The sequence below is a fragment of the Falco rusticolus genome, chromosome 7, assembly GCF_015220075.1.
Source record: "Falco rusticolus isolate bFalRus1 chromosome 7, bFalRus1.pri, whole genome shotgun sequence".
NCBI lineage: Eukaryota > Metazoa > Chordata > Aves > Falconiformes > Falconidae > Falco > Falco rusticolus.
Window position 1 is genome coordinate 46,028,204 of NC_051193.1, and position 144,179 is coordinate 46,172,382.

General features: G+C 41.7%; 2 protein-coding genes and 1 long non-coding RNA gene across 4 annotated transcripts; 1 reads left to right on the top strand and 2 right to left on the bottom strand.

Annotated features, from left to right (window-relative positions):
- Positions 1 to 18,096: 18,096 nt before the first annotated feature.
- TTC17 (tetratricopeptide repeat domain 17) lies at positions 18,097 to 77,464 on the bottom strand. Of its 2 annotated transcripts, XM_037395578.1 has the most exons (24): positions 77,291 to 77,464; positions 63,301 to 63,390; positions 61,592 to 61,761; positions 60,451 to 60,562; positions 59,189 to 59,320; positions 58,544 to 58,653; positions 58,110 to 58,254; positions 57,587 to 57,726; positions 57,210 to 57,370; positions 56,780 to 56,892; positions 55,129 to 55,269; positions 54,579 to 54,694; positions 53,304 to 53,478; positions 52,642 to 52,719; positions 48,113 to 48,299; positions 30,663 to 30,833; positions 29,733 to 29,983; positions 28,922 to 29,087; positions 26,443 to 26,563; positions 25,936 to 26,095; positions 25,434 to 25,517; positions 23,865 to 23,984; positions 21,485 to 21,628; positions 18,097 to 19,184 (listed from the first exon to the last, which is right to left on the bottom strand). In XM_037395578.1, exons 1-24 carry the CDS (start codon positions 77,447 to 77,449, stop codon positions 19,053 to 19,055), a joined length of 3,378 nt encoding a protein of 1,125 aa, XP_037251475.1. In that variant the 5' UTR covers positions 77,450 to 77,464; the 3' UTR covers positions 18,097 to 19,052. The 2 variants fall into 2 exon arrangements, with proteins under 2 accessions (XP_037251475.1, XP_037251476.1); XM_037395579.1 differs by lacking the exons at positions 61,592 to 61,761; positions 77,291 to 77,464 and adding an exon at positions 50,224 to 50,448 and having other exon boundaries at positions 63,301 to 63,378.
- Positions 30,842 to 34,880, top strand: LOC119151542. The gene is made up of 2 exons (XR_005105454.1): positions 30,842 to 33,264; positions 34,545 to 34,880. It is a non-coding gene; the product is annotated as an uncharacterized LOC119151542 (long non-coding RNA).
- A 1,316-nt stretch (positions 77,465 to 78,780) lies between the features above and the next one.
- Positions 78,781 to 95,247, bottom strand: API5 (apoptosis inhibitor 5). Its single transcript, XM_037395580.1, has 14 exons — positions 95,179 to 95,247; positions 91,283 to 91,444; positions 90,221 to 90,314; positions 89,139 to 89,204; positions 88,622 to 88,773; positions 87,077 to 87,283; positions 86,441 to 86,545; positions 85,672 to 85,761; positions 84,907 to 85,088; positions 84,601 to 84,694; positions 84,025 to 84,081; positions 83,060 to 83,136; positions 82,565 to 82,701; positions 78,781 to 80,957 (listed from the first exon to the last, which is right to left on the bottom strand). The coding sequence occupies exons 1-14, from the start codon at positions 95,245 to 95,247 to the stop codon at positions 80,878 to 80,880; spliced, it is 1,572 nt and encodes a 523-aa protein (XP_037251477.1). The 3' UTR covers positions 78,781 to 80,877.
- Positions 95,248 to 144,179: the final 48,932 nt, after the last annotated feature.

The window sequence follows — 144,179 nt, forward strand, 5'->3', positions numbered from 1 at the left end:
AGGAGGCTATAAATAGCTCCGTAAGCTCTGCTCTCATTGACACCGTTTGGACAGAGGATGGAAAAATAAACAAAGGAAACTCCATTCGAGCTGGGCTCCAAGTGGCAGCCACATTCCTCATACTAAATAATAACATATATTCCACCAAGGTGTGTGGGTAATATACAGATTGGCATGGGGGGGTGGTGGTGTTAGGGGGGAGGGCAGAAAGAGCGAGTGTGCATGCAGGAATCAAAACAAATTATACACACCCAGTGCATGTCAATATTTTGGTTCCTCTCATTCTGCCCTGTAGTAGTTAAGCACACGCAGATTGCCTATATTTAGAAAAGGGTATATTTTTAAATACTCCGAGATGGAGATTGTTTCCATTAATAATGGTGGAACACACTGAGGAGGCAGACCTGGCGAGGAGCTGTCGAATGTTGCTTTAGTGACATATAGAGGCCTGAGAGATAAAGGACAGGGCAGCAGCAGAACAAATATTTTGAAATCAAGCAGTGATTACCCTGAAGTTTGCAATTGTGTTGCTATTTTTATACAGGGGGCTGTTTGCACTGAGAGATTATTCACAGTTCCCTGGTGCAGAGACTCAGGCAGTGGAAGAAGAATTATATTATTGGGGGTTTATTTTATTTTGTGTTTTTTCCTTCTTTTTTTTAATTGAGGACAGAACATCACACTGCAGCAGAAAGGTTCAGCTCAGAATGGCTGAAAGCAGGGATGGACACACACAAAAGTAGCATTTATTACCCAATTCTGGGATGCTAACTCAGCCTGGCTTAGGAAGGGCAGTGTCTGCATTTTAACAAAATCCTTCACCCTGCCCCCCCACCCCTCCACCCTGTTCTCAAAATAACCTCTCCCAATTTTAGTATTCCTACAGGGATTTTAATAGTGAATTTTCATCTATGGTATGGGAGGAGGTAAGCAACAAAACAAGATCTGCACCATAACATGTGAGGAGATATACATGCCTGGTATTAAGAGACTGCCCAAGAAGCTTAATTTGTGAAAACAAAAGAAAGAGAAGAAAAAGAAAATAATAAAGACAAAAGGAAAAAAAAACCTTTACACTTAATTCACAGTTGGGTAAATGAAAGTTGGGTGACTCACCCAAGGCTATAGGAGGAGTCTGTGGCATCGCCAGGATGCAAAGCCAGCCTTTCCACCTTAGTGCAACACTCTTCGTGTGATCAAGAAGATGCTTCAATTTTTTTTCCCTCTTAGATGTTTCTGCTTAGCTATTTCACAGGCAGGATGGTTTACAGAAGCAGAAATCCCAGTAATTTTCCTATTACTTTCTTGTGAAGGGACACACACCAGTTAGAGCCGCCCTCCCCAGCTAAGGCCCAGTGAGGTGGTGGGAACGCCCCAAGGAACCTTCAGGGCTCCTCCAAGTTACAGCCCCTCCCCTGCTGGGTCCAGCTGTGCAGGGCTCCCAGGGCTCTGGGCGGTGGATGCTTGTGGTCATGTGGGTACGGGTAGGGCTCCCCGAGGGGGTGTCCCCACGCCTGGTCTCTGCCAAGCCCAGTCAGCTTTATCCCAAAGGTCTCTTGCCCCTGGGGAGGTGAGGGCAGAGGAGGCTCCAGCCTCACTGCTCAGACACCTGGTGTGAGGGGCTTTAGCTCTTCCCCCAGAGGGGTAGAGGGATCTCCTGGTGATGTTGGGGAAATCCACTTCTGAAGGGCCATGACCTGTCCCCTGTCCCCACCTCCTCGTCAGGGCTCAGTCCCACTCCCTGGACTCACCAGATGGGGACGGTTCTCTTCCTCTGTGGCCTCCTAGGAGGGAGCTAGCTTCACCAGCTATGGCAGTTACTTAATTATCAGATCTACACATGCAAATACACCCCTACCTCCTGGCAAAACCCAATTAGGCACCAAGTTTTCCCCACACTCGGGCACAGAGAGAACTGACTTGGCCCGACAGGTAGAAAAGCATTGGGAGCAGGTGCTCCTCAGACTTTCTTTTGCTTCTTCCATGGTCTGACTACTTGGTCGAGCTACTTTATCCGGTAGGATAGAGCAGGAGTATCTGGGGAAGCCATGGGGTGAGATTAATGAATGGCTTGTAAATGCTTCTGAATAAATGAAAGTTAGGTGATGGAAGATGCTGAAAAGTTTGGGAATGTGGGAGCTCCCAACTAGATGTTTGCTTAACTTGCCCTGCACACACACGCACCACACCACCAGGAAAGGACAAAGCCCTTCCTCCTCCTCAGCTGGTCTTCACCAACATCAGGGTGAACCTCAAGCTGTTAGCTCTACTTGTGAGTGTCTCGGTGGTTTTCTGATTTGGTTATTTTTCATCTTGGAGTGCTCAACCCACATATTTGAGCCTTTCCCTCACAACTTTCTTACAAACAGATACAGTGAGAGGCAACAGAACTGAGCTGCCTCCTTTCCCTGGAGGAAAAGGGGTGGATGGAGGTGGCCATTTCAGGCTAAGTCTACTACAGTTGCTGAAAAAACTTCCCTTGAAATATATGTGTGGTGTTCTTATCTATCTTCAGCTAAACATTTGAATGAAAAATGAGTCGACAGCCTCATTCCACCCGTGTGATGCACAGGCAGTGCACCCCACATGCACGCTGTAAAGGATTTGGGGGAGAAGCAGCAGAGGGATTCCCATTAAGGAAACCCCACCCACCATCTGCTTTGGTAAGGTGCGGGGGAGGACTCCTCTCCTTCCCAGCACTATGAACAGGAGATCAGTTGCCTCATGGTTGCATAATTCCCTCACTTGTTTGGGAATTCATGCGTTACTCCCATTTAGAGCCACTAAGAAGAGATCCTGTGCTTTGGGGATTGGGGGCTGAGAAACGTGGCTGGAGTGATGTAATTAGGCTTGTGCTCCTACCATCTATCTGGGACCTCATGCAAGTTCTTCCCTCTTCCAGGCTTTTTTCCCCAAGGGAAATGGCTGCTTCACCTGGGGCTGGAGGTGAGGGTGAGTTAGCACATGTGCTGCGAGCTCCCCCAGGATGGGAGCCGCAACACGGGAACTGAATGGAGTTAACCTTTTAGCACAACACGGCTGCGATATCCGCACACTGGTAAAGAACGCTGTAGAGCAGAAGACCAGCTATTTCTGGAAAACTAATCTTGCCCTCACAACCTCCCTCTAAGTCTGCTCCTTTGCAACAGAGGGTGGGATGAGATGGACCCTGGTCTCAATTATGGCAGGATGCTAACTTTTGTGGTTCTAATATATCTGCATCTACACAAGCACAGGTTTGGAAGTACACTAATTTACTACAGGCTCTCTTCCCAAACCTAAAAAGGCTCTTACCTCCTCTTTATGTTTTGGTTGTGATGGCTCATCAAGTTAATGGTGGTGGAAACTGCCCTAAGGGGGTTGTTATGGAGCAGCAGAGCTGGAGGGCACCTGTATTGCTTATTTAATCTACCCTGCTAGCTGCAGCAGAGTCAACCATAACCATCATTACTGACAGATGTCAGTTCAACATTTTTAAAGCCTTCACCACTATTCATTGTACCACAATCTCCACTCCACAGAGGACCTCTCTGTGCTGCAGAAAGCAAGTACATGGGTTCGGCATTGGCCACGCTCACATCCCCAAATGGAGAACATGGATGGGCCTGTGCAAGGTTCGTGGTCACACTATGTAAAAGAGTCTTCATGGCCATGCATTGGACTCTTAATCCAGGCAGGCAGCAACCAGATTCCCCATTATCCCACAAACATTAAGGCAAACGTAGGTTGAACCTGCACTGCAGAGCTGTTAAGAGTTGTGGGCAATATAACTATGAAAGGAAGAGACCTGGAACAGTACCTGTTATCACTTCTTTTGAAAACTCTCTTAGGATCATGAAAATCAAATTAGGGTGTAAAGGCAACGAAGAGAAATACGGCTACGGAAGACAGCTCTGAGGAAGACTTGCAACAGGAGGCTGAGGTGTAGGACGACTCCTACCTGAGCACCAGGATTTCTATTTGCCTTGATGACAATAAGCCTCTAGCTGACAATGCAGGCTGCTGGTATGCTCTGGTGTATCTACAGGGACAGTGGCACCATGCCAGCTGGGTGTTTTATTCATACTTTGCTACTCTTATAAAGATAGGCTCAAGTGACTCATATGTCACTGGCCGCACACCACACATTTAAACTCATTGTCATGGATTTGATTTCTGGGGGTTATGTTGTCATTGTCTTTCTCCCTCTCCTCTCCCTTTCCCTTCCTTTCCTTTCCCTTTCAATTCCCCTTTCCTTTTTCCTTTTGCTTTTTCCTTTCCTTTTTCCTTTCCATATTAATTCCCTTCCCTCTGCTCTTCTCAATTTAATTATGGCTGTATAATCTGGAGATCTGCAATGCTCTAGCATGAGGTCTCTGGCTATCGAGTTTCCGTGTTCACAATTAGCAAATGGAGACAAGAAGAACAGCACTGGAAGAAAGGATTTTAGCTTAAGATACTTAAGAGGATCTGTGACGCTGTGGTCTCATCACTAACAGTAGAGCCATGGATGAGGAAGGTTTTAAGTTTCAAGCCCAAGCTTCAGGCCACTTAATATGAAAACCAGTCTTTACTGGACTTTCTAGAGGTAGATGAATGTTAAACAATTAGGAGCAGCAAAGGGTTTTTAAGCCTTCTTCTGTAGTGCTCAAGAAATGTTGAACTGTACCAATATCTGCTTGATCTTAGCTGAGAAGTTCTCATTTCTGGTCAAATGCTACTGAACAGTGGCTTTTGAGCAACACATGCCTGAAATTAGTGTTTTTTTCATGTTCTGATTATCAGTTCCTGTTTTCTCCCTCTTTTCTCCCCCATCTCATGCCACATTACCCCCAGAAACTTCTCTCCCAAACTTTGCACTTGCTCCTAGACAGATCCTTGCAGAGGGCAAGGGCCTTAGGTACAGTCAAGAGGAAGACAAGAGGCTTGGAAAAGCCCAGGATGTCACCTAGGGTGCTTCCCCCACACTTCCGTACTGCACTGGTGTGTGGAGAGTGCAAACATATTAAACACAAGGTACACCGATTAGCAAGATCAGGCAGAAACTTGCTGGCACACTTTTGAACTCGGTATCGGCCCACCATACTTTTCATACTGTATAACGCCTGAATGTCTCATGCCACATTCCTGCAATGCTAACCAGGCATCTTCAGCCTAGTGTCATCTCATTTTAGGATGAATTCAAAGTATAGATTCAGAATGGTACCATCCCAGAATTAAGAAAAGAAGAGATAGTGTTTTGGGAAAAGATTTCAACAAAGTGATTGGATACAGCTCGTGAAGATTTTCGGTTTCTAGAACAGATGTGTAATCACAAGGAATTCCCTACCATAAATCCTTTCTTCCCAAGAAGTTATTTCCCCTTTTTCTGTTGAGGGAGAAATTTCAATTTCTTTTTTGTAATTTTCTTGAAGCACGGTAGAGTGAAAACTAGCAACTATTATACATTTGACTTTCTCAAGGTAAACATCATACCTGCTATGACCTACCTGTCTCCAAGGATCTCCCCTCGGTCATGGGAATTTCACCACCATCTCAGATGCTATGGGACCTCTTGCTCTGGTCCTGTGCTGTATCATGGTAACTGGTTATCAGGGAAAGAGAGAGCCAGTGTCTACACATCTCCCATACAGATACCAGGCACCCCAAGGTGCTAGTCATGTCCAGTCAGACCTAAAAGTAAAAAAAGAAAAAAAGAGAGAACTCAAAATTTGCTGACTACTGCGAGAAGGACAAGCTCATTTAGGCAATGCTATACCTTGATTGTCATGGCAATGGAAAAATTCTACACTGTTCCCAATTTTTCTTGCTGCAGCCACAGCTGAGACCTGCTACAGGCTGTATGCCTGCACAGGTGGTCCTGTGGTGAGACACTGAACTGCCCACAGGTGCAGGGGAAAAAAACCAAAATTGAATAGGAGTATGCGGTACATTGGGGAAAACATCAAACCATCTCACTGGGCTTAAACATGGGACAGATGCAGTGACACAGTTCCTGAAGCAAGTCATTCCGGTTTAATTCCCTCCTCAGCAATGATGCTCCATTATAGAAATGAAGGATAATGCAGATAGCCAAAAGTGTGAATCTCCTAGTCGGCTTTCTAAATAGCAGTTTCCTAGAAAGGCAGCAAGGGTCTGGAGGCTTGCAGGCTACAAGTCTCTCTGCCCCAACATGGTACCAAAGATGGCAAGAAGATGGAGGATATTTGGTAACTGCAGTGGTCTGGCACTGCAAGTTTGGGAAAAGGAGGAAACGTGACTTGAAGGTTAAAGTCAAAACTGAGAATCCCACCTCCTAATTTCTGTTCCAGGTACTGCCCCACCTTATAAGGTGGCTTTACACAAGTCCCGCCTGTGGCTCACTGCTGCTCTTTGCATAAGGGGGGTTAACAGCACCAGCTATCTCCTAAATGAAGGTTCCCGAGACTGAATGAAGCAGTGGCTGAAAAGGGCTAGTAGGAACCTTGGTTAAGGGGTGAGGGTAGCAAAATATTAACCGGTTGGTAGTAGACACGTAACAGCCTCCCTTCTGTGTATTTACTACAGGAAAGCAAAGAGGAAAATTACTCCGAGAGCTTCTACTTTTCATTTTGCTTTAGACTTCTGCTGCCTATTTCTTGCGTCTGCTTCACAAGCAAAATTTCTTTGGATCTGTCATATAGGCAGAAAAATCCTGGGCCAGGGTTGCGGGGTTATTTTTGGGTGGAGGCAACTGCAGATAGGTGCTAAGCCTATACTTGCTAATCTCCCTATCTAGTTAGATTAAATGCTTTTATAGCACACGAAATGTGCTGCAAAGTAGAAACTAGAAGGCTGGCTTTGTTGGGCAGGAAAGAGTTAATCCCTATGGGGTGCTCATGTACGTCAGAGCAGGTTCCTGTCTGTGCAGTGCTCAGCTAGGATTGAGAGCTTTTGTTCCTTGTTGTTTTTCATGATTTCTTTGCATTTAATAGTGTTTGGAATTTTTTTTACTTAAACACATTTTAAAGAGCATTTCAAGCTGGCAAATGGGGGGCAGACTGAGAACCCTGTAGAATGCAGTCCCCTACGTATCCTAAGATTATAAAGAGCATCATAGACACGGGCAGGACAAGTCCCCACCATGGCCACGGCTTCTGTGCCTTTAGTGCCTGTGCCACACCCTGCAGGGGCAAAATCCCAGCTCCTCTCCCGTCACCTTCCAGGGGCCTGAGCAGGGACTAATGAACGGTGGTGGGACCTGGGGTGGGGATGCTTGTGCCACCTCACCAGCTCTGCCCCTCCAGGTCTCCAAACAAGCAGCTGTCACCGGTCTCAGCGGGACTGGGACCGGTGACCGACGAGAAGCCCCGAAGTGTCGCTCCCAGGTCCCGAGCAAAGCCCGGCCCTGAGCGTGACTCTTCTGTCTGATTTTTGACTGAATTTAAATCAGTTTGGAAGAAAGTGGTATCATTGTTCTCCAAGCATGAATCCAGCCCGGAAGGTTTGAAGCTGACGGAGCCTGAGGTAGCTTCTGCTCTGAATTACAGACGTTTCAGGACACGCGGTGCTGGATGGTGCCTCTGCCTCTCCCAGAGGCCGGGAAGGCAGCAGGGACTCCCTGCAGGGGCTGTCCCCTCGGCTCGGGCAGGCTGCTGTGAGCAGCTGGAGGGCACGCAGAGGTGAGGGACTGAGCAGGGAAAGGAGCTGAGGAGGGTCCATCTGAAAGAAAAGGTCGTGACATATGTGGAGATGAGCCCAGCTGTGACTACGGGTTGGGCCAAAATAACAACCCACAGCGAAAGGCGAGGGAATTGTGCAACGCAGCCCGAAGGGCGGATCGGCGTGAGGCTGCACAAAGGAGCATGTCGGTGGTCTGGGAGGGTCGCCAGGAGAAATCTCCTGACGGGCAGAGCTTTCCCGTGCAGAATCTAGGGCTGGAGTGAGTAACCCCCTCAGAAATAAGATGCTGGACGCCATCTGCCCGGGAGGGGATCTCCAGTAACACTGCGTCGCCTCTGTGTTTCCACCCCCAGCACCCAGGGTCCCGCACTCCCCGCTTAAAAAGCTCCAGTTTTCAGGCGGTGGGGGCTGGGGGAAGGTCCCCCGCAGCCCCCCGGTGCCGTTCACCGGGCGGGGAGGCGGGGGCGAGGCAGGAGGCTTCCCCGCAGCCAGCGCTGGCCCCGGAGCCGGGGGTTCCCAGCCTGGCTGCCGGCCCCTGCCCGTCCCGTCCCGTCCGCCTCATCCCGTCCGGGCGGTGGGGAGCGCCCGGCAGCCCCGCTGCGCTGCCGGAGGGGAGCGGGGAGCGGGGCCGGCCCTCCCCGGCCGCCCGCAGCCCCCCGAGGGCAGCCCGCTCTCGGCTCCCTTCGCGGCCGAGGGGCCGGGCCGGGCGGCCGCAGCGCTGGGCGCCGCAGGGCCGCGGGGGCGAGATGGCGGTGGGGGCCCATAGTTCCGTGCCTCACGCGTGGCGCGGATCGCGGCTGTGGTGACCAGCCTGTCACCGGCTCTGGAGGCTGCGGAGATCTAGGGACTGACGAGACAGATTTCGGGGAAGCCCCCCACACGGGACGGGACGGGACGGGACGGCACGGGGGGGAGGAAGCTGAGCGGGGCGGAGGGGCGCACCGACGGCAGCCGTGCTGCCGCGGCGGCGGCGGGCACCTCTGCCCCGGCAGCCCGAGGGACGGGGGTCCCGTCGGCCGGGGGCGGCGCGGCCGGGCCCGGCAGCAGGGGCGCGACGGGGCTCCCGTGCCGTGCCGGGCTGCGCGGCGCTGCCCCGCCCGGGCCGGGCCGGCTCCCCCGCCGCCGCAAGCTGGGCTCCGGCTGCCACCTGCAGGCCGCGCGGGGCGACGGCGCCTCCCGCCGCCCCCGACCGTGGCCCGGGCTCCCCCCGCCGCGGGGCCGGGCCGAGCTCCGGCGGGAGCGGGAGCGGCGCTTGGCCCGGCCGGCGGGAGGTGCCGGTTCCTACCCCCCGCCCCAGACGCGGGAGCAGACCGGGGCGTCTGGACGCGACGCGACGCGACGCCCCCTCCCCAGCACGAAAGGCTCCTGCCCCGGGTGCGCGTTCACCCCGAAGCTGGGGGTACGGGACGGTCGTCGTGACCGTCACCGCGTCGCCCCAGTGGCCGCCGCCAGCGGTGCCCCGGGGGCACGCGTCCCACTGGCTGAGGAACACAGGGGACGGGCAAGAGCTGCCGTGGATCAGCGGCGAGGGGCTCGCTCCGGGCCCCCCGGCTGGGCTGGCCGGGGAGGGCAACGGGTGGGAGGCGGCGGCGCCGCAGCGCGTCGGCACAGCACTGCCGGGGGGAGCCCCGGGGCCGCGGGTGGCAGCCTGCCGGGCAGCGCCAGGACGGGACCCCGGCCGGCAGAGTGGTGTCGGTGGGGGGCAGGGCAGGGGGGCGTGTGGCACGGCCGCAGCTCGGGACACCTGATGCGCCCAGCCCGGCGCGGGGCTGCGGGGCCCTTGCAGCACACAAGCTCCCCAGGGGAGATACGGAGACAGTCATTTGTGGGACATATCCACATGTCCAGTGGGACAGGACAGGTGTACCGGGATGGGACAATTCTTACCTGCGCCCTGTAGGACAGGCCATCACTCCAAGTCCAAATGTGTCCAGAGAGGAGGCAATAATAATTTTGTCCTTGGCCACTTTCTCATCTCTGCTTCAGCTGCCCTTTCATTAACTTAGAGGTGCAGGGAACAAGGCAATGTGTCAGTCCATGCCTTTTCCTGGCATGGAAAAAGGCAGAAGCACAGCAGGGGTGAGGGAGGTGAGGGGAATTGCTCCACAAACCGCTGGTCACACCTCTACCTGCTCCTCAGCCCCTTCAGCTACCAGGTGGGTGACAAGAGCATGGCTGGAGGGGGCTGCAGAAGGGAGCAGACAATGAGGCTGGCTCTTGGCCCCCCAGGTGCTCTTTCCTCTTCTTCCTCCCACTCCTCCCACCTTCCTCCAGCTGCTGGTGCTGCTTTTTCCTCCCACACAGCCGCTCTAAGAGGCTGGAGGAGATAGTAAGGAACAGGGGAAGTACTTAGAGGCTGACAGCTGCCACTGCCTGGTTTCCTTCCAGAGCCCCATCTTCCTTCGACCTTCACAGTCTCCTCCATTTGCCCAGAGCTGGCAGCAGTGCTCGCAGAGGTGGCTGAGCTGCGCAACGTGGATGAAGCAGAGCACAGAGAAATGTGTGTGCCTGCCTGAGAGCTAAAGCTGGTCACCACAGCCCTGAGAAGAAGCCACTTTGCTGTGTGTAAGGGAGGACCCTATGCAGATTAAAAAAAAAAAAAAGAAAAAAAGAAAGAAAGAAAGAAAGAAAAAAAAAAGAACGAGTAAAAGTTACAGGTAGACCCCTCCAAACCCAAGCTGTGCCAGCCAGGAGCCGTTTTGCTGTAGCCCTCGGGAATAGCGTGCAGGCAAGGGATGAGACAGCAATCAAGGGTTGCTGGTGGCACTTCGAAGTGAAAGAGTCACAAGGATGAATTCATTTCCATCTTACCCACTGTGCCCTTGTTGTTCACCCTACTAAATAACTTTTTAACTAATACTGTGAATTCATCCACACTTTTCATTCCCCCCTCCAACTTCCTAGTGCCATGCTGACAATATTAGAAAGTCTTGTTCTTCTTGTTCACTAACTTGAAGGGCTGTACGTTGAAAGACAAATCACAGTAACCTGGTAAGCTAGGACATGCTATCCAGACTGAAAGAACTACAACTGCCACTTAGCCACTCAAAAAACCCCAACAAACACCCAAACAAAAAACCCCAAACACACCAAGCTCAGGGCTAAGCCAATAAATAAGAAGATGGAAAGAAAAGAAAAAAGCCCTGTCCCTGGATTCTTGTAGCTAAGGGGCAGGCTGTACTCCTCTGCCTAGCGCTGAGGAAGGTTGGAACTACAGTCGGTGCAGAAGGGGTTTGTCTTGGCTTCTCCTTTGAAGAGTTTCTAAGGAAACTCCAACCCTTTCCCCCCTCCCCCTTTTCCCCCTCACTCCCCCCCCCCCCCCTTTTTTTTTCCTCTTGCAGGTCCTCCAGTTGAAGAAAAAAAAAGCATACACTAAAATATGCCCAGTTGTTTGTTCCTCTGATTAAAACGTCTTTGAACCATTTTCAGTTCGTAAGAAACACTCTGGGTTTCTAAAAGCACAAAATATCCTGTTCATGAAAGGGACACAGGGCCCTGTCAGGATACCAGCATCAGTGCTGCACTGACCTGATCTGCTTCTGGGGAAATGCCATCCTGCCTGCCTCAGCTGGAGAGGGCTTCAGTCAGGTTGTAGCCACCCAGTTGTTCCAGAGCTTTTAGTAGTGCTCCTGCTAAGGATGGCTATCATATACAGATGCAAGGCAGGGCGTCACTATGGAAATTTAAAGGCAGGCCCTTGTAAATCTACCATGAGGATAAGAACCCTTGCAGAGCTCTTGCAACCTGATGTGCTGACCAAGCTGCTCCAAATAATTAAAATTGCCCTGTGATGACAGTCAGGGATTAATTAACCAGGGTTTGGTAGATCATTCCATTGACCTCTCAGTTCACTGAAAAAGACCATAAGGCACTACTGTAATCAACAGATAATGCACAGATTACAAAGGTTTTAGTCCCAGTTTTCGTTATGGCAGCCTAATAGTAATAGGACTGGCTCAGTGAATGAATTAGTGATTCATTTTATACCCCGTGGTCACAATTAATCAGTGTTGTTTCTCAGTAGCGCTATACCCACACAGTCGAGTGCTGGTATGCAAAGACATTGGTGTGGTAGGGCAGACAATGCCATCTAGTACAACGGCTTTCAACAAAAGCATTTCTTGTGGCCCCACTGAGCTTGTATGCCCTGATGCCCCATCATCAAACGATCATCAAACAGGTGTCCTCTTTCTGTAACCTGATAAGCTAGGGCACGGCATGTACTTTTTGTTATGTGAATGAGTGCATCCATCCATGCTTAGGGATGGACATACATGCCATCATGCCATCCACTTGCACAGAAAACTCTTCCTCAGATGACCCCACGGGCAGGCATGTCCCTGCGCCACACGACACAGACCTCACTGCACCTGCAAGGCCCTGAGGAAGGGGGCAAGAGTGCGTGGGTCAGACTTGCATCTGGTATATGGGCTGCCACCCTGGTGTTAACACCTTAGTTACCTGAATCACATCAAGACCTTTCTTTTCCAGCAGTATTTGCAATCCAGGTGGAAAAGTCGGAAATAAAGCAGACTGCAGACACTGTATGGTCTCATAAAAAAAATAGAAATTTGCTTTTGAGCAAGTGTTCTACCTTCCCAAACAAGTCAGTAGGCTAAAAGACAAACCAAGTCTAGTCAGGCCTTGATTTACTCAAAAAAGCTAGTCTTAGGTAAGCATGTAATGGTAAAGGTGAGGGAGAACAACTGCTCATGGACTCTTCTAATGCATGAAGTAGGAAGCATCACATGAAAGTAGCAGGTTCCAAACAAAGAGATAGTTCTTCACCAGAAACTAAACAGAGTTCTGGAACTTGCAGCCATAGGTGACTATGAACACTAAAACATCAGAAAACGGACTGGCAAGGTCATGGCAGAAGACACCACAGTATTACATGACCCCGCTGAAAAGGACGGATGGCAGCGCACCCAGGTGTTGGGGCAGTGTGGTGGAGCGGAGGGCTCTCAGGCACGCTGCCCCAGGCGCCAGGACCTCCCTTGGCACTGGTAGATTTGAGGGTACTCTGGAACCTTCCGTCCCATCATCCAGGGGATGTTTCTGTGCTTATGCTCATCCCTTGGCAACCACACCTATGCTGGATGGGGAGGCTGAGCAGCTCTCACCTCCGAAGACTACAGGGATATAAGCCCATCTGAATGTGCAGAGGACTTCGTGTCAATGGCAGGTGCCCCACTGTCTGCGGTGTCTTTGCAGCATAGGCTCACAGCTTAGGTGTTTTTCTCCTCCTTCTCTGACTTCTCCAGACAGCCAGGCCTTCTTTGTCCTTCTACTCTGTCTCATCCTGCAGTCAAAAACAGTCTCTGATGTTGGAAGCCAACCCTTCGCTTCCTTGCTCTTAACCTGGACCCCTTTCTCTCTCTCCTCTGACAGTCTCACCACTAAAGCCTGCTTTCTTGTCCCTGTTCCCAGAGAACACTGTTTCCCACCTTAGCTCCTCACACAGCAGATGGATAAAAGTGGCTTCCTCCACCCATTTATTTTGTTTAGGTTGCATCTGCCCACAAGTTAGAGTCTTAATGACTTTTAAATATTACATCTTTGCTCCTCAGCAGGCAGATCACAAGACAGTACAGCAAAAGGCACTCATAAGACATAGTGGTAACACACGCTATCATACTGTAATCTGTAACACCTGCAAGCTCAGGGAAATAATTTCTTTTTAAAAAAAACAACAGTAGAATTAGACAATTACAGAGAGAAGATTGGATTTAGATCAAAAGGCAGGATAGTAAAAAATTCAGGTTAGAAAGTTTTCCATTAAATTGTACTAGAATGATGACTGCTTGATCTGGCAGACAGTACTATCTTCTACCAGAAATGTGGATTGCTTGGATTTATGACCAGCAGTGGTGTTACCATGGAAGGACTGCAGCCAGGTTTGGCTGAGCAGCTGTGTGATCCCTGGCCATGGAACGAGTTCTACAAAGTCTGTAACCACTGGAAGTCTACTGTGGGCTGATGTTTGGGGCTGTACACCCTTCAGTATAGTTTCACCCTATGAAACACCTGGCATGCTGTGGGCACAAATAAAGAAATATAAATAGCAAAACTCTGTTAGACTAAGAATAACCCGATTCTAAAGGACTGAATGTGGAGAGAGCAGCCTGAAACCAGATTAAAGAAAAACCCCTCAATAAATCAAAACACCTGCCTTAAGACAATGCCCCTAGATTATAAATGCCACAAAGCTAACTCACACTCACCTGTATGTGAAACTGTTCCTTCTGTGGCACTGTCACTGCACCTCCTCTGGGACTGTTGAACCCAATTACTATTATTTTTACTCTGGAAGCCAGAAGCAGATCATTAGGTATAAAAGGCTGAAAATACCAACTACTTGCCAAGTTCAAGGGGCTGCTTTTTTAAGCAGTCAGCCTTATCAAAACACTGTTTCTTATCAATCCTGAGCTTCTCAATACTTAAAAATGAGAAAAGCTTAAAGTACGACAATCCTATCGATTCAGACTTTCACTTTCTTAACATTGTATGTGTGGAATAGAGGTTGTACCACTCTTGTGCAGATTCCCTAAAAATAATAATAAAAATAAATTGCCTTTAAGCTCACTGCCTGTCCTTTCCTGGTAGTCATTTGCTGGACAACCTTCTGCTGGCTCTCACAGATGACCAGCTATCAGACTTCGGCAAGACAACCACAAACTGATAGAAAAGTTTTGTAAGCCTCAATGTTCATAGACCCATTTGCTTTGCTTGAATCAATACTAGCACACTTGAGTACATTCTGCAAATTAAAAGTGGACACCCCCACACCCCCCTCCCCTTCAAAAAAAAGCAATTCCACAAGTGACAATGCTTGCTCTTTGGGGACACTTCCTTGAAAAGTTTATTCGACCCAAACATGGCCAGCTGGTCTTCTAAGAAATGAAGGCAACCTGTGGCACTCCAGAAGGACACCTCTAAGTGATGCCTGAGATGGAAGGACTACCCTGAACCTGCCACACAACATCCAGTAGCTCTGGAGAAGGGAAGGAGCTTGCATTTTTCTGAATGCCACGGGATATTGTTCTAAAACATTTTCACTCTGCCAGTGCTGCTACAGAGACTATTAAACTCTTCCTATTCTCTGCTTCATGGGTTTCCACACGGTTGTTTTCAATTTGTGTTGCTACTACTTGTATTCCCTGGCACTACAACTGTTTCTCATACAAAGACATAAACAGCAAGGATTCCAGCTCCAAAAAACCCCATATGTTCTAAAAAAGACGTCAGATTATGTGTGGGAGGGAGAGGTGCAGTGAGGAGGGGAAATGCCTTGCCTGAAGTCACACAGAAGGACAGCCATAAGGGTAGGAACATCGCTATCCATGAAGCAGGTCCAGACCCAGGAGGTCCCAGATTGCCAGCTGGACACGTTCATGGCAGCTACTGAAAATCGCAGGAAGCAAAAGCATCACAATACTGCAACAGAGCTAACACAGCACCTTTGGCTATATCATACAGTTGTTAGGGAGAGGTAATGGGGTTTTTGCTTGTTTTTAATCTTTTTCCTGTAGGAGGGAAGGAGGGAGGGTTAGAGAGCGGGGAAAGAAGGTTGTAAGCTCCATAAGAAAACTTTTCTGATTAATATTTTTAGTTTGTTATGAAAATTGGCCATCATAGGTGATGCAAAGTGTCCACAGGTAATGGAAATTAAGATCCCAGCCTCCACTGCATTTAAAAAATCTGTTGTTCGAATGTGATGCTATAGTCACATTGGATGCTGACATGGTATTTTGAGGTTTTCTTTTTTGTATGGCATCAGTGCAGCCCTGACCAGTACAACTAAGCCATCAGTGGTGAATCAAAACCACCATGCCATAGAAGTAGCCGATTCTCTTCCTGTAGTTTTTTGCCCCCCAAAGCCCCTGTACATCAGGAGCACGATGCTATCTGCAAACAAATGGTGTCTTTCTTTTCTCCCATCTATACTTCATTTCCAGGTATGTGCTGAAAACACTGCGAAAAACATTTTTTTTGGAAAGGATTTTGCCATTTGCTTATGGTTATGTCATCCCCAAATTAGACTACTGTGGTGATCTGTTTAGCAGAGCCAATCAGTATGAAATGAGTTACTAAGTCTCATTATCAGAAATCATGCTGAAGTTCAGTTGATCAAAGGTACCTCAACAGTCAATGGAAAGGAACAGGCAGTTCAAACAGGCAATCTGTCACCCTCTACAACAGGGAGGGTGGATCACCCTTGCAAGATACTGATCTTTTCTGTTTACTGAAGACAGAGCCTAGACAACTACCTTAGCTTATTTTAAAATAGCTTACATGAAAGGAGATGAACGTCATCATCCCTAAATAGCTAGCTCATCCTGCAGGGAATCCTACCTTTGCTCCATGAAATTCCCTGGCTTCCCTTCCAACATGCTGCCCAACTTGTCTTCTGTTCATAAGATCAGCATAATTAGTTTTTCTTTGACTAACATTTGAACGCAGCCAAACCTCTCCAACCCACTATTTCCTTGCATTTAGACAGGGGGCTGGAAGACATGGAAATGAGAAAGGAGAGCCTTCCATTTGCCTTCTCCAAGGGCGAGCACCAGTGCTCCCCAGTAGATTCATCAATGGGTCAAATCTTTAAGACACCCACTCTATTGCTAGTGTTACGTTAAGTTTATGCTCTCAAGCGTATCTTCTTGTTTCCCTGCTTTGGTTTATGTACTGCTTATGCAGTACACTTTGAGGAATTACCTAAGATTTCTGAAGATACTGTTAAGAGGGAAACATGGGCTATTTTAAAATTAGCTGTATGGCAAACAGCATACGGTAACAGTAGCCAAGTAGCAAAAGAACAGCTGTACACAGAAATTTTATGAGAGTAAGGCAGTACACATTCCCTTATAGTACTTAACCAAGATTCAGAAAAGAATTACATAAAGTTAGACTACTACAGTTTTCAAGAACATTTTATAAGGCACAAGTTCTCTGGAAATGCAAACAGAGCAAAGAGAGGAATACCCTGCTACCTCCTAGGTGGTGATACTGATTTATAGTATGGTCATGCACACAAACCCCAGGTGTTCCTACCTTTTGTATGATCTCTGTATACAGTGCACCTTGCAGCATTTCTTAATAAAAATTAACTAAATACTGCAGTAAGCAAGATGTAAATTGATACGAGTATTAATGGCTAATTTTAAGTGCCCATCAGTGCTGTCCATGAGCATAATCCTTGGTGATCCAGAAAAGGTCTAATTTAAATCAGTCTTCCGTCAAAGCCAAGGATGGGCATCTGCGCTCCACATATTGCTGCTTCAGGTTCTTAAGGACCACCATTGCTCTTCATTGAAATCTCTGCATCTCCCATCATCAGTGAGACCAATGCAGCAGAAGAGATCAGCATGTGGCAATGACTTGATTTGACCATATGATACACTGGGAAACCAAGTAGTAAGGTGGATCCTCTGTACCAAAAGAAGTTTTTGCACATTACATTCTACAACTAGCACATGAAATGGAAGACTTACCAAATATATTTAAGCGACTCCCAAGTATTCATCAGCCACCATAGAAGTAAAGAAGATCAGTTAACAACACTGGATAAAAGCATGTTGTTTTAGTTCAGGGAAAAGCCTTTGCTCTTTTTTTCTGCCTCAAATGGAACTTCTTTCCATTTACTTGCACCTGCGTTACTGGTTTCCCCTCCCACACCTCCACATGAGAAATGTCTGTAATTCATTATCTCAGTCCATGACCCTAGTGGTGGTGTATCTGACCTTCCTCTTGGTGAAAGAGAAAGTGATCTTCCTCTTGGAGTATATACAGGTACAGCTACACCTGCCTCCAGTCAACAATATCCAGCCTTCAAGTAGGCGTGGGAAGGGAATAAAATTTGAAATGCTGTTGGCTCTGCTGACAAAAATTTAACACATTCACCGATTTTTAATAAAAATCTACCCAACAGTAGCAATTGTTTATACTTCTGTCAGGCTTTCTAGATGAACAAAAGTAACTTGCAAGAAAACAGAGGTAAAATTCACATTAGGACTACTCATTTTCAATTACACATAAAAATAATCGGGGATCCTTTTATGAAGTAAAAAGTTACAGTATTAAAAAAGTTACATTGACATAATAATTTTCACTGTTGCCATACCTGCCCTTGGTTTGCATCACTGAAAGAGGGAAAAGATTGAAACAAAAGAGCAAACACTATTAGTTCTTTACAAAATCATTAAGCAGTATGCTTAACACTAAAAGCTGGGGGGTAGGTCCCACGACAGACAGCTGATTTAGTTAACTTTCCCTTATTTCCTTCTGCCACTGAAAAGGAGTCAGGCACAGAGGTGCAGGAGTTTTCCATGGATATGCAGAAAATCACTGTCTGATAAGCAGCATTAAAGGCTTTCCTGCCCCCCAGCTCTGTCTGCTCCTGAGGAAATGTTGCAGACCACCCAGCCCAGGTACTTGCAAACGGCGCTTGACATAAACATAGAGGAGAAGCTGTAATTTGTTCATAAACAACTTATTTTATTTCAAATATGTGCCCTTGTTGATTCAACAATGATGTCTGGAGAATCATGTTCTCCACCAACCTAAGAGACAACTGATTTGGAAATCTTCCACCTGACTTTTTTTGCTGATGATAACTTGACATCGCCACCCTCCTCCTCCTCGGCAGCTGAAAGAATGGCTCAGAGCGAGCATAAACTTGCACCTTATTTCAAAATGGCTAGAAATACAGTGAACAAAGAATTAGTAAATCAACCACTCAGGGAGGCAGAGGGCTGTGAATATACAGACAAATATAAAACATCTTACTGGGATTTTTGCCAATTTTTTCCCTGCAATTAAGATTAGAAACCACTTTGACTTTAGTGTCCTGCTGTTCCCTCCTCCTCATTCCCTCCTCACCCCCCAACAGAAAGAAACAATTTAAAAAATGCTTGATGTTCCTAATGTTTTTTTATACACATTTAAAATCCTGTCCCCCTCCTTCCAAAAAAGCAGGTAATGGGGTATGGAGTGAACAAGACTGGACAAAGCATGAATTCCACATGGATGAACTGCTGATTACCTCATCTTACTATTTGGTACGGGTCTGTGCTCTGCATTTCCATTGACCTAGATTATAAGACATGAAGCAAGTTACTTTGGATGCAGAAGCCAATCTGAGCATTAAGGAAAAACTAACAGTGCCTGGGTTCTGGTACAGGTGGTCATGGACTCATGGAAATTTCTTGGTTTAATATTTACATGGCTGTTTTAAAATTATGGTCTGTGAAATATGTTTTCCAAAGATGTTCCTATATTTGAGAGGAAAAAAAAAGAACCCTTGATCCAAATCCCATCTCTTTTTAAAAGCCTTGTTAAAAATTTTGATTCATCAATTTATCTTAGCACACTTAAAAGCAGAACAGAGAATAATGACATTTATAAAAAAAAAAAGAGAAAGATGCTGATCTCTAAGGAGACCGTCGCTCTTTTTTCATAAGTAAATGACACTGGATGGTGCGGATTCGATTCTTTGCTGGGGCAAACTCTGGCTGAAGTTTTAGTGTTGATTCATACCATTTCATCGCCTTTTCAAACTCTTCCTGTAAAGAAAGAAAGATAGATTATGAAGAGTCAGACTCTAAACCGAACATATTTTCTGTGCCTTTCCTGTCCTAAGTAGTTGAACTGTATGGTATGCACAAAAGAAACTGAACCAGTCCTTGTGGTTTAGTATTTTTTTTCCCCCCTTCCCCAAATAACTGATATTTTCTTGGGCTAACGACCCAATTCCGCATACTCCATGGAAGGGAGCCAAACCACCGCTGAGCATTTATTGACCAATGTTCTCGCCTCTTCCTTCTAATAGTAGATCTCAGCATTCTTACTGTAAAAGTAACTTTTAAAAACAGATTCAGTCAGACTTTGCTTAGATCAAAACTTTGAAACCTTGGACAATGCAAAAACGGGAACTTTGCTTAAAAGCCTGCTTTTTTAGAAGCATCTTGAAATTATTTTTAGAAGACTACTCAAAGCAAATAAAGTAAAAACAAACCAACACCCCCCACCCCAAACTTAAAGAGCATACAATAGCTAGACAATGTCCATTGATAAGCTGGACTCCAGAACGGTATTAGGAAGCATTCATGCTGAAATAACTATTTGTTTATAGCTGAAATCTAATTACCTATGCCACCCTGCTTTTTTATTAAATAGGAAAGCATGTGAACACCCAATTGTGTATTAGAAGAAAAATGAGAGGGGAGAAGACCCAAAAGATGCTCACTTTTTCAGTCACTTTCAACACTGTTTTTGTTCTCTTAAGTTCCTTTTCTTGGTAACTTTATGTTTACAATAGAGACAATATTCATTTCTAGCCACATTAGAAAAGCTAACTAGATGAATGTGAGTTGTAAAGTCTTGATTTTTTAAAAAAAAAGTATTTTAATACAGTTGCAACAGGAATTATATAGAAAATCCCTTATTAGTTTGTGGGAGCACTGACAAACAGCAATGAAAACAAGAATCAGATTTTTTCCATTTTTAGAAGCAATCATTTACACCTGCTGTAATCTGATATTACTTTGATGTTCCTTTGGATTCCCGCATTGATAGTTTCTACAGCATTTATCCAAAGTTCTCAGTCCTTAACGTGGCCAACTGTTTCCCCTTTGTAAGGCAACTTAATGGAAAATTTTGCAAATAAAGGAATGTTGGCCTCGATAATGTTAAACTATTAATTAGCATGATATCTTCTACAACCTATTGGTCAGTCAGCTCTCAAATACAGCAGGTTAAATATCATGTAATAAGCCAACTCGTCTTTATGTTTGTATAATTTGATCCAGAAGATAAACTTTGTCCTGTTGCTACAGTAAGTTCTTACAATGAATATAGGGCTTCACTGAGAAATCTCGCAGACTCAGGGAGAATGAAGTTATTCTTAGGTGCTGTACTGACTTTAAAAAGACATTGGCAACTCAAGTATCAAACATGTACTTCGTTTGTTTCAAACAACTGTCCGAAGTAATACCTTAATAGAACAAACTCATGCCTTTCTTCAGTTTGCTTCCATTGTGTGTTTGATGGCACTGTGCATTTCAACTCTTCTCAACCCTGACAGCCACAATACATGATGACCTGCTCAACTTGCCCTGTTATTTCCATGATCCCCTCAATGACAGAAGCAAAACAGTAAGGACAAATCTATGACAGGTGATGAAAATGGTCAGGGATACATATACTTTTGACAAACAAATATATCAACTACGTCTCAGTTTAAGGGTGCCTCTTTTGCCCTTTAAATACACTGACCCTGTTACAGATAAGGATGAAATACACAAGACAAGAATACAGCATTAATAGGATAACAGGAATAAGTATTTTGCATTCAGAGTAAGCACTGAAAGCTAAATTGCAGATTAGAATACATAGCCCATATAAAGAAACTTAAGTTCAATCTGTAAATTATTCTGAGAGTTGATAATCCAGATATCGAAATTAAACTTCCCTTGTGTTTGTTCAACACAACTGTAAACTGGGTTTTATTTATTAGGTTATGCTCAGCTCTTTGGGACAGACCCAATTTATCATTGATTTTCCAGTATTATAAAAATACCCTGTGTTTAGATGGGCAGCCAACCCAAATTATCAATTGTTTGCTACTGTCTTAACAAAGCTTTGTAGACAGTGTTCTGAAGCCAGCTTATAAAAATGTTGGCCTTCAAGCACTAAATGAGTAGTAAGAGTGAAATGGGTAACGAGAGTTTTGGCATTGAAAAAATATTCTTCTTGCTGAAAAATTTCTTGAATGCTGCTCCTTCAAAATTATTTGTGAGAATAAGATTTTTATATACATAAATATACTTTACCAACAGACATAACTAAGTGACAGCACACTCACCATTGCTACGTAGACATTTGCTAGTGTGAAGTGATTAACCACAAAGTGTGGTGCTATTTCCACTGCCATGGTGGCCACAATGATGGCATCATTCCAGAGTTTTGCATTGTGGAAGATGTTTGCTAGGCTTATTAATGGTACATCCTGGAAGAGGAAAGCAAGCGATAAACAGTGAGGTTCCTTCCATTGAAATTGTCTCAGGATCAGCAAGACAAACAGAAGACTCCACAAACTGGCCACTCTCACCTGGTTACTATTCACTACTGGTGACTTTGAAAGTGATATGCCAGACCTATTTTACTATGAAAGGGCATTTGGACCCGAGTTATAAACAAAACCCCCTCACATACACACATCTGCTCACAATAGCAACAAACACTACTGTTGCATAGACAATTCAAAAATTAACTCACTTAAGTGGTCCTGTAGTATGCACATTTATTTTTCAGATGCTCTTAACACTAGTTTTCTCCCCAAAGATGAGATGCATTCTCAGAGACAAGATAAGCTGTTTTGTTTGAGCACCTTCCTTCAGCTCTTTCATAGATGGGAAAGGAATACTAACAAAAGAGGACAGCAGAGAAGAAAAAAAAGGGTCTAACCATTACTGCAACTGATGCACTGTTTTTTATCCTGCCTCTGCCACCAAACTCCTATATGATGCTGGGTAACAGCTATAAATAAAGTTTTCTCAGCTAGTTACTGATGGTATGGTTTTTTATTTCCTGGATTTCCAGACTATGACCTTGTCTGACTAAGAAAACTGTCGAGCCCTGTCTGCAGTAACAAACTCTCTGGGAGCTAGGCTTCACACCTTCAAGGGACAAAATACTGCTTAGCAGCAAGTCTTAGGTTCCCTCAACAGGACAATAAAAAAATCTGGATGTATTTGATCCCTGCCTCGTTGACCTCCACAAAGCAAGGAGTACATCTGGTGGATAAGTCTTCATGTTTGTAAAGCAGATACTATAGAAGTCAGAACCACAAAAGACAACCGCAGGAAAATTAATTACCTTTTATTTACAACAGAAAAGGCATGAGAAAGTAGCTAGAGTGCATAAAACCAAAAAGTAGGATAAATCAAAATACTAAATAGCTGTTAATTCAGTGCTAACTCCCACTGAGTTCAAGTTGCAGCTGTATCTGCAACTTTACCCACAAGTTTTCTGTGACAAGACCCAGTTTTCTTTGGAAGCAGCTTCAGTACGGAGGACAAAAACAAGGCACAGATTCGGAGCCTGCCAGACCCAAGCAACACGGTATCACATTTCTAGAGAACGGCACTACTACACCATAATCTTGTCAAATTGTAGTTTCCAGACCATAGTCTGACCCTTACAAGTCACGCGGCTGAGGGTTCCATTTCTGAGGAACAATCCCCAGTTACAAAGACAGGAGAACAAGCAAGAGCTGCTTGTGTTAGACTGTGGTTGCAACCTCGTTTTAAAAGGACAAGTGCAGAGACAGAATTACGGGAGACATAGATACAAAGGATGCACAGCAGGGATGCGCATGTCTTAGTTGAGGCATTTCTACTCCTAATGGTTAAATCCTCCTAATAATATCCTGAGAGTGTAAATTACTTTGTCTCCTGATTTTCAGAGAACCATTTAAGACCAAGATTCAAAAAGAAGTATACATCTTGCAATGCTGTGCAATTTGTTGCTCAGGTCCCAAAGCGAAATTTACAACGTTGAGTGAGGAAACTATATTACATTTATCAGTTTGCAAGGGGGAGACTGGTGTGTAAGAACAGACATCATAATGCTCAGCATACCGTGTGACACAAAGCACTTCAGTCAAATGAAGCACGAAACACAAGATTATGGCCGAAGTACTGTCTTCTTTTGGAGTAAAGCACAGAACTGCTGCACGAAGTCAGGCACTAGTATCCTCCTGAGATTCACAGCCCGAACACTTAAGATTTAACCATTTAAGTTATTCCTTTAGATATCACCTTCTCCCCTCTTATAAAAGCACAACCAGAAGATAAACTCCCCTCTTTAAAAGCATAACCAGAAAATACACTCCCCACATCCTAGGTTAGAAGACTTGTCCAGACAAAGGCTGATGAAGATTCAGAAGTCCTATGTAACGAGGAAGTTCAAGCCCATGTTGCTCAGAGAGGTGCAACACCCAGCGAGCTGCAGGAAATTCCACTGAACCTCTTTTGCAGTTGTCTTTTTTTTATAATTCTTTTTCGAAAAGAGACAGTCTAAACAGGTGATGAAAGTCGTGAGGTTTCACCACAACTAGCTAATATCTAATACATTATAAACGCTTGATACACACAGTGTTTGCCTTAACGATAGTCTGTGAAAGCTCTATTGTGACAAGGAAAACATTATTTCGTCTGAGCAGCGGGCACATGTGCACACACCTTCATGTGATGGGGTGCATAGTGCAGTGCTTGCCGTAAGCAATCAATTGCCTTCTTTCCTTGGCCTTTCACCCTCCAGTAAAGAGCTGCCATGCTAGAGAGGACCCATGAAGTCTGATTCTGGCAAAAGAAGAAAACAAAAACCAGTCATGTAAACACCTGTAGTGAAGAGTCTTCCCATCTTTCATTCTTCTTTATTTGTTGAGTAGAGGGTGTTACACTTAAAAATAGCATTGAACTACTTTAAAACAGCAAAAAGTTTATCTAACAACGTATATGAAATAGTCAGGTAAATGAGATTGCCAAATGCAACATTATCTTCTCAAGGAAGGAAGAGCAGTTAAATAGCTTTGAACAGGAACAACAGCTTCTAACCACTCATCTGATGTTGAGCGTTTAGATGCGTATACACATTACTCAATGTAAAGCAAAAAATGCAGCTGAGTTAGCTGATTGGACTCATAGGCTCTCTGTAGTCACTGGAAAGAGAAAGGATGCTCTGGGATGCAGCTCAGCGCAGAAGCCTGACAAGCCTAGCTGATTAAGTGGTGCCTCTAGCTGGCTGACTCCCATGTCACGTGTTAGAAAGAAAGATACTATGTGCTTGAATTCTGTGGACTGAGATACACTAAATGAATGTTTATGCTCACATATGCAATTAGATAAGTAGCCATCTTGACTTGTTTGATTAGCTCTTGTGAATACTAAATGAGACTGGTAGACAGAATAACCGCACTATGTTTCCAAGGCAGCTAGCCTTACTGAGAGTTTTCTTTTCTGGTCTCAGCCATTTAATTTTCAGCTTATTTGGATAAAGCTTGCAGAGGGAACTGTAGCATATAAGAGAAAAGGTTAGTATACATCTAAAGTAAAAAGAAACTAAGTCTTGTAACATGAGCATAAGAGTAACGTCTTTCCTTTCTGGGAATGACAAAGCTACATTGGCTTTAGTTTCAAAGCACAGTAAGGTCCTTAGCTTTCAGTCGAATAGGCTAGCGGCATCGAACTGTTTTGGCTGAGACCTCTTTTCTATAGCAGTTTGGGATATCCTCCCCACTAGCTGTAAACATATAACACAAATCCCTGCATTCCTATCTACCTTGCAGAGCCTCAGCTGAGGTCCTCAGTAGCCTAATCTAGCTAGAAAGCTCGACTTTCTCTGGGGAGAACAGCAAATGCCAGGAGCATGCCTGGAGTGTTGAGCCATGGCTTAATCCAACTTCCCATAAGCTCCAAGTCAGTGCAGCACAAAAAGCAAGAGGAGTACCGAGAACTGTTGAAACAGCTTCATATATATCAGCAACCAGCGATACAATGCACTACAGGGCTGGAAACACTGGGAAAATTTGACAAAATTCAGTTTTAGTAGAGATATGCTACACAGTGTAAGCACAGGATATAGCCCAACAAAACACCTGTGAGGGCATTACAGATGCTGAATAGACACAAATCCCTAGTTCAAGTACTAATATGTTCCTTGACTAGGATTTCAGACAAATGGTTCGAGACTGGATTGACCACTATGTCAGTCACGAGTGGTAAAGCCCAGACTTCTCATTTTTCTCATACCTTTTCCAAAGCTTTGGCTATTCGAGTACCAACTTGTTCTAACGACTGTGGTGAGTACTGGTCTTTGCCAAGATTCTGTAGCACCTGCAGAAGAGGAAGAAGAATGCTTAGATGCTGGAACCAGGTAAGAGATGTCCCTCTCTTGTTGGTTGCTTTTTTTCTCCAGCCTTTTACAAATGCTGTAACCTGTTCCAACCTAAACATCACAGTCTATCTTGAGTTAATACCATCTATACCATCACACAGGGTTATAATTCCATAGCACTGAATACTGAGGATGCTACAAGTTTTACGTATGCTCAGTTGGACTGTTCTTTCACTAATTCAACCATCGAGAGCTATAAATACAAAGACACTAATAGCGCTTTAGGACTTCCCTCGGGCCATATCATAGGTGGCTGGGAAGACATTCTGGTAAAATACAGCTTTGCACTCACACACTGCATCTTGAATCTGCCATGGTACAGCCGTTTTTGTGTGACAGCCTTCATCTCTGGCATACCTCTTTCAGCTGACTTTCTCCAGTGTAATGCAAGCTGGCCCGACTAGAGACACCTTGCAGGTGGTCCAAAGTATGCATACTGGCTGGTAGGTTTGGGTTGCAAAGGGGCTCCATGGCTGGCTCTTGCAGCTGTGTAGCAAAATCAATGTGTTCTGTAATGCTACAAAGGTCATAAAACAAGTTGAATCAGTCAGGAGAAGAAAACAGAATAGTCACTACAAAGTTCTCTAGTGAGCGTAAACTGCCAGAAACTGCCCAGAAACTGGCAGAATCTCATCTGAATAGATCAAGAAGCAAGAGAAACTGGATCTTCTGTCAGCACATGCACTGTTCTTTGCAAGTCTATTGATGAAATACCACATAATGTTTTCAAACTTCTCTGAAATCCTGGCAGTTCTTTCTCACTCTAAAGAATACTGAAATCTTCAGTTTATGCACACCGAAGGCCATGTTACTGTCTTGCTTTGTGTGAGTAACTTATTTAAGGTTCACATACAAGATACTTACTCAATGTTTTTAGCAGAAACAGCCAGCCATGTGCTGGCTACAGTTGTAAGCTCTACCCTTCGGAGTTTCAGGCATTCATCAGGACTTGGCCAGCCAAGGCTACGATAATCCCGCCGTTTTCCTTGAGAAAGGGAAGGAAAAAAAAGAAAAAAAATCCACAAACTGTCTGGAAGCAGAAAGACATTCTACTTCAGTACAATGACCTACCAGTGGATACATTCCCTGTGTTATAAAGGTTACAATCCTGCAGCCAGATTTAACATTCCTGAACCTAAATGGACTGAACTGAACTTGTAGCATCCAAAGATAGGACTGGATCCTATGCAAGACGGATCAGGAGGTGGAGTTGTACAACTTATTTCATTACACTTTTTCAACAGCTATGGATTAAGAACAATTGCCGCTCTTGTTTACAGGTAGTGTCTCTGCTTAAATGTCCTTAAAGAAGTTCATAAGTGAGTCATCATTTATGTTCTACAGCTACAGTAAAAACTAATAAAAGTTGATTGCTCCATCTTCTGACAATCCCAGGTGAAAAATATACTGCAGTTTCTTTTCAATTAGTCGTTTAAGACAGACAGTGGCTTTTACTGCATTCTTACACTCAAGATAGCAACATTTCTGAAGCTATTACACAATTACACTTCAGCCCTCCCATTTTGCAGAAAAGTTAACTGAGGCAGGGAAAGGTTAAATAACTTGCTTTACATTAACAAATAGATCACTGGGAGAACCTCTGAACCAAAGCCTAGTTAAATCTTTTCCTTACATTTGGTGGATACTGTACCAAGTCCTAGGAATCCAGCTTGTGTTAACTGTGAAACATCCAAACTGTTTGGAACCTAAGGAAAATTCACTGTAGCCGTATATTTGCACAGTGGAAGCCAAGTTTAACAATAAGCCTGTCTATCGCACCAGCTACATAGAAACTAATACTGAAATACTGTCCAACTACCTGAAATTTTGCCAACTTGGATGCAAATCCTATTTACCATCCAAAGTACAGTGAACTGCTTCACCATATCTGTAATACTGTGTCTTTTGTAAAGTATTCTGATTAAAGGAAAATAAACGTCAAGAAACACTGGGAAACTTCAGAGGGGAATGATCAGTTCTCATCACCACCACTGTGAACCATCTGACTGTGAGTTCTTATTTGCACGAATGACAAAAGATAGTGAGAGGTATGGCAACACCAGACAGGGACAGGCCAGTAGTCTGAGAGGTGGTCAGACACAACTCAGCTACCGTCATTTCCCTGTTCTACCAGGAAGCCTCCAGGTGACCACCAGTACATTATTTAAGCTTTTGATGATTTAGCTCTTGCAAAGACAATGTCAGCAGATCCTGGCTCACAGAAGTGTTAGGAAGATAACTACTTTACAGTTGAGGGATGCTCTGTATTAAAATCACAAAAGCAGCTCAGAGGGAGAGAAGATACACCAAGGAAAGGACAGGTGTGTACTCACAAATGATAGTCTGTTTTCATGTAATCCATCCCCCCTCCATTTAAATATTTAATTCAATAACTTATATTTGTCAGTTGCTAAAAAAGAAGTTTGTTAAAAATTTAATACAAAAACCCTCAAAATGTAAAATTACTTTCCAGGTCACCAAATTGTCATGGACTAAAATGTATTGGAGAACACACCTCTGCTTACACATCAGCCCTAGAACATTAAGATTTTAGCTCCACTGAAATCAAGGCAAGACAAAAAATATGGGGCCCAATTACTGTGGTTCTCTTCTTTGGCTTCATTAGGTTCCAGCAGCTTTAAATTTCTTCACAAGCAATCATGTGCTGATGATTTCTGTCCACCTGAATGCACCAGTGGAACTAGCCTGCACCACATTGATAGACCACTTCCCAATTCCTGTTACTCAACTAGCAAAAACTCCATCTCTCTCTCCAACTCTCCTTATTTAAGTTGGTACAAAACTCTGCTGTAGCTCCAGTCTTCTGGAAGACCGTCCCTAAGTTTCCTCTTATAATATCACCAAGCCAATTACAGCATGACACTGAAATTTTCCATTTATTTTCATTAGACCAAGCTTTCTGTTTCTGAGTTGTTTCATGTACAGCCAGTAATCAATTCCAGCTGTCATCCTGCATTTGTCTTCGAGGGGGTGTGTCTCGTCTGATAAACTAACTTCTCTGCTCATGCAGTTTTAAAGAAAAAGATCATTTAAACCCCATCTCTCTTTTACTACTTCCACTCACAGTATCTACCTCTTTCATTATCCAATCTTACCACCTTATCGCCAGAAGTTCTGGGAATTATCTGCTGAATGAAAACTTTAGGTTAAAGTTATGTTGCACTTCATGAAGAAGGTGCAGATAGAAGACATTTCTAATTTTATTACATACTCATCTAGAGGGCACATTTCACTACATAGTCTTTTTGACTCATTTATGGTAATAAACTAGCGTAAGACAAAAGCTGCAAATGACTTGCTTTCTCTAGAAGCAGCAGGTTACCTATTGGTCCAGGAGAAGGTATCTTTGGTCCACTGATCTCCAGGGCAGCTTGGTAAAAGTTTTCGTTTTCTCCATTAGTCCCTTCTTCCCCATTTCTCCCGACTGGCTCCTGGAGATCCAAGCTTTCAGCTTTTGGTTTCTTTAAACGTTTGACCTGAAAAGTGATCTACCAAAAGAACAGCATTAGCAAGATTAACAGTAAGAAACACCATGATTATTATCAGCTCCAATACACTACTTGTTTTAGCCCAAAGATTCAATTTCAAAGATGTTACAGATGAGATCTTTCTCTCTCTCCCTCCTTCCCATCCCAACCCATTCTCTAAGCCTGCTCACCTTCACTGCATCACACCATGCAAACAAAGCACACAACTTCAAATCTCCAACACAGGAGAAAATCAACTCAACTGCCGGAGAACTGAAAGGCATTTTTCATTACACATTTTGTTTTTACATGATGACAACAGATATTTAATTGTTTTTATGCTACCAGAACTTTTGGTTAGGAGCTGTTCTCCTTTATAACTGTGAGCAAGAAGTTTGAAGGCAACCAGCATCATTCCACACCTAAGCTTTTGCTCCTGATAATCAAGACTTTATGATGTCAGTTTCAGTGATGCAGAGGCCTCTGCTTTAGAAAATGGATCCAAACAGCTTGTTCATTTCACGTAATCCATGGACCAGCTCTTTTAGGCCAACAGGCAAAGCTCCTAGACATAGGCTGGTGTTAAACCCCCTGAACTGTCTTCATCTTTCCCTCCTCCACAACAGTAACTTGATACAAGACTTAAGTAAACTCATCCAAACTTACCCATTCAGCTTCATCATCATCACCACAGTCCCCAAAACAGGAGCTAGCCAGTCTGTCCTGAGATCCCTTCTTTAGGACCCGGATTCCCTGCAAGTCCATCCGACGACCTTTTACCTCCAGTGCCCCTTCAAAAGCTTCCTGAGGCCAAGAGTTTTCAAACTCATCCACCAAAGCCAGCATCTCTTCAGACATCTGATCATCTTCTAAACCCTCCACTCCTTCCGAACCATTGCTTTCTGCAGTAACTGCATCTAAGAGGGAATATCATAAAAACCTCAAAAAATATTTTCCTGGTGCTTCCACAAATCATATAAAAAGGATCTTTTTTCTGTGACCTGACTTTTCCACTTGCACAAACCAAATATCACCGACTACTCACTGCACGCTGCAAGTGGAGAGGGAGGCTGGAGAATGCAGACTTCCCCACTGCAAATAAGCATCAACTGTTGCTTCAAAAATCAACACCTCTAGAGCACTTTCATCAGTTTCCTTTCCAAATCAGAGCTCTGCCTGTTTGAGGGAGTAAATGGGTGGTGTCTTTCTCTACATATGTGCATTAAACACTGAAAAAAACCTGTCTGTATCTTAACCATAGACACTCTTTTTCTTCCCTTCTGTCCAGCACAGCTAATACATAATTCACCTGAGGTCCAACTAAAATGAGTCTGTAGACTCTTGCAAGAAACGACATCCTTTACCTTGGAAAACGTCTAAACCTTAATTTAATTTTTTTTCTTTATTGAATACATTTTGATGTTATACTTGGAGAAGAACAGTGAACAGAATGAAACTGGTTTTAAGGGTTAATCGTCACCTTACACTCAGAGCAGGTGAAAACATAGTTTCTTGGAAGAAGACAGATAGCTCTTCCAAAAAATCTAGAAACCAATTCATTTTCCAGCATTGTTTTTTTTGGTAAGGTTGGCTTACTTTCCAGTTTCAAGAAGGAGGAATCCCTTGCTGAACTCTCAGTAAGGACTTCTGGATCCTCTGTACCTCCCTCAGACTGTCCTTCTGCCACTGCTGTAACTGACTCATAGTGGTCATCAAAGTATTTCTCCTTGTCGTGACTGCCATCTGGATTTTTCTCATGACAGTGGCCTGAAAAAGAGAAATTTACTGATACATGATATAAAACTGCTCCTCCTGGACAGAAGCACAGAAGCTGCACTGCAGAAACTACAGTCTTCCAGTTTTCTCTGCATGGATTAACAGAATAATTCGACAAGGTATCAAAGGCTGCATTGAATGATTAAAAAAAGCTGATCTGCCTCTTGACAAGGCCAATCATCTAAAAAAGTTACAGGGAACGATGGTATTAGGTATATACTGTGAACAACTAAGGAAAGAATAATCAGTTATCTTTTGGGGGAAGGCTGCATAGTACACAGGAAATGACTGTGTGCTGGTAGCCACTCCCCATGAGCATCCCCCAGACATATTTCTACTGATAACACACCACACGTGGGGGTTGCCTGCTGTACAAACTGCACTTAGACACCATCATGCTCACCATGCTCACACGCAAGAGAAAAAGGGCCAAGGCAGGATATGGGATTGCCAGGCTCTGACCTTCTGTGCCAGCCACAGACAATACACAGGTAAGACCAGCTTGTTAAATAGACAGGCAAGAGCTACGAGTATTAATCTGTGCCGAAAATCAGACGTTTGTTCAGCTGAAAATTTAACGTCTATAATTCTGTGGTCAGGTTACTGGCTCACATTCCACCAAATGCAAAGACCTAGGAGTAACATTGGAAAAATCCAAATGTAGAACCAATAATGAGCAGGTAAAAAAACCACCCAAAAAACTGTACAAACTTTCAACACTAGCCTTTGAGCACACTTCAGTGGGATTCTGTTAAGCTCTCAGAGAGTTTAAAGGGTAGCCACCTCCAACTTCACAGCAATATTTTTAATCTCAAATAAGTTTTAACTAGAGATCTCAGATTTTCTAACAATAACCACTTGCCAGTCTTCCAGGGCAAGAAGTGTTTGGAGAGCTGCTCCTCGGCCAGCCCCCAGAGCCACAGAGGCAGGGACAGGCCTCTCCACTGGCATGGTAGGCTGGGAGCTGCCTTGAGCCCCACCGCGCGGCTCCGAGCCTGAGACATGGACAGGGACATCTGCCTCCCATCGCATGGGAAGCCTGTTACCACAGACAAAAACATAATCCATGTACCAAGCTGCTCTCTCAGACCCCTCCCCCTCCTTTATTTCAATCACTTGTGAGTGAAAATAGCATACATACACGAATGAATTAAGCAGCACATAGCGCATCAAAGAAAGCTTAAATTAAATGCAAGATTCTCAAGTACGTTCCCCATTCTACCCTCATGAATGCAAATTGTATTGCTCCATGCATATGGAAAGCATTATTTTTTTCAGCCGGCAGCACAAAATATGAAGAGTATGAATCAAGCAGATCAGTGACTCCTTTCTTCTCCACACAATGATGCCGTGTTACAAAAGAATATTTTTAGGTCACGCACTTTCATCAGGCCAGCGGGCCAAGAGGATGGCTGTAACTCTTGTGTAAGGGCAACTTGTTCCACCACTTTCAGCAAAGCAAAACCATGCTCTTTGCTGTATGCTCGCCACTTTTGTGCCTGTGAGCACTCAGTTGGCATCTCTGGAGGAGAAACAGGCCAGTATTTTCTGGAGGCTGCTGCGCGTCACCAAAATCAAACTATATTCATAAACCCTCTGTGAAAACTATTCCTTGCCCTACCTTTTCTGCTGCATATAAAAAGTTAAACATTGTTTTATGAGCAAATATATAAACCAGAAGCAGTTAACTTCATAAACTCTTCTAACATGTCATTCAGTTATACTCTGCCTTTACCACTCTGTCATTGACTCTCTTGAATCCCCTCCCCACCTCCCTCATGCTGCCAACAAAAAAATAATTGGTTTCATTAAAAAAATGTAACATAATCACTTCACTATATGGATATCCTAATTTTTAATTTATGAGAACTGGTGTGCACAGAACCCTAAAGCTGGAACTAGTCCCCCTGCCTGACATCAAACCAGCCTGGTTTCAATGCAAGGTGCTTCTCAGTAATGTGATGACCACCATTCCCCTCTGCTGAAAGTCAACTCATCATTAGTATAAACAAAAAGCAAAGGGAATGCAAAACAGACAACTATTTTTAATTATAAATAAAAATGTCAAAAAGATAAAAAAAGCTGGAAACAGCAAGCAGGAGGAAAACAACATGATGGGACTTAAAATTCTACTTAAGACCAACTCTGTTAGCATTAATTTATAAACACTGACAGCTAAAAACAGACTGGATGAGAGTACTGGCTTTCTTGGGATTTGAGAGCTGCTATATATAGAATCCTGAGTGGCCTAATTTTTTCTGAATTGCTGTTTTCAGTTGTCTTGACGTTGCTGGAAGGAAAAAAAAAATGCTGGCTGAAAAACCAATGGAAGTTTAATATCTCTGATGAGCGCTCCATGGAGGTGGTGGTACCCAGACCCGGCAAGTCAGAACTTTACAGCTTGTATCAGCAACATCGCCAGGTAAGAGCACGATACCAGTGAGGGAACACCACAGCCCCACACTCCAGGTATGCTCACCAGCTGCAGAACATTAGTTGTATCATTGCAATACTTCCAAGCACCTTAGCAGTGTGAAGGACAACGGCCACCCTACAAATGCTCATCTGAAGATCATTTAGTAATGTTTCACATACATTCTGGTTATCTAAATACGCACATGTGAATTTTAGGTGTAAAGTCCTGACACAGCGATACCGCAGCTACAAAACTTGGAAGTCTAAAATTACTTCATAATACTCAATCAATACAGCTTACCCCATCCTGAAAACTTACTAGAGAAGGATCCCTGTCTTGCTCATTTATTTTCTGAGAGTAGCTGGTGCCACTTTTCCTATTGATTCTGCAGAGCTAAGAAAGCTCAGAGGAAAGTGGACCAGTTTGTCCTGCCTTGTGTATTATGAGACCTGGTTACTAAGTTCCAGGAAGTGGAACAAAGATGCTACAGAGATGATGACACAACATGAGTGCCTGGGCCTTTATTTAAGTGATGTAAATAACAAATAAATAGTCTAATTGTGCCAGGTTAGCGTAGAAATTGGGAGGGGGGGAAGAAGAGAATAGTTCCTAAATTATAAAGCAAATCCATTGGAGAAAAAAAAGCAAGTACAAACTCTAAACTGAAGCATTGATACCTTGGAGATTAAAAGGAGAACACAGTATTACATATTAAAGGTGTCTCTTTCTCATATTGTTGTTCATAAATTTTTAAGGCCAATGTGAATGCACCTGTACAGCATTAGCGCACACAGACATTTTAAATATAGAAAAGATCTCGTAGATCATTCATCCCATCTACCATCAACCACCTTCTTGATGTTCAGGACCCCTCCCAAATGTCAACCAAAGCTGTGGTAAGCACTGCAGTTGGCAGGGCTAAAAAACCCCTAACAGAAAGACAGGCTTTAAGTTCTTGTTTAGGAGTTGGATGATTCCAAACTCTGAAGTTGAAAGCCACTTAGTGAAAGGAAATAAACACCCAGAGTGTTGACTTCTGTAGCAAGGAAGGAAGAAATGCTAGGAAGAAGCCATGCAGTAACTGAAATGGAAGACCTGTGTTCCATCTATAAAGAGACAAGTATTTATGCTGAACCATACTTCATATTGCTACATTTCTCAGAAAAGTCACACTTGGAAACAATTCTGAACTTCCCTTATTAAATATAAACTTTTCTGGTACCACCTAGTTGGGGGTTTTTTTTTTGTTTGTTTTGTTTTTTAAGAGCAAACTTCTGTCAATTTAGGTGACTCCAGCCTCAGACTGAAAGCTGCTTACCTAAAGCAAGGAAAGAAATGTGAAAAGTACGGAAAAGAGGAAAGATGAACAAATAACTCCCGCAGTAGAAGCATGGAAGTGCTGCACCTTGAGGAAGGTCTTGAAAGTAATCAAACTTCACCATTAAAGAGGGTATTGATAGTTTTCAAAATCTAAATTAACTGCCACTGTAGCTGTTTGCATGTTGTGGTCCATCTGGCTGAGAGAATGAGGCCTCACTGAGTATTTCCACTGTTCAATTCCTATACACCAACTTAAGATGATTTGGAACAGCGCTGGAAATAAAAAGCAAAATTATCTCCAAGTGTCTTTGGTTAGCACATTTTACTGATTTCTTTTTTTTTTTTAATTCTTTGTCAGTACAGAGCTTGCGAAATATGACATTCCTAAGTCCACCATCCATGTTCCAACATACTAGGTTTAAGAAATTATCAGCTCTGAGCTTCTTATGATGAGACAAACTAAATTCCTGGTACTTACTTAGAAATTACAATGGCAGAATAATGCTTCAAAACCAAATGTCAAGTCATTTAAAATTTGGTACCAGGTACTGTTTTTTTCCTACCACTTGGAATAAGCAGAGCTGGATTATCTCTTGAATGATTACAGGAGTCAAGTGACTTATGACTTGCTGTAGTCAGTGACTTGCATTGGGTTATGCAAAATGCAAGTTATCTGGAGCTAAGTGTCACTTAAGTGATGTGCCCCTTTACAGTTAAACAATGCAAAGACAGAACTCTACTTAATACACATCTAAGTCGGTTGTCAGAGCACAGAACAAACTGAAACCAAGCTGCCAACAGGAGTTATTAACTACTTATTTTTTGATGCACTCTCAAAACTAGTATTGCCCACAGATAAATTCAGCAAAGGTAGATCTCTTTTTTTTCATAGCAGGAATGATATATCACTGGGGCTTAACGGAAATAGGTTTTAATCCCTGCCTGCAGATGCATAGTCTCATTTACAGACATTTCAGGAGCAGTGCATCAATTAGCAATCTTCTTTTTGCTTTTGCTTGTCACTGCTTACTCAGATGCAGATAGACAGGAGTCAAAGGGGTGGTGTATTACCACTTTACACAGGGAAACGTGTTAACAGTACTGCTCTGAGGTCACGTGAAAACTGCAGGAGTGCCCACTGCGTATTTAAAATGAGGCTAAAATATACTGATTATAGAAATTAAAACTGAAAACCAGCATATTGTCACCCTTCATTTTTATAGAACAAGTCTCGTTCAGTGCTTCATGTCACAGATAATATAATTTACCAGGGTTTACAGAAATAATTCGGAATGAACGAACTCACCTACTGAAACAGTTTTGTGTATCTAAAACTACTGGGATCTCAGCCATCAAAATTTGGGCCTAACCAGCACCTGAAGAACTGTCTTACTTTCTGCACCTCGGTGACTTCACTGCGATGTGACATTAACAAGCCAGGGTAGTTATGGGGAAATGCTGTTTGAGAGACCATCCTTCAGACAACATATAAAACATGAGCTTGACTTTCATGGCAATGTTTACACAGATGATTAACACACTCCATACCAAAATTACCTCAATGTTTCAAGGTGAACATGGTAATTTTCTGAAGATCTTGTGAGACATTAACAGCAACCATGTTATTGCAATCACACATGAACAGCTATTGGATTGCAAAGCATTTTTAAGGGAAAAAAGAATATCCACGCCAGTTATTTTGAGATGAGTTTCAAAAGCAATAGAATGAGCGTTAACTGGAGAAGAGACCCATCTTTAGCAGCTATTGCTACTCTGCTCACCTTAGTTACAAATTAACATGGGTCTATGAAGATTTTGCTCTAAAATTCATGGATTCCTTTTCTTACTATTTTCCTGAATAAATACATATTTACACTTCAAAATGAATGCCATGACTGAGCTCTGAAAGCAGAAACTGCAAACCACTTAGGCCTGAACAGGATTGTCATCAAAAACATTACAAAGGTCACAAGCCAAACTGCTGAGCTGCAAGACAGCACTGTGCTCTAGAAGCAATACCAAAGAAAATTTGGTGCTTTCCACACACACACGTAAAAAAAAAAAACAAAACCAAACCCCCAATCAACCAAAGAGTTCTCACTTTATTTTTAGTGAAAAAGATCAACAAAATAACAAACGGAGCAGGGAAGTAAAGGGAGAAGAAAGTTCCTAATTACAATTACCTGGCTATGCAATACTCACTGGTGAATGTTTGATAGTTCTGTATTTAACTGAAGAGAAATACACAAGTCCTACTACATATTCAGTGTGCACTACAGGACCCAGGAAAGATACAAAGCAGATGGACAACCTACACTGGCAGAAGCATAAAATTGTTGCAGACTTGAAAAGCCAAACACGCAGCAGTCTGTCTGCTCTTTCTGAGCCCAACAGTATCACTGCTGGTTTCAACAAGGCATGACCAAGCTCTGTAACCGTAACACAAGCGTACCTCTGGTACCTTTCACAGTTGCAACACACTGGATAAATCACTTAAAAAAAAAAAAAAGTATCTACTATCCCACCTATCATCACAGCTACTATGCTACTATTCTGGAACAGCAAAGGACAAATTGTAGTAAGTTCCATCTCTGGTCAAGTTTTTAAAGCTAAATATCAATATGGGTACTGGCAGAAGATAATGAGAGTAGTGTTCAAAATTCAGACTAAGCTTTTGGTGTGTTTTCTCCCCACACAGAAACACTGTTCATTTTTGGTTTTTTTCTTTCATATAGACCCTCCTTTGCAAAACTGGAAGCTACAGGACAAAAATAAACATTTTCAAAGGACAGGACATACTGCTAACTGAAAAATAAAACCTAAATACAGTAAACAAATAATGAAAAGCAGTATGAAGTATTTTAAAAGTTGATTTTCATAAATTCCTACCTCTTCTCTAAATTCCTCCCTTAGATGAGTGGTCAGTGGCCTTTCTTCAAAGATGATAAGAGGCACGCTCAAAATTGAGTAGTAAGAAGAGCGTACTACATAACAAGCTTCCGTTTGATGCACAGCAAACAACAGGATGATGATTTATGTGGTTATTAGACTCAAGCACACAAAACGAAGCATATAAAAGTTCTTTTTATAATTATTTATTCCAACAACAGGTTTTCAATTAAGAGGATTACATAGTAAAACAACTGTTCTCACTGATAGGGAAGTAGTTTTAAAATCTGATTTGTAGCCAAAAGATGCCTCTAAATTGGCTTAGTTATAGATTTCAAGATTATTTATTTGTGTTATTACAACAGTTCTGATTAAACCTTTTAAAACATACAAATGCCAACAATACATAACCAGATTTCTTGTTCACATTAAGTGAAATGCCTCACCATTGTGTAACAGACCAGTCCCTGGTGAACAAGACATACAAGTTCTCCTTGTGAAATATAAAGAGGAGATAAATAAAACATGGAAAAAATTTAGAGGAAGCCAAACCTGTTTAAATTAGAACACAATGCAGTTTAATAAGGGCCATGCATGCAAAACATCTTGAAGAATTCAGTAGGCTACTTTATAACAGAATAGAAAATGTCAACCGCTCCCCCCCCACCTCTTCCGTAGTTAAAAACGGGGAGGGGAAATCAGAGAGGTTGACTCCTAAAGCCTTCACTCTCTTCCTTCCTCACCACCCACTAAAATAGGAGCTCTTTTTTTTTTCTAATGACGCACATCTAAAAGCAATAACTTGCTCTATGATGCCTGGTAATAGGGCCCAAAACACTGAAACATTTAAACACCTAAATTTAAACTCTCCAATCCTGCCAGTGGATAAGAGAGACTAGAAAATGTCTCTTTGAGGGGACCCTGGTCCTGCAGATAAAAGTAGGAAGGTGAATAGCACTCCAGTCTGAATTTCAGCCTGTGCCTCAAAAATAGCTTGATTTTTTTTTTTTTGGGGGGGGGGGGGGGCGCGGTAGAAAAACAAATCACATGTATGTTCTGAAGACAAGGCTTGTCCTCAGTGACTCCTCCTATGTGCCTTTTTTTTTTTTTTTTTACTGTCAGATAAGGAAATAGTTTCTCATTAATTCCTTAACAATAAATACTCACCCACAGTAGATCACGGTACAATGTATGCTATAAATATCAAATGACTAATATTTAGTTCCTTGCACACAACACACTTCTGATACCCGTTTCTGATTAAGCTATGGAAATTCTTAGATTAAGGATCACTAGCATAAGCAAAGGTAACAGTGGCCTGCATTTGTTTTGCGCTTGTTCTGATCTTTCCTCCATCGTAAGCCACATACCTCTTCTTATGTTAAACATTAAATGTTTTGTTAGATCCTGTTAGATTCTACAACTCAAGAACAACGGAGAGCAACTCTGTACCTATGAACTCAAGTTTGAAAGGGACTTTCAGTACAAGAGTAACCCATTCCTAAGAAATAGCATCATGAAGTTGAACTCTACAACAGTTCACTAACACTATTACAAATTACTGTTAGCTTTCTTTCCACATCCCTCAACATAGCAGGCTGACACTATAAAGCCAATTAAGGGCCTTATGTGTGCATCTTTTGACTACTACTCTGTCTGTAAGGTTTGCACCGTATATCGGAATTTAAACAGCATTCGACAGGGTCCTGATTTCATATTTTTTATTTTAAGAAAATATTTTTGATAGGCTGTATTTATGTTTATCTGTGTATGTCTTTACTAGGTCATACTGCTCAACAAGAGCATACTAATATTCAGACCTGATCCATGACATTTTGTAGATATTTTTTGGATAGATATCTATGCAGTCTTCCTCCTAACTGGAGATTAAAGCAGAGACACTGACACACTCAAACAGCCAAAGAATGTGTTAACTGGTCAGTAGGTATGCCCCTAATAAATCCAAGACAGTTTTTAAGTGCTTAGCAGTTTGTTTGACAGGCCACATTTTACATAATTCCATGAAGAAGCAGAGTTGTTGCTGCAAGTGAGATAAAAAGATCAATTCTGGTTTTGAGGGAGTGATGAACAAGAAGTGGACTAGCCTTTTCTTGAGTCCAGGTAAGGAATACCTGCAGAAGGTTAAGTTTGACAAGAATACTGCCAACCACCCTAGTTTAGGATTCAACAGGACAATACTCTCCTCACACTGCCAGGAGAGTACAAAGCTATAGAATAGTGCCTGCAGAAAGACTAGGAATGTTTGGAAGAATGTCTTTTCTCCCCAGAACTGCCGCATTCAAGAAGCATCAATCTCTTCCTCTAGGGAAACTCTGAACTGTCCTGGTTTCCAGTCACTAGTAGCCAAAACAGATGATAGATTTAAATCTTTGAGGACAGTCGGAGCACAACGCAAACTCACATGAATCAGGCAACCAACCTTAAAAGGAAATAACAAATCAATAAAGTAGACAGATCAGAGGTAGTTAAGTGCCTGGCACTCCACGGCTCAGCATGCAGTGCTCATTTCAATCTGAGCACATGGCATCGCATGCTGCTTTGAGACAATCTCAACATGACTCATTACAGGCTGAGGCTACACATCACCACTTTCCAAGTTCTCAGATTTAAGCCAAGTGAATACAGCCTTCAAGGTCTTGGCAAGTTGTTCATGACATTAAACTGTGCATTGTCAGTCCTCCCATATGCGAGGGCCACATGTCCTTTCTCTTCCAAATGTGCTTTATCCAACTCACTAATTCAGACTGTACAGCTTTACTATGAAGTCATTCTTGCAACCTTGCAACTACATCTTCCTGGAGATGTAGCTGGGGAATTACTCTTCCTCCTAAAAAGGCTGTTAAACACATGCAGTTATTGGATCTTTTTAAAAAGGTCCAGCTCCAGGCAGTGCACACTATTCAGGTTGAGTAAGAATTTTTAGCAGCTATGTGCATGAAACTGCCACTGGCAAAAGCAGTCTCCTGAAAAGAAATAAAGACACAGACAGTAGCAAATATGTCTAATTTTATCTACATTCCTATCAAAAAAAAAAAAGCACCAAAAACACTGCAGAGAAATGTTAATATGTCTGATAACTGAAGGTATCTGATTTTGAAAAAATTAGTTGGAAAGAGAACCCTTTTTTCCCTTCCATTCTAACCCCTGATGATCTTCCTCCTCCTACATGAGCATGTAGTTATGCTGAAGTAACTGAAGGATCCAGATAATATATCATGAAGAATCATTTACACTATAAAGGCAGATAAAAACGGGAAACGTCATATTATATTTAGTTTAATACTATACTGCTTTTCCTTCATATATTAATAGTTTTGCATCAGTAAACTCTCACTGAGCTCTCCTACAACTCTAAATTCCCTTCTGCTGTGCTATTTCCATTTTCTCAGTTACTCCCGCAGCTGAGACCATGACTTTCTTCTCCTTCCTGTACTAGCTTGTGTGTGGCCTTCTGATCCTGGGAAAAGACAGAATAAACACAGAACACTAAATACTGCAGGCATACCATCCTCAACAGAGCATGATGCGAAGTGAGACTGATGACTGTTGGGAGAAGTTGTTAGGTACACTGCCGTAAATAAGCAGAGTAAGTGCGTAAGCTAGCAAGACAGACTTTGCATGATGTAAAGAAATCCCCTAACATTAGCGTAAAAAGAAGCTGCAGACCAAATTCACCCATTAGCATGTTTAAGAACCACAAGAGAATGATACTTGAACAACACAGATATACTTCAGACAGCATTCTTTGTTTGCTGGTTACAGAAACCTTTAAGATGTATAACAGCTTTCCTGCAAGCAATAGCTTAGAAGCAATGTGTACGAGCAATGGGTGTACAGCTTTTGACTACTGGTGTAGCTAAAAATGCCATGTTCAATAGAGTACCACATTCTCTGATTTTTAAATTTAAGAATCCCAATCTATACATCCCTGCACAGTTCTGAGAAGAAAAATACATGGCGCTTGGAAAGGAAAGCCAGGTTCCAATGTGAGCTTGGCAGGGTCAGGTCCTTCACTTTCAAATTCCTTCAGCTGCTCAAGAGACACTAGTCAAGGACTTTTCAAGGAAAAAACTGATATATACAGCAGACAGCAAATCAAAATGTAAAAAGCATTAAAAAGCCTGCGCCTGGTCAACTGCCAGATCATAGCACTAAAATCCTAGGAATGCTGTGATTATTGCAGGAAAGGTGGATGGTAGGAACTGCTTTTTCCCTCGCTGGTCTAGCAGTACAGAAATGGTGGCACAAAATTGGAAGAATAATTGGGTCAAGTTATTCCCATAGAGCACATTCTCATAAGAGATTTCTCCAGGATCTCCCAGTCAGAGGCACATCTGATATCTCTTGACACCCCCATTCCCTAGGGACGTCTGCCTCATTCTCCGTATCTCCCTCCTGCTTACTCACTTAGCGCTGCGGAGCCCAAATACAGTGACCTAGATTCCACTTGTGTACCACCAACAGATCTTTCAGTTGGACTGACAGGGTATGATCTCCACTAATGTTGGAGGGAAAAAGAACTCAGCCTGATTTTCAGAACCCAGGTGGAACCTGCAGGATGAACAACAGGCATGTGGGTGCACACATGTGCCTGTAGTGGGTGGAAATAAGCAACTGGGTTCTTTAACTTAGAATTGTAACATTGACTTTAGAACTGCTACTGTTTAAGTCAGAACCCGCTTTCTCTATGTTACTGTTAAATGACAATGCAAACATTTATCATGATGCGTTTGAGAGCTCTTGACAAGCTGTTTGCCTGCTTCATAGAGTTCTGTTTGTTCAAAAGCCCTGCCTGGGTTGACTCTTCTGTTTATACAGATGAACTCTCCCATATGGCAATGGTGAGAGAGTAAAAGCAACAGAGAAACGAGCGGTCATAGATTCCATCCCTTTCATTAATATAATCGGATAAATAAGAATACTAACATTTGTGGTAGTCTAAATAAGGCTTGGGAGCACTCATGAACTCTGCTGTTACATGATATGCAGGTCAATGAAAGAAAAAGCTGAATTTCAAACATACAGTAGTGTTCAGTTCAGAATCCCATACAATTGGTATAGATTCTAGCCTCCTGCTTCAACTAAAACAAGATTAAATTCTGAGCTAAGTGCAACATCCTTTACCACAAGAGTAAATATCCCCTCTTTCCACCTACCTACTAAGTGATGAGCATTCCTTGAAGAAACAAGATACAGCAGTTTGAGAAGGAGGAAACTAAAATGCTATTATGATAAAAACTTCCAAAAGGACCTCATGCTATAGCAAATGGGAACAAAATTCCGTAGCCCCTGCCTGGGACGATCAAGTCAGTCATAGCTTGTAGGGGATCACTGAGTAAGTGAAAAGTACATTTAAAAACACATTCACATCTTTATGTTTTAACACACTATTGTAAAGGAAATGTATGTGACGCTTTTGCTTAAGTGTTTGTGTACCTGAAATTGCAATAGGGAACTCAAAATGATTGCAGCTGTCAAGTTAGAGTCAGAGGCTTAAACTGTGATGTTTATTTAATCTTTCCATAAGCTTATTATTACAGTTTCAAGCACAGATTCTCCTTTCAGGTCAACCTCTCCTCTTCAGGTCAATTTGCTTAAAGGTCTAAGCTTATTAACTTGGTAAGAACTTAAGTGCTGGGGGACAAAGGAAAATCCATACACTTAAAAGATCAAATGCCTTTTCCCCATGTTTAGGAGGAAGTACATGAAATAAGACTTTTCATTTGATGTGCTATAGGGTATTTATACCACAAGAGGGCACTAAAACCATACTTAAAGCAGATAATTAAGCTACTGCTGTATGTATTACAAAACTAAGTCACAAAGTAAGGAACCATGCACTGCTTTCAAACATACACACTCACTACATAAAAGCATTCCTCTATCTTGATGGCAGGCACATACATTTACAGTGTACTCGCACTACCTCTACTTCCAACAGAGCAGCACAAAGCTCTTTGTAAAAGCACTGTCCTGCCAAGTAATGAAAGACAGTGAGAGTAAAGAAACTCGAAGCTTGAAGCAAGTTGGGCTTCCATGTTTTCAATACCAGTCTATTAATAAAGCTTAAGATTTTGAATTTTGATCTTGTCTAAAAGAACGTGAAGTGCGTGAACTCACAATGAAGTGGAACTGTCAGAGGGAGATGCTTACAGTCAGATGAAAAAAAATTTGAGTACAAATTACTTCTGCTTGTCCAAGCAGCAATTCTGTTTACACACATAAGGAGAAGTCCTATGCAACAGCAATTAACAAATCAACATGTTTCAACACTAAAAATATGCTTCTAGTATACTGTAACCTTTTTAATAATGCTTGAAAACATCTGAATGTTTGCATCAACCAATGAAGTGCCAAAGGAACAATCCCTTAGGCCTCAGTCAGATATTCTTCTACAGACTTTATTACATTATAAAAGCTACTTGCAATTTTTTAAGCCATAAAGGTGCGCAAAACAAATCCTGGCAATGCACCACTTCAGTATCAGACAAAAATAACGTTGGCTTTCTCTACCAGCTTAATGACCAGTACAAAGCCAAAGTACCTCATTTCTGCAGCTCTGAAAGTTGGCTATTTTTTCATATTAAGGTTTTTTTACACTTGTTATGCAAGTCTCTTGGTCCTATTATCTGTGTGTCAGATATGGCTGCTTAGGTATCTGTCAAGCAACAAAATTTCTGCTAATTAGCACGCTCCAGGAACTGACTTCCCAGTAACTTCAGAGTTAATCATTCAGTAGCAACATGCTTAACTCTGGCCAAGTCACCCCTAGGACCACCGCAGGATAATCCTGTAACAGTGAAGTCTTCCGACCATCTTCTCAGTTATTTGGGAACAAGGCAGTATGTGGCTGTGGGTCCAAGTAACGGAGGTATATGTAGCAATGCAGCACTATTGCTGTATAATATCCCCATCAGCTGCAACTGACTGAACTCCTGCAGTTGCCTAAAATACATGTCATAGGTGACAGAGTTGTACTAAATTTTGGACACTTCACATACCTCCTCCATAAGAAAAAAAACACACCAAAAACCTTTTCAAATTTAGAAATCCTTTTACAATGAAAACATTTATATAAACCTCAAAATAGGAGGCAGAAGTTAAATAGAAAAATGTTGGTCTGAGATTTTTAATTCCTCTTCTCACATGCATGAAGTGACTTGAGTTTAAAATACAATTTTCTATGTAGAACAGTCCTTAAGTTGGGGGGGGGGAGGGGGGGGGAAGGAAGTACCAGGCAGCAGAACAGACAGGAACAGCATATAAACAAGCATCCAAGTCAACATTAGTGTATCGTTTCCAAAGTCCTGCGCTAACAGCAAATGTCCCAACATGCTTGAGAAAATTCCTATTTCACTTATTTGAAATATACACCAGGCACATACTGTAATAAAAACCTATAAAAAAATATGAATTCAGAAATTTGATCCCATATTCCATCCCATGCTAGCATGTAACTCCCACTGACCATTTGTTGGATTCTGCCAATGGCTCACGGCAGCAGAGCAAGGAACTCCATGTCTTGCTAGTTAGTTCAGTTCTTGTGAATAGAGACTTTTGACAGGCGAAGCAAAAACCCAGCTATCACATGGGCCTACAACCCAAAGCACAGGCAGCCCTACTGCTGTTACTTTCAGAAATATGAAATGATCACTTCGCAAAACAAGATACTAAATCAGAAACAACATTTGACATTCCAATTTCTTGGTAAATTTTTCAGCATAACATATCCATCTCAAAGGATATAAATAGTTATGACACGCCATCAAGTGCATAATAACAAGAGGACAAACTAAATTTGGTTATCAGATGTCCCCAAGCAGCAACACATGATCTGAAAGGCTGTGAAAATCTCCTGAAGTAACAATCCAGTGATACAGGATTGTCAAACATACGTTTGATCTACGTATTTACAAGTGTGCTGCATTAGCTGTACACCTAAAGTCCCATTCAGAAAGGTGTGTGGAAGTGTGTTCAGTTTGCGTCTTGTCATCAAAACGTGCCTTCCAGTCTGTCATGGAGCCAAACAAGAGCAGACTATGTAGTGTTACGAATCTTATTAAGTCTACATGATATGAACATTTAAAAAAAATGCTTTAAGTGCAGCAAGTGATGTTAAATATTAGCATCTAAATACAGTTTTCATTTTTTTAGGTTCAGCACAGTGGCTGAAAAATTGTACATGCTATTGCATTACATATGCAAGGTCAAAATTCAAACTTACAATCTCTTTTAAATTGTTTTCTTTGGACTGAAGGATGAACAGAAGACTCCCCAAATTTCAGGATACTTGTAAGTGCAAAAGGTAATTTCTGGGAGTGCATTCTCAAAATATTTTTGGAGACTTAACCTCACTTTCATACAGCCTGTCAAGGTTTCCCTCGAGTCAGCTAAGTTTACAGTCAGGGAAAAAGTGTTTTCTCAAACCTTCTAAAAATAAGACAGACAAATCTACCTTTCCATTTTTGAATTCTCAGTTTTGACTTAAACCACAAATCATCATCAAATTTCAATTAATCAGTATGTTTATTTTATACTCTGCACAAGAACGTACAAAGAACATTTACACTATTTGTCAGGTTTCTTGCACTCAGACAAAAGATGACCTAAAGGGTATTATAAATAGAAATGAAAAAGAAAGAAACATTACGACAGGAAGAGTCCCAGAAAAAGGCAAAAATATAAATAAAGAATAAAATACTTGAATTCTGGAATACTGAAATTTAATCAGCAAACTAACATGCCAAGGCACATCCACGCTCTCTTGATTTAGCAGCTTCACAGATTCCTTAACAAACAAAACCAACCCCAATATACCAGATGAACATATTCATGCTTACTTTGTTAACTTGTGGCCAAGCTAGCAAAAAAGGAAAGATAACACTTTTCTCATAAGCACTTCTGATACGGGTTTCTCCTCAAGAAACAAGAACTTCCTGAACAGCATACACAGGAATAGTTGACCTCAAAATGAACATCCTGTATCAAGAGTCAATGCAAACAGCAGCCAAGAATCAGACACACTAAAGGAGCCTATTTTTAAGTATTACAAGTTTCTTCCTTAAACGCATACAAAAAAGAAGGACGTACAAGATCACTTTGGTGCTCAAATACAGCCACTGCTCCTTATCACCTCAGTGCTGTGAACATACTTCTAAATTACTTCCTGCTTAACTTCAAAACAGAGTGACTATCATTAACGTCTGACTGGAACACTTTTAAATTTGTAAGTTACAGCCATTTTTAAAGATCTTAATATAAAGTAAACAAACATTGACTCTTTTTTCCAGAACAGCGGAAGTGTCTCTTGTGATGAAATGTGCAAGTTCCACTACTGCTTAGAGTGTCTGCTGGGTTTTTTAACAGAAGGGCGATCTGACATTAAGAGATTCAATGAAAGGTACCAGTGTAAGAGCTGACATTATGGAAGTTGGTAAGCAACCCGTCAGTGGGGCCATAATACCACTTTACTACACTACAATAGTATTATTCTAATGGCATAGTCCTGGAATTTCACCTATAATGGCATCATCCGTATTGTACCAGGAGATATGATGGCCTCTAGTCTATGTTTAGACGGCATAATTCTAGATGCTAAATCAGAGGAGGTTACTCCATCCCTTTCTGCTGGAGAGGGAACTGGAAAAAAAAATAATTCAGAGGAAACCCTAGCAATACTAAAAATCAAAAGCATTTCTCTCATGGGAGGTTTTCATTTAAAAACAAAGGAAAGATTAGACGGAAATCTCCCTTTATTAACAACTTGAGAGAAGGAATTAAAAAATATACTCATAAATGTTCTTCAAGATTGCTCATGAACAGCATATTGGCCATATACAAGTACAGACAAAATACTTGAAATATTCAGTGGGATTCACTGAAATAGAAGAATCCATCTCCAAAAGCTATTATTGTTTGTATTGTTTGGTTTGTTGTTTTTTTTTTTTTTTTTCTAATACAAGTAGTCACTAAGGAAAATAAAGCATTCCATCTCAAATATTTTAAAATATTTTTTTGGGAGAGACTGGGTTCAAAGCCATTCTTACAGATTTTTGGAGGGTTAAAAGCAGTGACCACAGACCCCATATAACAAATGTTGACACAGTATAGTCTATTTCTGTAAAGACTGAACACTAGAAAATGACATCCAAAGCACTGCAAATACTGAATGGATACGGAATAAAACTAAAATGCTCTTCATCAAATTATTCCGCTTTAAAAAACATATCCATCTGACTGTAAAAATTGAAGGGATATACAAATGAGCTGTCGAGTAGCCCAGCAGTAGTAGCTATGCACTTCCATAAATACTGAATCCAGCATTCCTCATTTACCAGTAGAGATATCAGTGAGGCTATTAAGGTATTACTGACACACTCAGGAAGCAATTTGCACTCAGTGGCAGCCCTCTAGATATTTAAGAGGTCATCCTCAAGAACTTCTTAATGGACTAACTTTTCCATTAAAAGCAGTGCCTCAACCTTGGTCCTTATAAGGAGAAAGCACTACAAAGCAAAAGGGAGGATCCTTGGAAAAAAAGCAGAGTAATCATGAATTTGAGGTGCAACACCCAAAGCAAACAGACACTATCTCACTTGTGGTCTATATTTCAGCAGTTGCTTACCACTGCACACAGAAGAGGTGATGTTGTACAGAAAAGGATAAAACTGTAAACAGCGGATCATCTTCAGGCTGCTTTCGCACTCCAAGCACTTGGTCGTCAAATCCAGTGCACGTCTGAAGGCCTGCAGGGCTCCACTAATGTTGTTCAGAGCCAGATAAGCATTTCCCAGGCTCAAAAAAGTCAGGGGCTGCAAAGAAAAAAGCAACATACCCCAGCATAAGTATGTTCACTGTTTAAAATTGAAGCCAACTAAGAAAAACCCCTGCCAATTCACACTCTCCCAGAATTTGGCTGGAAAGAATTTAGGTAGCTTCTTAAACAGGGACTGCCTATTCTTAGAATGGCGATACAACAGCTTGATGCACTGGTGCTAAACAAAAGCTGTTTTGACATAAGGTTGTGTTCAGGATTCCATCCTCCTACAATGAAAAACAGCTGTTAAATACACACAAGCTGAAATGAGGCATTAAATACTTACTTATAACCCATCATAAACGTAATGCTTACTGCACAGAGTAGCAAAGAACTAAATTGAAATGCTAGAAAACATTTTAGAATGATTGAAAGTCAGCAAAAATGTAAAAATATTACTAGCGTTCTAGCAGGACAGATGCATTTTATTTGTCAGAAGTATTCAGGATTTACTTGAACAGAACCAAGTTACTGAAAACACCAATGTCACACCAGCTTAGGGGTACACATTTATGTTTACTTTCAATTCTTTATAAAACTTAATATTTCTCTCCTCTTCTTTTGGCTAGTCTCACCAAAATACGTGTAAGTTTTCAGAGCCATCTTAGCTTGTATTATTAAACACCATTCAGAAAAAGGTACAAGCTGAGCAAGAGGATTTTTTTTTTAAAAGCTTTTGCTAATATAGCACATCCTTCACTCCCTGTAGCTATAATTAATTTTGATTTGCATTTACTGTCCTTTATATTCCAGGAAATACTATTCAGGCACAAATTCTCCTACCAGATTTTTTGATATAATAGGTATTACAGGACTGAGAATGCCTGAAAAAAAAAAAAAAAAAAAAAAAGAGCAGGCATTACTGTAATGAGGTAGAACTCAACAGTATTTTTGAAGAAAAGCCCTGCTCACACAGCATGGTCCTAAGGATCCCCAAGCTCCTCCCCTCCAAGGCTGTGCTTTCAAGTGTTCTTCTTAAAGTACATCATTCAGCTATAGTTCTTTCTACAGTTTTTATTTTTGCACTCTTACCTGCTACACAAATGAGCTAACTCATTTCCAACAATTGCAAACTTGTTTCTGAATGCTATATTGAAAAAGCTTATTCTCTTTTAGCTTTTTTATGTGCTAGACGGCTGGTGGCCCAGCAGGTTTAAGTGCTCTCTTTATCTACCTACAGAGGCAGAAGAACAGTAAAAAGTCACTTGAACTTCTTACTGAAGCATCTCAAACATAAGACCAAAATTACTTTCTAGATGAAATATGTCCCCGCCACACCCCCACCCCCCGCTTCCTTTTTGCAATTGTTCTGGCCAGTCCAGTAGTTTAAACAGAAACCTTCTACATGACACAGGTGGCAACCTACAAAATGTTTATAATGTTACCACTCAGAAATACAAAAACCCCTTCTGAATCTAAGGTTGGAAGTAAAGTCACCAAACAACTAGAACACGGCTTTTCCTTTAGGTATAGATGAAGTCTAGGGACAAATAAAACAGTACAGATAAAAAGTCAAGTGGCACAGAAAGATGTCTATACATCTTGGTGACATACGTGCTACTTCAAGGGTTTTAAAAATCAAGATACAATCCTGTCAGCATTACAGACCTCTGTTTTAGATGAAAATGTTGCCAAAACACCAGGATTAGATTCTTTGGAGCTGCTGCTGCTAATACAGTTTCTGGGAGGCAAAAAGTCTGTCACCTATTTTAGAAGAACTGCTCTACATGTTTACATTATCAAGAACCAACATCACCCCCAGCATGATCAAGAATTTAAATGAAAAATCTGTTGCAAATCACAAGCTGGAACTTGAACTGCATGCACAGGAAAGCAAGCGCAAGTAAGTAATACTCATTTAGAAAATAATGAAGGAGAAGACATTCACCGCTGAACAAACACAAGAAACATCATCTTACCTCAGAGGCATTGATGGCCAAAGCCTTCAGCAGGAGCCTGCTGGCATCCAAATGAAGACCATAATGAATCAAGAGGTTAGCAAGATTGACCAGAGGGATGTCCTGATATTCATGTGGGGCCAAATTAAATGCTTTTTGCAAACAGGTGATAGCAAAGGTGCTATTTCCAACGGCACGCCAGTACAATCCAGCTTCATTAAGCACAAGCCATAGAGGATCTTCTGGCTATAGGAATGAGTCAGGGAAAAGGATGAAAAAACCCCCACCCACAAAGCAGTGTCTCAGGAAGACAGAATTGCCTGCTCTTTGGTAAGAAACAAACAAAACTCACCCTTGCAGTACCTTATCAACTACGTACAAAGTACTCTTTGCTGAGACTGCTCTACTCTAATTGACATGATTTACAGTCTGAACTGTAGTCTAGTAGCACCTGTTGCTCACACTCGACTCTTACGACTCACTTCTATCGTGACCACAAAATCCCTTAAATATATAAATGATAATAGTTAGCTCACTTCAGGAAGCAACATTTGTGAGCCACTTCAGAGTCTTGGAATTACATTAATACAGATCTATATAGAAATGTTACAATTTGAAGGTCAGGCAGCTTTTAAATTGTAGTTAGATGTGGTTCCAGGTCCTATATCCAACATCAAGACTACCTACCAATTCAAGGTTTCAGAGTTATTTTTTCTCAGATTTAGTTATCTATTTGTCTAATGAAAGTTGGCAAGTAACATGCATTAGATACTGCTTAAAGATTATAAAATAGCAAGCAACAAAGGAGGGCAGCTGGAAGAACAGAGGAAGTGCCAAATACACCTTGAATGTTCCTTCCTCCTCTTTCACCTATCACAGAAAACCAAATGCTCATCCTAGAGAAGAAATAGCAAAACTTTAAAATAGCGACAGATGGACAGAGCTATGTAAAACATGCACTTTCAGATGGAGCAGTTTCAAATAGTTTAGAAACACATTATAGTTTTTAATATTTTCAGCATTCTGTTACCCAGTTCTACGAAGAATTTAAGTATAAAAGCAGCAACTGAAATTAATGTCCAACCTACACAGCTGAAGCCCAAATGCATGCATGAGTAGGAGACATGCAGCTACGATTAAAGCAGCAAAAACGGATAAGCACCTTTACAGTACAGTAGTATTGTATTAATGCAATACAGCTGGCATTACAGTAACACTGTTGAAAAACTTAATCAATACAAAGACTTTCTTCCACGTTTTAAAAACAACCTCACCCAGGAGGGTTCTACCTATGGTTCAATATGAACCAGGAGACACCAACAGGATTTATTACCTCTTCGTTTGGAGTACCTTACATAATCTATAATTTTAAGAATATTGATCACTGTTTTCAATGTACATAGGTAACATTACTTCCATACTACTCATGCCTAACTCCTCACGGAATTACATTCCATACACAGGTCCCAATGACCTTTCTCTAACTAAATCCTCAGCAAGTTACTAGCACTTTGTTTTTTCCAATACAAAGATACCAACTGTAGCACTCCTGCTCTAGAAAGTTTATCATTAAGAGAACTGGCATGACACAACAGTGTTCTTACATCAGCATCTAAATGACCAAGTAGTCCAGACTTTTAGCACGAAGGCAACTGAATACTACAGTTAAAACCAAAATACCTATGCACTACAACAGTAAGACATATATAGGACTGTTCTGAACAACATAATAACGGGAATCAACTGCTGTTCATTTTTCTTCTGGGTAAGACAGATGCACATAGTAAATGGTAATGATTTTAGACTAAAAAAAATACATAAACACACTGCCTTGACATAACTTGTACAAGAGAGTTAATTTGAGATTTATCAGTTTGACATGTCAAAAAGAGTCAACCTCTATCTCAGTTCTTCCTGTCATTTGACTTGTGATGACTCTCAAAGGCCTCATGCATGATGGAGGTGGCATTCCACAGGGTGTTATACAGGTGTACATCCTTTGCCCCAGAGTACTAGTTATCCTCACAGAAGATTGACAGAGGATTGGTTTCTTTGGAGGGGGGTGGGGGGAAAGGCAGGGTAGTAGGGAGGAGGAAGAGCAAAAGCCAGGCTTGTAGGGAGGGCTGAAAGAGGAGTAGTTCCAAGCTTTTTCACTCCGTTAAGCAAATGGCTGCCAGGATTAGCTAATATACTGCGGCTCCATGTCCTGCAGTCATGTACAAGAACATGTAACTATAAGGCTGTTTGGTCCACACTAAGCTAAATTAAATAGATACTTCATATGCTTGCACTTCACTTGTGAACATGAATTTTTATGTTTCATCTCGGGTACAGGCAGCAAATACACTTACTACTTGCACATCACTGACATCTTTAGAGCTATAGAAATGCATTAAGTAAGGATTCTGAATTTATCTCATGCTACAGTTTTTGACATACCTTTTTCATTGCATGATCTAGAAACGCTCCTATCTTCACCTGTGTAATACTTTGATTGTTGATACGAGAATGCAAAACCTGGACAACAAAGGTTTTATTTTTATTTTTTTTTAAACAACTGAACACATTTTACAATATATATCTACATGGGTCATTAAAGTCTCACTTCCCTAAGTCTTCTCTTTAAAAAAAACAAGAGTGGGGGGCAGGGGTGCGGAGGAGATACTGTTCTAAACAGACGATGTGAACATGTAATGATTAAAGCAGCCCATCTCCAGAAATCAGTATGAAGGACTAATCTCAGCCTGAAGTTACCACCTTGGTAGAATACGGTAGTTATTTGAAACCCCAAGATGATGAATCATGTCAAGTGACTGCTAGAAGTTTTAAAAGAAAGTGGTAATTTCAAATAGTAAATTAAATTTCCTACTCTGTGTGGTTTTAGTCAGCATTTGAAATAAGTCAGACAAACGTTATGCTGAGTGACAAGTTCTCCCTTTCTCCAGCCCTGTTAGAAAGCACCCCTTTTTTAGAAGTACTGATTGGCTTGTGGTAAGTAATCTTTTAAATATCAGAACCTTTCATGTTCTGAGTAATTTTTTTAAGGCAATAAAGGGGAGAACTTTAAAACAGAAGAGAACCAATGAGAAAATGCCTCTTACTTGTCTTGCTTGATCATCCGGCATCTTGAATTTCAAATTTAGGTTACTGTCTAGCTCCTTGACCAGTATGTTTAGAGATTCATTGTTACGAGCATCAGTAATGGAAGAACAGTCTGGTGCCTGGGTTTCTCCATGCCCAACAATATCTCTTGGGATACTCAGGATTGGCTGGATTCTAACAATAAGCAGAACCAAGACAATTTAATAGCACGTGCTGCATGTCCCTGATCTGTAAATTTAAGATTCAGCTATGTATCAACTGACAAGCCTCACACTGTAGACCTGCTACAAGACATGAGCTGCACATCAGAGGCGTTCAAGGACCACCCTTCCCTTGAAAAGTCATTAATAAATAAGGTCTTTACTTTCCATTTTAAAGCACAGAATACCGGTAAATAACAGACAATGCAGTAGATATAAGACACAGGAGGTCCTCATATTATGCCAGTAAGGATTGTATGAAGTTTAGGACTAAACAAATGTGAAAAAGAAAGTGCTGAAGTTTTTTAAACTGAAGTTTGATTTCAAAAACATCAAGAGGTAGCCAAATTATTTGGGAAGAACATTCTAAGTTGAACACTGTTTTTAATTCAAAGGAAGCTTCAGAACATTTGTGGATAGGAACCTTTGGTTTAACATATGCTTAATACCAGAATTACACCGACTAGGAGAAGAAAGCTTTCTTGTTATCACTATTATAATGTTAAGTATTATTGCAACATAGACACATTTTTTTTTATCCTATGTAACAACAAATATTACTGACTATTCCACAAGTAAGCTGGTTTCCTACTTCTGCCCCAAAGAAACGAGCCAGGGCTTTGCACTCCTAATAATTTTTTTTATATTTTCTGGTCTTCACAATTTTCTGTTATTGTAACTAAGGCTAAGAGGATGCATGCAATCTACAACAGTTAATTGTAGTTATGAAACAGATACCTCATTTTCTCTCTCAAGGTCTTCTTTTTTATTTTTAAAAATATGATCTACAAGACATTCAGACTTATGCTTAAATCCTCATTCTTTGAGTAATACCGTAGATATTTCATAAATTCACCTTGTATGAACAGTCAGGGAAGAATCACCATGAATTGGATCTGACTGTTACAGCAAAGATGACAATAAAACACTCTCCTTCTGTGGAACAGCCAGAGAAGGCAGTCCGAACACATCTGTACTGTTGATTACTAATTGCAGCCATCCTCTCCAGAAAGAAAACACTCATTAAGACAGTGTGAAAATTTACAAATATGATTTTAAAAAATCAACACTTGCCTGAATCCCCTATTTTCTGGGGGCAAGAAGTAAGTTGGCAGTTCTTCTGGATCAGGAATTTTGGGAAAAGATTTCATGCACTCTGTTCGCTGAGGCCAAAGAATATGCTGTTTGTCCTAAGGGGGAAATGAATTATTTTTTATTATTTGACCAACATTTTAAATATTCTAATTAACAAGCTAGTAAGAACATAAGGAAAAGTATGGAGAAAAAAAATGCAGAGATCTTTAAAACTATTATCTTTCCATCTTTTGTGGACTATAAGCAGTTTAGTTTTCTATCTTTACTCAGCTGTACTGCTTTATTTGCAGCAGATATTTACAGAGGTGACTAAGAACACCACCCTCTGATGTAGTGGAGTTTCAAATGATGGGAAACTGGTACAGAGACACTACAGAGATGCTTCTATGTTGAAGAAATTCAGAATGCTACATTCTCCAGTGCTGCCACACATCAAAACTGTAGCCCAATGCTACTAAGTTTCACATAAACAAGATCCAATCTTTCACAAATCCTCTTTGAAAGGGCAAAGCTTGGCCTCTTCACTCACTCTACTGGACTCTACGCTCCACACTGACACAATAGAACGAGCAACAGGAGAAGACTGCAAGGACTGGCTGTGGTGGCTTTGGTTCGCATGAAGATCCAAATTCACAGATGTCATACTAGAAGTTGAAGAGTCTTCACCAAACTAGAAACAGCAGAAAAACAATATTTAATAAAGGAGACTATATTACGGCTGAATTTCTGTACATTGTTTTTCCCCCACACTACTTCTGTAGGTAAGCTCATTGATGAGCTGAAATTTGGATAGCAGAAAGAAAATAAATGGAAATCTAAGCCTCCTGATCCACTCACACCATGGAAAAGTAATATTCATGTTGTAAATAAGTCAACAATGAAAACACAAGTGCAAATCAATTAAAAAAATGCTTAAAGGTACCAAGCAAACATTTCTAATAGACCACAAACAAAATCTACTAGACTGCATAGCTCTAGTTCAAGTCAGAGTTACTAAGACTCATGGCTTACAAAATTATCTTGATAATCTGAATTTATAATTATTATAATAGGAAGAACATCCATGAAGAAAACAGAAGAATTATTCCTGCTTCTTAAACTACTTAAGGGGAAACTCCAGAACATACTCCACATGGCAAAATAAGTGAAACCATAATGTTTATCTGAAGTTTTAACACAGCAGCGGTGTTGCCTGGGTGGCTGTTGTTTTAGATTTTTAGTATTAGTATGCATGTTGTTCCCAATACTCCTGCCACAGACATCCTTGCTGTGCTGTCTAATTCAAGGTATACAATCAGCAACTACTAACAAAACCAGGCTAACACCTTATTTTTGGGCTGCAAAAGCACTCACTAGATTCAACACCACCGAGTTCTGCTCTTCCATTTGTTAATTGCTTATGGCAGGTTTGTGCTCCTTCTGGTAGGAAAAAAGATTAAATTGGAAGGAGCATGCAAAAGTTGCGTAGCTTGAGTCATACGACAGTGTAATAAACAAAAGAAACTACGATCCATTTTAAGGCTGTTGAGATAAGTGATTAATACAATATTATTTTAAGCACACTTCTATCCTGTTACGTTGGAATATCCTTTCCACTAAAGAGTAATTCTTGTTCCATATAGCACATGTACATTAGAAATGAACACTAGAACACTAACTCCTTAGAAAACCTTTACCTCTTGGTTAACACTAGCTGCATAATGCTTTTTCCTGTCCTCTCTGAAGGAAACTGAGTTGGAAAATTAAAAATTATGCTTCTGCTAGCATGTCTGAAATGGAGTATATTTACGTAAGAGAAATCTGTAATTCCTCAAGTGAGGATTTTTGTTCTTCCTCAAAAGAAAAACTTGGCTGTTCTGTGCAGGTTGAAAAAGCAAAGGAGCCAATATAGAAGTGGCTGGTTAACTCACAGGAAACTAAGACTTTGGACTAAAATAAAGTTTTTTGATTCAAATAATTCTAACATTTCTCTTTTCTAAGCACAACTAAGTCTTATAAAATAAATGATCTAGATTTCTATAACCCAGTCTATCTCAGCCTGTATTACTAGGAAAAGAAACTAGCACTACATACTTCACACTCTGGAAAAGACACTAAATGACTTCTCACTATAATTAACACACTCAAAGCTAATCAGGCAAATGGGATGCAAGTTGAAGCAGTGGTATCAATTCACAAACCTGGACATATTCCACATTTTCAAAAATGTCTCCGCGGTGATAACGAACAGGCTGGTCCCACTGGCAGTGCAAACTATGCTGCTGGTTGCCCAGTCTACAAATCTGATGGTTCCCTGCAGAGCACAAAACATTTTTTCTACTATGTAAGCAAGGTTTCCAAGGAGACAAAGACAGCATACAATCAATCCCTCCACCCCCAGTTTGGTCTCAATCCTTTTTATTTATTTAATCAACACAGAGTAAACTCCGTCTTTGAATGACTCAGAAAAATCCCTGTTCAAGAACATACCGCAATTCCTTTTTTAAGAAGCAAAACACAAGAGCCATGCAGGGCCATCTTAATACATAAAGGAGATACGTCCTGACATTAATCTAAATATGTGCTATTCTTCATCACTATAATGAAGATGAACTCTAAATAAAGTTTTACCTAATTGAGCTTCTTTTGCCATCTGTGTCTCGTGAATGATGTTCCTCAAGATTTGTTCCTCCTGGATGAGCTTGTACTTGTCTAAAACATCTTGTTGCCTAAGGTAATGGTCATGCTGCTTCTGATATTCCTTCAATTCATTTAATGTTCGCTGAAGTGATCTTGAAAATTCAACAGTAGAAAAGATTTACTTTGAACCTTTTTTAAAATACCAGCTTTTCCTACAGTGTTGCACATTTTCAACTTTGGGTTTCTTGAAGTATTCTTATGAATGAAAGTTGAAAAATCATTATTCTATTTGAAGTGTAAATAATTGCTGCAACAGAACAATAGAAGTGAGACTGTATGAATTGCCACTAGGATGCTGTTTTAGTTACCTATGCTGGGCTTCCAATTTTTGCTCAAGTTTTTGCTGACATAGGACAGCATGCTTCCTTTTTACAGCTTGCTCAAACCCTGGTTTGGCCTGTAGAGCATGATCGTAACAGAGGACCGAGTGGTTGTACTCTCCAAGCATCTGAAGAATGATCGAGAGAGAGAATTAGCCATTGTTTGATAACATTTAATGAAAAATACTCCACTCTTAAAGAAGTCATTAACTCAAATTTTAATTTGTGTTAACAAGCAGCCTCTCATTTCTGAAACTCAAGTCACTGTATCATCTGCTAGAGAAAGGCTGCAGGAGAATTTCCCTGGGATTTATTTCCAAGTGTAGATAAAAACCTCTGTTGAAAGGCAGACTTTGGACGAAAATATCTTGACAGAATCTTAAATATTAAGTGTGAAATGCACATGGAACACAAGACACATTGTAGAAGAGCAGAGCATTACAAATCAAGCTAGAAAGATTAAGAAATATTCAGTTTTCTACAAGTCTTGGAAAATAAAGACAGTATTTACTGCGTAAATATTTCCCAAAGTGTAATAGCTGGTAAAGAAGTCACTGTAATCCAGAGCGGCATGGACCACAATAGCTGCATCTGCAGAGAAGTGAGCCCGGTGCAGAATATTTGCCAAATTTACCAGTGCAATATCTTTGTTTTGCCTAAAAGAAGAAAAAATGAGAAGAAAAAAAGAAAACTCGGTCCTTAAAGAAAGTCAGACTATGTAAGAATCATGCATAAGGACACATTTATTCATCAGTCATATATTAAATATGTAATTTGATAAAAACGTGTCTAAGCTATATATATGCCTAGTATAGCACATAAAGACTATGGACAAGTAACAGGGATTATTCCTCAGGATACAGTTTTAGAAACTAAAACCTGTTTATACTAATTAGGATAACTAGAGAAGAAATCTGAAAAGACATATTTATTAGCAATTCTTACCTTGAAGAAAAATGCAGGGCACGCATGGCACATTCTACTACTTGGTATGGCTCATTCTTTATTCGCCAGTAAAAAGAAGCCATATTATAGAGTACCCAGGAAGAGGAGTTCTGCAGTAAAGAGAAACACATGAACTGTACTAACTACTAAGACATGAACTAAAAGCTTATATCGGGACTTTAATTACTATGGGATGGAAAGCTGAGCACCAAACTTCCTCTAAGTTATCCTCTTCCTCTGGAAAGCTGCCATTTGGCAATAGTGATGAATGTTCAGGAAGAATGAACTAGCATATAAATGTATTAAACAGATTTCAGTACTATTGTTTCTTCTTTGTTCTTTCAGTACCTGCATTTTTGTTTAAAAGCCCGTATTACCTTGACAGAGCAGTGAATATGGCTTGCCAGACCATACCAATGTCATTAAAGATGACAGTAAGTATCTATTTACTGGCTTTGCTGATGCCTTTTCCTACCTTTGCTTGCCTAGCAGAAAATGTTTTTAGTCTGCCTTTTGTAACTTAAATGTAAACCAAAGATGTATGTGCAAAACTAGTACTGGATTCGATTGCAAGTCAGGCATACCTAATCTTGTGAGACCTTTCCAGCACTCTTTTGTGCATACAGAAAGATTAGAGTTTCGTACCTTCATTAGCCCGTCATAAATACGATGACCTATTTCCTCTATACTTCTTCCCAGCCTCCGTGACAAGTATGTGAAGATTGGATCTTCTTTAGGTAGCAAGGGTGCGGAAAGATTAACTCTTTCTTGGACACCCTAAAATAAAAATTGAGTAAAGGTATTTGCTGACACTTTAACTAGAAGTAGAGAAATAGACTCAAGAGCATGACTCCCAGGAAAATTTAGTGTTTCGTTATTTCACATTCCTATCATCCTTTCATATCAGGATCTTAGGGACTTGACAGGGTAATGTCACCTTTGACAGATGAATAATATATATTACTATAGATAGACAAACTAGAAGCAGCCAAAAGCAGCCTCTGCTTGTGAATGCTATAGGAGAAATACTAATTTCTGGTAGCACTGTGTATCCAGCAGCTACTGACTTCACTCATGATCACTGAAGCACTTAACGTTTGTCAGGCTACATGCACACTATTAGAGTATCCCTACATCTCCTCTTTCTTCCTTCATGAATGACAAATGTACTCCTTTCAAAAGTACATCCAGACCCAGGAACAGAGCCAAAAACCTTCAGTTCCTGTTTGTATGTAAGAAAATCCTTATTTGTAGATAAAGTGTTATTTTAAAGACTTGTAATAAAATAAACATGAAGGTATAAGCACTAAAGCTGTGTCTGCATTAGAAAATTTGCTTTGTATTAGCAAATTAATTTACTAATTATCTTTTACTAAAGTAAAAAACTAAAAAAAAAAACAAACCCTTTCTACTAGTAAAGAACAATTATCTCATCCTCTGGGTTAGGGCTTGGCATTCAGATACCAAAGAGACCATCAAGCATGTTAGGAGCTACTAAGAAGTCTGCAAACAATTTTCTGACCCTGAATCTTTATACAGTTTAACGACTCTGTTCAGCACTCTCCCATTTTCAACTGAAACAATTCACAAGTTAGAAGCATTTCCAATGGAAGTTACCATTTTACTAATGAAACGTGTTATGAAAACAAAATACTCAATTTTCCTAAAAAATGCCCTGTATAATAAGGCGAACAGTAACAAAAGAGAAACAGGATCTGTGTATCTGATGGAACTGTCCTCCTATAAGCAGGTGCTTTAACTGGGGCACAACTGTGCTTTTAGAAAAACGTCTGAAACAGTCTTGAAAGATTACAATACCTTTCAATCTTGACTGAGAACTGCCAGTAAGAGTTTTCTATTCCTTTTCCTGATGGAGAAAAAACACATACTTGCATTTGCTCACTTACCCGTAAGTGCTGAAAAGCATGAATACTGTATGGAAGATCTAGAACTTTTGTACAGTCTGGCTGCTGCAGGTCTGGAGGCACTGGTGACTTTGTGTCTATATAGTCTTCAGGGCTGAGGACATAACATAACACAGCAGACTCCAGATTAAAATACTACTAAAGCTCATAAGAGACAGTACTGTAGTCAACAGACACCGTATTCCGAATTGACCATTACAAAAATCCCATGTTTGAGCACAGCAGACCATTTCTGATGTCTTCCCAGATTTCAGTTGTATCAGGATGTCATCACTACAGGATAAAGTAAATAAATTTCTGTATGCTTTAGAGAGAATATCAACATTTGGATAGCCTCCAATATGTATCAGCATCAACCTAGTGTACCACTACTATGATTAATGATCTACCTGCCAGGAAAATGGCAACACATGCAGATTAGAAGACTCTCCAACTGAAACTAACAAACCCCAAGTATTAGTGAGAAGCCCAAATGAAGGTATCTGAGGATAAAATTATTTTTTTCCCCACTTTGAGTACTCATCTGATTATGTTAAAACCCATGAAACTACAGAAACACAGCAGTCAGCCCTGAAGACGTTACCAATGAAGCTGTCAAGCTCCCTACCAATGTCAAGCAGACTGTCCACACATCATTTACTTGCTAAGCACAGGGCATGAAATACGACCAGAAGGTTCAACAGCTTGGTAATCAACAGAATTTCATTCAAATTTAAGTCAAGACAGTTTCCACTACAAGAAGTATACATCTAGCTCAGAACACTCAAAGCACACTCAAGCAAATTCAACCCCCTTCTACATGATGCACTTCAGTTTAATTCACATGCCGGGTCATATCAGTACAGAATTACAGCAGCAGAACTGACTGGGAACCTGGGAACAGAATGGAGATGTTTCAGAGTAGGGCTAACATGGGCCGTTTGGGGGAGACAGCATTTCTGTGTTGTACCCTTTTATGATTAATGTCAGAGGTTGTTTCAATTTTATTCCACGCTAAACACAAAATAAAACAATTGTCATCTAAAGAATAGTCAGTGATAGTATTTTTCTTTTTACTTGCATTTAGAGGTTTTGTTCATTTTCTCATTCAGTAAAAATCTTAAAATAGAAAGCATCTCATTACCGGATATCTTTGCTCTCTAAGGTGATGTATGTGCCATCGTATAGATCTAGGTCCCCCAAGGGCACCTTTGCTTTAATGCAGTCCGGATCCTCTTTATTATGCCTTTGTTCCAGCCCTGTGTCTCTGTCCTCATTTTCCTCTATATGAATCTTTTGAGCAACTAACTGTTTCTGTAGGAATAAAAAAAAAAAAGGAAACAGAAGAATGTATACTGATGAAAGCAAACCCTACGGATGCTAGGAGTTGAACAGTCCAACTTCTTCCTTAAAACAAAGTCTATCTAAAGAAATTCTAAAACGCTCTTCACATTTTGGGAATATTTCCCTACATTTTATAACATCTGTAGGACTTCTTTTGATTTAGATGGAATATAAATACTTTCATTAGAGATAATATGATTTGAACAGGCCCTTATTTCTCCTGCTGTACCTAAAAAAAGGGCTAATAGCATTCCAAATTCATGGTAGGCCACTCAAAAAAAGAAGAAACAATTGTTAACAGCACATCAACTTTTCTGTATTTGAAGCCTTTTCCTCCACTGTAAGACCTCATGGAAATAACATTAGAGATTGCAAACAAAATTAACTTCTTAACCCTTCAGTGTGCTACGTACAACTGAGGTGGCAGGTTAATGCAAGGACTGAGACTAATTTCTATACATCAGCCCATCATGTGCCTTAGGAGCTACCTTTGGTGCCATAAAGCTCACCAGCGTTAATGACTATTAACAGTGAATGGACTAACGATCTGTCCCAGCAGAGTAAGCTGTATCTAATTCTCACCCAGATCTGCAAATTGTAAACCCATTAAATATCATAAGGATTTGTGTATGTTGGAAAGAGAAGAACATTTGCATTTTTAAAGCCACACATTTGATTACACACTATGCAATACTAGAGAGATATATAGTAGCAACTTGTGCAAGATCTTACAATACATAATGTCTGCTAGAAGTCATTTGTATGCCACAAATTGTACATTAGTAATTTCCAAGCCCACAACCCATGTCCTTTTTCTGAAAGGCTTAAAACTATTGTTCCACCCATAGCTAGAATGTCCACTACCACAAAAATAACTATACCTCGATGAGAAAGACTGGCTGAATACAGTCACACAAGGGGCAGTCCTGCTAGTTTTAATCCCTTCCAGTGCTCCCATTCACCTAAAGCTACCCCTGGTGCTCATCTAACTTCTCAGTGAGCTAGTTGCACTAATTTGACAAAACCAAAGCTGGCATAAGAGAAAGCAGTGCATGGCCAGAAGAAAGGCTGTGAGCTGTTAGCTTGCCCAGCCCATATTATATTTAAACTTTAGTTTAAGTTATCAGTTCAGGTTCATTAAAGCCCTTTTTAGAAGGGTGTTGTCAGACCCTTTTTCAACAATAAATGGGCATGAATTAAAACAGAGCTGACCTGCTCTGTATTCTCCTGGAATATAGTAGTTCGCAACAGAATCCAGTATCTAAATGACTTGACTTAAAATGTTAGGATTTATGGATAACAGGGAATGATGCAACTGAGGACAATGATAACCAGTTGAGCAAACTTGAGGCACAAAATTCTTGAGATCTGAAGAATTCTCCATCCTTTCACTGAAGCAGAATTACACCAATAATGACTTCTATTCCCCATTTAAATCTAGCACTAAAAAGCCAGTGAAAAAAATTCTGCATTTTCAGAAATCAGTTAGTATTTAATATTATACTTTACCTCCAGTTCTTTGAGGTAGTTAACTGTTGTTTCTTGTCTCATGAGTATTACCAAATCATGTGGGTTCCTCAAGTTCATTGGTGAATCCACCTGCAAGACATTTCAACAGTCCATCACATAAGGCATTCTCCTAATTAGAATAATTTTAAACAGAAAGAAGGTATGTACATTCAACTACAGTTTGTCTGTTCAGAGGTTTTCTGTTGACTCAGCATTCATAATAAGTCCATAATTTAAATCTGTACTTCAAACAACACTGTTATTTGAGAATCCAAAGGAGACCATGCTTTGATTTTAAACCTATTTTAATTTTTTCAGGCATACAAATTCGAAGTGTAAGAGGCAAATAAATTTCTCACAACAAACATTACTAGGAGCACCCACTGCTGAAATACTAGATACCTTCTATTGCAATCGCCAAAAAAAAAAATTGATAGATTTAAAATTCCTCCATTTCGTCCCTCAATAGGCATAAAGTACTTCAGCTTCAAGTCAGCTCCTTCCACGCAACTAATTTAACATACCAGCTTAGCATTAAGATCTACTGCCTTCAGGATTAAGACATAAATGAACAAACTGAAGGGGCAGGCAGATGAAGACTAAAAACTGTTACAGAAGACCGTGCTACAGCTTCCATAGCTATGCACAGGAGTTGGCAGCTCAACGAAGAACAACATCATAGGTAAGTCACAGACAAGAGTGGTTATACGCCAGACCTTTATTGGTCCCTAACTGGGCTCAGTAGGCCATGGCACTTCACAGCTGGAATACCCCAGCCTCGTCCTCACACCAAATCAGTTCTGCTGCCTGCCTGGGTGGCGGAAAGTCACTGCAGTGTCTTGGTGCATGAACAGCTGAGCTGATCAAAAGGCTCACCACAGTCAAAAGACTCACCTCCAGGCTTCCACCCCGCTCCCTCGAGTCTGCCAGTGTGATACGAGTTAGCCCTGCATATCAGCTCTGGAGCCCACCAGGCTCTCTTGGGAGCTAACCCAAGCTCTGCAGTTGAACGGGACCTAATTCCCTATCAGTTGCTTTACTTGAATTAGTAAATTAAATTAGCTCAGGGAGGATTCATTGAGTATGAGAACAGAAGCAAGGAAATGGACAGTGAATGTGTGATCACACGATGAAAGGTGACAAGGACAGCAAGATCTTGCATTTTTAACATAATGACTGTTACAGTACACTGTCTACACCAAGATGTTCCTGGATCTGCTCAGTTTCCATTCACGCTTTCAGGATATGGAGATAGGTACTGCATAAAGATGTAAGCACTACCTGTGCATTAGCGCTGATACCTCTACAATGGCTGTCCACGATATCTATCCAAGCTCGGTGACATTACAATTTAATGGAAAAGTTTGCCATATATACATGCACAGGAGAACCTCCTGAGCTCCAGGTCTTCATTTTTTGTCAATTTTCTAAACAACCTGGACACATTTCCGGGACTCTTTCTTATTGCAGAGAACTGCATCTCCAGCAGGACAACAGCAAGTTTCCTGGTCATCGTGTGCCCTGCCAACAGATCAGGCCTTGAGCCATGTTCTCTTGGCTGTGAGTCAGTGAAGAAGCTCAGATCTACTTTCTTTGGACTACTGACTATGAAGTCTATGTTCCTTGCAAGCCTCCCTAAGGATCCTGTCCTCCAAGATGAAAACATTTGGCCCTTTTATCCCCCACGTCAAAAAAACCCTAAAGGTGGTTTTGGCTACATTTGGCTAATATTCCTTTCCAATTCAAAAGCTGAACTGCTTCTTTTAGTATGGAGCCATTTTCATGGGTGGCTACTGACAGTCCAAATACTTACACATAACTTTTTCTGCCTTAGCAAATCAATTCTCTTATATCACCAGATGAATAGAAAACGATGGGTGCTATTGACACCAGTTAATTTTTACAGCATGGATTCGGAGATTATTAATTTAACTGTTGTCAATAAAGGATGACCAAGTATCTGCAACGATCCAGAGAAGCACAAAAAATACCACGTTAAAAGAAACTAACAATGCTGTTAGTTGAGGTACTGAAGTCTACAGTCGTATTTCATATTTTCTCCTGTGGGCTCCACCTCACTTTGAACTGGTTGCACACAAACCCAGAGTTATGCACTGAATATAGCACTTTTGCTAGAGGCCTCATTTGCTTGAGAAAATACTGCAAGCGAATGAGAGATGAATTGGCAAAGAAAATAAGGGGAAGTTTTACTGTGTTTAAGGCACATAACCACCCATTCCAAACCAGCACCGTTCCTCTGACATGTAAAGACTGCGTGCACACTACACTGTCACTGAGAACAAAGTCAACTATCAGCTTCCCTTTCAGTGACAAACTGCATCTGGGGAGAGACTTTTTGCAGAAAGTTACGCTGGCATCTCCATTTAGAAAGCTTTATTCTGAAAGATGAACAATCTCAGCTTATTATTCATTCAGAAACATATTCAGGGACAGCTGCTGGTTTTAACTTTTGATAAAACACTCTCATGGAAGTTAGGTCTGAATTTAGTGTTTGGGAATTTGAAGTGGTATGTTACCTATCCAGCACGCATGGGTTGACAGAAAAGCGACGCAACAAGTACGAAATTCTTATCAAGTATTACCTGGCAGCAGAAATCAAAGCGACAAAAACAATCAAACAGCAGTGTCGCTGAATTAATGCATAAAGTTGTGTCAACCCATCAGGAAATCAATCTCAAGTCAAGCAGCATGCATGGTATTTCTTAGATTTTCACTTCTGGATCTGATCTCCATTTGTCATCAGCAAACGAGCACTTTCTAATAATAGCAAACCCCTCCAATCTAGTAGAAAGTTTATATTATTAAATAACCTTAGCAGTGCATAAACCAAAAGCTCTAAAACCAAAACTTTAGTAGTAAATCCAACCTTACATTTATTTAACTTGATCATTTCTGACACTGAATGTTCAAGACTTCCACTGCAGAAACTATCAGAAGACTATCTTTAGCTCCTACAAATAAAGCCCCATTTTAGGTGCAATAATTTCAGAAAAAGAACTTGAACGGAAAAATTAAGCAACAACACTGGACATTCATGCAAAGTTTGAAGCATAAGCCAGCACATTCGATGCATTCAGAGCACTTTTGGCAGCTTATAAAAGTGAGCTGAATATACTATATCAGTTCTTATACTCTTCAGTTTATACATTTATAATACGAAGGCATTATGAATTGATAACTGAGGAAATAAAAAGCATTCAGATCTACAAAAAAATGTGGTATATGACAAAAAGTAAAACATGCCTAATTGAAAATCACAGGAGAGCTTATAAATTCATGCCTGCAAAGGAGGAAAATAATGCCAACTTGGCCTTCAACAGACATCAAGTTTGGAGGATGACTGTGCTCAAGCTTAAGAATTTTATAAAGTGCAGTTTCCTGATCTCATTAGATTGGTCAAAAAAGTAGCCCTGCTGTCAAGCAGGGGAATCCTCTCTTTTCTTATTACCTTTAATTTACAGCTCCACTGAGAAACAGGCCAGTGAGTTCAGCTGAAAAATAACTTTAAAGACTAAACATTTAGTTTTCAGCCAGGTCAGCAGGCTAGTCTGAATTGGCCTCAGGTGAGCCCTTCATCACCCCCCACTCCATAGCCACAGCCAGGTGGCTCTCAAACTGCAGCCTGTTCCTGTCAGATCCAGCTAGCAATACCGTCCAGACTTCTGGTTCGTCATCCACCTTTTTACAGCGTCCCTCCCCAGATCAAACATGCTTTCTTTTACAGTGCCAGCCACCAATACTTCATTTGCCATCGAGGGCAGTAATGTCATCTCATGAGGAATTTGGCACGGTGAGTAGGTAGCAAGGAAAGATATGCATAATCTACACAGCAGAGGTAACAGTAAGCACCAGTGGTAAGGTAAGTGGGCAGCAGCACATGCCGAAATAGAGAATGCACACTCTGAGCCCTGCAGAGCTCCCCACTCCGGTGCTCACACTTTACCCTGTCCTTGCTGCTGGTGCTCGAGTGCCACCTACCACCTTCCTGCTTTCCACTGCAGCCACAACCCAAACCCCAGAAAATTAAACCCTGAATAAAAACGTAAGACATGCCAGAACCTTCCTGTGGGCTGCCACTTAGAAAAATTCAAAAACACAAAACACCCCCCAAAGATTTGGAAAAGCCCTCAAGAGCTTCATTCACCTGTGAAATAATTCTTTAGTCAGAAATACAGTAGCCTAAATAAAATGTATTTGATGAATACCTGGAGACTTTTCTGGATTACATCCCTTCCTGCAAGAAAAATACTCTAAGTAGATTTTAGAAGACACTGGTTTGATTCAGTCTCATTACAGCTCTTACAGACACTTGGCGCTTCTAATAGTCACCCAGAGACTGATCTGGCTGTGGAAATACCTCCCGTTTCAAGAAAGTATCTAAAACAAAACAAGAGACTGGTTCCACCAGAGAAGTTCTGCATAAAATATCAACTAATTTTTCTTTTATTTATGTCTGTTGCCTTTCCAGAGTTGAACTACATCTTCATGGCATCCATTAGAGAAATTAGTTCTTTAGACAGAAAACAGTAAGCAACATGAATAGTACTGGATCACTTTGAGGAAAAAGCACACTATATCCACAGTTGCATGTGACCTTATGGTACAAAAGGTATGTATTTACTAGCTCATAGCCATAGCTCCCCTCTTTTATGACAGCTCAAGTATCTGCAAATAACTGCGTACTGAAAGCCTCCTGCTGTGAAATAAAGGGCATACGTGGCCCCCATCTTACTGAGCTTCACCAGACTTGCTGAAAACAGTCCTGGGACCCCTGGAATGAGTAAGTTTGTATTTGTCCTGAGCGCTGCTGAAGATGTGTGTGGTACAGTGTTTGCATTTAATGTCAGTTTCTAAACAATTAACTATAAGGAAAACAGGAAAACAGAACAAAACTTTGCTCTTGGAACTAGCATAGGTCTGACTTCAGCAGTTAAAACCTTACTAGAGGGCAGGTGTTATTGCAAAAGCTGTCATGCTTTATTTCAGCCCTGAAACAGCTGCAATTAAATACCCTAGTGTTTGTTCTCAGGTCCTCTTTTTTACCTTAGGATTGAATCTACTGCCAGGCAGCACCTGGTCTTACTTTAGCATGCTATACCCTCTTCCCTGCACGCAGAAAGCTGCAGATACACTCCCTGCCCCATGTTAAAAACCACTTCACATTTGATGCTTCCTGTCACATTTAAGACAGGAGCTGACGATGTTACCATAAATTTAAACTGCATTAGAAATGGTATCTTCGCTTTTATGTGATACAGGACATTGGCCTGCTAATACTACAGACCCTTCAGACCTTCATGCAAAGCCTGTTGTGCCTCATCATCTGATTGGGGGAGTCAGACAAGCGAAACACAGACGCTGTGATTTAGCTCATCTTCTGCAAAATGTAAGCCACTTCCCACAAGACTCTGCGGGGTGAAATGGGATAGGCACAGTGCGTGCTGACAGTAAGCTGAGTGGAGACTCTTGCACCTGAACAGATGCTTGTTCCAACTTATTTTACCTCAAAGCATTAGGCTGATGGCAAAGCACCACATTCATTTAGTCTTCCTCCAAAGCACTGAAACTGTGACAGTCAAGATGAAGTGCTTGAAAAGCAAGGATCTGACTTCAATTCAAACACAGTAAACACGAAAAAATGGTGCTGAAAAGCTTTCCTTGAACCTCTGACTGGCAGAAAGCCTGCCAGTAAGCCACTTTTAGAATAAAGTGTTCTCTGTTTAACTTTGTCCAAAGGTGAAAGTCTCTTTATAAAGCACAGCTCAAATTTATTCACTGTCACAAAGTACACCAAGAACCTGATTCAACAAAAAACCAAACCAAACCAAGACATCAGAGTTGAATCAAACCCTGAAGTTTTAGAGAGTCCTCTGTGTTCCACCTGCATATACCAAAGTCTCTGAATAATTAGACTTCTAAGTTTTGCCAAATCTTCTGGTATATTTTTTGCCATGATCCAGTTACATTGGACCAGGAAGTAAGTATTGAAAATGATTGTCAATAAATGCTCCAGTCAACTATTTTTAGGTAAGGCTTTTTTTAAAGAACTGTGGAAATCCCCCTATTAAGTGAGGCACAGGAACACCAAAATCAGAACAGCGAGTAGTGCCTCTACCCATCCTAAAGGCGTTCCACTGCATGCAGAAAGCCAATTATGACAGAAAAAAGCTGGAAAAGATACTACATCAAATGATAGCATACAGCAAAATGGGCTCCTCATTTGTTTTATAGGCTTGTTTAATAGATACTAGATCTTTTGTCACTGTACTTGGAAAATGACGGCTTTTCCCACTTAAATAGGCTGGAACTCCTTGCAGTCTCAAGCGGAAGCAAAGGAACTAGAAATCAGTATTTGCCTTTTTGGTATACTCTTGCTGTCTTGAAATACTTTACACTTCAACATGATGCTAACCATGGCATTTCTGAAAAAGCCACAAAAAATTCTATATAGGTTTCAGTACCAGACAAGCTACAAAACTGGTAAATATATGCTTTGGCTTATCCAAATGATGAGCTGGGTGTGTCAGAAGATACTTGTTCCAAAGGATGTCATTGAAAAATTCACACAGAAAAAATGACATTGAATTAAGCTTTTCTAATAAGTATTGAGGCATTTAAAATCTTACTGCTGCAGAACCTGTTAACAAACAGCATTATTACGTGTTTGGATATTACTAAGAGTAGCAGTGCTACAGGGAAAACTGACATTTTACACACTTGCAGCACATTTAACAGTCCTGTGGACTTCACTCTTTTGGGCTCTGATGGGGCCTTCACCCAAACATGTGCTTGGGCCACTTCCAGGCTATCCTTTTGCTATGAAACGCTCAATATGGGGAAGGCATGCCTGGCACCAAGCACAGCTTTCACCACTGAATAATCAGTTTTGAACAGTTGATTCATATCATCTTCTCAGTTTGTCCTACCCTTATTTAAAAAGTGATGAAAACAGACAAGAGGCCAGGAAATCGAAGGATGTGAGGATGTTAAGAGAAATGGGACCTGGGAGCCACTCTGTGCCTGGAAGACAAAGGCCACATGGAAACGCCAGGAGTGGGGGAGCAAACCGGACACTGTGCCTAAATACAGCCAGAGCCACGGCTGGGGCCTTCTGGAGTTACAAACAGAACCACTTCTGTGTACATTACTATGCCAGGCCAGATCCAGACATTTTTGTATTAAAACTTCACTGTCAGCAGTCAAATCCTGGCATAAGATTACCTGCTAGACTGCAGCAGGCTGGGAGGCACAGGCACCCACAGCTGTGTTTCAGCAGCTCTTCGGATCTGCCTCAGCTCCTGCACCTCAGGTGCAAATCCTTCACTGCTGAGTTGAGAACAGTGAAAGGTACTTCACCACCACCCTCACAAGAACAACAAAACCTGCATTTCTGACTGCACTCCACATACAGGCCACCACAAGGACTACTTTCGTCCAATCTGGATCTAGCTGTGACCTTCACGGCAATAAAGAAGGAGGCTGCGCTCCCCTGCGAGTGAGGTGCGGTTCCAGGTCAGCTGCACCCCATCAGGAACAAGGACATTAAGCATCTTCAGCCATTCACTGGCCAGAATGTTTAGGTTCAAATGAAAAGGCAGAAAATCTAAAGCTGTTTGGGTTTTTATTTTTTAAATTATTTTTCACACTAAAGGCCTAAATCTCACAGTTTTTTGGTGACCAAGAGAGAATTTTTAGAACACAAGTTTCCCTTGTCCTGGTATAAGCTGAACTATCCTTCAAAACCATCATGCTTCAGCTTGCCACACCCTGGGGCTGGATGACATCTAATGAACTGCAGTAGACCCACACCAATCTCCAGCCTGGGTCTCTTTGCACTCACTCATAAAGAGGCACTGGTAACTGTTTTGGGGAAGGCATGCTACGACATTCAGTAAGAACAATTTTTTTATTATTATTTTTCAGCACACAACAGACTTGGAAGGATAAGAAATTCAGTCAAGAAAGAGGACATATGGCCAAGCAAACTAACCTTTAGAGAAAGAGCAAAGCAACCATCTACCTGTCATTTTCAAGATACAACTGAGTGACTGCTTAACGTATCACAAAAGATGCTTCTGTAAGCAGCAAACAGCTTTTTATTTGGCTGCACTAGATTTTCAGCTTTCCTTGGTTTTGGATGGCTGCTTTTCCTCTAGGCTTGGGTGTATGGACCACTGTTCTTATCTCAACCTGTTAGCACACACATACAGTTAGCTGGCAGACATCAGTAATGCATTAACCAACTCTAAAACCATCCATGAATCATTTTGCCTTGCTGCAACTTGAGGCACACTTGCTTTCAAACCCACAACCAAATTAACAGCTGTTCGGTAATATTTCCTCTCTATACTTGTACTAAGCCAGAATGAAGCACAGTACTGCACTGCAGGAAATTTGGATGGTGGGTTTATCGAGCGGCTAGCCTCCTTAGCCCTGAACAGGCTAACCAGCATTGCTCATTCATTCTCTTCTCTACATCATCTCTAACAAACCTCAAAACACATGGCAACACACAGAAAACAAAACAACTTTTTGCCACCTCAGATTCCTTGCCAGAGGCTCTCTAGTCCTAGCAGCACTTACTTTCCCAGCTCTGCTCTGGCCTGTGAGGTTTCTTTGCTTCTTTAGCTACTCAGAACTAACTTTTTCAGCATTTTTAGTAGACCACATAGAGGCAGTCATTTGAGTCCCCACCAGCTTTCTCAGTTATTACCGCCTCCATCAAGCAATCTTTAGAAAGACCCTGCCTCAGCTCTGATATGTCAGATCTCTGAAAGATAACAGCACTTGGTCCCCATCAGTAAAGCCACAAATGACTACTGAAACTGCTTCCTGCACTGCACTTAATCTGTCAACTGCCTGTCCTCTCTTAACACTAAGTTTCTCTCTTCTCTTGCACACTAATGTTTCTGTAGAGTTGTTAGTTTCCCTACTGGTAGACAAGCACTGTCTAAAATGAGTTATACATTAGCCTGAACTTTATACCATGAGTTGTGAAATTCAAAGGCTTATAAACATGTGCACTGAGCAGATATAATCTCACTACAGACACAACTACTCAGTCCCTGGCTTTGCAGTAACACATTTGAAAGTGGACTCAGACTAAAGGAAGAATACAAACTGATCCAGAGAATGATGTATTTGACCCGAAAACAGGCTACTAGAGCAACAGATACAGCTTGATGACTCTTCTCTTGATGGCTTACTGAGACAACGAAATGTTAACATGCACTGCTGGGAATTAATTTGTTTCATCAGTCAGAAATTCTCACTAGAAACTGGAACAGTCGGGCCTACTTAGCAAACACTCCCATTTACCAGATGAGATCTTGCTGATACACAGAAAATTGCTCAGTTTGTGTTAATTTTGCCAGTCCGGCCAGGTTGTTCTACCACCACGAACTCCAGCTCAAGTCTCAGTCAGGGCACTGCTAGTGGTCTTAGGCCGCAGGAAAAACAACCTCACTTGAATGGAGTCTCATACTAAAGGCTTACACCTTTGCTGCACTGTAAGGAGAAACAGCTAACCGAGTTTAGGGCAATAATATAAAATATTCTCACCCTTCTTCCCTCAAACAGATTCTAGCTATTATATTTTGTATATAGGCCAGGATCTGTAACTTCTGCTTTTAGCTCACCATCCATAGCGTACTCTGGTAACAAAGAAAACAAGGCTCACAGTAGCAAACTAAAAGCTACAGGGAAGTCACTTGTCACTGGCATTCATCTGCACATCCATAGCCAGTGTCTCATTTAGCAGGGGGAATGTCTGGGTCTTACTATCACTGAAGTTTTGCCCACATCTTATTTATATGGGCTTCATTCAGATAAACTGAGGTAGTCCAAGTGAAGATTAAGCCTGTCCCTCCATAAACATTTAAAAATGTGTTTCAGATTGCTCAAGAATGGTAATATATCTAAAATTAAATAACATAAATACTAATTAATACCACCACTCCTAACCACCAGACAGCATTAGCCACTTCCAGTTAGAAACTGCTGTGCTGGAAGTGCTGCAATCAGCAGTGCAAAAGTCCAATAGTGGCTGATCACCAGCAGCATCCCTCAGGGATCAATATCAGAGCCAACACTGTTTAATATTTTTACTAATGACAGGGAAAAAAAGAACCTCAGCAAGACTGGTGTCCTCTGCAAAGGCAGGGCGGGAATTACCACAGTGGAAGGCAGGGCTGCAGTTAGGAGAGCTGGATAAATAGGCTGACAGGGAACTCATTAAGTCAACAACTGCAAGCACAAACCCAGTGGCTGGGATGCAACAGCCCTGTGCAGCAGGAAAGGCTGGGGCTGAGCAGAAAACAGCTTTGCAGAAAAGGATGTTTGGGCTTTCGTGGGGAAAAAGCTGGTGATGAGCCAACAGCGTGCCCTTGCAGCTAAGGCAGCCAGCTGCATCCTGGGCTGCAGCAGCAAGGCTAGAGCCAGCAGGGCGAGCGGAGTGATTACCCTCCTCCACCAGGGACCCATGAAAACACACCTGCTTCAGCTTCCCCTCCCTGGATTCAAGGCCAGCAAAGCCCATTTGAAGTGGTGAGAGGCCTGGAACACCTAACACACAGAGTGGCTGAGAAGCAGGCTGGCTCAGCTGCAGAGGGATATTGCTGCTGTTTTCAGTTTCCTGAAGGCAGGATACAGAGAAGACAAAAGCCAGGCTCTTCTTGAGGTGCAACAGTTAGAGGCACTGTACATCTGTTGCTACATGGGAAATTCTAATTAGAAAATATTAAAAAAATTTCATACCCAAGGCAGTTGTCCACTGGACCAGGTGCCCAGCAAGGCTGTCAAACCCCCATCCTAGACACAAAATTCAGCCCAGTAGGACCCTCAGCAACGGGATCTAGTTGGCCCTGCTTTGAGCTGTAGGACAGGTTGTGTTACTCTGTGACCCTACTTAGGTTATCGTGTTCAAACCAGTAGCAGTTTAAATTTATTCCAAACGTGAGTCTTTATTTCAGAGCTGTCTTCTGGGAAGCAAGTAGCTCCAAAATTCAAACTTGTGCTGCTGCGCAAGCAGCAAGAACTAGCACAATGGATCGATACTTGGATGTTCAAAGGAGGAGGCTAGAGTGCTATGGGAAAACTTGATGTGACAATATTTTTCTACAAAACAAGGGTTGATTAATTAGAACTAGGAGCCAGTGACTGACAACACTCTACGTACACTGAGAAGCTGAAATGCCAGACACTGCAAAATAAACACAAGCAGCTGCACAGCTGAAGAGTTTGAGACAAACATGGGCAACAGCCCCCCTAAAAATGCATGAAGTAAAAACAGCTGGAAAGAACGACTGAATGGCTAAGTGTTCTGGTGAAAATACAAGTTCTCATGATAAATACCAACATAATGAAGAATATTCTGAGAAATTAAAGCAAAGGGATACTCTGCAGGGAAATTTTAGGCTTACGTTCTGTTAATAAGTACTTAGGTCCTGGTATTAGGAGAAGGATAGCTCAAATATTTTGGAATATTGTGGTTCTACCAATGAACTGATAAACCAATTATGAACCATCCCATTGCCAATACATCACAGAATACCTCCAGTTGGAAGCGACCCCTAAGGATCATCAAGTCCAACTCCTTGCAGGACTACCTAAAACTAAAACATATTATTAAGAGCTTCATCCAGACACTGCCTGAACTCGTCAGGCTTGGTGCTGTGACCACTTCCCTGGGGACCCTGTTCCAGTGACTGACCACCCTCTCAGAGAAGAGCCTTTTCCTAATGCCCAATCTTAACATCCCCTGATGCAATTTCATTCCATTTCCTTGCATCCTGTCCCAGGTCACCTTTCCCTCTGCTGCCTCCCTTGAGGAGATTGGTGAGGTCACCCCTCAGCCTTCTCTTCTCCGAGCTGAACAAACCAAGTGACCTTGGCTGCTTCTCTTAAGTCTTATCCTCAAGACCTTTCACCATCTTGGTCATCATCCTCTAGATACACTCTAATAGCTGATATCCTTACATTGAGGCATCCAGAACTGCACAGATACTCGAGGTAGGGTCACACCAGTGCAGTGTAGAGTGAGACAATGACAATTCCTTCCTATTGCTGGACAATAGAGATTATATGTTGGTTTTGCTAATAACTGTTGAACCACAATTACATTTTGTCATTTAAAACAACATTCAAGTTCACTCCAGAAAATGCCGACTCTTTTCATTCTCCAATATACAAGTGGAAAAAAATGAAATTCAGAGGTGCTCTACAGGGATGGCAGTAGTGACAAATTTAAGTATCATTTTCACAAGAGCCAAGGAGATGATAGTAATTAGATACTGACATACATCTCATTATGAAAATTCACTGGACAATTGACAGCACTACATTGCAGCTATTGAAAAATCCAGAGCCTCGTATTCCAAGCAATACCATATTTATAATTTGCATTTCTTTGCTGGAAACGGATGGATTAATTTTGACCATACAGGTAAGTGATGTTATTCCACAGATACTGCTTTATCACCTCAGCTATAGACATAAAGAACTTTATACATGGAGCATGGGAACGCCCCTACTTAAAAAGCATTGGTAACTGCAATAGAATAGTTTACTGCGTAGCAGTGGTACAGTGGGAGCTTCTACCTGTACCATCAGTTAACTGACATAATAAAATGCTATTTCTTACAATCAGTGCTGAATTTAGCTAATCAAATTTTCAAGTCATTTTAGCTAATTAGATTTTTTCAAGTCACAGCTGCTTTTCATGAATAATCAGAATCAATACTTGACCCAAGTTTAATAATATACAATTGATACACACATGCACAGATGCTTCCAGACCATCACTGTATACTCTTATCACTTCCCTGCTACATGAAGTGGGAAAGGGGGTGAGACAGCACTGGAAGTGTTGTCACTCATTAATTTACGATTAACTAGAGTGAGAGAGTACCTGGATCCACACAGCTGAAATGCCTGAGAACACTAAGGACAGCAGGGGCTCTCTGCAGAGAGCACCAGTTCCACTTGTCTGAGGACCCTAACGCTTTCTGACAGGAGACTTGACCAAAAACTCTCATGAAAGGAAGGAGATGTTAACAGACACTCTTCTCTCCAGCTTTTCCATGGGGGGGAAGGCCACACCGCTTGCTACACCGCTTAACTCTTCCAGTGCAGAGGGAAACCCACCCGGCGGCTCTGCCTGAAAGCACAGCAGGTACCGCATGCAAGCGGATTTCTGGTGCTGCTCGCCTTCCGACAGATGGAGCAAAGCAACCAAGAAAAAGCTCGAACGCGAAACACGTACCGCCTCCCTCAGCGCCTTAGCGAGAAGGAGGCACCGCCGGTACCGAAGACGCTTTGACTAAACCCACAACATCACTGCCCAGCGGGGCACGGCGTGCCTCTGCGCCAGGCAGGCTGCCCGCCGCTTCGCTTTCCTCCTCCCAGGGAACGAGGAGCAGCAGGGCGGGGATGCGGGGAATCGCGAACTGGCCCGCAGCCGGGGCTGCGCCCGCCGCCGGGAAGGAGCCCGGGGCCGGGCCGGCAGCAGCCGCGCGAGGGTCACCGCGCGCGTGGCGGGCCGGGCCGCGGTCCCGCTGCCTTCGCCACCAGAGCAGGGCCCCGGCCCGTCGCGCCGCAGGCGTTCAGCGGCCGCAGGCGAGCACCGCCGTCGCTGCCCGACACACGGTTCGGTTACAGCCCGTCCTCGGCTCGCTCCGACCCGCCGACCCCGTCCCGGGGCCCCGGCGACTTCCAGCCACGTTTCGCGAGCGACACCGTCTCGCCGGGGGAAGACACCCGTGCCGGGGCCGCCGGGAGCGGCTGCAGCAGCTCTCGGACAGGCGCGGCTTCGCCCCGGTCCAACGGGCCACGTCCGCCCTCCCCTGCTCCGGCCAGGTCAGGGCTGGGGGTTAACGGCGGCGTGGGCAGGGGCTCTCCCTGCCGCCGCAGCGGGCCCCGACCGCCGGGGTGGGCGGCTGCGGGCAGCTCCCCGCGCTCCCGGGCCGCTCACCTGCTGCTGGATCTTCCCATCCTCGGTGACCACCCAATGGGTGGTGGCGGCGGCGGGCCGCGTCCCCGCGGACAGCAGCGAGCACAGGCCCAGGGCCCAGCCGGAGAAAACCCACACTCGCCCCAGCCCGCCCCGCCCGCCCGCTCCTGCCGCCGCCATCTTCCCCAATCCCGGCCTGCCCGCACCACCCGGAAGCGGAATCACGCCGCCGCCATTTTGGGAGGGGGCGGGCGCACCTCCCGCCGCGGGGCGGCCCCGCCTCTCGGCAGGAACGGGGACAGGCCCCGCGGCGGCCCGCGTTTCCAGGCCGGCAGGCCGGGGCGGCTCCGGGTCGCTGCTTCAGACGGCGCCATTAGCCCGCCGGCCCGGCCTGCTGAGCGCCCGGCCTGCCCTGCGGCGGTAGCAGCCGCGGGGCGGGGGAGGCCGGGCGGGTTCCATGCGGCAGCACCGCGTACCGGTAGCTCCGCGCACAGCTCACCCGGCGGCAGCTTAACGGAGCCTGTATGCGCTTGGAGCTGCCCCCGGTAAGGGCAGAGCCGCTGTCGGGAGATCAGGGCTGGCTGTAGATGCCAGCAAACAGCGTGCGCCGCCGCGCCGAACGCTTTCGTTTCAGAGGACGCGTGTCTGCGCAGCGCTCGCCGGGGCGGCTGGCGGAGCCGGTGGAAGGCAGCTCTGAAAAACACGTCGCTCCGCCTTCCTTCAAACGCTTTTCAGTTACAGAGAAAAAATTATAAACTTTTCCTTTCCTGTTTCAGTTAATGCTAAATACCGACCCTGCAGCAGCCGCCGCCGCCGCCTGTTTGTCCCCAGTCCTGAGCGAGATCCAAGAGCTGCCGCACTCAAACTGTGGTCTGACCTTTCTGAGTTTGTAAGCAAGCTGCAAAAAGCTCTGCTTCGGGGGACAGCAGGCTTCCCACAGCCTGTTGGACAGTAAAATTTGTCTGGAACTCAAGCTCATTAAGTAAAAAAAAAAACCAAGTTGGTTTACAAATGGTGTCATAGTGGTTAAACTAATGCAAGGGATCCAGTTTCTCTCAGGACAGAGGACGTATTCCCACGAGCAGGGTAGTCCCTTACTGCTGCCAGAGTTTTCACATCAGGTGTATTACAGATTTCACATAAAAAAACTCCAGGCCGCTATTCCAAGCCACTCTTACTCTATCATCAGATACTAATAATTTTATTGCACCATCAACAGTGAGGTTAAGACAACGAATGACTTGATTTTCACACAACAATTCCCAAATAAGATTTATGACATGCAGCTTTTGCTGAGTATTTAATTTCCTATGCAAAGTTTTGCATTTAAAAGTTGAATTACTTAAAGTTGAGACAGCTAATGCAGTCTTGCTAACATCTATTCCTTAATGGCTAACAGCTCAATACCTCTACAGCAATCTAAGTTGTCACTAAAACAACAAGGTACCACAGTACCCTTCTACTAAGCCAACAAAAAATGTTGCAGAGTAACTGTGAAGCAATAAGCCAAACAAAATTACAAAATGAATTTATTCCAAAAGCTTAAGGGAACATTTACAATTCAACAAGATGGTGAACAGGTGTCTCCACAAGAAGTCACTGCATGAAAATTAAATATGAAACAGGAAAAAAATAACTCGCTACTTATGAGGCCACAAGAACTTTGCACATCACCTCTGAAAAATAGGAGTCCCATAAAGGTCACTCAAAATTCAGTGAGAAAATGAGTAGCTAGTACCTAGTTATTCTAAATACAAGCTATGTTTAAGCTTTGAGATTACATTTTTAAATGCCCTCAAAAGACAAATTATAGTCACAAGTACAAAATGTCTAATCCCCCCATGCCCCCAATGGAAGCTTATTAGCCATCTAGTACCTATTTTCAGAGTGACATTTTTAATATCTCACAAATTTGTCCTTGAAAGCTCTTGCCAAGTTTGTTGGGTTTAGTGACAAATCTTGAGTTTAGCAGCTGGCACTTAATCAGAAATACAAAGTCAGCTCACATGTTGTGGAATGTCCAAAGTTTTATGCCTACTGCTCCAGAGTTAAGCAAAAATACTTTTAATTTAGCACCAACAATGTCTCTAACTAACACAGTTTTGGCATTCTGGCCTTCTGATTATAGTGATAAATATCAAAGTGTTAATGAAGACACCTGAGTCAGATTCACAAGCAAATACAAATGGAACTAGGTGGGGAAACATCACTTTCAGGCATTAGTCTGTGTCTGTGGATATCAAATGGCTGGACCAAAAAAAAAAAAAAATGAAGGATAAGAAACAATCTTCATTTTTCTAAAGACTAAGCTATTTTACATCAACACGCCCTGTAACACTTATTAAAAATCTTTTCCTCTGTCCCAACTTCTTTTTACTATCTGCTAATTCCTTTACAATGTTGAATGACCTGAGAAGTAAACATTTTGAGTGGTGAGAATAGGAGGGGGAAAAAAAAAAAAAAAAAAAAAAAAAAAAAGCACTGTGCTCTTACATTGGATTTTCTGGGTGTACACCAGTAAATAAGAATCCCAAGTTGCTATGGAAAAAAAAAAGCACGGAATTGTTAACTTTTCCACCTGAATTGAACTACATAGCTGGAATTTTTAATGTTACCCAAAATACAATTTTATTTATATATTTTTAAATGCAACTGTATTAGTAAAAAAACCCTAAAACCAAAGAAAAAAAACCCACAAAACAAAACAAAACCAACCCTCAAGTGCCAACTAATCCAGAAATCTGCAAAACACAGAAAAGAGCCAGTTACTGCTACGGTCCAGCTCCAGCCTATGAAGCTTAATCACTGCATCAGTCTTTACCCATTCCTGGCATAATTCTAGTCATTTATTGTTTTATTTTTCCTGTTCATGTACTGAAATTTCACGGCATAACTATATGCACATATTCATATTAAACATTAAAAATTCATTTGCAAAACATCACTTTTGCATTACAATGCACGGAGAAGAGTAAGATGTGCAAACTAAAAAAATCACATTCTCCACATCTAAGCAAAAGGACAGCTTCATGCTACAAGCAAAAAATTTCCATCCATGTTGCAAACTTAAAAAAAAACCCCAGCATGTATCTCATTGAATTCCATTTTAAGAAGTAAATCAAAGCAAATTCAACAACAGTACTCTTCTCCACATATTGCAAAATATGGTTACAGATGAGGAAAAGATTATTTCAGCTGCTAAGCTTATCTGGCACGTATGTCTGTTGTCGTGCCTTTCCTGTCCATTACTTAATACATAAACTCAATTATATAGTTTCAGTTATGCAGTAGCTGATTTTTAGGTTAATATACAAACTGTCAAGATGTAGCTTTTGATAAAATATCTATGCTCTTTTCCAATTTTGAATCCTGAAGACACTTCAAAAATAAGAACCCAAACCTGCCGACTGTAAGCATCCAAAAATACAGTTGTAGTTTCACTATGGACAAGTTGTAGTCCGTTAGAAAAGTAGATCATACATACAAAGGTATAAAGAACATTTAATTCAGTCTTAGTGGAAGGCAGTCCTTGAAGGAAACAATACTCCAAGCAAACTTGCTGAGTAGCACTTTAGCCCTTCAGGGGCATGGAAGATTTAGCAGTCTACTCAGTAGATTCTTCCTCGGCTACGATTGCCACGTCCTCCCCAGCCTCTGCCTCGTCCACCCCGGAAACCACCTCTTTGCTCTGAAATAAAAGCAAAAACTTTTCATACACATTTTATGCTGTATATAAATTAAAATTAAATAGCAGTAACTTGAGGTATTGAAGGCTAAGTCTCTGAGGCTAATCCTGTTCATATACTATGAGATCTCAGAGTTATACTTTGATGGACAATGGACCCCACTAACTATAAAAGGAGGTCAGAAGAAATAGCCTCTCTAAATTAAATGCAGTCTTTCTGCATACTAATACTATGATACATAACTGTACCATTACTTTGGAATTACACAGAATTCCATTTGGGCCACACCATTATCACAGAATTGAAAACTGGTCCATTTTATTTACACTACCTAGCTCGTCCTTCTGTCCAATAACACCACACCAATCCTGAGGTGTTTGCCTGACTTGCTCCTAGTGATTTTATAAAATGATGGAAACCTGTAACTTTTTCAGTCTATCTGTCATTTTCTACCCTTAACATTTATCACCAGCATACTTAAGCTTTTTTTGCTGGGCTGGTATCTTAACTATATCCAATGAAAAAATTCTTAGACATAGACAGATACTACACAAACTATTTGTATACTTCAGAAAATTTTTCCTTTCCCTTTGTTAAGCATAAATCTGATCACAGCAAAACACTGCACAAAGTATTTTGTTGAAGTTTGGATTTGTTTGAAAATGTACTAAACTCTTACTCCCCTTCTGTGCTTTTTCTTCATGTACAGTCTGAAAATACAAGTCATATTAATCTACAAAGATAACTTTGCGCTTAATGAATACAGAAATAAAAAGTTGATCAGAGGCCTAAGCAGCTTGCTAATAAGAAACAACAGCAAGCAGTAAAACATTTTTCACTGAAAACTTCCTAGTTTTTAGAACCAAGGCTATAAGCTTATCTTAAAAGACACAGCTGCATCACCTTGTCTGCAGTAAGAAATCTGCAGAATATTTTATCTTTTGTTTATCTTTTATCTTGTGCTTTATATGAATTTTTCAACCTACAGGCATGGGTGATAACTTGTCATAGCAGGCTGTTGACTTGGCAGAGGTCTACAGGGAAAACAACACGAACAGCTTGCTGCCGTTGTTGGGCCTATTCATCCAGTCTGCAACTGCTCTCGTGCTTTGCCCAGAAATATGACTTGCAGAGAGACAGAATCACTCTGGGAGCACAAGGATGTAACTGTGTGTAGGCACAGTGAACCTGGCAATTCCCAGACGTTCTGGATCAGGTCTGCAACATCAGCAGTGGCTGTAATGGGAATTCAGCACAGGTCCAGTCTTATGACAGGGGGTGGCCCAGCTCTGCCACTTGCAACAACTGGTCTGTCCAATGGGAAATTTAGGGTGCGAGTGTTGTGTGTCATAACAGAGAACGTAATAGTTCTATTACTAACTGTATAAAACACTACTAAAGCTAATTTGCAAATGACAGTTTATAAACTGGTAACACTCAAACACTGTAATAGATGAACAGCTAGAAAGAGACCATTACACACAAAAACTGGCAACAATACAATTTGACCTTCTAAGAATGGGACAGCAAGATGGCTTAATTTGTTTGTTCCCCCCACCCCAAGGCACAACTGTCACCATACAAAGTTCTGCCAAGCTGCCTAACTTACCGTAAGAAAAACTACCCAGGTTACTGCTGTATTTTCCACTGGGAGGATTATATATTTGCCTGGCATCCCTTTTTGGTCCTGCAGAAGCTTTCTTTGGAGGTGAACTTGAAGTTGTATCTTCACTTGCTCTTTTTTGACTGACAGAAGAAAACAGAACCAGATCATTACACTCCTGTGGTGACAAGTACAGGAATAGCAGTCCAGCCTCAAAGATTAATCACTGAAGCCAGCAGCAGCATAATGAATATACCCCAAATAATACTTCGGAAGAGGAAGTAAGCTTGTCTCCAGTTGATACGGTCTATTGTATCCCTAAAGACTAAGATTATCACTCCACAACCTTAATTCCTTCCCAGATAGCATTATTTCTGACTGTGAAACTTTTAGCTTATGGGCTGTGTATATTATATATACACAGCTTGGGACATTTATTTTGTAAACAGCAAAAAGTAACAGCACTTTTTTTTTTTTTTTTTTTAAATGGAAAACTCTTACCTTGCATCTGCCTTCTGTACTGGTTTCCAGGACAGTGTAACTGTACTTTTATAAGAAGGAGGAATGTGGAAAAGATCCTACGGAGGCAAGAATCGGGCAGTTTATTCTACAGTTAAATTCATATCAAACGTACTTTAAATTTTAGCTACCTGCTGAGACTCTGAAATAACAGTTACTTTCCAACCATGACAGAGGGAGAAGGCAGCAGTAGCTAACTGCCTCATCTGGCTGCCTTAGGCCATACACTTTACTAGGAAATGTAAATGAGATTTATATTAACAGAACAGTGTTTTATAGTGACATAATATGCTTTCTCTCTCTCTCCCTATGCACATCAAGTATCTCATAATGAAGTACAATGGCTCCTACAGGGAGACACCCAATATCCCCTACGGTGGTAAAAGATAGGCTTCTTAATACTATGGGCAAAATTTTTGGTCTATCATGGTGAGCGAGAGATGGGAAGTGAAGAAAGAGAGGAAAAGGTGCTTAAAAGAAATCAGAATGGTTTCAAGGGCTCTACATGGAAGTCTCTCTCTCCAGCTGCTCTCTCTAGACTCTTTAGAGAAAAAGGTACTGTACAGTGGCTTGCTTTGCCTCTCCTCCCTCCTTTACATCTTGCACTCCTTCAGACTACTCCTTACCCCTCCCTGCCACTGCAGGAAAGGGAAATGACAAGGAAAAAAGGCTTGGCCAGAATCCAGAGACCGCTAAAGCAAGGTCTTCTGCTCCTACAGGCAACTAGTACTATGAAAAAGGGCCTCAACACCCTATCCCAACAACAGCAAAGGCTAAGCAGCTTGCATAAACAGCAGATCCAGGTCTCTTCAAAAACAGTAAAGCAGCAGCAACCTTGAGATGGCTAACACTAACTGACACAATATGGTTTAGTTCAAATCTATTCCTTTTTTCTGCATAGGTTACTCTACTGTGTGAATTCACTCCTTCACAATGTGAGGACTTACCTTGATTAAAACATTTATGTTATTGGTTATCTTCAAGGCAACCACTTTAATCTTGTTCTGTAAAAAGAGAAACACCACTGAACATCTATTCTAGCAGCTTTAAATTATGCCAGCTGCATTTGATGAAGTTGTAACGTTAAACTGACTGCTCTTCCTAGTGAATTGCTATAGCAACAGTAATTGTGAAAGGTGTGTACACTTGAGTTTTCACTACAACTATTGTTCAGCTTCTTGCAGTTCTACAACTAACTAGTAGCCTTTAATGTTCCAGTCTATTTCCCACTAAAATTTGCACACACCCTACCCCCCCCTCCCCTGCCAATATATGAAAATTTCCCCTTCAAAACAAAATGCAAGCACAGTTAAGCCAAATGCATATGGATTCAGGGAACAGCTAACACTAAAAGATCATCTTCGCTTGCAAAATGCAGCGCCAAGTAAGATGCAACAGATGTTAGCTGTATGATGCCCTTAATCTGTCTGCATGCTTACAACAGACTGCACGCCATTAATGTGTGCCAGTGGTTATTTTGTTAGGCTCAATCAGAAAAATCAGAATTCCTGAAGAGTACTGACCTCCTCTGTTTTCAGGGCTTCTCCTGTTTTTCCTTGAAGTGCTAGACGAAGCTGTCGAATATATACCTGCAATCCTCGAGCAAAATACTGTAGCCTAAAAAATTTAAAAGCAATCTGTTCATAACTTTACATATTCCCGTAAACTGAAAGCATAAGCAAAGGAAAGCTGTAATCTCATTTTCTTGCACTTAAGGAAAAATGCTCCAAGTCAGTCTTCTATCAATCTGATTTCTGCTTCTTTAGCATCCAGACAGCCGTAAGTCACCCTTTCTAACAGAACTCTAGCACTTGTCTTTAAATAATTACCTGATTTTAAAGTCTTTCAATTTCTCTGCATTCAGCTTTGCTGTGAGGAAATCCGGAAGTTTACGACCCAGCTGATGGAAGCTATACAATAAACATTCCACATAACTGAACTGCAACTTGGGCTCTTCATTGCCAGCATTCTCCCCATTCTCTGCTTCCTCTGGAGGAAGGGGCATATACTCCTAAAGAACAGAAAGAAAAAACATGCATGAGATACATTTATGCAGACTGACTGTTCTTTTGCTGTGTTTGAACTGGAGGATTTATTTATGCTGACAGCTTAAGAAATATCCCGCATCCCTATACTAATGTGATGAACCTCTGCATGAAGTCCTGCTGCAGGTGGTCTGCCTACACTTAGGGGACTTGACACCTCTGACTCAGACAAAATAATACGGTAGCACTGCTACCACAGGAAGCGATAATGTACTGCACCGATGCTTCCGAAACAGCACTGAATTTGCTTAAAATTGTCAGTGCAGATAAAGCCTTTAATGAGATCAACATGAGTCTCTCACAACTGTAAAACTTAGAAGAAAGCCACATGAGTTTACTAGATTGAAAAAATTATGCAGGTAACCGCTTCCTGTATCCACAAAGACTTTGAACTGCAAAATGTTTGACCTTATATTGTAGACAGAGCTATCTTTGAAATAGCCATTTGAGAAAAAAGGATAGATAGATTAATAGAGAAAAATAACTTGTTTTGATGAAAATTTTTTTCTAAGAAGTGTTTTACATGAGTAAACATTGAATTAGTCTTACCAGTAATTTATCAAACAGCTTCTTCAAATTTGACTCAAGTTTTTCCATATCGCCACAAAAGGAACTCATTTCAGCAAGAAGCTTCAACACCTACAAATAAGGATAGCCATTTTTTTGTGTGTTAACCGAAAAGTACAAAACTTAAAAGCGATTATCGCATTGTTAGGGCTGGCATGGTAGAGGTCAGCTGTTACAATTAAACCCCTCCCAAACATCAGGAAAGAATACAAGGAGGAACATGCCTGGTCTATTTTTCATGTCCTCAAACAGAAACACAGGTTTGTGTGTTTAATCCCAACAAGCGTCATTAGTCAACAAGTAAACAAAACTTCGTCTCCCACATCTGCAGCACAACTTGCCTTCAAAGTGAGATTCACAGAGATCTGACTGAAGCTGCAGCACTGATTAACATAAGCAAAATTACAGACATTAAGCCACTCCCTTAGGAGGCTAAATTAGCACAAGCCAGGCAACAATCATTTCAGTAAACGCTATGTGCTTAAAAAAAATCGACAGTAATATAAAAATGATTACAGCAACCGACTTATTTTAGCCTTGCCTCAACAGCTTGGGACAAGTGACACATGCTTTAAAAGGCAGTGCTCAGTCATGCCTCAATACAGCAAATTTTTTTTCCTAGTGTAGCTACTTTTCCTCCAAGCCAAGAACTGAAAACCACTTAAGAAAGGAGTTAATAATTTTTAAATAGCTGTATTCCTCAAAGATGCTTATTTTTTATGATTTGAAAGACATTTTAGTTTTGGCTTACCTCTAACTGGATATCAAGACCTTCCACTGGAGTAGTCAAAGAACTGAGGTTTGGCAGAACATGCTCACAAAAGTATGTAACAAATTTTGTGGAATGAACATTTTTCTGCAAAAAACACCACACATTATCCAGACTACTCCGAGTTTGGAGTTAAATGTTCTTCTCCCCCATCACTCCGCCACCCTTATAAATGCCTACCACACAGCTATACCTTAAAAGCTTTATTAAACTTCCCTCTAACTCCTAGAACTCAAAGGCCTTTCCAGGTAACTTAAACTCAGAGGCTGTCTGCAACAGGGGCTGAAAAGACTGACTATAACCCAAGAATACGCCTTTTAAGTGCTACAATTGCCTGGCACTTGACTTGAAATAACCTAACTCATACATGTGTGGACCTGATGTGAGAATTTTGTCATAATTCACGCTAACATCTTAAATTTGAAATAAAGTGTTGAAAAGCAGAGAAAACCACAATAGCTCTTTGTATTTGGAGGCTTTAAGGATGTTTTACAACATTAGAAGCTGAATTTGGAGAAGTACTGATCCGCTGTCATTCTAACACAATCATTGAGAATGCTGAAGAGAAGCAGCAGCTATTAACTTTCCACTATATTCCTCATGCAAAGAAATACATACCGAGAAGAGTGGCACTGCCTGCCTAGTACACTGTAGAAGTCTGTCCACACAATCTGGATCAGATGGATTGAACGTTTGTTCCAGGTCAGCTTGTTCAGCCACCAGCTCCACTAGTTGCTGCCTCCCACTTACTGTCTGTAAGCTTTTTAATCCAGACAGTATTTTCATGAAAAGGACAAATTCCTCGCCTGTCACATCTTCCAGCACCTTAATAGAACATCAGAACACATATTTTTATGGTGGTAACTTGCAAACCTCCAAGTCAAACCTGCTTGATTTGAGAAGGTAAAGTATGCAGACATTCAGCATTTAAATTTGCTTCTAGTTATTAAAGAACAAAAGTTTAACACATGAAAACATGCGGTATAATTATATGCACCTCCCAATTAAAGTCGCTGCCATCGAGTTGTACATAGGAAACATTATTTTTCTTGAACTCTAAAAACATATTTTTTACCTAACAGAATCAGACGCTTCAGGCAGAAAAAACATTATATTAGTATCTACTCATTATTGAGTATATACTTTTTGTATCTTTCTCAGCTTGGGGAATGTACAGGATTCTCATGAAATTCAACGAAGACAAATGCAAAGTCTTGCACCTGAGATGAACAAACTTCCCTGCGTCAGCACATGTTGGGGACTTGCTGGGGAACTGCTCTGATGTAAAGACCCTGGGGGTTCTGGGGGACAGGAGGCTAAACGCAAATGTCAGCAGCATTCCTTGGGTGATGAACAGTGTCCTGGGCTGTGACAAGAGCATAGCCCAGAGGGAACTAACAAGACTGAGGGAAGCAAAGGGATTGAGGCTTCTCCTTTGCTATGTCCTTATTAGAAGAAATCTGGAATACTGCACCTGGTGTGGGGACCTCCTGTATGAGGAAGTTATTGATAAGCTTTTGAAAGCCCGGCCAACAAGGTCATTGGTATCTACAGCACATAACCTGTGAGGAGAACCTAAGGAAACTGGGCTTTTTCAGGCTAAAGGAAAAAAGTCATAAGGGGGTGAGACAACCTAAACACTCAATAGCAAGTCACTAAGGGCAGGAACCAGGTTCTTTACTGAGGTGGACAGGGTGAGAATGAGACAATGATACAAAACTGAAATGGGAAGTTCCAACTGGATAAAGAAAACCCAAAATAATCTTGAGGACAATTAAACATCCAAGCTGGTTGCCCAGACATGGGAAATTTCCATTCTTACACATTTTCAAAACCCAACTGGACGAAACACCCAGAAATCTGAACTGAATTCAGCTGAGCATGATTCACTGAGGTGATCAATCTTCCAAAGTCCCTTTCCAATGTGAATGATTCTATGATTCTAATAAAAGTCGCTCTTACAAAATGAGAAAAGCCTAGCATTATTTTAACATTCCCACAAAAAAATACTGCAAAGTTCGGATTGTAGCAAATAGGATAACTAGAAAACTGCATTTGTACAATGCTTAACTCTACTTGTGGTTTAAACAGACCTCCAAAGCAATGCCAGTGATAAGGGATGGTTTAATAATACTTAGGTTTGTACTGAAACAAGACATTCACCTTCTTTGATTCAGTCAATATGAACTCTTCCACCTCCTTTGTCATCACCTCCTCAGGCAGGGTTTTCAGTTTTGTAGAGAGGAACTTGATAGCTCGCTCTCTCACAATATCCTCTCCTTGAAGAATTTGACTGAATAAGCCTCCCAAAGTCCCTGAATGGAGAATAAATCAGGTAACGCAAATTATTTTAGAAGTTAAGAGCTGAACCTTCTATACAGAAGAAAGAAGTTTCCTCCTGTAAGATTCCATGACACATTTAAAATAACTGCTATACTAACTTTCAAGAAAACCCACAAATTTCACATAGCGTGACATAGGAATGCACATTCTTTTATTGGTTTGTATAATTCAGATCCGCAGTTATCAAAAAAGTTCAGTATTGTTTGTAAAACGAAACAATGAGTGTGTGTCACACTTTTGCACTGTACTAAGAAAATACAGAATGAGTCCTGTTCTCAACCTACTAGAGACTGGGAAGTACTGATAAAAGACATTTATAGAAAAATGTGTCCTTTACCTTTGGCATCCATCTTAAATATACTGAGCAAAGCATTGTTCACCAAATTGAATTCTGCAGAATCATCTGAGGAGAGAAAAAAAATTGACATGCATGTCCTTGAAATGCAAACATAAGAGCAGAAAAACAGATTTTTGATATGACACAAGAAGCGTTCTATCCTCAGCATTTAATCACAAACAACATAACTTTGTTTTTTAATACTACTGGACTGAGGAAACAGAAAGCTATAATTATAAAAGCTGGAAGCAAAACAAAAAAAGCTATTTGACACTTCAGCCTGTCTGCCAAAACATTAATATTATAAACTTGATAAGACTGAAAACCTGAAGGGAAGTTATTAATCAATATATTTAGTCATTTTAGCAAGCAGCTGAATAAACAAGCTGACCTTTACTAAATTAAGGTAAAATAAACATTTATTTTTAAACTCTTCAGTAATCTATAGTGTTTCTAGGTGGAAGAAAGAAATTTTGTTTTGGATTAAATGGAGAAATGTGTAAGTCTCGTAAAAAAAACAAATCCAAAACAAAAAAAACCCCAGAGACTCAATTGTGCATTTTTAATACAGATTTGAACATCTAATATTCAGCACTCTAACTTACTGAGATTAAAAATACATATGTATCATTAAATTCTGAATTAAATATTTTGTACCAAATATGCACTTTATGGAAGCAAATGCCTTCAGGATTTTTAAAGTTCCTGAGCATGTGGATTAGAAATCCAGTAACCCTTTTTCAGAAGGCAATTTGCTGCAGTCCATAACTGGTGGGATCTGCCCTCCCCCCCTTTCAACAGATGCTTTCAGACAACATGAATGAAAAAAAAATGGTTTTATTTAAAAGAGATTTTCAGATTAGATTAGACTAATTGGCAACCTTTCAGCAGAATTAGCAGCATAACTGTACAGCAAATATAAAGAGGTTGGGGAGGAAGATCAGAAGCAGGACATATATGGCACTGGGACAGACTGCTTTGTAACAAATTATGAATCAAACAGAAAAAGTTTTACAGAACAAAACTGTATACGTTTTTAGGTGTGTCACAAGATCAGCCAGGAAGCTACCAACGTCTCCTACCTGACTGCAGAAGCTGGGTCAGTATGTCTGCTACCCGAGGAAGATTATCTCCAGTGGCAAACTGAGGCAATTCCTTGATTGCTTGTCGCCGGATCTGTCAAAATTGTATCATGGAAATAAAAAATTTAAGTAATTACAAAACCCCACAACCACTCAGGAAATTCAACTACCAAAGTTTGGCAGAAAAATCAGAGAAATTTGAGAAAATGACCACTTATTTTTTAACTTATTTTTTTATCATATTCCAAAAGCCACATTCAAGTTTCAGACTTCAACGGCAGTCCAAACTTTGTATTACAGTCTGTGAAGCTATTATGACGTATTTACGAAGAAAATTATAGATTTTTCTTAGGTCTAAGCAGGACTGGAGAAAACCCAAATTCCAACAGCCCCTCTGTTCATAAAATAATTTGTTTGATCAACAAAATAAAGGGCTGGAATCTGTTATTATGGAGTTTTATGTGCCAACAGGAAAGATAGTTTTATGGTTGTGCATGTGGCAGAGACAAACTCTAGGCTTTGTTTCCAGCACTGACAAAAATCCTTGAATGATTTGCCCAAATAATTTAGAACCGAAATGAAGAACTGGTAACTAAAGATATTTCAAAGGTACAGCTTCTATCAACACCACAGAAGCAGCATGAAGCATCTCAAGACTTCTCAAGACTAATAAATTCAAAATCACATCCCCATGGTTCTCAGGTGTGAACAAAATTCTCTTGCCTTCCAGCAGGATTTATTAGAATCATTTACCCCGAAGTGCTTTTTGAAAGGAAAAAATGTAATAGATATCCAAATGAACTGTATCTAAGTTTCCTTCTACAGAGATATCCCTTTGATCAGTGATGAGAGTGAGAAAGACAAATGAAAAGTGATGTATCCTCCCATATCATCACACAACAGATCCTTCTATAGCAGGAATACAACTAAGCATTACATTTTCCAAAGACCAACCCTCCCCTTCCAAAAGACATAACCTATTAAAAAACAAAATCAAACAAAAAAAAAAAAGACAAAATACGAATTCAACTTGTCAACTTGCTACACAGTTCTTATTCTTACAGAAACATCTTCATCTTCACAGAGGTCCAACTGGGCATTGATAGCTGAGTCGGCGAGCTCAGGAAAATGCTTGAAGAATTTAGGAATAAACTGGGCTGCAAGTCTCTTCTCCTTGGTACCTCCTTTCACAGCATCCAAGATTGCCTGGTATGCATCCTTATGCTTAAAGGGGAAAAACAGAATACATAAATAGAAAAATCTTGGGTTAGTAGCAAGACAAGGCAAGGATTTTTTCCTCTCCCATTCACTTCAGCTGTTTAACTGAACTTTATTATACAAGCTTCATACAAAGAAATACACTTATCTCTCAGACCAATATAACTGTGCCAATTTAGTAAAATTTGCCTCTATTGACCAGCTTTTACTGTTATCCTGGTTCCTCTATCTGTTCAAGTGCTTACCGTTCAAACTGCCAGGCCTAAGGCTAACAGCTCTTGCACATCACTTGTGATTAGATTAGTGCAGACTCAATGAATTACAAGATCACCTTCACTGAGCCTGGGCAGTTCTTCAAGGAGCTTCTGTCTGCTCATTTATTGTCTCTCAAGTAGAAGTTACCTCTCCCAACAACTGTGCCACTGGGCTGGGTCACAAATGTTTTTAATGTATGTTGCCTAAAGCATCTCTGGCATCTGTTCAAGCAGTTAACTTAATCTGAGGTAAAACACAGTTCTCAAAAGGTCCGTTATCAGAGACTAGATAAAAAAAAAAAAGAAGTCACCAGTTGAAATATAGGAATAAACACTTCAGAGAAGGATATTCCCTAGCTGCTCCAACTAGAACCACACAGGCATTTCTGACTTTGTGCCCGCAGGACTCAAACTTCAGGATAAATGGAAGCTTTGTTGTGGTTAGCTATGTGTTTGTGGAATAAACGTCAGCATTATTAGGATGTTAGCAGAAACCAGAACCTTCTATCATTAACTTTCCTCATGGTTGTGAAAAGAATGCTTTAGACAACTTACCCTACTGTGAACAATGACATCAACAGCACCAGACACTTTGCTTTATTAACATTAAATTTCCCAGAGCCACATATATCATCACCTCTACTCCACATAAAAGTTCACCCACAGCAAACAGAGATACTAATTTACAAAGCAGTATACTGCATTAATTCCCCCTAAAGTAAGCTTTAACATTTAGTACCAATGATCCTTAAACACTCCCTACACCTTGTTGACAGCTCTCCATGTTGCCAGATTCTGAACTAGACTGGGACACTGATATAGAAAAAAATAACAGACGAAAAAAATGGTTGCTTTTCAGTGGATCCACATCCCCACCTGGCTTGTTCTGCAGCTGTGCCAACACAGTCCACTCAACAGCAAAGGCAGGAATGAACCAGCACAAACTAACAACGAATACACGTTATTAGAGTCATTGGTTCTCAGACTGCATATTAAGAACAACTTTTTTATGCAACAAATTATTTGGACTTACTATATATTAAAAGAGCATTCATACAACAATGAAATAGAGTACCTTGTGTTCCATGAATTTCTATTACTGCATGCTAACCACTCCTATCATTTAGACAAAACACAGCTCAGGCAGGAGTTTGTTTTGCTCTGTCCCTGGCAGCACTAAATACTCAAGAAAAAAACGTAGGCAACTGTGGCAGCAGTGTGATCCTTGAGTTTTGCACACTTCCTCCCAATCTCTAACAGAGGAATGTCCCAAGCCTAAGACAGGGTCCAGACCTTTATTTTTAGTAACTGTCAATTGACCAATCATCCATTAATTTATCTAGATTAGTTCTTGAACCAAGTCATACTCTATAACGTCCTGTGACAAGCTGCACAATGTGTTATGGAGAAAAGTTCCATCTTCCACTTTATTTTAAGCCTGCTTCCCAATAGTTTTCTTCCAAGTTCTTACCTTCATTCCACTCATGATGTAGACTCATCATACCTGAGCCACTTTCTCAACTGAAACACTCTTTTACAAGCTCAATACTGCGAGCTTTTTAAATCACTCCTCTTAACATCATACTTCTGGTTGTCCCCTTGCTCTTCTCATGTTCAAAGTTTTTTTTTTTTGAGACAGGGTGACTATGACTTTTTGTAGTGAGAGATCATGTTCATTAAGTTGTTACAAGGTAATAAAGTAATAAGTAGGATAAAACTGATGAATAAAAGCAATTACTTGTGACTTCTCAGAATGCAAAAATTTGAGACATCAAATAAGATTATGAAATGACAAGTTCAAAGGAGGTAACTCCTTCACAAACGTTTATGAAGTAATGGAATATTTTGCCACAGAATGTTTGTACGTCAAAATATAATCAGGTAAAAAAAGTATCAGAAATATTTGCTGAAAAACAGTCTAGCAAGATACACTAATTACAAAGACACTATCTGGCTCTGGAAGTCCACAAGCTGAAGAGAGGCAAAGGTGGGAGAGCGTATCAAGAATCATCATTTTATACTTACCCTCCGAGGTTCTTACACATCTGCTACCTGGTCACAGGCTGCATTTCTTAACTACACTGGAGTTTGTTCTACCAAAGACAGCCATTCTTATCTCAGAAAAGCTACCCAGAATAGTCAAAATGATGGACTATGTATTTGTAAAAAGGCACAGCAATAGCATCTGTTTTATTCTGCATCTTTCCCTATAGTTCCCAACATTTTAGTAGCATTTTTTTGAAAACTTTTTTAAAAAAAAAACAAAATAAAAAAACTCCAACCACCGTATTATTCATTCTCTTTAAAGAACTTTCCAAATGACCTTGCATAGTAGTATCTAGTTTAAAATCCACTGCTAGGTATATCATAGAATCACACAACAGTTTGGGTCGGAAGTGACCTTAAAGATCATCTAGTTCCAACCTCCCTGCCATGGGCAGGGACACCTGCCACTAGACCAGGTTGCTCAAAGCCCCATCCAGTCTGGCCTTGAACACCGCCAGGGATGGGGCATCCACAGCTTCTCAGGGCAATGGGTGCCAGTGCCTCACCACCCTCATGGTAAAGAATTTCTTCCTTGTATCTAATCCAAATCTACCCTCTTTTAGTTTAAAACCATTACCTTTTGTCCTATCGCTACAGGACCTACTAACACACGCAAAGCTACTTTCCTACTTATGTATATTATGACAAAAAACCCAAAAGTATCTGCTGCTTTTTCAAGTAGCCACTCAGTAAAATGAGAGCCTAATAAGATTCAAAACTAGTTTTAACAAACCATACTATTTAGTATAGGTAATACATTAAGTCATCATCTTGTTTTGAATAATTCAGTAACAGCATAAACAAACAGAAGATCTTGCCAGGATTTTACAGACAAGAATCTCCTTTAGCCACTAAGATCGACATTCCATTCTTGCCTTAAGGAAAAACAAGAAAAAGAAAAAGGGGGAAGAGGGGGTGGTGTCTGAAGGCTGTTATCAAACCATAATAAACTTCATCTTCGTACAGCGTGTCTTTTAGCAAGAGAGCTTGCCAGAAGCTCTCCGGAACTGCAAGTGCGCTGGATCAGATCTGGATGACTACCGGCGTCCTCCTGAAGGCTTCAATTCGCCAGGCGAAACTCCCCGCCCCCATACAAAAAAGCAGTCTGACTCTCGCTAATAACTAGTTAATATCCGCGACGCCACATTTAAAAAGAGGAGGAGAAGGATGCAAAAGCGACGACAGCTGCCACCACCCCTGAAGAACCGCAGGCACACAGTTCACCGCTACCCGACTCCCCATCCCCCACGCCCCGGTCGTGAGAAAACCCACATCTAACCGCCCCGGGAAACAGTCCGGTGCTTGGCGCGGCGGCCGGCCCCCGCGGCGCAGCCCCGTCTCGCCTGCCCGCCCAGCCCGGAACTCCCCGCTGCGGCGGCAGCGCTGCGCTACTCGAGCCCGAGGCCTAGCGAGGCCTTGCAGGCCGTAGCCATGCCGCACCTGGCCCGCCGTCTCGGTGGCGTCCGCCAGGATCCCGTAGTTGCGGTAGAGCTCCTCCACGGTGGGCATGGCGCGGCGGGGAAGGGGCAGAAACCGCCGCTGCAACCGAAGGCGCTACTGACGCCGCTGCTGCTCAGGCCGCCGCTACCGCTCGGGCCGCCGCCGTCACCACCAACGAGGCGGAAGTCCCAGAGCGGGCGTGCGCCTGCGCCCCGCAGCGCCCCCAGCCGGCTGGCGGCTGCGGCGGCGGGCCGCGCTGGAGGCGGGCGGGCAGCCGGGGGAGCGGGGCGGGGCACAGCGGTGGGGCGGGGGGCACAGACCCCCGGCCGGTGGCCAGGGCAGCCCCGGCTTTGGGAGCGCGGCACGCGGGGCGCCCCCACCGCTGCCCGGCGGTGACCGCGTTGCAGAGCCAGCGGCTTGTGCCCGCCCGGCCCCGGTCCCCAGCCCGCGCCCCGCGGCTGCTCCCGCTGCCGGGGCGGTGGGGCGGCAGGTGCGGGTTTGCTCAGGCACCCGCCGTGTTCTTTTACCCTTTGCAAACTTTTTTTTTTTTCTCCTCTGAGCTTTTCTTGACACTCCTCCTTTCCCCAGTTGCTGTCACCCCCAGCTACTAGTTTCTGTGCCCTTTTTTGTCTCTCATACACAGGTAACATGAAAGACATACAAGAAGTGTCTGTTGTACACCGAACTCCTGGTGCGAGAAAGAGACTAGTTCCCATCATGCGGTGACTTTCATCTTCTCCTGCAAAGGAAAGAACTCCCCAATTCCAGCGTACAGAAACAGAAGTATCGACAGCTGATGTCAATGGAGGCGGCATGCATGCAGTAGGCTCAAATGACCTACATATAAATTGTGGTGAAAGTTAAAAGTTAGTAGCAGTGTCTTCCTCTCACCTCAAGATGCTTTAGCATCCTGCTGATTTCACTGGTTAGCTGGGGCCAAGCTAAGTAAAATGCTAGACCTTTCTCTCATACCCTTTCCAGCAGGATGAAGGGGCATTTGGAGGCATTCCAAGCCCCGGTCTCTCTACGGACCCCATACAGGCAGACTGTGCACTGCAGGGATGCACAGTGGCATCAGTCATTTACCTCCCTTTCATTGTCCCTCTGTTCCTCTGCAGTGGTGATCACTGCAGTCACCTTTCTCCCACCCTTGGAGTTAAGGCCTGGTGCTGGTGACTGCCTGCAGGTGGGTTCATGTGGTTCTTGCACGCTCCAGCAGGGTCTGAGGGTGCGGATGCTTGTGGCTGCTGTCAGGTGCAGGACAGAACTAACCACGGCCTGACCCTTGGTGTGCTGGTGACCATCGCATTTACCCAAAGTGATCTTCTTAAACGGGTATGCTGATTAATCTTAGTAGTGGGAACAAAACATCACAAAAGAGAAAAAATGCTTTTAACGCATCAAAAGAGCTATGTGCATGACAGGCTTACCACAGTGTTTCATTTCCTAGGAAGGGACAGCTTCCTCAGCCAGCCTGGAGGATATTAAAAGATGTCAATCTTTTGCCCTTTAGCATCATCAAGGCAGCATCACATCTGAATGCTGATTTTAAAGCTCTTTATGGTCATCTTTATCAGCACTGCCATGGCAAGCTTTTATAACTCGGTGAGAAAGGAGGAAAGATGAACCCCCCATTTAATTTCTCTTTAACCCCCCTGAAATGTTGACATAGGTGGAGGTGCCTCGTTAACTCCTCTTCTTGCTTGGTAGCATGTATACATTACTGTATGTATGACAGCTGTGGAGGAAAAAAGAGAAGTAGGCATGAACAAAAATGGGCCTGAGAGGGGTTGGGTGTGTTCTGGGAAAGACTGGCACTCTGGTGGCACCAAACGGGTGCTAAAGATACTGAAGAGCAATGGGAAAGGAAGGTGAACTCAGCTGTTGGACTTTGGCTGCACTATAGGGATATCAATGGGTGGGGTGGGATGGTAAGCAACCTCAGAATACTATAATAACATTAGGTATGTTGGTATAGTTAATATATATATATGTAATTATTTTAATCATACGTATATATGTTGTATCATAACATACATTATATGCCTTGGAATTATACTTTTACCTTCACTGACAATGATACATTCAGCTGTGCTCATCATCTTTCTAGCAGAGAATATGCAAAATGAAAAGTGATATTCAAAGCCACATTAAGATAATGTTTTCTCTGAGATTCGTTCTGTTTCTGTCCTTTGATCTTCCATGCGTCATCTTTTGGTTTTTTCCTCACCTACTTCCTTGTTGCTTTACATCATTCTTCCTTCCTTTTTTCCTCTCCTTGCAACAATTTCTATTTTCCAGTCTCTAGCTTTCACTTACATTTGAAATATATATGAAAATATACGGAATATTTTTTATAACAAAATTAGTCTTTAGCATTGATATGGAAGGGACATGAATGAAAAGCTGTTGGTGTTACAAGCGCAGGAGATATTGTTTGAAATTATTTTGCGAAGTTAGTCAGGGATCTCTTGGTTTGTTAAAGTTGGGATATTTTTGGAAATCTATCTTTAGAAACTCAAAAGCTTGAAATGCACATTTGAGAATGACACATAGCTTTTTCAGACTCTGCAGCACAAGCCTGCTAGCTTCATGAAATATGATTAATCTAGCCATCAGTCAGGATTTTCCTCTCTTCTTTATCTCCTAACACTAATGCATGTGGAGATAACCCTATGGTAAGTTACAGACTCGTTTGATAACAAAGTGATGTCATTATACATCTGACTTCCACTCCTGCACTCTGTCCACTAATCCTTGTATGCTGGAATCATTGCGGATCTCGGCACAATTTTCAGTAGGTTCTCCAGAGGAAAAATAATTTATTTGTGAAATCAATGAAATTTGCTTTTCTCCTCTGAGGCAAATAAATGACCATCTTGTCCCAAAACTGCCCTGGTCTTTGGTAGAAGAGACTTCAGACAAGGCCATAGACAGGAGCAGTAACAGACCCTGACAGAAGGAGAAGACACACTTAATACAGATTCACACTGCAACAGTGGTTTCACCTGTTAATCCTCAGGTTTCAAACCTGGAAGGTTTCTGTGGGCCAGATACCCAGGGGATAACAAAGTGTCTGAAATCGAGTCCATGTGCGGGTTTACGCTGAATGAACAGTTGAATCTGAATTCTTCTAATTTTCTGTTTCTTACTCTGTAGAATTGGGCTTGCGTCACTAATAGAACTCATGTTTTACAAATGAAGGGATACAGCAGTTATCCCCCATCCCTCTTAAAAATGCCTCACTGGTTTTCAGAAAAAGGTATCCAGGTGTCACGGGGGAATACAGTGAATGCCTAAACCAGTTCAGAGCTCTAAAGCCCTTTATTGGCACACGTTAAAGGTATCTCGCACAGTTATAAGCATCTAACGGCTGTCTTCAGCCACGCACAGATTTCCCCCAGGTTCCTTCTAGTGTCCTCCGATTTTCTTGCAGGATTTCTCCCTGGCAAGGCTGCCCGTTTCTTTTTCCCGGAGGAACAGCAGCCCCGGGCGCAGGGACCGACAGGCGCAGGTTCCGCAGCCCAGGCCGGCAGCCCGCCCCCCCGCTCCATGCCAGCAGGGGGCGCTGTGCCCCCGCGGATGCCGCCGGCCCCCGGGCGCTGCGCCGGCCCTGCCCGCTGTGGCGGAGGCGGCGGTGTCTCACCGGCGGCGGCTGCCGCACCGGGGCAGCACCAAGCCTTGGTTACGTGATTTCCATGCAGCGCTGAGAGCGGTGTTCTGAAAAAAGTTAACGCCCAGGCTGTTCCGACCGGCATCTCCAAATTCAGCTGGACAATGCGATTCAAGTCGGGCTTTTTTCCCTTTTTTTTTCAGGCTGCTGTAATAGCTGTCAGATTGTACCCGCCTTACTGTTTACCTTGCTACGGTGTGTAGGAATTTTAGAGTATCCTTTAAAATGATTTGTGAAGCTGTTCGTACTGCTCGCTCCGTTGTACATTCAGCAGCTACCGCAGCCCTGGCCAAGCCGCTGTGCCTTGGCTGGTAACGGCAGGTGCTGGGCACGGTGCCCCGGAGCCCAGGGTGCCCTGTGCCTTTCCGCACGGGCAGGGCTGGTACAGATGGAAAAGGCAGCCCCGGCCAGAGTCGGTTTGATTCTCTGGTTTGTGTGGAACAGTCACGCAGTGGTAATAGAGGGGAAACACCTTGAAGGGTAGAAAAAATGTGACTGTGAAATATAATATCTGACAAGAAGACTTAAAAGTGGGTGCAGCTTCTACAAATTGTTCAGCTCAAAGAACGTTTATGGAAGGGGACAGGTGACTGGTTTATACTGAATTTATTCTACTTATGTTGAAAAGTTCTGCATGTACACAACATTGGTTATGGCAAACTAATGGGACAGACAATGAGCACTCCATCCTCCTTTTGAAAAGATGTAAAATGGTTTGGATGCTAATTTTCTACAGGCTGAAGTTCGGATGCTTTGTGTCTCTCTGCTAGCATGGTCATCACCAACTTGCCACGCCATGATCCCTTCTACCAACTGGGACACTTAGGTATGAAGCTGCTGCTTCCCTGAACTCAGTCAGGGCAGGTTTCATCTCTGAATTCTGACCTCAAGCGCTTGCATTTCCATGCTGCCAGTTCAGGATCAGCATACTGCAGCAGGACAGCAGCAGCCCAGCTGCACCCACTGTTTACTTTTGGCCAGTTTCTTGATTCCTGGCAAGGAGGAGGTTCAGAGGCTCTTGAGAAGGCAGACTGGGAGGAAGATGTTTAGAAAGTTGTACTGAAGCGGGCAAGGGGAGGTTGAAAAGTAAGGATATAGAAATCACAGCAGTTTATAGAAAGCCCCCTGGAAGGACACTGATATACAAGCAGCTCTAGGGCTGACTGTCATACTGACAAGGAAGAGGTCTTGTCATCCAGGTGCAAGAGCTAGAGGTGAAGTGGCAGTGTGCTTGCAACGGTGAAGTACTTCCTTATGAGCCCTGGGGAGGGAAACCCTTTCTACGCTTGTCTTTCCTTTAATTGTTACTATTCATGTGATTATGTATCAGTGCCACTAACTACAGGGAATCACTATGGAATTTTATGTCCTGTCATTCTAGCCTTTATGTCACCGAAGGAATGGCTGGGTTTGATTTTCATACTTGTCGAAAAACCCTTTCACTTCTACACAATCATTAAAGAAGTTACTGGTTTTGAAAATGTTTTGAATTAAACATGAGTGTAATTGAAAAGGGGTGGTCATATTTTAAAGAAACTTTCAAAAGGAAAGTTATTCCATAAAACATACTTTCCAAACATTGGAGTGTGGTTAGACATGAACATTTAAATGCAATTTCATATGAATATTCATGGCATACTTAACAAAATATTCCCTGCCATTCCGAGCAAGTATTTCCACAACTTGAATACCAGATATAACTCTGAAATCACACAAATCAGACCATACAAAACATTCATCTAATGTTTTTTGGAATATTTCAAAAACCTGCATAACATATCTGTGCTGCCATCCATGAAGTATTTGCTATCAACACGTTATTAAAATCTTGAAATTCATAGCAATGTTCATGGAATGTTACACAAAGAAAGCAACACAGCAAGTTTAATCAAACATAAGTATAAAATCACAAAAAGCAGGAGCATAGGGTGCCCTTGAGTACATGTTCCAAGCAACTGTCACTTTGGAGAAGGAGTTGTGTACTGCTGCCTCCCAGCAGTCACAGAGTATTTCTACCTTGTCACAGGCACTGGTCAAACTCAGCAATTTGAACCACAGCAGGTAGTACTCCATGGCATTTCCACTTGCTACAAGGCAGCAACATTTCCCCTTTTAACACTTGAACGCTTTCTAATGTTATCCTCTAGCTACAAATAATTAAACAACTTTTTTTCTAGTGTGCATATTATCAAGTAAAAGATTTAATCACACATAAAGGATGAGCAGTCTCTCCAGAATTACAGGGAGAATATCAACAACGTTAATGTCTGTTATGGTGATAGGAACAAATCTGCACTTTTGTTGCATATGAGTTTGAAAGTCCCTGGCGTTGTGAGTCAGGACTGTTTCTAGACCATCTGCATTCATGTCAGTAAGCCTGCCACTGTGCTCATCCAGGTATTGCAGCCCTAGGCAATGGTATCCATTTCTACTAACAGCCTCTGACACCTTGTGCAGGAAAAAGAGAGAAATTCAGCTTCGTTTTTCAGACTCCCAATGATATGTGTACAAGGCCCTCAACAAGCTCTGAACTTTGGCTAACCTGGCGACATCTGCCTTTTTAATGCCACCTCCCACCTCCAGCATGGAAGTCCGATCTGTCTGCACCACACTGAGCCGTGGCAGGCAAGGATGGCATGCTCACCTGCAGGAATGCTGTGCTTGGGTAGGCAGCAGTGACTGAGCTGAACCCTGCACAGACATCCAGAAATTTGGTCTGTCTTACTCGGACACTCCGTAGATGCTGAAGTTTGTCCCAGGACCTTCGCTATCACTTGCCTCTTGCTTGATAAATTCAGAACCAGTGTTTCAGCCATGGATGCTGACCCAGCTCCCACGCTGAGTAGCTGGATGCCCTGTGCCTTCCAGTGCTCCTGTGGCAGCTGCTGGTGAGACAGCTGTTGCCACTGCTTCCAAAATGTGTGCTCCGCAGCACAGTGCCAGATTGGCAGTGTTAAAGCCACGTGGCAGCAGGCTGTGAAAACTTCTCCACAGCTTCTGTGTATTTGCAGTGCATTTGCAATGGCATAGAGCACTGTTTTTGTCTATGCTGGCTGATAAGAGTGTGAAAATGACAGTGGCTATGCAGGAGCTAGACAGTGACAAAAGAGAGAGAATTGTGAGGATCTGAGGTTTGTTTTTAGCAATGTTCTCTAGAGGTACTTCAGAAAAATCCCAGCAGTGAGGGCGGAATACCTGGAATACATGTTCAAAGTAGCACTTAATAATAAAAGGTCCCTGCCACCTGGATGAAATACTGTGGGCTGTAGCAGGCTGTGTAAACTTGGTTACGGAAAACACAGTCTGCAGCACATACTGTGCCCCAAAGCATAGTTTGAAGTAGCATCCCTGAGTAGCCAATCCCTTTCTGCTTGGAACTTGACTAGATATGACTTAAATAGCATCCCTCTAAAACTCTGAGCCACTCTAAGAAAAATAATTCTAAGTAGATTCAGGTCTTTATTACATTGGAAAAAGTTTAATGGAAATTTCTATCTCCAATTACCCTAAAAAAGACGCAAAATATTATTTTCCCTTCTTCCATTTCTTGAACTAGAGAAATTAGACTGCCAAAGAGATTTTTTTCTGGCATAGCTCTAAGACTGTTGTTGACATGGGAATGTCAATTAATGGGGTAGTTTGTTATATTCTTAACCTAGCTGTGCCAGTTAAACTTTTGCATGTAGACCAAGTCTTACACTAGCTGAAAACTCTTAAATACAGGAACTGGGCTATCTGTTTAGTAAATTGTCTTCTGAATTCCTCACTGTACTCCTTAATGTTTTTCTCCTCAATACCATACTGTATTAAGTAAATGAATGTACAGGCATGTATTGCATACACACAGATTGGAAGATGCAGTAAACCACATGGATTTGTTAATGCACACCAGCATAAGCCATCTGAACTTTATTGGCATAGCTGACTGCGTGCAGATCCTGCAAGTGCATGTTGTAAGGTGCAGGCTGTTTCTGTGGCTTGTATGATCTGCAAAGACACTCACGTATAACATAATGCACACATATGTGCATGTGCAGAATGTCTGGCTTCATGCATATGCCAAATATATGGGCATGTGTGTAATGCATGCTTGAGTGCATGGCACGGTTACATATTTTGTTGGGTAAATACAAAATGTTTTATACTTTGTATAGCCACTTGTCATAAATGCGTGGAAGTATATAGAATTCCATGAAAAGATTTTGGAGTGTGTAATGTGATGCATATATGTGACTTAAAGTCCATAAAGCATGTTTGTGAGCATGTCTAACTATACTGCACTGGCAATTCTACATTTTCCATTTAAAATATTTTTTATTGATATTATTTATTTAATACTCAATAGCATTCTCCCATGCCTACCAGGGAAGTTAGATTGCTAAAGGGCTGCAAAAAACCCTGCAAAGCAACAAATATTACAGCATTTCCCTAGATGTTTTGTGCTGGAGTTCTGCATCTGTCTCCTCTACACCAAGAATCTGTGCTCCTTGGAGCACATGAATATTCTGTGCTGAGTAGAAACCCTTGCTGTCTGCCAGCAAAATGTTGACAGTGCCCTTTGTTGGCTTCCCTGGGGAGTTCATGCAAATCACTTTGAAATACAACAAACCATAGGATCCCTTAATGCTTCTAAACAAGACCAAATTAGAAAAAGGCTTCACATTGAAAACATAATTTTCAATTAGTGTCTATTCAGAGGGAATGGGAATGGGGCGGGGGAGAGCTGGCATGTGAGATAAGCTGGATTTGTTAACATGCTTTGAAAATGCTTGCTGGTTAGTGTGCCTTTTTTCCCTTGCAAATGCTCACCTTGCTGTAATTTGGTGACATTTCCACAGTTGCAATATGCTCTGCTCTTGTACTTCAGACAGAAATGAACTACGCACAGTAGGAGGTAGGCTTGAGACAACCATCAGCAGACTGCATTTGTGTCATGTGCGTAGCTGAGCATTGCTGCACAGGCTGAAAGCTGGGAAGGAAACGAGTCATTTCTCTCCTCAGTCCATCCTTCTTAGCATCAACCAGTGCATTTATGAGAGTACTGAACAGGGAAGCTGATGACTGAATGGCTGGAGATCAAAGTGACATCTTGTTCCCTCCAGAACAGCACAGTGTGTCTTTGGTATAACTGATGTGGGAGGTGTTTTTTCCATGGATAGACAGTGCTAGTCTGCAGGAAAGGCACTGGGGACCTTTCACTACCTGAGTGCAGTGTTCCTTTCTCCTAATAGAGGACAAAGGGCAAGTTGGTGCTGCAACTGTAACTACTAGAAGGAGAGGCATGAAGTACATATAACTAGATACTGTTCCTTTTGCCCCTTATTCTTTTGTTCTCTCTACTCTCCAACACATGGCAGAACTGAGAAGTTTTCCTAGTTTTATGAAAAGAGAGAATGTACCTGGTCCTTTTCTCTCTGCTTCCATTTGCTTACTTGCATTACTTTGGCTTGGACATCCTTCAGAAGACCTCCTTGCCTTATCTTGTTTTCTCTTTCCCTTCTCACCTTATATTGTTTTGTTACTTGTTGCTCTTGTTAGAAATTATACCTTCCCTGCCTTTAATCTCAGGAAATATCAGCTTTGCCACCTTTTAGCATGGCTGTGCTATGATATGTGCTCAGTGTATGGAGTGGCTCATCCCCGTGTCCATTTGTACCTGCTGTGTAGGTTATCTGTGCTCTCTCTTGCATTTTAAGACACGATGCTTGAGATGCTGTTTCACACCTGTCTGTATGCCTGGGATCATAGGAACTCATTGGACCAGTGCCTCTCAGCTTATCACCTGGCCAGCTGTTCAGTGCCTGCTCACCTGCCCACAGCCTGCCCTGGAGATGGGCAGTGCTGCCTCAGGTCCATAGCACTGATTTCCTCACCTTCATTTTCTGTTCCAGCATCACAGAGTGAGACATTGATGGTAATTGTAATGATCAGGAGAATCAGCACAGCAGTTAGTGGCATAAGGAATCTCAAAATCCCTCTATCAAAGCGAAGGCCAGCTGGCATCTGGTTTTTCCAGGGTTTTTCTGTCAAGACATGGAAGTTATAAGACACTGATTTACTGGTTACACCCACAGTGGTGAAAGTGTGAAGATTTTGTGGCACTGTTATGAAAACTGTACGTGGTTGAGTGTCCCTGCTTTTTCAAAAGGAGGGAACTAATTAAAATATAGACCTAAGCAAGTGATGCAGAAAGGCAGGGAATATACATATAATATGTATCAGGGAGTGAAAGAACTTTTGTGGGATGTGTGATGAATACACTTCAGTGAAGACAAAGGGAGGCTTTAGTTTTTAATAGTGGAAGTGAGAACGGAAGAACCTCACAATGAAAAGTTTTTAAGAAAGTATTTTTAACTTTTTAAAACTTTAAAAAAAAGATAGACATAAAGGTAGATTTAAGGATTCCTTAAAGAAATGTGAATATTTAATAGGCTTACCTGCTGGCAAAGCCTTTCCGAAGTTTGCCATGTGCATTTGTATTGAGGTATTCTTTCTGCAGTCAGTTCAACAAAACCCAGTCAATTTTGCTTTAGATATACTTACCTGTGTGCTCTTCACCTCTGTATTTATTGACCTCCCTTAAAAACCTACAGTCTCTTTGCATGACTGGTTTGGGTTAATTTTGTGTGGGCCATGGAAACATGTAAGGGACATGTTACCTATCTGTCCTGTTTATTCCTATGAGAAAATACACTAAAATTTATCTTTCAGAAGTAGACAGGAATGCTGCAGAAAGGTAAGTCTACTGAGTATAAATATCAAGAAATTATTGTCATATGCATACACAGAATTATCAACATTGTATTTTGAGCAAAGCAAGTATAAGAGGAATTTCCTGAAAAGTCAGGCCATTACAGGAACACTACAGATAAATTTAGCACTAAACTTTGCTTCTTTTACTTCTTTTGTTCCCCTAGATTTTCAGTTCCATAATTTTCCTTGACATATCTGCCTTGTAAAAGCTGTTTGAAGTTGTTTACTTATAATTTTCTGCCAATGCTTTAACTCTTCATTTACTTTTCATATTCCTTCTTTGTTTCTTTCTTTTCCAAAGCTCAGAAGCCAGAGGAGCTCAATATGTACACCCTCTTGTTATCTTTAACATCTCTGACAGAATGGTACCTCAACTCTATAAACTGTCTATTTTCCTCTCTCCCCCAACCTCTCACCTGTAACATATTCCAAATGAGCCTCAGCTCCTTAATGTACTTGTCCTTTGTCTCTGCATCCTTTAGAGAATCCCAGGCAACAGGTTCTCTAGTATAATTATATCCTTTCATAATGGAAATCTGCAATTACAATGCGATCTTACACATACTATGGAAAACTGAGTATAATACACAGTAAAAGTGCAATATTCACTTTAGAACAATGTTACAGATATTGTGTTATCTCATGAGAGTTTGGGAGAGGCACAGTAACTTGGCCTCAGTTCCCACTTGGCTTTTTTCAAAAGGTGTGAGCAAGTGATTAGTGAAGATATCTGAGGGTTAGCAAAGTTGTGGACTAGCTAAACTTTTTCTTTTACCAACTCATTCTTCTTTCCACTCTGAATTTGTGACAACAGGGAGCCACTGAAACACCTTCTCAGCTTTTACCTAGGGCTGACCAAAACAGCCATTTCTCAGTCTAGACTGCACAAGTAATGAGAAGATCCTCTGCAGCTGTGGATCTCAGCCTCATTTGCTTGATGCAGCATTGAGAATCACCTCCTGTAGGGAACAAGCAGGGAGAAGCCCTCTTTAGCTTGGGAAACAGTCCGGGCTTCTGCTTCTGGCATGGGTTCAAATGTCTTGATTATTTACTGCTTATAATTTGGCTAATAATACAGTCTGGAGCATGAAGAGCTCTGAAAGAGAGACCTATGCTTCCCCTGTTAAGATACAGAATGAAATATCAGCCACTGGCAAGGAAACAGCAAAAGGTTAAACTGCTTGACACACGCACTCTACAGAAGTTTACTATACAGACTGTTTCCCTGTAAGTCTTATTGGTCCCAGTGAGCCATTCCAGCTAATCCCTTTGTCTTGCCATTGAACTTGGCCCTTCTGGCAGCCAACTGAACTAGTAATGGGTTATTTATATGCAACTTGCAAAGGAGCAAGACAAAACTAAATGTCTGAATCACAAATTGAACAGACACTTCCAAGTTTCTGGGAAACACCTGTGGTTTTCCCAGAACATTCTGTATCATGGATGAATACCTCTGATATCCCATGCAAAACAGGAATTAAGATGGTGTTTTCTTTCTTCTGGATTGTTTAGCTTTTCCTGGAGCCAACAGGCAACCTTGTCAAATGTCATCTTGAATATACCTCAAGTGATATATAAAGGGGAATTTTGAACCAGTCTTGATTATTCAAGATCCATGGGCACTTTTGGACCACGCTGGTGCTCAAATAAAATCTCAGTTCTTACAGTCCCTCTTTATATGTGAAGGAGGAACGTGAATCTCTTGGATTAGATATTCACACATAACCCTTTCCCACCTGGATGCTGGAGAAGTTTGGAGTCAGAGTTGAACTAAACCGAACTTTTTGGTTCATCCCTATTAAAAGCCTGTATAACTTCAAATACATTTTTAGTTGTAAACTGGCTGTAGGTTTTTCCACACTCTTCTGAACAGCTGCAGTGTTCTCTGCTGTGTTCACTGCATTTCATTGGCAAGTCAAAGGATTTATAAAAGGGATTATATGATGTTGACTGCAATAGCAGAGGACTGGACTCAATGACCTAGGCAGTCCCTGCCAATCAATCTTATGTCCCTATTTTCCTGTGATTCCTGTAGAGTATGTAATTATATTAGAATTGCTGGCACGAAAGGCACAACGCTAATCTTTTTTATTATTGCTTTATCCATTTTGAGCTGGCATATCTGTATCACAGCACTTGATTTTCTGTTGTCTTGCTGCTTGTGCTATCATTTGGACTAACCCATAAAGGGTGTCAGAACTCAGCTGAATCAGAATGGAAAAGCTTGAAGCTCATTTTGCACAGATGTAAAATGATTACCTAGGCAGGGGGAGATCAGTCCCCCATGTATATTTTGATACACCAAAGCTCCAAAGCCATTTTTGCGCTGCTGGTCTGTGAAGTGTCCTCTTTCAATGATTTAACACTTCAAAGTGTGGACACCCCTGTGCAAACAGAGGATTAGGATGTTCCAAACAGAGGATTATGAGTGCGGGAGAACTTTCATGCAATGAAGAGCTTCTTTGCAAGAGAATTACCATCGTAAATAAACATGTAGTTCTGAGACCAAATGAACTAATGAAGTCTGGTTTCCTCTGGTTTTGTGTATTGTGGTTGGACTTTCTACTATTGGGTGACGTACAAACTGGAGGTGAGGCATTTCAGACAGCTTTCTTCATGTGGATGATGTGATGTTGAATGAGGATGATCATATCTCAAAAATTCTCATTTCCTCAGGTAGGAAAAATACCACGTAAGAGCAAAATTTACTTCCCAGCGTTGCCACTGGGGCATACTAACCATGAGAAAGAAGCTGTAGCCTTTCCTCCCATCCGTCTGTTTATGTGGCCTGGTACAGTGCACTACCATTTGATTCAGGAAGAGATGTGTTGCTGTGCAGACCATCTGTATCACAGGCCACAACCAGTCTGCAGCTCTTCAGCTGGGAGAAACTAATAATTTAGAGACAGGACTGCACATACTTTCTATGAGATGTTGGCTGCTCTTACAAGTGCTTTTATAAAGCATGCTCCGGTTGCTTTACCCTGGAACTCATCACAGAATAAGTATATTTTTGTAAGGATGAGGGTGTATTAAAACACTGGTGACCCACTCAAACACGTGAATCTTCAGCATGGCTCTAAATAATTCCGCAGCTCTTTCATTGTATTAAGGCCCCAAAGTGGGCATTTTTTTGGCCTCTGTGGAGTAGGAAAAATTAGATTGCTTTACACTGCCTGGCTATTTTATTATAATAAATGCATTGAAGATTGAGCTCTTTAATTAATATCTGGAAAAGAAAGCAAAGGATCAACTATTGAAGCCCTTGGGCCATTTCAAGGAGAGGGTGAGAGAATAAGCTGGAGAAAAAGAAATAAAAGAGCCTGCTGAAAGACTTCCTCCTTAATACTCATTTTGTGTCCAAACACCATGGGAAACAGGATATTTTTTCAGTGGAGGACACATCCCAGGGCCATCACAGAGAGAAAATGATGGTGTCATTGGGGTCAGCATAACCTTTTGTTTTTCCTGAGTCACTTTCTCTGAAGGTTCCCAAAGCAACTGAACAAAGACAGTCTGTCTTTCTGCCCTCTGGAAAGCTATGTGCAGATGTTGTGGTGTCCTTTTTCTGCCTGGCAAAGTGAAGCACTGTGAGATGACAGAGCAAGGTGACAGCAAGGAGATCAACAGCTTCTGAAAACAATGTTCCTGAACCCTCTCGGCTTCTTTCTGTGGTGTGAATGCAGCTTGCCAGTTATTTGTATTTGAAAATTTAAAAAAAAAATCCACCCTGTTTTTCCTGGGGAACCAGAAAGGTGGACTGGCAACTTTCACAGATTCAAATGGAGAGGCTAGAAGGTATTACACTGCTGACACATATAACCTTTCTCCCAGGCTGGGTGGCCAGTACCAGAGTAAGCCTCTTACAGATGTAACACACATGGCTCAAATACACAGAAAATTGGGAAGATTAAATACCTCCCAATGGAAACTTTGACAGGCAATACCTCCCTCATAAGCATTGAGTTTCAATAAAAAATAAAAGCATAAAGGAAGAAAGGACACAGCTACTCTTTGGTAAAATACAACAAATCAAGTCAAGAGTTCCTGAATGATAAGTACAACACAAACTCTTCAGTCTCTTTGCCAGCTGTTGTTCATTCAGCCTCCCAGCTTACCAGCATAAATGCTCAACATTCAAGAGGCCCTTTTAGACCTCTTTTCCCCTTCCTGCTGCTGTGTCCACTTACAGCTTGATGTCAGATATTATAATGCAAGATCCAAGGATGCACCTGGGCTAGTTCATCTTGAGCTCAGATGAAGAATGCTGCCTGACTTTTATCGGGAGATATTTTGGTGTCACCAGCATGTAGTCTCTTGTTGATCTCACCACCGGCACCCTAAAGCCACTCATTACTACCTCTAGTCTTGGAGCTGTTACCATGTAGACCATCTCTACGCACTGTTATCTTACTGTGCTGTGTGTCAGTAGCACTAGCATCCAGCCAGCTTTTGCACATTGCAGTCCTACAGTGGTGGTGGGTTATATCACCCTGTTGCTGCTACTGCTGCCTCAGTATTAATGAATTCAGCTATTATTGATTCACTGGACTGGAAAAATCCACCTCCTCATCACTGACTCTAGAAATGTCTCCACACCAGTTCAAGAGATATTTCACTGATCCTCATTCATAGTGGTGTTGGCTCCAGTGACTGTTGGCTGGTACTGGGAAAAGTGGTGATGGGTATGAGGTCCCTACAGGCTTTTCATTTTTGTATGTTTCATTTTTAACTTATGCCAATTAGACACAACAGCTATAGTGCTTCTGGTTTTGGTGCCAGCTGGGTGAGCATTAGTGGGGGTCAATGCACAAAACAGCATTGGGCAGTGCGGACAAAATTCAGTCATTCTCACTCCTAACATCCACAGGCTCCGAAGGAGCTGTTTCAGCTTGGCTATATTTAATCAATCAAAAAATGTTTATGCTGCCAGGTTGGGTGAAGTTTAGAAGGGCTATGGTCCAGACCCACAAACTCAATTCAGATGAGCTTTTCCAAGGAAACACTCACCCCTGGGAAAGTAGGCTTGCAAGTTCATCACGGACAGTGCAGTAAAATGGTGTAACAGCTTCTACTTGTCTTTTTTCCAAACAAGTTCCAGATACTCAGGGATGACTTGAAGTAGAATCCTTTGGTAATTAAGATCTGACTGGCTGAATGACTGACGAATTTCTGAAACACTGAACTGAAGGACCGGAAGTGAATTCTCTTTTGGCATGTTAATACAAGCCTGTGCTGTGAGCAGCTCCAAAGAACCATGTAAATGCAAATGAAGCCAGAAGATTAGTTTATGGAACAAATACGAAGTTTGTCTCTCATTCTCTTTGCTTTGATGTCTGCTACCAATTAAAAGATAAAAAAAAACTTTTACAGCACATATAAGTCCAATTAGATCTTGTAATGAAATCCTCAAGTGCTACCGAGGTGGAACTTGCAATAATTAGTTTTGATACACAAATAAAATTTCCAGATGCGATTTGCTCTTTTAAGCTCATGTTCCTCTTTCAGTTCATAGTATTTTATTATTTCATTGATGTGTGAGAAGTAGCTTCCAATGTTTCTGTTCCCTTGGTTCTTACAGTCTCTGTGCTAATGCATTAAAAAGAACTAGAATTGAAGTGTGTGTGTACATAAATATATAAAAATACAATAAGTAATTATTCTAGCGGCAATGCTATAAACTGGAATTCTAACTAAGAACATGTGAAAAACATTCATAGTCCCTTAGTTTCATACCTTCATCCATCCACAGAAGACAAAGAAACTACTGATCATCAAAGCACTGAAGGCATGACAGATTTTGCAAGTGAATGGTCAGAAGCCATGGCTGGCTAAGATGCTGTGCTTGGAGTTATGAGAGTTGTGAGGAGCTAATAATTTCATGGGCTGCAGTAAGAACCCTCCACTTGGTGAGGTTGTTTGTATAAACCTCAAATATCTGTCCCACATCCCCTTTTTTGGAAAAGATTTAATGAAGTTACGCAGATAGAGCTTAAACCTTACATATTAAGTAGAACTTTTCCACTTGCTACTTCACTACATTCCTTTGACTTCCCTTTAAACAACATAGGGTAGCCTCATGGTTTATGCTGGAACAACAATACAGAGAAAGGGTGGTCTTCTGTCTAAGAAATGGCACAAGAAGTTAAGATCATGCAAGCCCCCTTCTCCACACTGCACATGTTTCTGAGTTGATGTAGACTGACATTTAGGGTGAGATTTTGGGGCTTTAGTCTGTCCCTTCAGAGAACTAATACTTTGTGCTGGCAGTTTAGGTCATTCAGGTGATTAAATCCCCGTTTTAAAGGAGCAATAAGGGTGTTGTAAAACTAAATATAAGAATATTTATAAGAACCATATGGAAATCCAGGTAAAAGTTGATTTGCTCATTCTTAAACAGTAATTTTTTAGAGTGTATGTACCATGTACTGGGAAGTGAGTGGCTGCATACAAAAGATAGGGAGACGTTAATTACCATTGCTCATGTCCTGCTTATCTTCAACAGCTATAGACACTCAAAGGGCAGGGGCTATCAGAGTCTTGCAGGATTCAAGGTGTAGTATTGCAGAAGCTACCAGGTCTGCCTCTTGTAAAAAGCTCTATGCCCAGGCTGCTGCATTTCCACCTCTAAAGATGCTTCTCTGGACTCCAGCCTTGGCTGCCTTATCAGTGTACCTCTCATGACGTCTTCTTGGTTTCTCCTGACTGACACTTTGGGTGAGTAATCTTTGCTCTGTCAAAATAATGTAATGCTACAACCTTACTGCGTGTCCCAGGTTTTATCTTTGCTGCCGTAAAGGGATACTCAGGTAAGGTTTGGACATGTACATTTCAGACCTAAGTCAGTGCAGACAACAGAAGAGGGAAAGGCCAGGCTTATCATGCCATAACACAGTCTACAGCCACAAGAAACCTTTCTGAGAAGCAATCTGTCAACCTGCAAGGGGATGAGAGGTGGAAGAGGTGCTGCAACAATATGGCTTATACTCCATGATAGCCTCCTGTTGATTAAAACACCTTCCTGCCCCAAATACCACAAAACCCATACAAAGGACTACTCACCTGATTGTTCTCTAAATACGTTTAAAACTAACACAGGAGGGCCAAGCCATCTCTGACCCAGTGATAATTTTTGTTCCAATGGGAATATTTTCAGCATCCCAAATTGTGGATCCAGCCTGGTATATGCTGCCTGCTTTAGCAATCTTGCTAAAAATTGCACAATCTTAATCTCTCTGACCACATCAGGACTGCATCATTTTCCACAGCTCTCAGTGGGGATGCACACAACTGGCTTAGTTCTATCTGGTCTGAGATGTTTAAGTAAAGTACTTCCACTGGGAATCAAGATATACCAAGATATCTATAATCAAAAGAAAGAAAGAGAGACGCCTCCAGAAGATAACTAAGATGTAGCTAGTGGGAGACAGTTTTGTAGGAACATCCTTTAGATTAACAGAACATGACAGCTAACTGAACTAACACCTGTAGTCCAGAAGCCATATAGATGCATTAACATGGCTCTATACCGCAAATTCACAACAAAAGGACATCTCTGAAATGTGGTGGGTTTGAACGATATATGCAGTTTATGCATCCCTTCTAAAGTACAGCTGGAGCCAAGCCAATTTACAATGTCATTTCAGTACCTTGCAAATAACTGTCAGTAACTCTCAGCTCAGAATACAGCTAATAGCAACGTGGTTACAAAAGTCTGTTTTCTCACAGCCAGCAGACAACTGGCATTTTTCATCCCAGGACTGCAGGTGATGAAGGTATTGGCTATTCAATGGGATGCTCCTTAGCAATAAATTAGCGAAAGCAAAAGAAAAAGAACCTGCTTATGATCCCTCTTAGCTATCACGGTCATTATAAAAGGCCATATATAAAACAAATCAATCAAAATCTCATTTCTTAGAGGGCAAAACAAATATCCAAATACCAAAGGTACTGAATCTCATAGAAAATATGTGCTAAGGACATGTTAGAGGCTACCATTTATAAGATAAGCAAGTTTAATTGTCTTAAGAATTGCAGGGAATCTGAATATTTACTGCAGATCATCCTCAATGAGTCTTTTTCATTCAGCACAAAAAAGTTAAACATCCTTTTCAAAACCATTGTTGGAAGCCAGGCTCTCTTCAGCAGCAGAGCAATCCAAGGTGTCTGGTCTCAGCGCTTACTAGAAAGTCTGTAAAAACAAAACAGCATGTGCATGAAGGACCAGCATCCACTTAGCCCACGTATGCAGCCCTGGCAGTCAGCAGCGACATGGGGGGGTTGACTGTGACCCCAGATCTGCCAAACCAAAGCAGGGAATTCCTCAGCTCAGGAAGAGGAAGTACACTGGCAGTGGGCATCTCCAGTGTTCTCAAGGAGGAAAGGGAACTGAATGATAATGTCACAGAGCAGAAATAATCTTTTTCTTTTTTCACTTTTTAAAATGCTCAGACCTGTAGTGGCACACAGCTTCCCTGAGTTTATCCCTCCCTAGCCAGGCCCTTAGAGAATGATGAGATGGGTGGCAGAAGTCATCAAGAACAACAGGTATGTTCAGTCCTTGTGTGACAACAGCACCCAGTCTCAATCAGCAATGGCAAAACTCCCAGCTCAGGCTTGATTTCCCCAAGTCCTTGGCAGGGTGGTGCAGACACTGCACTGGAGAGGAGCTGGGTATCACACTTCCAGCCAACAGCAGTGTGCTGTTGTGTCTTTTCCCCTTGGTCAAATAACAACAGAATTAATACAGGAGCGGAGGTGCTAATAGACACACAAAATAAGACTTCTTTACACACAGAGAGCTCTCCCTTCTTCCTCGTCACAGAGATTTCCTCAAACCTGCAAACATGCTTTTAATTGAAGAGTCTAAACCATCAATTGTATAAAAATGCTTGCCACATTCTGCATGCCTGCTTATGAGGGAAAAATAGAAAGTACCAAAGGAGCATATGAATTGAATTGTGTTGAAAATTTACTCAGTCAATCTTTTGGGGCCAATTCTTGTCTCTCAGAACTGATTTCACTGCTCTGTTTGTCTTAGTAATATAACCAGAAGTGCTTTCTTACCTTTGGGAATTGAAATGCCTCTTGCTGTAACCTGTCCAGCACAGCGGCTGAAAACATAGGGGTTGTATTACCTGTTGCGCAAATTCTCAGCCATTAAAACCTTTACATTCTCCATCATGGCCCACTTTAAGCTACCCTCTGTTCTTAACAGAAGAGACAGCTGTTGGGCCCATCAAACCATGCCTTCAGTGATGCTCAATCTAGTGTATGCCAGAACTAGCACGTCCTTAGGTCCAGCAGCGGAAAGAGGTAAGATTGTGATGGGCCATGAAACAGCAGCCTTTGCACAGAGTTTGATCACCACAGACAGTTAAATGTTGCTGATGTTTTACTTTGTTCCTGAAGAAAAACTGGTTTGTAGTTAAAGCCTCTAGTAAGAAATGTAATTCTGAAACTGCAGATTTTTGGTTGCTGTTAACAAAGAACCAGGAGCAGGATGGGAACTTCTGGCTTGCTGTCAAATTTCAGTGTGATGCCTCAGCCAGACTGAACTCAGCTCTGCGGACTCTGACAGCACTAATCTGAAGATTACATTCTTATATCTAAGCAGTATGGGCCTCTGGCATCTTGGAGCCACTGTCATTGGCTGCTGTAAATTACACTTGTAGCAACTGCTTTGCCAGTTCAAGAGAGCAGAAGGGAGGCTGGATTGGCTTACAGCACTCAGGAATTTTCCTATTTAAGAAGAATAACATTTTGCTGGTGAATATAGCCCTGGTGTGGCAAAGAGAGATTTAGCGGAGAGAGGAGAAAGGAGCAAAGAGTGAGGCAGTTGATTCAAAGAAGCAATATAGAGACCTACAGCTGGTGTGGACCAAAGGAGGCAGGTGTTTGAGGCAGTTGATTCAAAGAAGCAATATAGAGACCTATGGCCGGTGTGGACCAAAGGAGGCAGGTGTTTGAGGCACTAGCGGGAAGGAGGCATTAAGACAAGGAGGGCCTGGTGTGCAGGCAGGTGACACTTTTCACTTAGCTCTCAGCTACTGGTATTTTTGCGAAGACTTATCTTCTAACATATTTGTATTGATCTTTGAAGTACAAGAAAACCCTTATGACAAGAACCAGACTTTCTTCCTGTCTTAAATATTCCCCCCAAAGGGTCTGTGCCCAATCATCCTTTGTATCATCTCTTGCCTTTTCCTGATACTTCTTTCAAGTCTTATTCTAGAAGATTGATTTGTCTGCAGTGTGCATGGAAAATCCTCACATGTCCACTCTACACAAGCCTCGAGTCCAAGCAATTTCTCACCTGCTGCTGCTGTGATCTATGGGAACAATATATATTGATTAGTGGCTGGACATGAAACTGTGCAAGGCTGAAGGACGCTTCTTTTATTGAGAACCAATTCCCTGCTTGCTCCATTTTCCTGTTATGAGCTCCAGAAGCAAAGATTAATGACAGCCGTTCCACTTGTTTAAACAGCTGATGTCTCAGGCCTAGATCCCACCTGGGGCTCCCTTCTGGACAATAACAACAGGCCATTACTGAGCTAAGCAAAATCCACCATAAAAAATAGCGAAGTTTTAGCTTCCAAGTTGGCAAAGAAAATAATTTCTTTGGGAACAGAAAACCCATGAAGGACAGAAAATGAGAACCACTACGGGTAGCAACAGAATTTTTAGTATAGTCCATTACTATTGTATTTTCATAGATGCAGATTGCAAAATGCAGACATTGCTGGGGTGAGATGCAGCTGTTGGATATGAAGAGACACATTTGCCATAACTGTATGATGGATGTGTTCACAGTGAATGAAGTGTAGAAAATGACAGGGTCTATGATAATAGATGTATAGATAAAGGGGAAGAAGCTGGAAGAATTTGATAACCAAGATCAACAGGAATGAAGGCATATACAGCTATTTCAGGCACCTACAGCACGTGTTTTTGACACAGAGAATAAAGAAGATATAGACAACAGGCCGTCAGAGCTGGACCGTGGATTTAAACCAGTGCATTAAAGAAAGGTAATCTAGGAACAAGCCTGGCATTTCTTACTCCACACCCAAAGACCTGGCTGAGGATATGTAAGGCCCAAAGAGAGGACACAGATTGCTTTACTCCTTCTTTGGCACCAAGAGAAAGAGGATAGCAATAATAGTGAAGGATGGAGAGACTGTGTTGCTGCTGCATGGGCTACGGTTATTCTTTGTTAGAGGACTTCATGTTCCAAGATTCTTCCTCTGTTATTTTTTTAACAGTACAAAATTAATTTATTGGAAAAAGTGGTCAAGAATAACAGCTAATTAAAAGGACTACTTGAAATACTCCTACAGGTGAGTACTAAGAGTTCATTGCTTTCTGCTTCTTTAAAAGCTCCACAGTCAGGTCTATTACTATAACATAGTCAGTTGTTACTATAACATAACTTTTTATTTTAATGCAAAATTTCACACTGAACTCTGAGGTCCAATCAGAGTAATAAGAAATAGGCATCATGCAGCCACCAAGCCTTCCAATTATATTTTCTTGCCTCATCCCACATGAAAAATACCAGCTGAGCCTTGAGTTACATTGCAAACCATTGAACTAATGAATGTTACATCTTATAGCTGCCATTAACTTGCAGAGACGGGGGAGTTTGGAGGGTGTTACTTGACTGCCATTTGTTTGACTAAGAAACAAAAAAAGAAATACTGCAGCCTCCACCCCTGCCATCACCACTTTGTCTGTATCCATCTGTCATCCATGTAGGCTCTGAATGATGAAATTTATAAGCACTTGCAGGCACATTGAGTGAGTACTGCTGAAACAGGAGAATCACTGCCTGGACTCAGCAATGAGTTAATATTTTAAGCCTCATGTTAGTTAGAAAGGATTTTACAGTCCCTTGGTAAAAACTCAGCTGTTCATTTCAGAGAACTTTTAAGTTCCAGAGCAGGAGACCTAGGTCTTACAACCCATTTTCTGCACTCTGAGGATTTGGGGAGGAGGGATGAAGAAAATGTTATTTATCAGCAGTGACCTTGTTTGTCTCCTTTTCCTTGTTTTGGGCTAAGGAAAGCTGCTGAACCTCACCAAGGAGGTGAGGAGGCTGGGCTGGCTTGGCATAGCCACTCTGAGGTGTTCGAAAGGGCAAATGGAAGAGTCTGAAGGGGGCTTATTCTGCAAAGTGCTTTGGCCTCAGGAAGCTGCAGGGTAGCCTGGCTGAGCTGCTGCTGCTGTGACCGAACCAGATGCTTGTCTTTGCTGACCTGATTGCAATACTCTCCAGTGATGGTCCAAAATGGGAGAGCATTATCCCCAGTATCATGACCTGATAAAGGCTGTCGTTGCCTAGAGTGCTTGTAAGACAAATAAAGATGGGAACTTCTCCCTGTAAATTCCATAGTTTTTATTTATGTGTCAAAGAAAACCCTGGATTTTGTGCTTAATACTGTTGCTTTGGGCCTTTTTGCAGCTATCAGGCTTCTGTGTGCACCCTGATGCATCAAAGAAGTGTTGCCTTGTAAAAAGTCAGATAATGTATCCTCAAAGGCTGAAATTTTGAGACATCAGATAAAGGGTTTTAAGGAGAGAAGATGGTGGCAAGTTGCATAAAATCCACATGTATTCTGCTGAGAAACAGCTTGAGAGCAATTTCAGGTAAAGGAATCCTGCCTCTCAAGTTGGGACTATATGAAATAAAGCTCTGTTGATCCCTCCTGAACCACCTTGCTAAATCTAGTCTGACTCTTCAAATAGCACTCTTCAAATAGCTCCTGATAAAACAGAGATTCAGCCTCCAATGTAAGTCTTTATCCACCCCTTTCCTTCTGCAAACAACACATAAATGTCAGAGTGGTTTTACTGACCTCAATAAATGCTTGTGGGCAGGCAAGGATGATCCCAGATACTGCCAATAAGACGCCATTAAGATTGATGTTATGTTTCCACAGCCCCTGTCAGCTGGAAGGACCTCTAAGGTTTTACAGTCTAAAAGCAAGCTTCAGTCTGGTGGTGTTCAGGTGGGTGACTGGGGCTGGAGGAAGCATGGAGGGGAAAAACTGGAGATTGCCTTCCTGTATTCCATGTCTGGGAAGGGCTAAGCAGCACTCAGCAGGCAGCTCCCATACAGTCAGGTAGGGTAGTGGCTGGAAAAAAGCAAGGTGAGAGGGAGAAGATGCAGAGATATAGTCTGTACCAGCCAGTGGAGCTTGCTAGTTGCGTGGGTGAGAAGAAGAATATTCTCTGCCCCTGGAAGGATTTTAGGAAGAAGTGCAATTCTTTGCATGAGAGAATGTTCTGACTGCTTACTTTTGAGTCCTGAGAGGCAAATTTATCTCTGAGTCAATGAATTTTCACAAGAGCTGAATAAGGTCCACTCTCTTTTGTGAGAGGAATAAGAATGTTTTCAGCAGCTAGGTAGAAAAAAAGCAAAAAGCAAAACCCCCTAAAAGTCATATGCTAGCTTTGAAATCAAGCAACCGCCTGGTAAATTGTTTCTGAGTTGCAGATACAAGTGTTTTTTTCCCCTGCTCTCTCCAACATCTTCCTACTCAGAGGATGCTCCATGTATGCAGCTCTCATATGTCACAGGAACCCTCTTGTGGTAGACAATGAGGTAGAAAAGCAGCCCATACATGTTGACAGGGCAAAGGATGTGCCACAGGACCTCTGGCTGGGGAGCATCACGGCTGCTGTGCAACTGCAAATTCTCTCAGGCATTTTAGAGTGAATCAGACTCTGGAGTGAGGTATTCAATGCATCCTGACCATGTTCCTTCCCTTGCTAGAGACAGATCCTTGTAGTATTTATTACTTGCCCAGTTTCCTGGTGCTTACTTTCAAAGTCTTCTTCATAGGAGAACTTTGCTTTGTTAGTCTGTTTCTAGCATTGCCCTCCCATTTCCTACTATACAATGATTAGCAGAAGGAAGGTTGAGCAGAAGGTAAGAAAACAGGTTGCTGGTTCACATTTATTTGTGAAAGAGGAAGTCTGACCTCAGCTGGAGGGCAATGAATCCTGTGGAGAGACAGAGTATCAACACTGATGTTTCAGAAACCTCAGATTTTTTTTAGTTTTCTGTCCCAAGAACAGTAACCCCATGGTGCAGGTAGACAATCTCTCTAAAGATGCTGGACCACCGAGAACTGGCACACACATTTATGATGAAGAAATTTTGACCAGTGCTAAATAAAGCTGGATTCTGCTCACAGTTACAGCAGCAAAAACTGGAATAGGTGTTCTGATGTCAATAGCAGAATTTTGGATTTGTTCCTGAACACTGAGCCAGTCTCTGGCCCTCGGTTGTCCCTCCTTTATGTTCACAAGAACCTTCTACTGAGCATATGCATTAGTTTGCATCTTTCTTTTCATCTTCCTTTCAGCATGTAAAATACCAGCCTCAAAGTAGAACTCAGAAATAGTAGCCAAGAAGCAGATGGATCCAAAGGAGATACAGAACCCAGAGGCTGATTTTGTCTATAGAGATCTCAGCATACAAAAGCTACCAAACTGGGAGAATGTCCTTTAGAAGTTTATTTCAAAGGCTTCCAGTACTCTGCAGAAAGCTGGCTTTGGTCATCCCTTCTTTCTCACATTGTCTTCCCTTGCTATCCTTTGAAATCCTTCACTGGTTCACAGGAGCTTTTCTCAAAGGCATTGTCTTTGCCTTTTTGAACAGAGCATGGACAAAGTAGAAACAATGGCCACTTCTTCTTTCGGTATCAGAGTAAAACTCACTTTCCAAGCAACTGCACTTTGCTAGCCAGGCTATGGGTTTGACAGTCCTGAGGAGCAGAGTTTCCTGGGGAGCAGAGTTGTGTGTTAAAATGCAGTGACTTTTCAGAAACCTGGAAAGAAAGCTTTCCCAACAAGGCTTTCTCTTGCTGCATCTCATCTTTCAGTGAACTCCAGCTATTTTATGTTTTATCCTTTCTCAAGCTTTTTTTTTTCTTCTTCTTTTTTTTTTAAATTTAAATTTTTATTTGATTTCAGAGAACAACTGCCTTGGAGGAAGCACCTACTTTATATTTTTATCTAGTTTAAGTCAACTCCCTGATCAGAACACACTGACGATACTGTTTGGTGTATGCTCATTTCAGATTAGTTTCAAAGACTTTCAATATTTCAAGAAACTTCTTTTTTAGAATATCTTCTCTCCTATTCTTTTCCTCTATACTTTATTTCCATTGTTTCTCTACCATCCCAGAACACCATGTTTGAATTTCCTTTGCATTGTCCCTTTCTGTAATAGTGCTTGGAGACCACTGGTGTCAAATCCCACTTTCATCTTGGTTTTATTTTTAACCTCTCTGGAAACTGTGAACCTCAGCATTTCTGGCCCTATTTAAATTACCTTAATAAAGCCATTCCTACACTGAAATGTACTAAATGATTTATCTCAGTAGCATTATGCAGCTGTAGCAGTTCTTCCTTTGCCCCTGATGGAGTCCCCAGCCAATAATCCCAAGAGGGCTACAGACAGCAAAAAATCCCCCACCCAGATCCTGGGGAATGTGGACTTTTACGAACATGTTCCTCATGGGGAATGTTGTTGAGACTTTGGGATCTGTCTGTATTTTAATTAATATGATTGTTCTACATTCTCTTCTGGGAGAAGGGCAAAAGAAAGCAATTTTAATGAGTTCCCATAGGTTTTTTCCAGGTAAGTGATCATATCCAAAGACAAAATTCAATGAATTAAGTCAAGGGAATCATAAAGAAATGCCTGGTTAATAGATCTGGTTTTGTGTAACAGGGAGCACAGTCATAGCTGATATATTTGGAGACACTGTGGTAGAGTCTTAAAACTAGAACATCACTTTTTGTCTGGATTAAAAAGTGCATTGGCAGTAGTGGGGAACAGGAAAGAAGTATCAATATGAGATTAGGAGATGCATGTGAAGGGAAAGGTAAGCGAGTTTTCAATGATGAGGCCAAGAAGACAGCAAGTCATGGAAGGAGAATGGTGATGTGTCTTGAACAAACTTGTGCTAAGCTCCGAAGATGAGGAAAATGTAAGTAAAGCTAATGTGAACAAGGAGAATTAAGGTTGATGAAAAACATCTGTTTTTTCATATATTGGTTTATTTGAAACACATATTTTCACATAGTTTTTGGTTTATGTTTTTCTGTGATTTTCTAAGGTAAAATATTTTTCAATAAAATTGGAACAGAATGATATTCTTTAAAAAATGTACCACTTTCTAGCTGAAAAAAAGAACTTTTTTGTAAATGTGGTCAATGAAAACAATATGGACATAATTTCCCAACAGAGAAAAAGCATTTTAAATCCAGAAATAATTAAATCTTCTCAATGAATAAAGAAGAGTGCCTTAGCCTATACAAGAGAAGAGAGGAACTGGAGCACTAGGAATGGGACTTTGGAATGTATATTGGGCACAGGTACATGGTCCCCTTGCTGACTGGAATCAGGCATTCAAAAGTCCTTGTTCTTCAGTGGCAAGAGGGCAGAGGTGACTTTGTTGCAGGGCTAATAAATGGAGACATTCTGTAGTCCACCTTGGAGAAACTTTTGCTTTTGAACCAAGTATGTCTGTGCATGCTTAAGTTACCAAAGGGGTTAACCTGCCTGACCAACTGGATTGGTACACCTAAGGACAGACCAGAACACTTGTAGTTTGCAATTTCAAGTTCAATATCTGCATGCATGAAGTATCATTACCAAGCAGCTCCTTGCTGATGTGGCTAATTGTTTAACTTACTGAGTTCTTGCAGTCTAAAAGCAAAGCACAGAAATCAGAAGTAGGAGATGGGAGAATCCTGGTGGCAAAGTAATAAACTATCCAAATCAGTCAGATGGGTCTATGTGAAAAATCAAGATCATAATTCATGTATTAATTTGCTGTGTCTCTCTCAAAACCTGTTCTATTTCAATATATGTTTCTGTATAAAATACGTGATAGGTTTTGGCTTTTCTTTACTTTTTGTTGCTGTTTATTATGTCTGAACAAAGCCTAAAATGTCCATGAACGATTCCAGTTCAGCAAAAATCTCAGATGCATTAGTTTAAGCAACAAATTTAGCTTAAACACAGGAGTGAGACTTGACAAAGTTGTGTTTGGAAAACAAGGTGTTAACATTTTCCACCTCCTGACAAGTTCTTGCAATAGGTGCAAAATAGGTTTTCCCTTAGTCCTTTCAGTTTTGAATGACCTTACTGCATCTGGAGTGTCTCTATTCACTTTAAAAAGGTAAAGGCAATGGCTGAAAAATGCAGGGTGGTCAGAGCCTTGAGAGTGAAAGTGAGGGTCTGCTGTTCTAGAGACTAAGTCAAGCAGCAGGGAGGTCTCCATCAGCATCTTCCCTTCCCCTTTACCTCCTTTTCTAATGTTTAACCAGAGCTTCAGGATTTTACAAAAATTAAGTGGTTAGGTATGACATTTCTTAAGCAAACTGTGGTTGACTGGAAGATTCACAGTGCCACCAATTCAAGCCCATAACATATGGTTTGGATTCTTAGGAAGCTTTTTCCACAAATAACATAAAACATTTGGAAGGTCAGAATCTTCAGAACTTACATTCCTTGCTTTGCTTCTGAGTAGACTGATTTTTTAATTTCCCCTTTCTGACCTTTGTTCTTCCATCTGCTTCTCTAATTTCTACAGCTGTTGTGATTTATTTTATAGACTGCTTCTGTCCAGGCTGCTTCTGTCCTAACTGCATTTGGTTTGGGGCTAATCTGTTGCCTAAACTGCTCCTGTTCTTTGATGATATTAACAAATCAAGTTGCCTCACTGGATTGACTTTTCCCCTCATTCATTTCAGAGAGCATTTTGGATTGAAATCTCCAAACCCATCACAACTGCCATTGTAAATCAAGCTGACAGTCAATTACAAGATGGACTATGCATTTGAACAAGCCCAGCTTTGAAAGCCCAGCCATTTCTAAAATACTTACAGACCTGCAAATGCTCTTTGTTTGCAGGACACAGGGGTGCTCACTGCTTATGAACAGCTGGTGCTGGGGTGTGGTATAAAAAATCAGCAGAACTGGAAAAGAACTGAGGAGTTTAGTCAAATTATAAGAAAAACATTATCTGACTCCCAAGGAATAAGCCTTAGTTGGTGGGGGTGTTATTTTTAATGAAACTTTATTGTATGTGATGCATTAACACTTTCACTGCTGACAGATAGCAGCCAGCTTCTGAAGTACCAACATGCATTTCAGAAACAGCAGGGCATGTATTACCAGCACAGAGGTGTAGAAGCTTGTAATTCATGAAGAAATGCATAGTAATGCATCTTGCACCACTTTTAGTTTTAGTGGCAAAATATTGCAGGAAGACATGTGATACGGGCGTATTTGTCTGTGAGTAAACTCCAGACAGCACTTGGCATAGTTTAATTCCTCTCCATTTGGCAAATCGTCTGGTGTTCTCCCTTCTGTTGCATATCCCAGAATAAAATAGAAGCAGCTGTCTTCAAGTGTACAAAAAGAGTGAGCTTAGGCTGCACAATGAACATGTTTCTAATGCACCAGAAATGAAGGTAGTTCTGTTTGATTTACCATGGAAACAACACCAGCCGGGTAATTGCTGCAGAAAGCATGCCATGGTATTCAGTATGGGCTTTCCACATGAGAGCTGCTTCAAAGGAGTGGTGTGTATAACTTCACATAACCTTGCACTGAAAAAGGTCTCACAAAAGCAAGAAAAACAGCTCTTACTTCTGGGAGGATGCAGTCAGTCCAGCCCAGGCATAGTGGAACATAGGAAATGCATAGTCTGTGTGAGTCTCAGTCAATCTTCCAGTTCATGGTGCCAGTAAATCTGTTGCCTTGATTTGAACAATGATAAGAATAATAAGAATAAAAAAAGTCTCAAGAGAGGCTGAATTTATAAGCTGATGGAAGCAAAAGATACATTTTTTAAAAATGTGACTGTTGAAGCAGTTGAGGAATATCTTCTTGCTTTGAGAATTTACACCTATTCTATGACTCAGGGGCCTGGAAACAGGGACAAAAGGCACTGCTCACGTGCTGTGCTTGTGTTAGAAGCCATCCCCTCTCCCTTGCCTGTGGGAATTTTAACAGCACAAGGCAAAGTGCAGGGAATGATGCTGTGAAGAGTGTAGCAGAACTGGTGAGGAACAGGCCGGTTCCCATCTGCTGCTTTGGCCCCTGCTGCTTTGCAGGAACATCCTGTCTCTGTGTTGGTTTAGTCTGGGGTGGAACAAAAAGGAAAGAAAACAACCATGTCAAAAATTGATTAACTGCAGTAGCTGTGGATAGTGAAATGGCCAAGTTACCTCTCTTGTTTCTTCATTAGCATTATGATGTTATGTTCTGTCAGTCAGTTTGAGTGTGTTATGTTATGTGGCAGTGGACTTAAGAGAACTCAGCTGTACCTACTTGTTCTATTTAATCTCTTCTGCTTTTCCCTTCATTCTCCATCTCGCTTCTAAACCTATTGCTTTCCTTCTGTTCTTTTGTTAAGTTGGTAAGTGGCCTCATTCACAGGCCAGAATAATGTGACATTTCATGGGGTAAGTAGTTCCTTTCCTACATTAACCTTGTTTCATGGGGCAGCCAAACCCACTTGGCCTTCAATTACATCTTTGAAAGAAACTTTGGAAATATCTTCTTTTACTTGATTGTTTCAAGGGAACCTAATTATTTAACTGTGCCAGTGCTAGACAGAGAAGCAAAGGAATGAGCTGAGGATTGCCCATGTACAACGTGCACATTTGTTCCTGTGTAATTCGGCTGCCTCTTCTCCCAGTGAGCATGCACGAGGCTGGGTAACATGGTGCTTGTCCTGCCTCCACCTTCTTGGTAGCTGGCTGCTAGCCTATTGATGAGATCAGACTGAAGTGAGAATTACCTGGTTGCTGCTGCTAAAGTCACATGATAACCAACTGTTTCTGCCAGATAGTCAGCATAACCCACCTCTTGCGTGTAGTCCTTCCTCTTTCACTCAGCTGTAACTTGGCACTGGAACATATGCTCTGCCGTGCAAATGAAAGGAAGAGTCACTCTTCTTGGACCAACAGTGGTTATTCTGAACGTGCCACAGGTAGAAGTTGTACATCACACATTTTATTCTGACAAGGTTAACGCAGGCAGTGCAGTCTGGCTATCGGAGCCAGTTCTCAGGAGAGGTGTCTACTCCATGCTTTGGTCATGTGAGCAGCTCACCTAAAGCCTCACAGTGAGTTGTGGCAGGGCTGGGGAGGGCACCCATAAATCATCCCACAGCAGGAGCCAAAGTCTCCTTCTACTGCTATTGGAGCAAATGCTGCAAAGAGCTGTAGCAGTCCTAGGTCTCTCTCTAGTGTTGAAATATTTCTAATGAAGAAATGCCCATCACTCTAGAGGCTATGCCATCAGCTTTAAGCAGCTGCAAGGACCTATTGACTCTTCTTTTGACACCTTTTTAAAAAAGAAACACCAGACCTGCAAACAAAGCCCTCTGCCCTATGTGCTGCAAACTGCTAAAGTGCTTGTTATGAGGCTCACACAACAAACGGCAGCTATCCAAGTAGATCAGAAGGCACAATTTTTGAAGAGGGTGGGCACAGAAAGAACTCCGGAAATATTTCTCTCAGTGTTTGACATCCCAGAAAGAAAGGACGCTGATAAACTGTACTAAGACCAGGTGATAAAGGAATGAAGAAAATGAATTATTTATGAAGAGGAAGTAAATACATACAGACTCACACTGGAATCTTTCTGCAGTTGTAGGTTATTGTAGTTAAAAATAAGGAAAATAAGAAATACTTGTGCCTTATGTGGAGTTCAGGGTATTTGGACCTGTTACCTCATATTTTTTCTTGCCCCCATACAGGTTTTAGGTAAAACAAATTAATTTCACTTTTTCCTTATCTGAGTATTCTATGGCTGCAGCAGTGTTCTCCACCTTCACGTTACATTTAAGTGAGTTCTTTCTCCTTTCTTTGGTCATTTGCATAAAATCACAGATACGGTGTTCTGCAGCAATTAACATCCTTCAGTCCTTTGACCCTTTTTTCCTTGTGCATTCATATACCCACATTTCCATTCCTATCTCATTAATACCAATATTAGTATTTCCAGTATTAATATTTCTGTTACAGATTTCTCAGATGAATGGTAAAATCAGTCACTGTAAAACTACACAGTACCAAAGAGTGAGATTTATTCTTTTGCAAAGAGCCACTGCAAGCTTTATGTACCGCTCAAGTCCTCATTGACACAGCTGAGTCTTAAGCGGAGAGAAAAGTGAAATTCATCCAATAGCCCTTTTTTTGGCTGTCAGATCTCAGCTTGCAGGAGTGAGAGCTACACAGTAACTGTAAGCATGACTAAGACTTGAGAAAGAAGAGCTTTCACATTTAGCTGACAGCCTTTCCTGGTGCTGCAACATGGTTTGTGAAAAGACTGCCACAAACTGCATTGTCAGGTGGGATACAAGTATGGTTCGTTTGTGCTTTCCACCAGCTTCTAAGCTATTTGACTCCTCCTTTTGAACTACTTCTGTATTGCTCCCTCTATTCCAACTGCATCACTGGTTTCAATGAATATCACTTAATATCATGCTGGAGATGGGTCGTCCATGAAAACAGTGGTGTGTTTGCAAATTTGATCTAAGGTTTCAGTCAGTTTATAGCATGGACCATCTGACATGCATGCTAGGGGATTACCTTATGTGCTTTTGATTTATAGACCTCTTAGGTGTCTAAATATTGTGTTAATTAAGCTCTCTTAAACACAAGGGGACATTTACAGGTAGCTAGAGCTTAAAATGGGCCACTGTACAACAGCAGCCTATAATGGCATTTCATTTCTTAGAAGTCAAAATTGTCTACACACCCGGAGTTTTGAAAGACCTTTTTTAAAGAAATAGTGAAGTTACATGCCCAGGCTTCTTTTCCTGTTCTGGATCATTTTCTCTACATCCCACTACCATTTCCACATTAGTAATAATAATCAAGACAAACCCAGCATACTTTCATAAATCACAACATTTTTTAAGCAATTTTCATGGAAAATTCATACTAAATTCTGTTTTCTTCTTGCTATTTATGTGGACCACCTTGTTTTATGGGAGAAATGATTAAGGTGGGTAAAGTACAGGTGCTGCCCATGATGCTGGAGGTGGGGGAACAGGTGGTAAATCCTGCAGCGAGGAGAAGGTGGACTCAGAAGTCTGTCCTCTTCACTGCAGGGGAATACATCTATTGGAGAGACGAGATGTAGGCCTTGTCCCGTAATCCTTTGATCTTCACTTGTTTTTGAAGAGATACTCCAATAGTTTCCACTATTTTGCAGTAGGCATTTTACTTTCCACAGTCAGCAAGTAGAAATGGACTGTGGCTCCTGACAGTGTACCTACTATTTTCCCACTGTCTTTCCAGAATATCACACTCAAGACCTCATTGGAATTGCTTTCAATCTACATTTAAATGTTATATATATTTCTAATCCCTTAATCTTTACCAATCGCGTTTGAATTTGCCATAAATCTAATGGATCATTTGGTTTTAGGCAAGGCTCACTTCTTAGAATGTACACTCGGCCATCTCAAGGCCTCTACACCATTTTAATACCTTTGTAGGACTTAAACGATACAAAGACATTGAGCTCAATTTGAGAAAAGAAGAATCCTACTCTAAATAATTACATACATCTATTCCACTCATTTTTACCTAGGGAACCCCATATACATTTATTCCTGATGCTTTTCTGGCTAGTAGGCTAATTTTTATCACTGTTAGCTTTATCTGAAACACCAGAATGAATGTATAGAGAAGGAAGACAGGGGGAAAGATAAAACAAAAATCATATGCCAACTGAAAACTGATGGACAATTACTCAATGAAGTTGTTTTCTTTCTGTGTTATTATACCATGTCAGAGATATGGGATGATCAAAAATTTCTGTTGTAGACTTCAGCTTTCATGCTTCGTAGAAGTAGGGCCTGATTTTTTTTTATACTTTGTACAGAGCCATTTCAGCTGAAAGAAGTAAGATATGCTATGCTTTGATATTAAGTATCCCTTGAAGGACTTGACTGCTTTAAAGATCAGGAAGTTAATGATATTTTTTCTTGCAGCAGGGTGACTTTTTAATGTATATTTTAGATAATACAGCAGTTCAGTGATAATATTGTAGATTATTGCATTTCCTTCCTGAGGCTTTATATTAAATGGCTAAACGTTTCTGGGCAAGCAAAGCCTTCTTCAGTTTCAAAGCTTTTTTTCTCCTTCTCCTTTATGGCCACGTATTTCTATTAGAAGGGCTTTTGTGATTGCGTTTTTCATCCTGGATTTTGTTGGGAATGATTCTTCCCTGTGGAGATAGCTAGCATAAAGCCTCTGTGCCCCATACTGGAAAATAAAGTAAGACATTGAGCTCTGCATATGGAGCCATGGGAGCATGAACTCTCCCATTCAGTAGAACAGCAGCATCTCAACATTTATCAACTGAGTCAAACAGCCTTGTAAGTCCAAACATGGTAGTTGCTTGTGCAAAGTAGTTTTACACCAGTGTGCACCCATTACATAATATGCAGTTTCTTCCCTATGGATATGGAAGGTCATCCCAAAGGATGAACACACAGTATTCCTGTTTTGAACCCAGTTCATCTTTTCTGTAAGGCTTTTAAGGCTCAGCCACTTACAGTGACAAGGAGCTAGGGCAGTAGTTGTACCGTGCATGAACTAGTAAAGTTTGAATGCGTAGTGATGGATGGGCTTTCCCTGGACAGGCAAAAGAGAGATGCGGTAAGACCAGTTTATACTTCCAGTGTTCACTTTGGACAAAAACTGTGACTTATTTGCCATGCTTACAAATGCTTTTTATTGAGGTGATAAGCAACAGAAGGCTCATGTACACTGCACTGGAGCACGGGACCAAGGTCTCTGCATGACCACTGAGTAGGCTGGTACATAGAGGCAGGGCAGTAGCTCTGCCTGGAGATAGAATCATAGAATCATTTAGGTTGGAAAAGACCTCTGAGATCATCAAGTGCAACCGTTAACCCAGGACTGTGAAGTCCATCACTAAACCCTGTACCTAAGCACTGCATCTACATGTTTTTTAAATACCTCCAGGGATGGTGATTCCCACCACCTCCCTGTGCAGCCTGTTCCAATGCTTCAACACCCTTTCTGTGAAGAAATTTTTCCTAATATCCAATCTAAACCTCCCCTTGGTGTAACTTGTGGCCATTTTCTCTTGTCCTGTTGCTAGTTATCTGGGAGAAGAGACCTACCCCATGTGTCTACAGCCTCCTTTCAGGGAGCTGTAGGGAGCAATAAGATCCCCCTTGATTCTCCTTTTCTCCAGTCTAAACAACCCCAGTTCCCTCAGTCGCTCCTCATTAGGCTTGTGTTCCAGATCCTTCACCAGCCTCATTGCCCTTCTCTGGACACGCTCTACATCCCTCTTGCAGTGAGGGGCCAAAACTGGACACAGCATTCAAGGTGCGGCCTCACCAGTGCCCAGTACAGGGGGATGATCACCCTCCTAGTCCTGCTGGCCACACTGTGTCTGATACAAGCCAGGATGCTGTTGGCCTTCTTGGCCACCTGGGCACACTGCTGGCTCATGTTCAGCTGGCCACTGGCCAGCACCCCTAGGTCCTTTTCCACCAGGCAGCTTTCCAGCCGCTCTGCCCTCAGCCTGTAGCGCTGTGTGGGGCTGTTGTGATTCAAGTGCAGGACCCGGCACTGAGCCTTGCTGAACCTCATACAACTGGCCTTTGTCCATTGGTCCAGCCTGTCCAGATCCCTCTTCAGAGTCTTCCCACCCTCAAACAGATCAACGCTCCCCCCCAGCTTGGTGTCATCTGCAAACTTACTGAGGGTGCACTCTATCCCCTCATCCCAGTCAGCAATAAAGAAATTAAACAGGACTGGCCCCAATACTGAGCCCTGGGGAACACCACTTGTGACTGGCCACCAGCCAGATGTAACTCCATTCACCACCACTCTTTGGGCTCAGCCGTCCAGGCAGCTTTTAACCCAGTGTAGAGCACACCTGTCCAAGCTGTGAGCTGCCAGTTTCTCCAGGAGAAAGCTGTGGGAGACTGTGTCAAAGGATTTCCTAAGGTCCAGGTAGACAACATCCACAGCCTTTCCCTCATCCACTAGGCAGGTCACATTGTCCTAGAAGATCAGGTTCATCAAGCAGGACCTGCCTTTCATAAACCCATGCTAGCTGGGCCTGATCCCCTGGTTGTCCTGCATGTGCTGCATCATGCAGGATGATCTGCTCCATACCCTTCCCCAGCACCAAGGTATCTTGGTCAGGCTGACAGACCTGTAGTTCCCCAGATCCTCCTTTCTGCCCTTCTTGTAGATGGGTGTCACACTGGCTAACCAAGAAACTAGCTTTCATCCTGAAAGCAGCATGATCAGCTTAGCAAGAAGCTCTGTATAAGTTGTAGCTAATTTTTTCTGGACTTGTGCCGGACTGTACTGCCTGGGGAGCTCTTTGCACATGTGTGCTTTAATGTATGGTGCAATACAGTCATGATGACAAGCTGTTGTATAAATGAATAAAATCTTTCACCGTGTGCTCAGAGACAATCTGATCTATTGTAGAGACAGTCTGCTTGTGAAATTCTTGATCATTCCTTCTGAACTTCTGAAGTGTTGTACTGGATGTCTTACTCATGGACATGACAGAGAAGTTAGGTGCTACCTGGTGTGTAGAGATGAAAACTCCTGATGAGCAGACTTTAGAGATGGGAATGCTGTACTGCCATCTTGGGACAGAAAAGACCACAGAAATTGTTCTCTACTTTGCAAGAATGCATGCTGACAGTCTGCACTATGGAAAATGAAGTACCTATCTGAGCAGATAACAGTAAACGCCTGGTGCAGAGCCCTACAGCTCCACATCTAACCATACTGCAGCTATAACAGAAGGAAGAAAATGCACGAGGTATGTTAATTGAGCAATAACTGGAATGTATGATTAAATGAAGAGGTAACCTTTCTAAGGTAGCCCCTCTTAATACATGTTATTTTGCATTATTCCTTTGGGCTTTTCTATGCTAGAAAAATGACCAGTAGTAGGGTCATGCTGGGGTCAGCTAACTGACTTAAAAATGACTGCTTTGCTAGCATAGTTGTGCTGCAACATTTTTTACCTCAAATGAGCAGGTCAAAAAGTAGCATCGACTCCCTGCAGACTCAGAGTGATCACAGCAATGGCATTTTCTACCATCTGTGCTTCTGCCTCACCTGCTGCCTGCATGTGCCACCACAGCCTGTCAGATCATGATGGGCGTGAGGTGCTTGGGTGAAGTATGTGACTGTGTGCAAGAACAGTGGGTCATTAATTCATACTCGTGGGATTCCTCCCAAGGGAACTGTGGCATGGCTAGGAAGTCTGTAAGGAAATCCCCAGCCTTTTTCACCCTGCCGAAGGTCAGAAAAAGTTTGTGAAAATTTGCAGCTCTAAAGCTATTCACATGTCCAGAATATACAGTACTGAAGAACAAGAGGTTGCCTAAGCACATTATTTCCATTGCCAAGGATGGTCTGATGTTACAGGTATCATAAGGATGCGTTTTTTTTGGCAGACACTTGTCTTATGGCTTTCTGAGTCCACTTTTTATTGCTTTCTGGCTTCATAAAGGAATTTTTGCCATTTGCTGTTCAGGCTTAATTATGGTAATGGAATGCCCTTACATGGACCACTGACAGCATGTGCTGTTCTCCCTAGTTTGGAAGGGATCATTCTTCTTTCTGCTGGTGAGCTCCTCTCTAGCTCTTTGGATCATGTGTGCTTCCCTGTGCCTGAATGGGTAACTGCTGGGATCCCCTGAATGTTACTGGTATAAGTTCAGGCTACCCTGCTCTTCTCTGATCAGCTATCGGTGGGTACTGTTGTACCTATTCCTGCCAAGTCTGCCACTGGCGCTACTGCACAGGTAATTCAGTGACTTCCAGCTGTTTCCTTACCCACTTTTGGCTACTGTAGCTCATCTTATATCTGGCATTTCTGGTTCTTCCTAAGTGTCTGTGCTGACATGCTACCCAGGTGCTCCATGGTAAGACTGAGGAGGATTAAGGTAAATCAATCTGCAAATCCAGCTATGATGCTGAGGAGGAGCCAAGTCAGATAAGCACAGCAGTGTCTCCATCGCTTTGTGATATGAGGCATGCACCCTTTGGTGTACATTTAAAAACATGTTGGTTGTGCTGAGGTGGCAGAACCATTGCTACATGCAGATAAATACTAATGTCTTGCAACTGTATGAGGACTTGTACATGATATTTATGCTTTATGAATCACAGTTGCATGCACCCTGCCTAGTGTTTGCTGTGCTCCATACACAGGTATGCCCTTTGGCTTTGCCAGGTGTGGACCCACTCAGTAGCAGTTAGGTAGCCTAGAGCACCATGGAAGTAGTGAACGCTGGTGTGGCTAGTCATGCAGATCTCACTGACTCTGACTGCTGTGCCTCTGATTTATGCTGCATCAACATCAGTCAGCTGGATGGTAGGGAAGATCAGTCTGAAAGCAGTAAAAATTGAGAGCTGTCCTTTGAGTATATATAAGGACTTTAATTTACAGCCAGTAAGTGGAGCTAAAGCTCCATGAGAGGTTATTTCTCTAGAAAACATATGGTTAAAAATTGCTGATGGAACTTTTTTCTCCCCATTTCCTTGTATTTATTTAGTCCTTTTGTTGCACATAAACAGTTGTGCTGCTGGGAGCTCATGGTGTGAGCTCTTAACTTTTCTATTTCATTCCTTGAGTCATAGACAGAACACAGGATCTTTGCTGCATTGACTGTGCAGTTAGCACTTTCCCATGCTCTTTGTTTGTTTTGCACTAGTTCTTCCTGCTAATTTCACACACAAATTTCTCCTGTCAGTTAAACACAAAATAGAAGCATTTGCGTGTATTTGAGCAGTTGTTTGTAAAGGGGACTTTCATATTCTTATTAATCTTATTCAGTTAATTTCCTCAGTGACAATATTGTGCCCAAAGCATTTGGGGAAAGCTATCCTTTTGCTGCATTGTTACCTGGTATTGCAATTCATGCACAATATCTAATGTCTAGATCTAGAGCTTCATCTTGCATCCCTTGTCTCTACTTTCTCCCTTAATTGGAAACACTTTGCAACTGCATTTACTAGTCTCCATTTTTGCTGGTCTGGATCACTCTCTGCTTTGATTCAGCTTGTCTCCTGTTTATAAATATTAGCTCTTCATTTGAAGGATTTAGACAGGAAATTACTTAGACGTGTCTACCTTTAAGCATTTCAGCTTGCAATAGATTCCAATGGGACTAGCTATAATACCAAAGTTAAGGGATGTGACTGAGTGCTTCCTTGGACCAAGATCATTAATACTTCACTTTGACTTATATGGCTAAGCAAGCAGCTCAACAGTGGATAATGGGAGAGGGTCAGGCAACTCTTCAACAATGTTTAGTTTTTCAAAATCCGCTAGCAATAATTCAATTACAAGTCCTTCTTTGAATAAATGCCAACTCTTTTTCCAAACTGGACTATTTCTTGGAACCAAAAAATGTATATTATTGAGCTCAGCTCACAAGTGCAGCACCTTCTCTCTTCGTTTTGACAAACTCTTACTTCACTACTGACATGGCTGGCCATTTAACTTGAGTTCTTGGCCTATAGTCTGGGATAATGAAGGTCACAGAACAGTCCAGATCTAGCATATACTTTTGGAAAAATTCGTGTCTGGCATTAGCAGATCCATAGCCCATTGAATCTGGTCTTTAATTTATTAAATCTGTAAAATGAGCAGCTGCTATTCTGCGAAGGTTCAGTATGATCCATTAAGCACATTTTGCTGACATGGGATGGCAAGGAGAGGTCTGTGGAGTGTTAAAGAAGAGAATTTCTGGCAGGTACTTTTTTCTTTAAAAGTGACTAATTCACCAGTTCTTGCAGACATTCTGGATCCTTCCATTCCTGATACCTTTCCACTGACAGTGAGGGAGAAATTCCAAAAATCATTACACACACTTGCTTGTATCCCTGAAATCTCTGTGATATGAGCAAACATTTTGGCATTCAACTAACACTGGAGAGAGCACCACAGCTGTTTAAGATGCAGGGGGATGGAAGAGAGGATTGACATTGCAGGGTGAGGTTCTGCCAAAGACATTTTTACACTGGCATATTTTTCTGCAAAATGCAGTATTAAATCAAGTCAGAACATGCCCATCCCTGCTGTGTTCTCCATCCACAGCTGTGCCTACAGCAGCATAGCTCTTCCCTCAGACAGATAAAGGATGTGTTTGGGCATCTATTTCTTTCCCATACGCTGGAAAGGGCCCCACAGTGACAACTGGATGAGCTCAGTGGAGATAGCAGCAGTTCCAGGAACACCTTGCCAGAATCAACAGAACTGAAATAGTTTTAGAAGACCCTCATTTGGTGAGACTATATAAAAAAATAGTCTTTTTGGATAATCAAGTCAAGTTATGAGTTGTAGTATTCTGAACACTTTTGTAGGCTGATTAGAAAGCACCATTGTATTTTGAGAATTAAAATTCTTTCTTTCTCATCCGTTCCTGGAGACTGGGACAACATGATTTAGGGGTTGGATTTAATGAAAAAGTGGAATTATATCAGGTATGAAACTCATGAAATGCTTTCTTTTATTTTCCCAGTAGAGGTTTAAACTCATGCCTGTGCTTGTAATGCCTTTTGCCTTCCTGATATGCTTCATTTTCCCCTAGAAATTTCTAATAAGAGCAGTGGTTATGAACGATTTCTTTAAAATGTTTTGACTTGTTCAGTACCCTCCTCAAGCCCTCAGACAAAACTTTTTTCCCTAGAATAGTTTGATCTCCTAGGGAATGACTGTGCATTTGAGCTTTTTCCAATGAGAAAAGATGATTGGGGCATCATCTGATTGCCACTTCCATCAGGCATTTGTGTGCACTCACAGCACTTGAAACACACTACCAGCTCTCGATTAGCATTTCTCTTGCCTCTAATGGCTGTTTGGGCAGACATCGAACCCACTTCTTAAGCTGCTGCTCCCACATCAGGAACCTCTGTCCCTTTCTGACCATTTCACCTAAATCCAAGCAAAGGGCTGATTGCTACAAAGCATGAGACAAGTGTAACGTGCTTGTAACAAGTGAGCATCTGTGTACAGTGGCAGGCAAAATGTCACTAGCCACCAACGACTGGCATTTATTCTGCCAAGACACACCATTTACAGCCAAAGTTACTTGCTATGTTATAAGCAAAGGTTGTGCTTCTGCAAGTGCTGTGCATACACCAGATCACTTGCTCTCAGCCTGACATTGGATGCTAGTAGCCTAGGACTGGGGAATTACAGCACCTGTGCACTCATCCTGAGGAGATAATATGCAGCAGCAGAGGGAAGAACATGCTAGGATCTGGCAGAGCCTGGTCAGGACAGCTGGCCATAACATGAAAGATTCTGAGGATGAGACCTAAGGCATGAGAATTGCTGTGTCTTAAAGCTGAAAGGTAGCGCAACACCTAGGCCCATGCTGCTGGATGGAAGGAAGATGATCATGATTTGTTCTGATTTTGTACAAACAGCCTCTCCTAAATATTTTTAATGTGTTGTCACTATAACACAAAACTCTTTACATGGCCAGGCAAAGCACTATCTTTTTCCTCACTGGATAAATCCCCCTGAACTCAGTTGCCCCAGTGAGTGCAGAAGCATAATTATTACCTGCTGTTTCTGTGATAAGAATTTGTAGACCCCTAAGCCCCTAGGCCATTTTCTGCTTTCTGCTCTATGGACACACTGACATACCCCAGAGAAGGTACAGCGGAGAACACAGGGAATGGAAGATGGGAGCAACAGGAGCCTCTGATCCTGCCCACTAGCAGCATGAGGAGTTTGTATGCTCAAAGATAATTTTTAAACAATTCAAACAAATAGGGTTTTTACAACTCTCTATCCTGTGCAAAGTGATGCTTGAATAGATACTTCAAGCAGACGAAGAGAGTACCTCTTCAAGCAGAAGAAGAGAGTAATGATTTTATGTATTGGGCCAAGGTCCTTAAGAGCAGATTGGCAGGCTTGATGGATATCATTTCTCACATGGGATCCAGCCTTACCTCCACAGAAATCAGTGGGAACTTGCTTTTCAGATCACAGTTGGGTGACATTTTTTGAGAAAGAGCTTGAAACTTTACACAAAACAGGAAGAACATTAAGCCTGTGAATTCCACTAGCTAAACAGTAAATGACCTATTAAAAAAGGTTATGTTTTTGTATTAGCTCAGGGGCCTAGGTGGCACTCAAGCCCAAATTACTTGATTTCCATGTTGTGTTGTGTGTGCTCACCTTTTCACTCTTAAGTCATTACACCATCTGGCAATATAAGTAGGACAGCTTGGATAATGGGGTCTTAGCCCCAGAAAGAAATGTAGATGTGACCAGACTTGCCCTTGAAATCTTAGTTGTCCTTTTATGCCTCACAGTGTACCCTTTGATGATGCAATGGCATACTTCTTCTCATGGAGTCTCATTCACAGCACAGCACTGGCCCTGCTTGTGGACTGAGTCAGGCTTACACAGGGCATGAAATCATTTCATGTGAGATGCCTTTGCTCTGTGTTGGAGATCTTAATGTGCAGTCAATAAGACAAGGAGTGTCAGGAAGAGAAGGAAGTTCTTATGAATTGGCAGCTGCCTGACATATTACAGAAATAGATGTTACGCTTGCTTCTCTATTTCTTCATCTATGGTGAAAAAACTCTTCATAGGAGATTTCTATTAGGAAGTTGGCAAGTCATTTAAACCAGTTCTTTCAAACACAGCATGTGTGTGTTTCTCATTTTCTGGGTGCCTAGCTTCTAGCTTATTTTGCCCTCAAGCCATTGAGCACGTTGAGGATAGAGACTGAGACTAAGAACTTAATTCCATGTCCTCTGGGAAGTTCGTGTACAGAGCTGAAGACTGGTAGGTGCATTTGCCATAACCCCTGTAGCTGAGCTAATGTACTGTAGCTTTCTTCACTAGATGGATTTTCCTACGAAGCATTGTGAGACTTTGCCATCAGAGACTGAGAAACTCTATTTGTGCACAGCGTTGACCAAATGGGCTTTTATATCAGTAGCTTAAGGTGCCTGCACCATAACTGCAAACTCCATGAGCAGTGTACTCTGCCAGTTGGCCTAACTCGCTTGAATTCAACTTCAAGCACCTGTTTTTCATCCATGAGCTTAGGTTGAATAAGGCAAAGAGAAACAGAGCTGCTCCTCTGATTATTACTGACAGTGACTGATTTTTTTGTGTAGTCTAAACTCTCCTTGAAGCACTTGAGCAAATGAAGAAACATGCTGGATAATTCCAAAAAGGTACTACAGTGCTCATTAGAGCCATACCCAGCTTTTCCTTATCTTTGGAGAGAAGAGGAAGAAACCTGACAGTTCATTTTAGTGTGAGTGGAGGGGGGAGGAACTGGCTATTATGATTCAAGCAATGGAAGTGGCTTCTTTTTGAGACTGAAGGGGACCTTTCAGCCTGCTTGTGTTTATATGGCTGGAGGTGTTCTGTCTTTACTTGAGTCAAAGACACAAAATAGATGGACCCCCCTCTGAGCTGGCTTTGCCCTGCCTGAGTCCGATTTCACCTCTAATTTTGCAGCCCCAGATCATACTCACAAGACAAATGCTCTACACAGTTGCTTGCTGTTAATGCTAAGTAAACACCTATAAATATTAATTTTGTATTTCAACACTGTACTGTAGTTTCTCATTTAAGTGAAATTAAAAGTGAATGAAGCATAGATATCTATGAATGATATGAAATATTTGCCACAGACATGATTAAATTGCTCTGGCCAGCTTTTCAGCCACCTAGTCAAATACACTTCTCTAGCAAGAGGGCAAGTACCGTCACTTCCCCAGTCGGTTAATATTCCTGTGGTTAATTCCTTTGCATCCCCAGAACTGAGCAGCTTTGTGTAGCACAGTGAATGTGCCTTCTGTAATCTTTGATACTGCCAATGATAAGCTGGGGTTTATTTGCATGGTCTTTCACTTGAGATTCTGTTCACAGCCAGCAGCTGTGTGCTTTTCTGTGTATCATATTATCGCTCCAGGCTGTTCAGAGGCCAATATTTCAACACCATAAATGCTGATCCCGCTCTAGTCTTTCCCTTATGAGCAGCTGAAGCATCTCTTTTGCTGTTAGTGAAACATAATCTGAGCTATTGGTTTTGATCATCATATTAGCAGAGGCAGCTGGTACACAGAGAGTTCCCATGTTAAGTAACTGGGAAGTTCAGTTCAACATCAAGTTTGCTCAAATTGTGAAGAGAAGTGGAGTCAAGATAAGAATTGCTTTTGATGTTTTTTTCCCTTTGAATTACTGTGAAACATAAAGGAAAAAAGCAATGAGGGAAAAGGTTTTTTTGTAGGAGGGGGCCCAGTCCTGACTCTAGAGCTCCCAGTTGAGCTAAATGGTGCTTCTGTTCTAGCACCAAGTTTTTTCTTGGCTGTAAGACAGAAGTGAGACTGGAGCTTGTCTCTGACATTTGATGTTCTGCATTTGGTCACAGATTTCTCTGATGCCCCAAGGAATGGCAAATCCTCTCAGTGGCCTCTCGGCAAGACCTCTGGGCTGGGAGTGACTGTGGATGTACTGATGCAGACACACAAGTACAGAGACTGCAGCCTGGCCCTGGAACTGAGAGCAGACCTGGGGTGGGCAGGATTGGGCACTGCCTGTCAATTGCTGACTCGCTATTAGGAAAGGGTTAAGTTGGTGACAAAGGCCTACCGTCACAGATAAGGGAGGTATTAGTTACCTTTTATGTAGGCTGTGGAGGGTAACTTAATAGAAGTTAGTGACGTCCTTTGAGATCTGAAGAAGGATGCCCTATCCTAATCTGAACTGGTTGGCACCTAGTCCAGTGCTTCATCATGCAGGCTTTGGCTCTGGCTTATTTGTCTATCCCTGCTTTTAAGAATCACCTTGTAGGTTCAAAGACAGGCATTGAAGGTACTACTGAGCCACTTTCTGCAGTTCTGACAAAAATACGGGAGCTTGAAGGTTTATCACTTTGGGGAAGCAAAAGGGCACTAAATATTTAATACCAAAAAGTTAAATATTATCATAAAAGTAATTTAATATAAATGGCTTTCAGCAAATCCTTATCCATATTTCATGACTGAAATGGGTGGCTGGTTTCTAATGTTTGCATGCAATTAATTTTAATGGGTGCAGCACATTACTTCCAGTCCTTTGTTCCTCAGAGACCCTGGGCCTATCAAGAAAAGAAAATAACAGTACACCAAATGTCAGTGGCACAGAGAGTGATGCAGCACCCTGTGTATAGATATGGAAATGGCAAGTGAATAGGCTACTGATAGTTCCTGAAGTGCATTGAGAGTAATTATTCTATGTATCTGGGGTAAATGAGGAATGGCAGGAACTCCATAAGGTAAAGATACCTGAAAATGAATATACATTAGGGACGTATAAAACTTCAATTTTTCATGTCTTTGTAAGTGTGATCTGAAGTCCATTTAAATAGATGGCAGTCTTCCCCCTAATTTTACGGGGTTCAGAAGAGGTCTTCAGTGATCTTTGTATATGTATCAGGAATATCATAACCACCTTTGTTTGGGTGAGGCTAAACAAAAGTTCTCTGATCCTCCAAACGTATTGATGTCCACTAAGATCTATGAAGGATGAAGCTGCAAGAGGAAGCAGACTGTGTTGTGAACGCTTTAAGATGTGGAGTTTGCTGGATGTTCACAAATGTCCCTCCAGATTGCATTGAAGAAATGTGCACAAAGTGTCTGATGACCTTTGAAATAGGAGCAGAGATTTTAAAAGCTAACGAAATGTGTCTCAGACCATTAAATTGGACAGAGAACATGTCTGGCACATTTGATTCTGGAAAAAATTTCTGAAATGGTAAAAGGAAAAAAAATAGATGTTGCAAAACATTGTAACACTAAGCCTGACTTCATTGTGGGCTTCTGAGGATGAAAGTCTCCAGCTTTAATTAGCATCAAGCTTAACTGTCTTCTATTTCAACCCTGAATATTAATTAGTGGTGCCCTTGGGGTAATCAACCCTTGTGGATCTCTGAGAAAAATGAACTGATTAGTAGATTGACCTTGACAGTTCCCAGGGAAGAAGATGAAAATACAGACTGTTCAACTATGGTGCACTGTAAGCTTAACTGGGAAGCCTAAAGGAAGAATGAGGAAAACTTAATGAGGAGGTTAGTTACAAAGGGTGACATTCCCATTCATTTTTCTGCTTAAAAATGCAAATTTTTTTTGCATTCAAACCATGAATGGAAGTTTAAGGGCTGGACACCTGAAGTTGTTCAGTACTTACTCTTTTATTTAACAAACACTTATCATCTATTATCTGAGCTTTGACAACTTGTATTTAGAATATCTGGAAATATTTTCAGAAGAATCCCACTCTAATTGCATGAACCCCACAAAATGTTTCTCAGTGACACATCTCAGTCATCTCAAGTTTACTTTTTGCTGCTTCCCAGCAAGCAGATGTTGTTTTTAGGAAACAGTTCTTGGAACAAATGGAGCAAGACCTAGTGAAGTACACCACCAGATTCAGAGTCAGAAAATTCTGCCTCTAGCTCCCTTACACTTGGTGACTTTGCTATGGATGCTTTGCTGGATTCCTCTTCTGCCTTTGCCATTAGTTCTGCAGTCCTGGACAACTGAAATGTGTCTGCTTGCCTTTTATGAGAATGAATGAGGAATAAAATTCTTCATTGTCTGAAATACCTTGTCATCTGTTGATATGAGATGCTCAGAATGTAAAGAAAAACTTTAAAAAAATTATATCGCTTCATTACCTTTTATATTCAGCTTTGCTGCTTCTCTTTCCTACAGCCTCTTTCTTATGAAACGATTTTCCCTTGAATAAGTGTGTTATGCCATTTCCTACTTTCTTGTCCCCCATGTACATCTTACAACATGGAGCAGCTCTTCTGTCTTTCCTGTGCTGTTCACACCTCGTGAAGCACCATCTAAGAATTCCACTGCATGGGCACATGACCCAAAGTTACCATTCAAATGTGCTTTTCAGTTTTGATTTCCCTAAAGTGATTAGAAAATGTGAAAGAGTGATCCTTGTGAAACTGTAGGTTTGTATTTCAAAGCACATTTGAAGCTAGATAAGCTGCAAAAAGTACTTTAGGCAATGAAAGAATTTAGTCTTACACTGGAAAAGAGAAAAGATAAATAATGATGTGCTCTTGGCACACGGTTAGGTGGTCTGGATTGTTGTGTTATTGTTATTGTGAGGTAAAAATCAGATAACATCGTGATGTGCATTCCTTAATAGGAGTTTCTAATATAGATATACAGTGATACTGAAGGGTAGATAAAAGAATTCTAAACTCTGTAAAACTCATTGATGTCATCTTGCCCCTAAGAACAAGTCAAACAAAAGGCATCTATATATAGTGCTTTGAGAAGATTTGATGATAATTGAAGGTGCTAGCTTTTTTGATAATCCTGAAGACTCAGATTCTCAGTTTATCAGTGTAGGTACAGCAGAGCTTGAAGCAGTGAGAGCAAGTAGTCTGCCAGAGTGCCTAGGAGAGCCCTTGCTAAAGGAGAGAGGTTATTCATGCCATATGGCCCCCTCAGAAGGAGAAATCTCCAGTGTAACTGCCAGCAAGGGAACTGGCTAGTGTCAGCTTGTTTTGATGATTCAATGCAAACATCATATGTGTTCAGAGTGAGGTTTGTTGACAGTAACAACAGGAATGTCTGGTGCTGAATGAACCAGAAGCACACCGAGTCAAACTGTGGGTAAGACTACATGATGGTCAGACTGTGGTGTCGTACAAAGAATCTGGAATGGTTTTAAATAGATGCATGGGATCAAGAACCAGAAGGTAAAGTGAGCAAGAGGGGAAGTGGCATCAGCTATGTCCCATTGTTACCTTACTTTGCAAAGGCAAAGAGCCCCAGAAAGCAGGCAGGCTGCTGCTGCTGTAAGTGGGGGCTCCTTTTGCTGAGGATAAGAGAGGGTGGTTCCCCACTAGTAGCCTGTGCCTCCATCACTTTAGAGGCAAAATCCTGCCTAGTCAGGATTCTTCAATGTGCGATTTGGTTCTAGCTCTCTGGCCCTGTTTCCTCATTCCTGGGACTGCAAATTTCAAGGTTTTTTTCAGTGCTGCATCAGAAAGAGTGATCCTATTCCAACAAGGATTGCCTATATAAAGTGTAAATTAAGTTAAATGGAGACCTGTGTTGCCATAGCTAAGCTATTTTTGGTATATAACATAGTTTTTTAAAGCCAGGTCAGGTTTTTCTGTATGCTATACTAAATTCTGCAGACTACAAATATCCCTGCCGTGTAATTAGGACTAGATTCAGCATATCAAAATGTATTGAACATTCTGGGATAGTGATTTTAGTCCTCTGTACCACTGAACGTCTGCCAAATTTAAACTTAACATTAGTCCATTCTATTGCATAGCGTTAGCCAGTTAGAAACAATCTAAATAAGCCTGTTGAGGACTGTAACCTTACAGACTACATTTTAAATTTGCTTTTCTTTTCTTTGCTTCTCAATATCATACATGTTTTTGCTTGTAAGTGGTTTTAGAGAGAAGTTGCATTTTTTGTGTGACATGAATACAGGGATTCCAAAACCACTAGAATACTTTGTGGAAGTGCTGAAGGACTATTGGCCTATAAAGAAACACAACAGTTTCAGATGGAGATGTCCAGACTGCTAAAGCTGGCAGCACTCTGGGAGGGATGTGGTGCCCGGAGCACTGAAAGCTGTTGTGAGGAGATTAGTAGAACAGTGAGCAGGTAGCTGTGGACTAAAAAGCCAAGTTGTTGAGGAGCACAGTTCTGCTCGTTGATTGACTTGTGTGTGCCTGAGTAAAATTTAAGGAAGAAATGCTTAGGGGCTGCAGAAAAATGAGAAAGTAATTAATTCTAGCTAATATCATGGTGTTTCCTGATTTCAACCAGCCTTTTATGATTTATTAATTCAGAAATAAATCTGTGTTTTGCTAAAAATTTGAAAGAAGTAAGGAGGAAGCCCCAATGATTTTCTCATAAAGTGCTGTTTCCTTAATTTCTTCATGGCAAAGGTCCAGAATACTACATATTATGACAGTTGCTACTACAAAATTTGCTTGTGCCTAATTGTAGTTAAAGTAAATCCATTTGTTACAAGAATGTTGACATGCCTTTACATTTACAATGCATTTATAAAGTTTGGACTTTGATCTAAGAAGTAACAAAGATCAGAGGGCCTAGGAGATTCCCCTGGACTCAGGGGGCTACAGCAGGTCCCCAGGAGCAGTCTGGGCTCAGTGGTGGGGCAGCAGTGGGTGCTCAGCCTATCTTGCTGCTAGTCTGTTACTGGTGGAGTCAGAGACTACAGGATCTTCCATGGGTTTCATGTGTGGCCTGTGGATCAGTGCTTCCTCCTGTGCACCTAGGGCAGGACTATAATTTCCCACCAGTTGGTTTCATGGTCTGGAACTGTCTTTCATAGAATCATAGAATCATGAGATCATGAAGTGCAACTGTTAACCCAGGACTGTGAAGTCCATCACTAAACAATGCCCTTAAGCACTGCATCTACATGTTTTTTAAATACCTCCAGGGGTGGATTACT

Coding starts and splice junctions, on each gene's coding strand:
- TTC17 (XM_037395578.1), bottom strand. CDS start 77,449: ATGGCGGCGGCAGGAGCGGGCGGGCGGGGCGGGCTGGGGCGAGTGTGG. Junction 60,563..61,591: donor TTAGAGAGCAAAGATATCCG/GTAATGAGATGC, acceptor TTATGTCCTCAG/CCCTGAAGACTATATAGACA. Junction 26,564..28,921: donor ACCTTCTCCTGGACCAATAG/GTAACCTGCTGC, acceptor CCCTTTCTCAAG/GAAAACGGCGGGATTATCGT.
- API5 (XM_037395580.1), bottom strand. CDS start 95,247: ATGCCCACCGTGGAGGAGCTCTACCGCAACTACGGGATCCTGGCGGAC. Junction 86,546..87,076: donor AGGCAGTGCCACTCTTCTCG/GTATGTATTTCT, acceptor TGTTTTTTGCAG/AAAAATGTTCATTCCACAAA. Junction 83,137..84,024: donor ACATAAATGTTTTAATCAAG/GTAAGTCCTCAC, acceptor TTGCCTCCGTAG/GATCTTTTCCACATTCCTCC.